This window comes from Heterodontus francisci, chromosome 9 (genome assembly GCF_036365525.1).
Source record: "Heterodontus francisci isolate sHetFra1 chromosome 9, sHetFra1.hap1, whole genome shotgun sequence".
Lineage (NCBI taxonomy): Eukaryota > Metazoa > Chordata > Chondrichthyes > Heterodontiformes > Heterodontidae > Heterodontus > Heterodontus francisci.
The window spans coordinates 102,195,103-102,308,930 of NC_090379.1; the positions used below are offsets into that span (position 1 = coordinate 102,195,103).

The window sequence follows — 113,828 nt, forward strand, 5'->3', positions numbered from 1 at the left end:
TAGATATTTGCTTAAGAGTACCTCATATATTTATCAGAGACTAAAAACCAATCCTGCTCACAATTGGTCATTATGTGCTGATTCTTAATTGTACATCACTCCAGCACTACTATACTCCACACTAAAGCATTTGGGCGGATATATAGCCCCTGTATGCAAAGAGATTTGAACATGAAGTAACTTTTTAAGCAGGAAACAAAACTAAGGAGGCGCTATATTGGCAAGTACTGATCAGCAATAATATTTACCTTCCCCTTTATTGCAATATTTTATGGGAGGATTAGTACCTTCACTTACCAAAGTCCGGATCTACCTTTGTACCAACCTGAGATATTAAACTGTCCAGAAGACATAATTAATATCCCAGTGGAGATCTTTTATGTTCCCTGCAGCCATTCTTGAAATAGGGTTAACAAATTTGTCAAATAATAAACAGTGAAATTTCATTGTGTTCTAAACAGTTCATTAAAAATATGAATAGGCTAGCAGAATTTGGACCCAGTTTCAAATTTGGTAGTTGCAAGTAGTGCCACAAGGGGGCTTAGTTGAACTAGTTTCAAGTCTTCTGTCACAATTCTGTAGCTAGAACAGATACTTAAGATCAGAATTTTTGTTAAATTTTGGTCTTATTTTGGTAAACAATGTTGATGTTAGGAAATGGAACACTTTCCCATTTCTGGCACATTATTCAACATAGCCTACAGTTTCCAGGCTGAAATCAGTATAGGGCGATTCACAGAGTTAAGTTATACTGCTGGCTGCAAATCATTGGTTTCAGAACACTCAGGAGTTAGATCATTTCCTGCATGCTCGAATTGATGTGCACCAGAAACTGCTTTTTATTAAGGCAATAGGAGTAGCATGATGGCCGCACAAGAGTCAACATCAGTACTCTCAGGTTGCATTAGATGGTTCAATATATAATAAAACTACCTCTACATTGTCCATTCTTGTGGGCTTCCTAAGTGAGATCATCAGTTTCTTACCATTTACTGCTTCAGTGGGGCCATGATAGGCCATTCAAGCTTATATCATGAAACCCATTACCTGTTTCTTTTACGATATAGTAACCAGCAGATGAAAGTTTTTCCAAGGAATACAAGGATTTTCTTTTGAAGCAGAGAAGTAAGTGGGAGTTGAGAGGAAGCTTATCAGTATTGTCAAGCAAAATTCAAATACATGAACTTGCTTTGTAATGGCACATAATAGTAGGAAGGTCCCAAATTCAATTCATAGACCTAAGTTTGTGCTGAGTTAGCTAGTCACAGCTGAGGTGGCAGATGTGAAGTTATGATTGGCCTTCATGCCTTAGGTTAGAAAGGATGAAAATTGACCAGATTCCCACTGCACGTTGCTATACAATGGTGCCTGCTGGAAAATGTATCTGTGCAGAAGTTGGGTGAAGACAGGCTTGGTAGTGATATACACATAGTCATGTAACTGGCCAATCCTCACTGTCTAGGCACACATAGGAGGAAGGACAACCTCAATAGAATTTCAGAGCCTCCAAGAATCAGTGACTCAGGAAAGGTGGGGGTGGGGGGGGGGGGGGGGGGTAGAAAAGAAAATTGACCAACAAATTCCAGATACAGAGCATATCTTAAATGGCAACAGCAATAATTGTTGAGATGAAGCCAATGCTTCTGTCTCTGCAGTTTGCATCATCAGATAAATCCCACAAAAATGATTAAGTACATTGTTCTAAATTGTTTAAGTGACAAAGTATAAGGCCCAGTTCTAAACATACCAAGCACAGTTGTCATCTAAATGCCACAATTTACTATATTAGGAGGTGCCACAGCCTGGGAAAATAATCATTTTACATATATTCTAACAAGTAAGTAACAACAGCCATCTACTAAAGTCCTATTTTGCTTTTACTAATATTTTCTCATTATGATCATAATTAACTTATGTAAGTTAGGAATTGGAAAATTACATCGGTAAATATTATTGAGGAACTAAAGTACCAAAATTGGAATAAAAAGCATAGAAAGGAGTAATTCTGTCAGTCTTTAATGGCTGTAATGGCGGTGAGCTTTGATTTGAACCAGTTAGTTCTATATCCTGAAATTGGGGTATTAACTTTGTTCGGTTGATAGCACTGTTCCCTCTGTGTCAAAAGGCTGTATGTTGAAGTCTCACTCATAACCTGAGTATCTAATCTAAGCTGATACCTCAGTGCAGAACTGAGGAAATTCTTTAGGAGTTGCAGTCCTTTGGATGAGGGCTTGTCCTGATTTGAAGAACACTACTTGAAGGTGAGCATGAGTTTGCCAAGTGTCCTGGTCAATATCCACCCCCAACACTGCCCTCTCAACTAAGTCAACATCACTAAACAGATTAAGTGGCCTTCTTCTCAGTGCTTTCTTGTTGCTTTCTTGTTTATCTCTATAACAGTCATGCATTAATTGTATGCAAAGTACTTTCAGATACTATTAAATCTCATCTTCCTTTATGGCATATTCGGACAATAATTCTGTCAGTGGTAATAGATTTTGAGTTTTTTTAACAAATGTGGGGTAGGTCTTTGCGCTATAATGTAAAACAGGTGATAGCAAGTCGACAGTCTGTTTTATATCACCCCACAATCCAAATAAAAACCTGGAAAGATGTAAAATGAACTGCTGATATACTGTCACCCGTTTAATACTATTGTGCAGTCAGGATCTACCCTTAGTCTGTATAGATGTGGTCATTCACACAAAGGTTCTAGAAGATACAGGTTTCCCTGAAGACTATCACCAATAGTTCCAAAAACTAATGGTATTAAAATTGGATTCAGAAGCTAAACATCTCGTTTTCTAAATGAAATGAGGCTGAAGGTACTTGAGAGCAGAACACAACAAGCATACCAAATATAATCAGTTAGCTTTGCCCATCCAGTACTTGGAAAGGATGAAATGGACACTGCTAAACATACACAATATTGTATTTTCCTTCAGTTAGGAGCAAATATACATTGGATCTGATCATATGTAAAGATTCACTGTGAAGATACCATGTTAGGTGCTGGATGTTACGGCTAAGTGGTGTATAGCTAGTTACCTTAAGCCACCTACACAAAATATGAACTTTTCTTCTCTGTTTTAAAACTAAGATAAATAAGTACAAATGCATAAGAGATTAGTTCACAGGTCACCATTATTGCAATGTTATTTTTATGGGCACTTTATTGGAATTATTGAAGCTGGAATGGATGTATCTGCATGTAATGCATTAAATATATTTTTCCACAAAATGCAGCCAAACTACCTTGTGCCAAAGAAGTTGTGTAGAGCGATCTGAGCAATGATGTTCTTGCAAGGACAAAACATCTGTTTACACAACCATACCAGATTGGTTAACAAGACAGAGGCAGTAAGATATACTCTGCTATGAGCCAGGTGTACTGAGGTGTTTGTAGAGCTGAATCACCTCCTTATCCTTGACTTTTAATAAACTGACTTCTTCATATCACAACTGTTTAAAGACTCCTCTGAACTTGATATTGAAGGGGATAAGTGTTATAATTTGTATTAAGTTAGGCTGGGCTGATTAGAGAAACTGTGGAGGCAGCAGTCATTTTCTGTCACACAGCTAGTTTCACTTATTATTAAGAGACAGGATGGAAATGACACCTTATCCACAACTTCTTTTTGTGTTAATCTATACAAGAATAATTCAGACTATTATGATAAAGGGAGCATGAAAGGCAAATGTAACACAAATCAAACGTCCAGATCCTGTGTCAAATTCTCACCTGGTCTGAAGCTGAAGAAGCCTAAAGAAAGAATCTTGGGCCTGAATCGCTACATATGCCTGGTGCCCTCCTGGGGGTTGGCACTACACCACCAGCTGCTTCCAGTGTAGCCAATGTGGCCCGTTTTCTTGAGAAGGGCACCCACACGGGGCTCCTCTGCGTATGCCAGAAGCAACTGAATCAGCGCTACCCTGACATTGCACAGCCCTATTGGCTGATGTGATATCGGACTTCCTAATGCTGACCACGCAGGTCCATTGAATGAATTTGCACAACATATTGCAAAGAACAAAAGTTGAGCTGCAAGATGGGCCCTGCACCAGTGTTATTTAAATGGCCAGGCCCACATCGTGATGGTAAAGTAATTTTGAAGAACTTCTGCAATTGCAGAGTGTCTGGAAATACTGTGGAATATTTCTGAAGGTCTTCTGTTTTGAGCTCCTGGATTTGCTGCAGATGTTGCTGCATCCTCACAGGGATGACAGAGCAGTAGGTGATCTGTCCACCCAAAGGCTACAACAGGTATCAGGGCTGCAGCTGCAGTGCCTCTGGGTCTGCAACCTGACAGGGAGCTGGAGCAGACGTAGCTGAGAAGGTGAGCTCTGCTTGATGTCCCCTGCCAAGTTGGAGTCCGGCTCCTTCATGCTGCTTGATGGCGAAAGGAGGCTGTCTGGCAGGGCAGCCAATGCACCCAGCATCTTGCTTTGCATCCCAATGGCATTGTCCTGCATGCTACACCATTAAGTTTTTAGCTGGGTCCCCTGAAGCAGGACTGGTTGGCGGTCTTGCCCTCCAGTGATCTGGCAAAGGAACTATCCTTTACCCCTGGTTTGGCTGCAGCCCACTCATGCCTGCACGCTCGGAAGGAGCCATAATGAAATAAACAATAAACTGGAGAAATTATGAAATGAAAAAAGGTAAAAAAAAATGTTGGCACTTGACTATCCAAATGGAAAAAGAAATCAGGTGATACAGCCCCCAGAAGATGAAACTCATTAACCTCGCCTGAATTAGCCCTGGGGAAAACCCATTGAAATTGAAAGGAGCCCATTGCATATTGACGATTCTTATCTACAGGAATGAACTAACAAAGACTTTTTGAAGACAGTCTGTCTCCGTGGCCAAGGTCACCATAATGGGTGTGAAGAACACCACTTCATTGAAAATGGACTACAGTCAGAGCCCATCATGCAACAATGGCTCCCATATCCTGGAGCACTGAATGGTCACCACAGGGGAATGAAACCTCAGTCATAACTGAGACTCAAACTTGAAGGTTTTTAGCTTAAAAGGTAGCCTTCAGGAGCGAGAGGGAAATCAGCCAAAGAAGATACCGAAAGCCACTTTCCACCAAAAGGCTGTGAGATCGGTCCAGTTAAGCAAGAAGCCCTGCTGCTGATACTATCTTTCAAAATGCTGCAGCAGAGAAATTAAAAGGTGATTTTTTTCTTTAAAAATACTCCACCTGTGGAAGTAAGCCAGGAATTTCCATCACCGACTCCAGAGTGAAGTTTTAACCAGTGGAAATCTACATCTCAGCAAGTTCAAGACTGCAAACACCTAGGCCTGTACCTTTGAAACAACCTTCCTCTTGGGAAGATTCAACAGGTTTCTGTAAACCACAAACTCTTACACCACTTGGGACTTTAATTACGTCTTACCCTTATCCTTCTATCTATCCTTATGCATGCATGTGTGTGTGAATGCGTGAGTGGGTGAAGTTTGCGAACAATTCGAGTTTTGCTGTTTAAAGAAAAATTTAACCTTCCCTTTTTAAACCCACGAGAAAACCTGTCGCTGTCTGTTTATTTGGCAAACAAAACACTCAGGAGCTAAACACCATTTAAAAAAAATACTGTCTATGGTCAATTGGGAGATGAAAAATGGAAGTCTCCCACACCACTTCCCCATCTGTCCATAACTGACAGCGACCTCTGAACTGGGATTTGAAAAATTAAGATTAAACAAGTGTCATGCAGACCCCCACCCACCTGCCAAGAATGCAGCTTATTAATTTTGTCATAAGAACATTGATTTTAAACTGGTGCTGGAGTGAAGAAAGGACTTAAAAAAAAAAAATCACCAGATACTTGGCTGGAAAAACATTTGCATACTAACTGACGATGCTTGGAAAGACATAGGACTATTCCTTGGTCCACTTAACCCAAAATGGGCTGTGATCACCAGACGTTCCAGGATGACTGCTAAGATGGCAAAATCCTCAAACAGAAGTGGTCAACCCAGCTAGTCACATGACTAACCTGCTGGGCAACCTGTTTTTTTTTTAAGTTGTGCCACAGGAAAAGACAGAAGGCTTATTGGAACTGGAACCTGGAGCAAGGAAGCCTCTCTTTCTTCCAAGCCACCGGACCCATGGAAGACACGTAAACCTGAAGAGAGAATAGACTCCGACCTCGAAATAAGTTGAAGTGTGCACTGGGCCCCAATGAGTTGCAAGTCTGACTGGCAACCAAAGACTTCACAACAAACTCAAAGGACAGTAAAATAGAAACCTATCTATTGCCTCATACTTTTCCCCTTTATTCTTTTCTACTTTTCTGTCTCTATCTGCATGTGTGTTTATCAGGTATACATGCTAGCGTGGTTGCGTTGCACATTCGTAGTCGGTAACTGGATTAGAGTTTAAGATTAATAAACTTCTACCTTTCTTGTTTAAAATCTAAGAAAACCTGTCTGAGTTGATTCCTTTGCCTTACCCTTGGAAAACGGTGAACAAGGATTCACTGAGGGGAAGCTCAAAACACGGTGCTTTTAAAATTAAAGCCTGTTACAGTTAAATCAGGCAAAGGCTGAGAGGGAACCCCCAGACCTTCTCACCTGGTCGTAACACAAGAGATTTGGAAACAAGGGAGAATTGACCTCTAAAACTGGAAAATTGAAAAAGTAGGAATTGTTTTCTTCTCTACAGTGCTAGAACCAAAAGAAATGGCCACATTTGATGCTGAAGTGTTTGTCGAGCAGGGAAAAAATATCCTATGATACATTAAATCAATTAAGTATTTAAGATTTAAAAGCCATAGCTATCCAGGTGGGAGTCGCTTTCGAGCAAAAAAGAAACCTGAAATACTTAACAATCTAGTTAGCCATTTTTGACAAAATTTATGACAAAATTACCCCAGAGTCAGAGGAAACAGGCACGGAACCCCAGTCTGAAAAAATAGATCTAGCTAAAATCCAAGTGGACAAGGAACTTGCTCTGTGAAGATTGGAATTGCAAAAGGAAATAGAGGAAAGAGAGATGCAATTGAGAAGAGAGGAGAGCAATTGCAGAAGGAAAGAGGCAGCAACGAGAAAGTTTGGGTTTGATAGGCTGCAAGCACAGGGAGAATGCCACCAGCAATTCAATTATTAACCTCAATTTGGAACAGAACTTTGACGTTATGAAACACGACTAGTACCAAAATTTAATGAGGAGGAGGTTGAGTCTTATTTTATCTCCTTTGACAAAATAGCTACTCGGCTAAAATGGTCAAAAGAATATTGAACTCTCCTCTTACAAGGCAAGTTAATGAGTAGAGCTTGTCAGAAGAGAGCTCTTTCGACGACAACCAGACTAAAACTGCAGTATTAAATGCATATGGTCTCTGAGGACTATCGGCAAAAATTTTGAAATGCCAGGAAAAGACCTGCCCAAACCTTTATGAAATTTGAAAGAAATAAACACATGGCTTTCAATCGCTGGATATGATCTCTAAAATTAGAACTCTCCTATGAAAATGTGAGAGAGATAATTCTGTTAGAAGAATTCAAAAATAGCATTCCCATTAATATAAGAACCCATATTGAGGAGCAAAGAATTACAAGGGTGAGAGAAGCTGCTGTGATGGCAGACGATTGTGAGCTTACTTATAAACCTTTTACTTAGGGAAAACCCTTCCACAATAATTCCCAGAGGTTCGGGAAGGACAGAAAGTGGGATAATGACAAAAGATGGGGTTCTAGTGAAAGGGAAACCAAAAGTGAGAATGCAAGAAGCCCGCCACCAGTAAGGAAAGAAAGTGCAGTGGGCAGAAATGTCTTCCACAGACCTGTGTATTCCCATTGCTGTGAAGCAGGGCATGTGAAAGCTAACTGCTGGAAGTCAAAGGGGAAGCCAATAAATGTAGGAGTTCACAAGGCTAGCCTAGAAAAGGCTGCCCAAGCAGGCAGCAAGGCAGACAAGCCTGTGGCCCTAACCACAGTGATGGATCCTTCAAAGAATACTGCCATAGATGTGACAGAAACAGGAAAATTCTTGAGGGTTACCAGGATTTTCTTTTAAATGGAAAGCTGTCCCCAAATTCTTCTGATGAGACAGGCAAGTCTATTTATCCTGCTCAGAGATACAGGGGCCACTCAATCTTTAATGCTTGTTAAAGGCATCACTATCTACCATAGAGCTTGTTAAAGGCGAAGGTTCTGGTAAAAGGCTTTGAAGGTGGGCAGATATCCGTGCCCCTATATTGGGTCCACCTGTAGTGTGACTGAGTCTCTGGACCAGTTACAGTAGGGATTGTTCCAAGTCTACCTGTGGCGGGAATAGATTTGCTGCTAGGCAATGATTTGGCTGGAGGTAGGGTGGTAGCAGCCCCAGTAGTTTTAGACCAGCCAAATGAGGCCAAGGAGACAGAACAAATACAGGAGGAAATCCCTGGAATATTCCCTGACTGAGTGGTAACCAGGTCTATGGCTAAGCAAGCTCCGCCAGAGCGAGCTGAGCCAGTAATTCAACCAGATGGCCCCAAGGTCTGGCTGGCTGAAACATTTTTTGGAGATTTAGGGGAAGAAAAGGAGGTATATAGTAGGTCCTCTTTAATTGAAGCCCAGCAGGCAGACCCTGATTCAAAAAGAATAGTGCAGACCACCTGTTCTGAGGCAGAGGCAGAACAAATACCTGAGTGTTAATACTTTAAAATGGAGTAATAGTGAGGAAATGGAAACCTTCGCAGAGACCTGCAGAGGAGGAGTGGGCGGTGGTCAACCAAATTGTAGTCCCCCCTAAATATCGTAGGGAGATCCTGCGGATTGTCCATGAAATCCCTATGGCTGGACATGTGGGTATCAGAAATACCCAGTCCAGATAAGCTGACATTTTTATTGGCTGCAAATCCACAAGGATGTGGTTAAATTTTGTAGGACCTGCCATACCAGTCAGGTTGTTGGGAAACCACAACCAAAATCAAATTTGCCCCACTAATCCCCATCCTTGAATTTGAGGAACCCTTCAACAGAGCTCTGGTCGATTACGTAGGATCCCTACCTAAAACAAGGACAGGTTATCAATACCTTTTAACCATCAGGGATTCCTAGAGGCCATACCCTTGAGGAAAATTACAGCTAAAACTGTAGTTGAGGGACTTTACCCGTTTTTCACCCGATACGACCTGCCCAAAGAAATTCAGTCTGATCAAGGAACTAATTTCATGTCCTGAATGTTCCAAGAAGTCTTACACAGCCTTGGCATTGACCAGCCTAAATCTTGAGCACATCACCCACAGTCCCAAGGAGCTCTTCCAGAATGATACCATCAAACCCTGAAAACCATGATTAGGGCACATTGTAGTGATTACTCCCCATAATTAGGATAAAGGAGTAGCTTTTTTTTGCTGTTCGCTACCAGAGATTCACCAAATGAATCCACAGGTTTCAGCCCATTTGATTTGTTTTTTGGATATGAGGTGAGAAGCCCCCCCCGCTGAAATTGATCAATGAAAAATTCTTGGATCAAAGGGAGGAAACCTCATTGCAAAATTGAGAGAAACAGAGCAGCAGGAGCGGAGCAAGGGAAAAATTGAAAAGTGACGTCACAGTGATGTCACAGTCAACAGGGAGTGCAGGGAAACAGAAAGCCATCTGGGGTGAGTAAACAGGTAAGTTTTTAATTTAATTTGATTTAAAGCAATCAAATATAAAATAAGACTTGATCAATTCATTTGTAAATAAACGAGAAACTAAGGCGGATTTTATAATTTATAATACAGAGTGAGAGAGAGACCAGCAGGGAGTATATTAGTTCAAATTAGGACAACTTAATACATAAATTGTATTAAGTATTATGAGTGTTTTTCAGTATTTGTAAGGTTTACTAATAGTAAGGTTTATTAGAATTGGAAAAGCTTTATTAGCATTGGTAAGGTCTATTACCAGTAGAAAGGTCTACATATCTGTACAATTAAGAAAAGTATAACTTTAGTTGTAGGTCATACTAGCATTTAATAAGCACAATAAATTCTACTACATGTAAGAATTATTCGAAGTTAATTAATAAAGTAATTAAAGTAAATTGACTAATAGCATAAGTAACAATGGCAGGACAGTGTTATGTCGCAGCTGTGTAATGTGGGAGCTCCTGGATCCCAAGGCGATCCGGGACAAACAGGTCTGCAGAAGGTGTAAGCAGCTGGAGGAATTCCAGATCAGGATTATTGATCTGAAAGCTGAACTGCAAACACTGCGCAACATAAGGGAGGGGGAGAAATACCTGGACACTTTGTTCCAGAAAACAGTCACACCTCTTAGAACAGGGTCATCTGTTTTGGTCCTCAGTGAGGGACAGGAGGATGTGACCATGAGTGAGGCAGGTAAAGGGACTGAGCAGACAGTAGTGGAGGAGTCTCAGACTTTTCAAGTGTCAAACAGGTTTGAGGTGCTCTCAACCTGTGCGGACGAAAGCGAGGTCTGGAAGGTGGATGAGCAGACTGGCCATGGCACTGTGGTACGGGAAGCCATTCAAGTGGGGGGAGCAAAAAGAAATGTAGTGGTACTAGGGGATAGTATAGTGAAGCAGATTGACACTGTTCTGTGCAGCTGAGAGCGTGAGTCCAGAAGGCTGTGTTGCCTCCCCAGTGCCAGGGTTCGGGACATCTGCTCAGAGTTGGACAAGAACTTGGAGTGGAAGGGGGAGGATCCAGTTGTCATGGTCCATGTAGGTATCAACGACATAGGTAGGACTAGAAAAGAGGTTCTGCTTAGACAGTCTGAGGGGCTGGGCACCAAATTGAAGAGCAGAACCTCAAAGGTAATGATCTCTGGATTATTACCTCAGCCACGTGCCAATTGGCAGAGGGCACATAAGATTAGTGAAATGAATACGTGGCTCAAAGACTGGTGTGGAAGAAGTGGGTTTCGGTTTGTTGGGCACTAGCACCAGTACTGGGGAAAGTGGGGGCTGTACTGTTGGGACGGTCTGCACCTGAACCATGCTGGGACCAGTGTTCTAGCAAACCGTATAACTAGGGAAGTAGAGAGGGCTTTAAACTAAACAAGAGGGGAGAGGGATCAAGCCTGGGTAGATGTAGCAAATCAAGGGGTAGAGTCAAGGCAGGAGAGCAGAATAGTAATATGGGAAATGAAGGTTAGAGAATGGCAGGAAGGGACAGAGAGAAAAAACCTAAGACCACGCCAACAGTCAAGATTAGATGTTACAAAGATAACGAAAAGACAAAACTAAAGGCACTAAATGCATGTAGCATTCATAACAAAGTAGACAAACTGATGGCGCACATTGAAGTAAATAAATATGATCTGATAGCCATTATGGAGTCGTGGCTGCAGAATAACAAGGATTGGGTCCTGAATATTGATGGGTATATGACATTCAAGAAGAATAGGAAGCTAGGTAAAGGTGGAGAGGTAGCACTGTTAATCAAGGATGGCATTGGTACAATAGTTAGAGATGACCTTGAACAAAGAACAGTACAGCACAGGAACAAGCCATTCAGCCCTCCAAGCCTGCGCCGATCTTGATGCCTGTCTAAACTAAAACCTTCTGCACTTCCGGGGACCGTATCCCTCTTCCCATCCTATTCATGTATTTATCAAGATGCCTCTGAAAGTTCCAAGCACTCATCACCCTCTGTGTAAAGAACTTGCCTCGCACATCCCCTCTAAACTTTGCCCCTCGCACCTTAAACCTATGTCCCCTACTAACTGACTCTTCCACCCTGGGAAAAAGCTTCTGACTATCCACTCTGTCCATGCCACTCATAACTTTGTAAACCTCTATCATGTCGCCCCTCCACCTCCGTCGTTCCAGTGAAAACAATCCAAGTTTATCCAACCTCTCCTCATAGCTAATGCCCTCCAGACCAGGCAACACCCTGGTAAACCTCTTCTGTACCCTCTCCAAAGCCTTCACGTCCTTCTGGCAGTGTGGCGACCAGAATTGCACGCAATATTCTAAGTGTGGCCTAACTAAGGTTCTGTACAGCTGCAGCATGACTTGCCAATTTCTATACTCTGTGCCCCGACCGATGAAGGCAAGCATGCCGTATGCCTTCTTGACTACCTTATCCACCTGCATTGCCACTTTCAGTGACCTGTGGACCTGTACGCCCAGATCTCTCTGCCTGTCAATACTCCTAAGGGTTCTGCCATTTACTGTATACTTCCCACCTGTATTAGATCTTCCAAAATGCATTACCTCACATTTGTCCGGATTAAACTCCATCTGCCATTTCTCCGCCCAAGTCTCCAACCGATTTATATCCTGCTGTATCCTCTGACAATCTTCATCACTATCCACAGCTCCACCAACGTTTGTGTCGTCCGCAAACTTACGAATCAGACCAGCTACATTTTCCTCCAAATCATTTATATATACTACAAACAGCAAAGGTCCCAGCACTGATCCCTGCGGAACACCACTAGTCACAGCCCTCCATTCAGAAAAGCACCCTTCCACTGCTATCCGCTGTCTCTATGACCAAGCCAGTTCTGTATCTATCTTGCCAGCCACCTCTGATCCCGTGTGACTTCACCTTTTGCACCAGTCTGCCATGAGGGACCTTGTCAAAGGCTTTACTGAAGTCCATTTGGACAACATCCACTGCCCTTCCTTCATCAATCATCTTCGTCACATCCTCAAAAAACTCAATCAAGTTAGTGAGACACGACCTCCCCGTCACAAAACCATGCTGTCTCTCGCTAATAAGTTCATTTGTTTCCAAATGGGAGTAAATCCTGTCCCGAAGAATCCTCTCCAATAATTTCCCTACCACTGACATAAGGCTCAGCGGCCTATAATTTCCTGGATTATCCTTACCACCCTTCTTAAACAAAGGAACAACCGTGGCTATCCTCCAGTCTTCTGGGACCTCATGTATAGCCAATGAGGATACAAAGATTTCTGTCAAGGCACCAGCAATTTCTTCCCTTGCCTCCCTCAGTATTCTGGGGTAGATCCCATCAGACCCTGGGGACTTATCTACCTTAATGCTTTGCAAGACGCCCAACATCACCTCCTTTTTGATAACATGACCCAGACTATCTACACTCCCTTCCCTAGGCTCATCATCCACCAAGTCCTTCTCTTTGGTGAATACTGATGCAAAGTACTCATTTAGTACTTCGCCCATTTCCTCTGGCTCCACGCATAGATTCCCTCCTCTGTCCTTGAGTGGGCTAACCCTTTTCCTGGTTACCCTCTTGCTCTTTATATATGTATAAAAAGCCTTGGGATTCTCCTTAATCCTGTTTGCCAATGTCTTTTCATGACCCATTTTAGCCCTCCTGACTCTTTGCTTAAGTTCCTTCCTACTGTCTTTATATTCCTCAAGGGCTTTGTCTGTTCCCAGCCTTCTAGCCCTTACGAATGCTTCCTTTTTCTTTGTGACAAGGAGTCTAGCGCATAGGTTGGAGTTTTGGACAACTGTCCTGGGGTTAGAGAAGAATAGGAGTTCAAATTGGGTTGCTAACTGCAGTATTCCATTAGAGGAGCTCAACAGGAGTCGTTAATGTTAAAAATAACGTTGCTGAATGGTCTGAATCAAGACACTGTCTGTTAAAGCTATCCACATAACCACACAGGTATCTGTTCCTTACTTGACTGGACACTCTGTGACAATAATCTGTTTTTAATCTTGCTGCAGTGTTACATACCTGAAGCCTGTCTCCAGTTAAAAGATCAGTTCCATGTTCAAGTCAAATATGCCTGCCAAGAACGGCAAACCAGAAATGTTGAACTCAAAATGTCAAAGGTAGTGGTGGTTGGAGACCTATATGTGGGGAAGACATGCCTTATTAACAGATTTTGTAAAAATGTATTTGTCCGAGACTACAAGGCTACAATTGGGATTGATTTTGAAATCGAGGGTTTGACCTTGGTTCAGGAGATCAGGATGTAGAATCGGTTTGTGTGAAGATCAGGAATAGTAAGGGAAAGAAGTCACTTGTGGGACTGGTCTACAGGTCTCCGAACAGCAATCACAATGTAGGACGAAGTATACAAGAAGAAATATCGGGTGCTTGGGATAAAGGGACGGCAATAATCTTGGGTGATTGTCATCTAGATATAAACTGGAAAAATCAGATTGGCAAAGTAGCCTGGATGAGGAGTTCATAGAATGCTTTCAAGATACTTTCTGAGAGCAGCAGGTTCTGGAACCAACCAGAGAGCAGGTTATATTAGACTTGGTATTGTGTAATGTGACAGGATTAATTAATGACCTCAGAGTAAAGCCACCTCTAGGTAGCAGCAACCACAATATGATTGAATTTTACATGCAGTTTGAAAGAGAGGAGTGGGTCTAAGACTAGTATTTTAAACTTGAATAAGGGCAACTATGTGGGCATGAAAGCTGAGCTAGCTGAAGTGAACTGGGTTACTAGGCTTTTTTTTATTCATTCATGGGATGTGGGCGTCACTGGAGGGCCAGCATTTATTGCCCATCCCTAATTGCCCTTGAGAAGGTGGTGGTGAGCTGCCTTCTTGAGCCGCTGCAATCCATGTGAGGTAGGTACACCCACAATGCTTTTATGAAGGGAGTTCCAGGATTTTGACCCAGCGAGAGTGAAGGAATGGCGATATAGTTCCAAGTCAGGATGGTGTGTAACTTGGACAGGAACTTGCAGGTGGTGATGTTCCCATGCATCTGCTGCTCTTGTCCTTCCAGGTGGTAGAGGTCGCGGGTTTGGAAGGTGCTGTCTAAGGAGCCTTGGTGAGTTGCTGCAGTGCATCTTGTAGATGGTACACACTGCTGCCACTGTGCGTCGGTGGTGAAGGGAGTGAATGTTTTTGCATGGGGTGCCAATCAAGCGGGCTGCTTTGTTCTGGATGGTGTCGAGCTTCTTGAGTGTTGTTGGAGTTGCACTCATCCAGGCAAGTGGAGAGTATTCCATCACACTCCTGACTTGTGCCTTGTAGATGCTGGACAGGCTTTGGGGAGTCAGGAGGTGAGTTACTCGCCGCAGGATTCCTAGCCTCTGACCTGCTCTTGTAGCCACGGTATTTATATGACTACTCCAGTTCAGTTTCTGGTCAATGGTAGTCCTTCGGATGTTGATAGTGGGGATTCAGCGATGGTAATGCCATTGAATATCAAGGGGAGATGGTTAGATTCTCTCTTGTTGGAGATGGTCATTGCCTGACACTTGTGTGGCGCATCTCCTGTGATAAATTGAGCAGTGACATCTTTAATCCTGGCAGCTGCATGAACGTGGTAGAAACTGATGTTCCAGTTGAAGAACCTGCATTTGGGTGGCACAGTGACGCAGTGGTTAGCACCGCAGCCTCACAGCTCCAGCGACCCGGGTTTGATTCTGGGTGTTGCCGGTGCGGAATTTGCAAGTTCTCCCTGTGACCGCGTGGGTTTTCGCTGGATGCTCCGGTTTCCTCCCACAGCCAAAGACTTGCAGGTTGATAGACAAATTGGCCATTGTAAATTGCCCCTAGTGTAGGTAGGTGGTAGGAAAATTGAGGGAAGGTGGGGATGTGGTAGGAATATGGGATTAATGTAGGATTAGTATAAATGGGTGGTTGATGGTCGGCACAGACTCGGTGGGCTGAAGGGCCTGTTTCGGTGCTGTATCTCTAAATAAAAAATAAATAAATGTTACTTGCCACTTATCAGCCCAAGCCTGGATATTCTCCAGGTCTTGCTGCATTTCTACACGTACTGCTTCAGTATTTGAGGAGTTGTGAATGGTGCTGAACATTGTGCAATCATCAGCGAACATCCCCACTTCTGACCTTATGATTGAAGGAGGGTCATTGATAAAGCAGCTGAAGATGGTTGGGCCTAGGACACTACCCTGAGGAACTCCTGCAGTGATGTCCTGGAGCTCAGATGATTGACCTCCAACAACCACAGCCATTTTCCTTTGCGCTAGGTATGACTCCAACCAGCAGAGAGTTTTCTCCCTGATTCCCATTGACTCCAGTTTTGCTAGGGCTCCTTGATGCCATACTCGGTCAAATGCTGCCTTGATGTCAAGGGCAGTCACTCTCACCTCACCTCACCTCTTGAGTTCAGCTCTTTTGTCCATGTTTGAACCAAGGCTGTAATGAGGTCAGGAGCTGAGTGGCCCTGGCAGAACCCAAACTGAGCATCAGTGAGCAGGTTGTTGCTGATCAAGTGCTGCTTGATGGCACTGTTGATGACACCTTCCATCACTTTACTGATGATTGAGAGTAGACTGTTGGGGCGGTAATTGGCCGGGTTGGACTTGTCCTGCTTTTTGTGTACAGGACATACCTGGGCAATTTTCCACATTGCTGGGTAGATGCCAGTGTTGTAGCTATACTGGAACAGCTTGGCTAGGGGTGCGGCAAGTTCTGGAGCACAGGTCTTCAGTAAAATTGCCGGAATATTGTCAGGACCCATAGCCTTTGCAGTATCCAGTGCCTTCAATCGTTTCTTGATATCACTTGGAGTGAATCGAATTGGCTGAAGTCTGGCATCTGTGATGCTGGGGACTTCAGGAGGCGGCCGAGATGGATCATCAACTCGGCATTCTGGCTGAAGAATGTTGCAAATGACTGCTTATCTTTCGCACTGATGTGCTGGGCTCCCCCATCATTGAGGATGGGGATATTTGTGGAGCCACCTCCTCCAGTTAGTTGTTTAATTGTCCACCACCATTCACGACGGGATGTGGCAGGACTGCAGAGCTTAGATCTGATCTGTTGGTTATGGGATCGCTTAGTTCTGTCTATTGCATGCTGCTTATGCAGTTTGGCATGCAAATAGTCCTGGGCTGTAGCTTCTGGTGCTGCTCGTGGCATGCCCTCCTGCACTCTTCATTGAACCAGGGTTGGTCTCCTAGCTTGATGGTAATGATAGAGTGGCGGATATGCCGGGTCATGAGGTTACAGATTGTGGTTGAGTACAATTCTGCTGCTGCTGATGGCCCACAACGCCTCATGGATGCCCAGTTTTGCATTGCTCAATCTGTTTGAAATCTATCCCATTTAGCACGGTGATAGTGCCACACAACACGATGGAGGGTTTCCTCAATGTGAAGGTGGAACTTCGTCTCCACGAGGACTGTGCGGTGGTCACTGCTACCAATACAGTCATGGACAGAAGCATCTGCGGCAGGCAGATTGGTGAAGACAATGTCAACTATGTTTTTCCCTCGTGTTGGTTCACCCACCACCTGCTGCAGACCCAGCCTAGCAGCTATGTCCTTTAGTCCTCAGCCAGCTCGGTCAGTAGTGGTGCCACCGAGCCACTCTTGGTGATGGACATTGAAGTGCCTCACCCAGAGTACATTTTGTGCCCTTGCCACCCTCAGTGCTTCCTCCAAATGGTGTTCAACATGGAGGAGTACTGAGTCATCAGCTGAGGGTGGGCGGTAGGTGGTAATCAGTAGGAGGTTACCTTGCCCATGTTTGACCTGATGCCATGAGACTTCATGGGGTCCAGAGTCGATGTTGAGGACTCCCAGGGCAACTCCCTCCCTACCGTAGACCACTGTCCCGCCACCTCTGCTGGGTCTGTCCTGCCAGTGGGACAGGACATATCCAGGGATAGTGATTGCAGTGTCTGGGACATTGTCTGTAAGGTATGATTCCGTGAGTACGACTATGTTAGGCTGTTGCTTGACTAGATGTGGGACAGCTCTCCCAACTTTGGCACAAGCCCCCAGATGTTAGTAAGGAGGACATTGCAGGGTCGACAGGGCTGGGTTTGCCGTTGTTGTTTCGGTGCCTAGGTCGATGCCAGGTGGTCCGTCCGGTTTCATTCCTTTTTATTGACCGTAGCGGTTAGGTACAACTGAGTGGCTTGCTAGGCCATTTTAGAGGGCACGTAAGAGTTAACCACATCACATGTAGGCCAGACCAGGTAAGAACAGCAGATTTCCTTCCCTAAAGGACATTAGTGAACCAGATGGGTTTTTACAACAATGGACAATGGTTTCCTGGCCATCATTAGACTAGCTTTTAATTCCAGATTTATTAATTAAATTCAAATTCCACCTTCTTCTGTGGCGGGATTCGAACCCATGTCTCCAAATAAATACCCTGGGTCTCTGGGTTATTAGTCCAGTGATAATAGCACTACGCCACCACCTCCCCTTGGAGACAGATCAGTAGAGAAGCAATGGCAGACATTCAAGGGGATATTCAGAATACTCAGAATAAGTATATTCCTGCTCTGAAGAAAAATTCTAAGGGGCGGTCCCACCATCTATGGTTAACTAAACAAGTTAAGGAAAGCATCAAACTTAAGGAAAAGGCATATGATTGCTTAAAGATGAGTGGCAGTTCAGAATATAAAGAATGGCAGAGAATGACTGAAAGGTTAATCAGCAGAAAGAAATTAGAGTAGGAGAGGAAGCTCGCTAGAAATGTAAAAGCGATAGCAAGAGTTTCTACAGGTATTTAAAAAGGAACAGAGTAAGTAAAGTGAGTTAAAAACAAGAAATGCTGGAACCACTCAGCAGGTCTGGCAGCATCACAGATGCTGTGGTTCCAGCATTTCTTGTTTTTATTTCAGATTTCCAGCATCCGCAGTATTTTGCTTTTATTTAAGCAAAGTGAGTGTTGGTCCTCTGAGAGTGAGAATGGGAGGTAATAGTAGATAATAAGGAAATGCCAGATGCAATGAACAAATATTTTGCTTCTGTCTTCACTATAGAGGATACAGAAAACATTCCAGCAATAGCTGTAAATCTGGAGGTGGAAGAAGAGAGGAACCTGGTGAAATTACAATCACCAGGGAAGCGGTACTGACCAAACTGATGGAGCTGCGGGCTGACAAGTCCCTGGGTCCTGAAGGACTTAATCCTAAGGTCTTAAAAGAAGTGGCTAATGAGGTAGTAGGTGTTAATTTTTCAAAATTCACTAGATTCTGGAAAGGTTCCATCAGACTGGAAAGTTGCAAATATAGCCCGTCTATTGAAGAAGTGGGGGAGGCAGAAAACAGGTAACTATAGGCCAGTTAGGTTGACGGCTGTTGTGGGGAAAGTGTTAGAGTTGATCATTAAGGAGGTTGTAGCTGGACACTTAGAAAAACTCAAGGTAATCGGGAATAGTCAGCATGGTTTTGTGAAAGGGAAATCATGTTCAACGAATTTGTTGGAGTTCTTTGAAGGAGTGTCATGTGCTGTGGATAAAGGGAAGCCCATTGACGTACTGTATTTGAATTTCCAGAAGGCATTTGACAAGGTGCCATATAAAAGGTTATTGTGAAAAGCAGGAGCTCATGGTGTTGGCAGTAACATATTAGCATGGATAGAAGATTGGCTGGCTAGCAGAAAACAGAGAGTATACATAAATGGGTCCTTTTTTGATTGGCAGGATGTGACGAGTGGAGTCCTGCAGTGTTCTGTGCTGGGGCCTCAACTTTTTACAATTTATATTAATGACTTAGATGAGGGGAGCGATGGCTTGGTAGCTAACTTTGCAGATGACACAAAGATAGGTAGGAAAGTATATTGTGAAGAGGACATAAAGAGGTTGCAGACCGATATAGATAGTTGAGTGAGTGGGCAAAAATCTGGCAGATGGAGTATAATGTGGGCAAATGTGAAGTTTTTCACTTTGGCAGGAAGAATAAAAAAAGCACAATATTACTTAAACGGAGAACGACTGCAGAATTCCAAGGTGCAGAGGGATCTAGATGCTCTAGTGCAGGAGTCACAAAAGGTTAGTGTGCAGGTACAGCAGGTCATAAAGAAGCCGAATGGAATGCTATCCTTTATTACGAGTGAAATTGAAAATAAAAGTAATGCTTCAATATACAGGGCATTGGTGAGACCACATCTCGAATACTGTGTGCAGTTTTGGTCTCCTTATTTAAGGAAGGATGTAAATGTGTTGGAGATGGTTCAGAGGAGGTTTACTAGATTGGTACCTGGAATGAGCGGGTTGTCTTATGAGGAAAGGTTGGACAGACTGGGCTTATTTTCACTGGAGTTTAGAAGAGTGAGGGGAGTCTTGTTTGAAGTTTATAAGATCCTGAACGGTCTTGACGAGATGGATGTGGAAAGGATATTTCCTCTTAGTTTTAGTTTAGAGATACAGCACTGAAACAGGCCCTTCGGCCCACCGAGTCTGTGCCGACCATCAACCACCTATTTAGACTAATCCTACACTAATTCCATATTCCTACCATATCCCCACCTATCCCTATATTTCCCTACCACCTACCTACACTAGGGGCAATTGCTAATGGCCAATTTACCTACCAACCTGCAAGTCTTTTGGCTGTGGGAGGAAACCAGAGCACCCGGAGGAAACCCACGCAAACACAGGGAGAACTTGCAAACTCCACACAGGCAGTACCCAGAATTGAACCCGGGTCACTGGAGCTGTGAGGCTGCGGTGCTAACCACTGCGCCACTGTGCCGCCCTGTGGGTGAGTCTAGAACTAGGGGGCACTGTTTTAAAATTAGGGACGCCCTTTTAGGACAGAGATGAGGAGAAATTTTTTCTCTCAGAGGGTTGTGCGAATTTAGAATTCTCTGCCTTAGAAGGTGGTGGATGCGGGGTCATTGAATATTTTTAAGGCGGAGGTAGATAGATTCTTGTTTAGCAAGGGAATCAAGGGTTATTGAGTGTAGATGGGAGTGTGGAATTCGAAACACAAACAGATCAGCCATGATCTTATTGAATGGTGGAGCAGGCTCGAGGGGCCGAATGGCCTACTCTGCTCCTAATTCGTATGTTCGTATCCACTTTTCGGGAGAGACTTTTTAAAGCCTGTGCTATAGCGAAAGAACACCTGAAAGCAGCTCAGCAAAACATTGAAAGGCCAATAGAAAGGCTACAGCCCAAGAATTTAAACCAGGGGGCCAGGTTCTGGTACTGCTACCATTACAGGGTGAACTCCTAAAAGCCAGATTCAGTGGCCCCTACAGTGTAGGGAAAAAGGTCTAATTAATATACCTGTCTGAAGGAAAAAGATTGTGCCACATAAATATGCTGAAAAAATACCACAGTCAGGAACCAGATATACCAGTAAGTGTACGTGTGGTGGTGAGAACAGTGGAGACAAACTTGGGAAGAGAACCCAGAAAATTCTCATAATAAAAGCAAAATATTGCGGATGCTGGAGATCTGAAGTAAAAACAGGAAGTGCTGGAAATACTCAGCAGGTCTGGCAGCATCTGTGGAGAAAGAAGCAGAGTTAACGTTTGAGATAAGTAATGCCAGTCAGGGCTGAATTGTTAACTCTGCTTCTCTCTCCACAGATGCTGCCAGACCTGTAGAAAATTCTCAAATTGAAGCCCCTGCTGTAAAATTGGAAAACACTGAAATTTTAAGGAAACAAGATACCATATTTGACTATCTTACCAGCAGAGAAAGGACCTAGTAACACTGCCAAGGAAATTTGAGGATGTTTGCATGGACAAACCCAGACGTATCTCTAACTAAATACAATGTGGATATAGTAGAAACCCCATCCATAAAATAAAGCCCTTATAGGCTGAACCCCAATAAATTGGCTCAAGTCCAAAGGTTTTGTGCTGGAGGCAGGATTCCAGGCGCCCGGCTGAAAAGGTGGGGGGAGACCCCACCTCTGCTTTTTCGTGCCGCTCTGGAGCGATCCTCTGGTCTTTTCGAATCAAAGTTTCAGGGGCAGGATCCCTGTCCCTTTAAAGGTTATAAAGGGAGAGGGATCCCACCTCCAAGAGCTGGCCAATCACAGGGCCGGCAGCTCAGCAGTATCAGCAGCACCACTGGAAGCGGTGGCCACTGCTGGTACTACAGAGACATTGGACCCAGGCCAAGTGGTGGAACCCCGGGACAGAGGTAGCGGAGGTGGGAGGTGGGTTTGCCAGAGCCAGTTCGGAAGCCATGTTGAGTAGGGAGGGGGTTTGAGGGAAGGTTGGTTGTGCAGTCCAGGGAGAGGGGATCACAGGGGTAACGTTTCCGGTGGGAGTCCTCCATGGGCCACAAAGAAGGGACCCCCCAAGCCCACAGAGAGGGCGCCTCGTTTTACAAGACGTCCTCCTCGCGTGATGAAGGCCACCCCTCCAACCCCCCCCACCTCCCTTACCACTGGTAAGATCCCAACGACAGCAGGAAGAGGTCCTTAATTGGCCATTAATAGGACACTTAAGGGTCTCAATTGGCCTCGGGGAGGGAGGGCTGTCATCGGCCTATCCTGCCCCCGGGAAGATCACTGGGCGAAAGGCTCTCCACCCTGCCGTCACCCCCACCACCCATCGCGATGCTCCGTGCCCCCCAACCTCGGATATCGCCTCAGGGGGCGTCACAAATCCCGGCCAATATATGCTGGACATAGATTTAATTGAACCCACCCACAGCAACTGGGGCTTCCCTATTGTACTAATACCCAAACCCAACAGATCAACCAGACTTTGCATTGACTACTGCAAAGTCAATGCAGTAACAAGAACAGATTCCTATCCACTCCCTGCTATTGATGTAGGAAACTCCACCTACATTAGTAAAATCTGAGAGGATACTGGCATGTCCCCATGACCACCCAAGCAAAAGCAATTTCAGGATTTGTGACTCTCGATGGCTTATTTCAATGCAAAGTAATGCCATTCAGTCTGAAAAACGCCCCAGCCACATTCCAGAAATTAATGAACCAGATGGTAGCTGGTTTAAACAACTGCGTCATCTACCTGGATGACCCGTTAGTTTACAGTGACACCTGGAAAGACCACTTGAACCATTTAATGGAACTCTTTAAAGGTCAACAGAAAGCTCACCTATTGGCCAAAATTAGCAAACAGCAAATTTGCTAAGGCTAAAGTAACCTGTTTAGGCCACATTGTAGGCCAAGGTTGGGTGTTGCCAAGGGTAGTTAGCAAAAGTGCAAGCCCTGGTAGATTTCCCCATTCCCAAAACAAAGAAGGAAGTAATGTGTTTCCTGGGAATATGTGGTTTCTACTGAAAATTTGTGCCAAATTACAGCCCCTTAGCTGCACCTTTAACTGACTTGTTGAAGAAAACTGGCATTCTTCCCTCTCTCTTGCTGGACAAGGTAGCACACAGTAGAAAGGAACAGAGAAGAACCTGAGGGAGACAAGGACGCCTCCACCTCCTCAGCGTTACAGAGTAGATGGCTCTCAGCTTCATGGGACTGGCTGCAACAGAGCCTGTACCATCTGACATCATTGAGAGCATTGAGGATGATGACATCATCCTGCCTTATGCTACTTCTCAACTCTCAGCACCCCTAATCCTGCTGTCTGGCATGATGAACAAGCTGCTGATGGTGTGACCATGGAGCTCTTGAAGGTTTTGGGCAAGAGATGCAGGGGGAATGTTAGGAAGAACATTTTTTTTACACTGGGTGGTCATGACTTGGAACTCGCTGCCCACAGGAGTGGTGGATATGGAGACAATCCATGATTTCAAAAGGAAATTGGATGGCAACTTGAAGGAAATAGACTTGCAGGGCCAGGGGAATCGAGTGGTGGAGTGGGACTGACTGGATTACTCTGTGGCGAACTGGCATGGTTGCGATGGGCTGAATGGCCTCCTTTTATGCCGTAAATGACTTTGAGATCCAGATACCCCACCTCACCCTCACACACTTAAAAATTCTGCCAGCCTCACACACATTTCTCACTATCTCCACATATTTCAGCTATTCAACTATGGCAGGCACAGCACCCAAACACAGTGCAACACAGTGTCCCCTAGTCCTTGTACCATTAGTTAATGGGAACAGTTTTTCCTTGTCTAACTTATCTAAGCCTGTCATAATCTTGTACACCTCTTTTAAGTCTCCCCACAATCTCCTTTGCTCTAGGAGAACAACCCTCGCTTATCCAACATAACCTTGAAACTAAAATCCCCCATCCCTGGAACCATTCTGGTAAATCTCTTCTGCACCACCCTCTCAAGGATCCTCACATCCTTCCTAAAGTGTCATGACCAGAACTGGATGTAATACTCTAGTTGGGGACTAACCAGAGCCTTATAAAGGTGCAGCATAACTTGCCAGCTTTTGTACGCAATGCCTCTATTTATGAAGCCGACGAGAAACCACTCTCTCAATATGTCCTGCCACCTTCAAAGATCGATGCACATGCAGCCCCAAGATCCCTTTGTTTCTGCACACTCTTTAGAACTGTGCCATTAAAATATATTGCCTCCCCCTATTCCTTCTTCCGAAATGCATCACCTCACATTTGTCTGTATTAAATTCCATCTGCCTATTCTGCTGGCCTATCTATGTCCTTTTGCAGGCGGTTCATATCATCCTCACTGTTTGCCACACCTCCAAGTTTGGTGTCATCAGCAAATTTTGAGATTATACCCTGTATTCCAAGATCCAAGTCATTTATATATAGCAAAAAAAGCAGTGGTCCCAACACTGACCCTTGGGGAATACCACTGTTTACCATCTTCCAGTCTGAAAAACAATAATTTACTACGACTTGCTGTTTTCTGTCCTTAAACCAATTTTTTATCCAATTGGATATTGACCCTCCTATTCCATGTGCCTCAGTTTTGTTAACTAGCCTTTTATGTGATACCTTATCAAATGCTTTCTTAAAGTCCATATTTAACAACATCCACCTTATTCCCTTCATCAACCTTCTCTGTTACTTCATCAAAAAATTCATTTCGATTAGTCTAGCATGATCTTTTTACAAATCCATGCTGGCTCTCCTTACCTAACTCAAATATGTCCAAGTGTCTGTTGATTTTTTCCCCTGACTATTGCATCTGAAACCTTGCCCACCACGGATGTTAAACTAACTGGCCTGTAGTTGCTCGGAATTTCCTTACACCCTTTCTTGATTAAGGGTGTCACATTTGCCACTCCCCAATCCTCTGGCATCTCCCCCATTTCCAAGAACGATCAGAAGATTATGGAAAGCCCTTTCATGATCTCCATCCCCACTTCCTTTAGCAACCTGGGATGCAAGTCATCTCGACCAGCCTTTTTAATACCTTTCCCCCCTCAATTTTTACCCGATCCATTGCCTCTATTCTCTCCACTTTTACCGATATTTTGTCAGATTTCACTTCCTTAGTGAAAACTGATACAAAGTGCTCATTAAGTATGTTAGCCTTGCCCTATGCCTCTTAGCATATATTACCCTCTTTGTCCTTAATAGGCCCCACTCCACCTCTTACTACCCGCTTACTATTTACATGCTGGTAGAAGATTTTTGAGTTCCCTTCTGTGTTGACTGTTCTCATGTTCTCTCTTTGCAGGTTTATTTTCCTCTTCACCTCCCCTCTTCAACTTAATAATTGTATATGTTAGGTATGAGACCTGAGTTCTGGGGAGTACTAATGAGTGAGTGATGGAGGTGTGGTGCATTGGGCACCGTGAGAGCTGGTGGTGTGATGGGTAGGAGATGTCATGTGAGGATTTATTCACTCACCTTGACCACCTGCTTAAGGTCATTCAACTTCTGGCACTGCTGCCAGATACTTGGGTCCATTGACTTCTTTGGCCAAATGCTCCTACTTCCTTCTGAGGTGGTCATGGAGGGCTTCCTGGCCCCCCCCCGGGGAACCATTGCATCTCTCCTCCTGCCCAACTCCACCACTGAGGCCTCCAGCGATGCAACTGTCAATCTGGAGCCCTCTTTCCGTCTGATGTTCCATTATCCACATTTTAAATTGCAGCAATATTATTCAATGCAACTTCCCTGTAAGAGGGACAGAGTGTCTTTAAGAGCAGAAGCCTGGCTGCTATTAGCCCAATACTATTTGGCCCTCTGCAAAGTGCAGAGGAAGCCAGCAACACAGCAGACACTCAGCCCCATGCTACAATCACAATCATGAGGTGGCAGCACCAAATTTACGTGTTGCTTACTTCCAGTGGAACCAGTGCAAGCAGGTCATGAATTGTGACCCCCCCCCCCCCCCCCCACCCACTGCCCGAAAGTGACATTCCCATTACATTGGCCCCCATAAGAATGAAAAAGTAGGCAACTGCTGTCACCAGCATTGTGGTGGAATAAGTTAACAGAATTCTAAGGCAAACTTAGAAACACGAGTTGGTCATTCAGCCTCTCAGGCCTGTTCTGTCATTCAATTAGATTATGGCTGATCTCTATCTATATCCCTTAATAACCTTACTGAACAAAAATCTATTGGTTTTCCACAACCGAGGATGACCCACCACCACCCCCTCCCCATCCCAGCTTGGTTGACAGGACCCTCAGCCATGTACATTCACACCCTTTCCCCTCTCTCAGAAGCACGATAGGTTTCACCATGTCCTCACCTTATACCCCACTCGCCTTCACATTCAACGGATTTTCTTTTGCCATTTTCAACACCTCCAGAATGATACCACCACCAAACTTATCTTCCCCTCCCCCTTCAGCATTCCAAAGGTACAATTGTTATATTCTAGAAACCCAGGTGGTAAAAGATAGAGCTGGAAACAATCTTTACACAATTTTATAAGCATTTATTTACAGAGATGAATTACAAACATGCGTTTCCTAAGGAAACAACTGCAGTTTCAGTCTGTTCTTATTTATAGGAGCGCAAGTAAATCCCAGTTATTGCCCACCAGCTGCATGCAATTAATATAGAATCAACACCATTCTCTGTGTGACACCCTGGTCCACTCCTCAATAATCCTGAACACCCCCTCCCCTACCCACAACACCTTCCCATACAAGTGCAGAAGAAGATGTACCTTTCACCTCCTCCCTTCGGACTGACCCCAAACACTCCTTCTGGGTTTACTTGCAATTCTTTGAATTTAGTATACCGTATTCACTTCTCAAGATGCGGTCTCCTTTACATTGGGAAAACTAAATGCAGATTGGGCAACTGCTTTAAGGAGTACTTCCATTCAGTCCAGTAGTGTGACCTCAAGCTAGTTCATTTTAATTCTCCATCCCACTGATATCCTAATCTCTCTCTTCTCGGCCTCGAGGAACAGCACATTATCTTTCAATTACGCACTTAACCTCCAGACTCAACATTGAATTCAACAATTTCAGATTGTAACTTCTGCCCCCATTACTTTTTGCTTCTTTTTTTAGAAGGCAGCTGTTGGTGATGATTCTGCTTATCCCAGTTACACCTAGACCCAACTTTTGTTTCTTTACTTGTCCAATTACCATCTCCTTTTTTGCCTTGCACCATCATTTTATTTCGCCCGCCTTCCACCCTGTCACAGACCTTCCCTTTTGTTCTTTCCTCCCCTCCCCCCTTTCTCTGCCTTTGTACATGCTTAAAATTGTTACATCTCTAACTTTTTCCAGTTCTGATGAAAGGTCAGCGACCTGAAATGTTAACTGTTTCTTTCTCCACAGATGCTGCCAAACCTGTTGAGTATTTCCAGAATTTTCTATTTTTATTTCAGATTTCCAGCATCTGCAGTATTTTGCTTTTGGAAAAATTAATTGACTTCAGTTTTAAAATTTTCGATTGCTTCCTAACATTATCCCTGAATGGCCAGCTCTAATTTTGAGGTTATGCCCCCTTGTTCTGGACTCCCAGACAAGAGGAAATAGTTTCTCTCTATCTACCCTATTAATTTTTTAATTCAACTTAAACACCTCAATTAGATCACCCCTTAATCTTTTATACTCAAGGGAATACAAGCCTTTGCAACCTGCTTTCATAATTTAACCCCTTTAACCCCAGTATCAATCTGGTGAACCTGCACTGCACCCCCTCCAATATAACCTTTCTGAGGTGTGGTGCCCAGAACTGAATGCAGCACTCCAGATGGGGTCTAACTATATAACTCTAAGTTAACTTACACCCCTTTGTATTCCAGCCCTCTTGAGATAAAGACCTTTTAAATAGGTTTTTGTACCTAACCACTAACTTTTAGTGATTTCTGTGCACAGATTCCTAAATGTTTCTACTCCTCCACAGTTCTTAGCTCCTTACCATTTAGCAAATAATCTGATCTACTTTTCTTAGGTCCAAAGTAGATAACTTCACACTTCCCCACACTGAAATCCTGCTACGGTTTTGCCCACTGACATGATCTATCAATGTCCCTTTGCAATTTTCTGTTCCCAACTTGCTGTGTCTCCTAACTTAGTGTCATCAGCAAACTTGGATAGACTGCTGTCTATTCCCTGCATTTTAAGAGTCCACCGCCGAAGTCGGTGGCGGACGTAAAAAAATGCGGTCTGCCCACACGGGCACTGCGTCACGGAGCTGCCGCGATTTCAAACGCAGCGGCTCACTTGCATGGCTGCGGCGCCTGCTCCCCGTGATGACATGGTGATGGTGGGCGAGCCGTCATCAGCAACGGCGTCCGGCGTCAAAACACAGGCGCCGGCGCCATTTTTAAAGGGCTTACAGCCCTCAATGCAGATTTAAAAATTAAAAGGTCAGGTCATGTCATTTACCAAAAAACAGAATAAAATTACCTTTTAATTCATTTTCCTAGCCCCCGCCCCCCCCCCCCCCCCCACCCCGTGGCATTTGCAGACATTCATGCCCTTCTCCCCCCTGGAATTCAAATAATGAGAATTTGACCTTACCCCTCCCAAAGTTCAGCAACTTTGCCTTTTTCCCCCTCTCCCCCCTCCCACACAGAGAAAAAATCCCCCTCCCTACAGGTGTTGTGCCACGTTTCCTCGAACGGGGATTCGAAGGTGCGACATTGTCGGCCGCCCGAAGGAAGATCAGTGCGGCGGATAAGGAGGCGACGGGACCCTCATTAAATCAGGTATGTAAATTAGTATTGAAATGGGGGTCCCGTCGCCGAGTGGCGGGGCAGCCATCACGAGGCCTTGCACAGGGCCTGCCACCGTCGGGGTCAGAGGCGGGCCTCTGCTGCACCTATCTTCATTGCCCTCCCACCACCGTTCCCGATGGTGGTGGGGGGGGGGGGGCTTTAAAATCCAGCCCTACAAGTGGCGATCAGAGGCTGGGTATTCTGCAGTGAGTGACTCACCAGCGATGCCCACATCCCATGAATGAATAAATATATTATTTTTAAATGCTGCCAATCGTAGTGCATTTAATATATATATTACAGATATTTAAATAGTTTTAGATTGGTAACTCTGAGTTTGAGATAAAAATCTAAAATTCTTTGTGGCAGTCAAATTTTGAAAAGCATTTCTCAGTCTGTTGTTCAAATTATTGGAGTCTGTCTAAAGCCATCAAAAAGAGATGGGCAATTCATTGAGACATTCTGTGGACAGTCAGCAGCAAACCACCTTGTAATAGGACCTTGTATCCAGTCCAGTTTACTTTGCAATCTAGCGTAATTGTTATTACCTATCTTCCGAGGAGAGATAGATAAGTTGGTAACTACTCTAAATCTGTAATATTTCATTGTTCAATTCACTTTACTGTTTAATAAATCTCTTTGGAAGTTTACAGCTTACAGTTGAGTAGAGTGTTTATTCTGCTACCTTCCGAAGGTCTCAGCTTTGGGCTTCACACATGGGCAGTCGTGACATGGCTGATTTGACATAACTGCCAAAGATGGAAAAGGGATCCTTCCTCCTTCACAAAAGGCAAATGCAGCACATACCCAATCGGATTCCTGGTGTAAGTAGAAAACTAAGCAAAACTGGCATTTCAATTGCACCTTTCATGACTTCAGGATGCCTCCAACCACATTACAACTAATTAAGTACTTTTGAAGTGTAGTGTAATGCAGAAAACATGGCAGCATATTTGCACATAGCAAGGTCCCACAAACAGCAATGAGATAATGACCAGAATATGTTAAGGTGATGTCAGTTGAGGGATAAATATTGGCCAGGACACCAGGGACAACTCCTCAACTCTTCTTTGCAATAGTACCATGGGGATCTTTTATGTCCACCTGAGACAGTAGACAGGGCCTCAGTTTAATGTCTCGTCCAAAAGGCAGCATCTCCAACTGTGCAGCACTCCCTCAGCATGGCATTGACATATCAGATAGAATGCACAGTCAAGTCTCTCGAGTGGGTCGTGAACCCATAAGCTTCATGATTTAGAGACAATAGTACTACCCACTGTGTCAGGGCCAACACAGCAGCTTAGCCTATGGATTCTCAGTACTGGGCTGATGACATCCAGCAGGATGTTCACATCCGAATGTAGTGGTAGTATTCCCACCTGAATCAGAAAGGTTGAGTTCGGGCTCAGCTCCAGACAGCTCCAGCCAGCAGAGTTTTGAATATTGGGTCGATATCCAGCGTCCAATGGTGTGGTTGTCTTAAAGATATGTGGGCCTCCTTAGCCTTGGTGGTAGCCCACCTGAGAGAAGTTATTCTGGAGATTAAAACCATGAGAAAGGCATTGGGAAATCAGTACTCCTTCCCTAGTGAGTGATTCAACTATCTCATGAGTGAGACTTGAGTTAGGCCCTGCCCTCGGGCATAATAAAACAGACAGATGGGCAGACCCAATAAGATACCTGGGGCGGAATTGGGGTAGTGTCAACTTAAACTGCAGATGACAACTGTCCTTCTTGGCAGGTAAAATCCCACACCCAGATAGCAAAAAGAAAAAAAAGTAACAGATACTAAAAAAGGCAAATATAAACAATGATACAATCAGAGGGCACATGCACTCTGTAGCAATGGCTCAGTTGGTAGCATTCCCACTCTAGAGACTTAAGCACATAATCTAGCCTGACTCTCCAGTGCAGTACTGAGAAGGTGCTGTCTTGGATATGATGTTAAACCAAGGCCCTGTCTACCCTTTTAGGTGGATGCAAACGATCCCAGAGCACTACTCTGGCCAATATCTGTCCCTCAGCCAACACCACTAAACAGATTATCTGGCCATTACCTCATTGCTCCCAAAGCCACAACCTCCACTCCCTCGAAGAACAAGAACATCAGATGCACGGGGACACCATCCTACTTATTTTTATTTAGAGATACAGCACTGAAACAGGCCCTTCAGCCCACCAAGTCTGTGCTGACCAACAACCACCCATTTATAGAAATCCTACATTAATCCCATATTCCCTACCACATCCCCACCATTCTCCTACCACCTACCTACACTAGGGGTAATTTACAATGGCCAATTTACCTATCAACCTGCAAGTCTTTGGCTGTAGGAGGAAACCGGAGCACCCGGCAGAAACCCACACAGTCACAAGGAGAACTTGCAAACTCAGTACCCAGAACTGAACCTGGGTCACTGGAGCTGTGAGGATACAGTGCTAACTGCTGCACCACTGTGCCGCCCCAATTTCCATCCTGATGGAAATATATCCCTGTTCCTTCAGTGAGGCCAGGGCAAAATCTTGGAACCCCCCACCTAACAGCACACTTGGAGCATCTTCACCACACGGACTGCAGTGGTTCAAGAAGGTGGATCATTGCCATCTTCTCAAGGGTAACAAGAGATGGGCAATAAATGCTGGCCTTGCCAGTGATGCCCACATCCCAAAAAATGTTTTTTTAAAAGACCTATGACAATAAACTAACTTATTGAACTTCTTTTGGCCTGGATGTAAACAAGTATCTAGATATCTATGTAAGTAAATATTCCACTAAATAGATCTTTCACAAAATTGGCACGTATGTACTTTAAAGGGTAATACAGAAAATCATGCGGAATGAGGCTTCCAAACATCTATTCCAGTTAGGTGACAAAGCTGACGTTTTCTTCCGAAATGAAGGCATTTAAGATCGTCAGAGGCTGTGAGTGAGTGAGTGACTGAGTCAGCTTGTTAGCTGCCCAATTTTCAGTGCGAATTGCGAGGTGTTTGCTGACATACGAACTTCCGCATCTGACAGCAGTTGCAGCTCTGGGATCTTGCGGCAGAGAGAAAGAGAGCAAGGAAGGTTGCAGAGCAGGAGCTCCATGCAGAGTTGTCTGGGTGTTCTAAGTTCGCAGCTCACCCATGAGAAGCATCGCATGATGCTTCACCGCAAGTCCTACACAGTCACTGAAACCTCCAGGACGAAGAAGAACTGCAGCCCTCAGGCACAGCAAGACAGGTTTAGCATGGTGGAGCTGAGCTCCGCTGCTAATACTTCCGCCAACCCCTCAAGCAAGCAGGGTGAGAATTCCGTCTGCAGACTGAGAGCGTCCCGAGGAGAGCTGGACAGGGTTGAGTTGGAGCCTAGGCTGCACCTTCTCCCTAATGTCCCTCAGCTCACCGTCACCTCGGATGAAGGGACAACCCAGGACAGTCTGGAGATGGACCTGGACCCCAACTCCAACATCAAAGTGTGCCGCAAGCTCTCCAGCTCGTCTCTCTCTTCCACCGGATCCTCACTCTTCGAAGAGTCTGAGGATGACCTGCTCGCCGACAGTGACAATCACATCAAAGGCCACGGCGATATGGAGCAAGAGGACATGAATCTGGTGAGTAAAAGTGTCCAACTTTCACTTTTGCATCAGGGAGAATGGCAAGAGGCTTCTAAACTTAAAGCAGAAGGACTCCGAAAAAATCAAACAAGGTCTTGGAGATGGTGTAGAGGAGATCTGCCAGAGATTTATGTGGAGAGACTGGAGAAGCTGGGATTGTTCCCCTGGAGAAAAGAACTGTCTAATTAGTCTCACTGGGCTAGAGGGGAGATTTAATAGAGGTACTCAAAATCATGAAGGGCTTTGAAGAGTAGATAGGCAGAAACTGTTTCCATTGGCAGGAGGGTTGGTAACCAGAAGACACAGATTTGATATAATTGGCCAAAAAAAAAATGCAGTGAGTTTTTATGATCAGGAATGCACTAGGTGAAAGGGTGGTGGAAGTTGATTCAATAGTAACTTTCAAAAGTGAATTGGATAAAAAAATTGTAAAGGACAAATTTGCAGGGCTGTGGGGCAACAGTAGGGGGAAGGGATTAACTGGCACAGCTCGCACTGGCACCAAAGGCCAAATGGGCTTTTTCTGTGTTGTATGATTCGATATTGGAAATCTGAAAACAAAATCAAACCTCTGGAAACACTCAGCAGGTCTGGAAGCCTCTGTGGTCAGTCAATGCTTCAGGTCTTAGGAACTCAAAGTTTGGCAAACTCATGTTTCTCCACAGATGCTGTTTGACCTGCTGAGTATTTCCAGACATTTCTGTTTTTGTTTAGTTAACAGAACAGAAAACTGTGACCTTGTGTTTATTATCCACACAAATACTGTGAGAAGCACTTATGCCTTGTCAGGTGCAGTGTGAACTAAATGAAGGAAATTTGTTCCCAACGCCTGGAGGAGTAGGTGTGAGTAACTATTCTGTAATGTGGTTTCACAGACAAATCTGATCTGTTTTGTTTACTGGAGGAGGCAGAACAACAACTGCTTTAATACAACACACACAGACAAACATAGACAGACACTGACACACAAACAAACACAGGCAGACAGACACATACAGACCTGCACACATACAAACACATATACAGACAAACAACACACACACTCACAAACAGACACTCACATAAACACACTTGCATACACATAAAGACACACAAATATAAACACACGTACAGACACACACACATACACACATAAACACACACCCACACACACACACACACACACACACACACACACACACTCATACACACACACAAATACAGACACATACACATCACACTCACACACACAAACACATGCACGTTCAAAAGCAGACATGCACACACGGACATACAAGGATAGACAGTAGGAAGATGTACAAATATACTTTAAAATGAGACACAGTGAGCTGGCATCACACTGTTTTATTTTCTTCCATTCCTCACTGAAGGCAGTGACTGATGCTGCAGTACAGTTCCACAGGCAGCAGTCCTTCATCAGCTTGTTTAAATGACTGCTCTTCATGTCCAACACAACTTGCATTTATATAGCGCCTTTAAAGTAGTAAAACCTCCCAAGGCACTTCACAGGAGAGCCCCCAAACACAAATAGATATCGAGCCACATGAGATATTAGCAGAAAATGCTAGAAATATTCAGCAAGCGTATTAGGACAGGCAACCAAAAACGTGGTCAAAGAGGTAGGTTTTAAGGAGTGTCTTAAAGGAGGGACGAGAGGTGGGGAGGCTCAGGGAAGGAATTCAAGAGCTAAAGGCCTAGGCACCTGAAGGCATAGCTACCAATGGTGGGATGAAGGGAGTCAGGAATGCACAAGAGGCCAGAGTTGGAGGAGCACAGAGATCTCAGAGGATTGTAGGGCTGGAGGAGATTACAGAGGTAGGGAGGAGTGAGGCCATGAAGGGATTTGAAAACAAGGATGAGAATTTTAAAATCAAGACATTGCCGAACCTAGAGCCAGTGTAGGTCAGTGAACACAGGGGTGATGCGTGAATGGGACTTGGTATAATTTAGTGTATGGGTATCAGTATTTCAGGTGAAGAAAGGATTGAAGTGCTTAAGAAAACATTGAAATACTTAATAAAGCATTGGTGAAGCAGGTTATAATTGTGGATGCTGGTAGAAATTTCTTCATAGCAAGCTGGTCAAATTAGTGTAATTATTTTTTGATTTTTAACGTTTTTAGTCTAATTCTAGCAAAATATATCTCAAAAGTTCTGAGCTTGATACAAAATGCTTAGAAAAAAATGTATTACACTGTTAGCCTATTTCTTAAGGAGCTATATTTGCTGTTTACTTTGCCTCAAATGCATTCAAATATTCATTTTATGTGATTAATCCCATAAGGTGTAGATGACATTTCAAAGGCTTTAGCATCCTCAAACTTTGTGAAAGAGTACTTGGAAAGAAGTTTACAATCATATAAGCAACACTTTTAAGAGAACGTTATTGCATTTATACAAAGCAAGACTTTCATTTATATAGCACCTTTCACAATCACATGCCAAAGTGCTTTACAGCCAATGAAGTACCGTTGAAATGTAGTTGCAATTGTGACAGAGACTTGAGCCCTTATTCCAGGCTGATGGTCCTGTGCAGTACTGAGGGAGTACTGCACTGTCAGAGATGCTGTCCATTGGATAAGATGTTAAAATGAGGCCCTGTCTGCTCTTTCAGGTGGACATAAAAGAAGCCATGGCACTACTTTGAAGGAGAGCAGGGGAATTCTCCCTGCTGTCCTGATTAAAAGAAATCCCTTGACCACGATCACTGCAAACAGATATCTGGTCATTATCTCATTGATGCTTATAGAAACTTGATGTGCAAATTGGCTGCCGCATTTCCTACTTTAAAGTTACTTCATTGACTGGAAAGTGCTTTGGGACATCCTGAGGTCATGAAACCGTAGAAATGCAAGTTTTCTTTATTTCAGGAAAGGCTATTGCTTTGTGGTCCATTTAACTTCCGATTACCCTTAAATTACTGTATGGCCGAGGCTTTAAATCCAGAATTCTAGAACCCAGAATTGACTATGCCTCTGTTAGTTTCTTTTTTCTATTCTTGTACGTGAATAAATCATACATAGAAACAGACCATGCAGCCTAACAGGTCTATGCTGGTGTTTATGCTCCACATGAACCTCGTCCCAGCCTACTTCATCTCACCCAGTCATCATATCTTTCTATTCCTTTCTCCCATATAGAAACATAGAAAATAGGAGCAGGAGTAGGCCATTCGGCCCTTCGAGCCTGCTCCGCCATTCATTATGATCATGGCTGATCATCAAACTCAGTAACCCATTCCCACTTACGCCCCATATCCTTTGATCCCTTTAAACCCAACAGCTATATCTAACTCCTTCTTGAAAACATACAATGTTTTGGCCTCAACTGCTTTCTGTGGTAGCGAATTCCACAGGTTCGCCACTCTCTGGGTGAAGAAATTTCTCCTCATCTCAGTCCTGAATGGTTTACCCCATATCCTTAGACTATGACCCCTGGTTCTGGACTCCCCCACCATTGGGAACATCCTTCCTGCATCTACCCTGTCAAATCCTGTTAGAATTTTATAGGTTTCTATGAGATCCCCCCTCACTCTTCTGAACTCCAGCAAATATAATCCTAACCGACTCAATGTCTCCTCATGCATCAGTCCCGCCATCCCAGGAATCAGTCTGGTCAACCTTCGCTGCACTCCCTCTATCGCAAGAACATCCTTCCTCAGATAAGGAGACCAAAACTGCACACAATGTTCCAGGTGTGGCCTCACCAAGGCCCTGTATAATTGCAGCAAGACATCCCTACTCCTGTACTCGAATCCTCTCGCTATGAAGGCCAACATACCATTTACCTTTTTTACCACCTGTTGCACCTGCATGCTTACCTTCAGCGAGTGGTGTACGAGAACACCCAGGTCTCGTTGTATTTTCCCCTATCTCAGTTTATAGCTGTTCAGATAATAATCTGCCTTCCTGTTTTTGCTACCAAAGTGGATAACCTCACATTTATCCACATTATACTGCATCTGCCATGCATTAGCCCACTCACTCAACTTGTCCAAATCACCCTGAAGTCTCTCTGCATCCTCCTCACAACTCACCCTCCCACCCAGTTTTGTGTCACCTGCAAATTTGGAGATATTACATTTAGTTCCCTCATCTAAATCATTAATATATATTGTGAATAGCTGGGGTCCTAGCACCAATCCCTGCGGTACCCCACTAGTCACTGCCTGCCATTCAGAAAAAGACCCATTTATCCCTACTCTTTGTTTCCTGTCTGCCAACCAATTTTCTATCCATCGCAATACACTACCCCCAATCCCATGCGCTTTAATTTTTACACGCTAATCTCTTAAGTGGGACTTTATCGAAAGCCTACTGAAAGTCCAAATAAACCACATCCACTGGCTCCCCCTCATCAACTCTACTAGTTACATCCTCGAAGAATTGCAGTAGATTTGTCAAGCATGATTTCCTCTTTGTAAATCCATGCTGACTCTGTCTGATTCTACCACTTCTCCAAGTGCTCTGCTATAAAATCTTTGATAATGGATTCTAGAATTTTCCCCACTACCGACGTCAGGCTGACTGGTCTATAGTTCCCTGATTTCTCTCTCCCTCCCTTTTTAAATAGTGGGGTTACATTAGCTACCCTCCAATCTGTAGGAACTGTTCCAGAGTCTATAGAATCTTGGAAGATGACCACCAATGCATCCACTATTTCTAGGGCCATCTCCTTAAGTACTCTGGGATGCATATCATCAAGCCCTGGGGATTTATCGGCCTTCAATCCCATCAATTTCCCCAACACCATTTCTCTACTAATACTGAATTCCTTCAGTTCTTCTCTCTCACGAAACCCTGTGTTCCCCAACATTTCTGGTATGATATTTGTGTCCTCCTTTGTGAAGACAGAACCAAAGTATGCATTTAGTTGGTCAGCCATATCTTTATTTCCCCATAATAAATTCCCCTGTTCCTGACTGTAAGGGACCTACATTTGTCTCCACTAATCTTTTTCTCTTCACATACCTATAGAAACTTTTACAGTCAGTTTTTATGTTCCCCGTAAGCTTGCTCTCATACTCTATTGTTCCCTTCTTAATCAATCCCTTGGTCCTCCTTTGCTGAATTCTAAACTGCTCCCAATCCTCAGGTCTGTTGTTTTTTCTTGCGAATTTATATGCCTCTTCCTTGGATCTAATACTATCTCTAATTTCCCTTGTAAGCCATGGTTTGGCAACCTTTCCCGTTTTACTTTTGCGCCACATACTTATCTAGTTTCCCCTTAACTTTATCTATGCTATTTGCTTCAAATACTTCATGTGGTAACAAGTTCCACATTCTAATCACTTTGTGGGTAAAGAGAGTACTGTACTGTTTTATCTTTGGGCAGCTGACAGTATCTGTGACAAGTTGGGAAAGGGGGTGCCCGGGAGTGTAACAGTATTTGTAAGAGGTTTACCTGATGTATAACACGGAAAGTTCATGTTTCAAAGTGTCAGACTGAAATCTGTCCACAGAGAACAGTTCCTGCAGATTTCACTGTTGGCTGACCTCATGGAAACACAGTCTGGAGTCTTTGGACTATTGCAGATGTGGGAAAGGCGAGGAGCATGGTTTTGGCAACAACTTGCATTTACATAGCACCTTGAATGTACTAAAACATCCCAAGATGTTTAGGACCTCCTGATGTGATAAAAGGCACTATATAAGTGCAAGTTCTTTCTTTCTGTCTATTCCATCTGGTTCTATTCCATTCAAGAAACAACCTCACCCAAGTGTTGTTGAATCTTACTCCATCTCACCTTTATACTAGGGCAGAATTTCCACCACAGCAGCCTTGGCAGCAAAAATGTTAACACAGTCAACAGTTAAGACTATTATTAATTTCTTGTGTTTGCAGACTTTCTTCTGCAGTGCCTAAAAAGGCAATGGGAACACCCAGTTCAAAAATTTACTTTTGTACTGTCTACAAAAGGCTCAGTATCCTTTATCAGAGTGTCTACCTTAGTTCCTCACAGTTAACGCTGTTACCATAGTCATCACACCCAAGGGAAATAATGCTAATTAAAATGCATTGCTCAACAGCCACAGACTGTGATATATCCAGCTGGGCCACATGTCATCATACCACAGCTAAACTTGAAATGCTTTGAAACTAATATTCATTTGGAAGTGTTTTAAATGGTTGCTAGATCGCTCTCAGTAAAAGAAGGTTATTTCAGTGTGTTTCTGTTTTGCTTCTCTGCCATCTGTCATCTTTTTATGGGATTAATTTAAACTACCTTGGAGAGGCAGGGATTGATCAGGGATAGTCAGCATGGCTTTGTCAAGGGGAGATCATGTCTAACAAATTTGATAAAATTTTTCGAGGAGGTGACTAGATGTGTAGATGAGGGTAAAGCAGTTGATGTAGTCTACATGGACTTCAGTAAGGCTTTGATAAGGTCCCGAATGGGAGATTGGTTAAGAAGGTAACAGCCCATGGGATCCAGGGCAATTTGGCAAATAGGATCCAAAATTGACTTAGTGGAAGGAGGCAGAGGGTGATGGTCAAGGGCTGTTTTTGTTAATGGAGGCCTGTGTACTGCAGGGATTGGTGCTGGGACCCTTACTGTTTGTAGTGTACATTAATGATTTAGACATGAATATAGGAGGTATGATCAATAAGTTTGCAGATGACACGAAAATTGGTGGTGTTGTAAATAGTGAGGAGGAAAGCCTTAGATTACAGGACAATATAGATGGGCTGGTAAGAAGGGCGGAGCTGTGGCAAATGGAGTTTAAACCTGAGAAGTGTGAGGTGATGCACTTTGGGATGTCTAACAAGGCAATGGAATATACGATGGATGGAGGGACCCTAGGAAGTATTAAGGGTCAGAGGGACCTTGGGGTTCTTGTCCACAGATCATTGAAGGCAGCAGCACAGGTAGATAAGGTGGTTAGGAAGGCATACGGAATACTTACCTTTATTAGCTGAGGCATAGAATATAAGAACAGGGAGGTTATGATGGAGGTGTATAAAACGCTGGTCAGGCCACAGCTGGAGTACTGTGTACAGTTCTGGTCACCACACTGTAGAAAGGATGTGATCGCAATGGAAAGGGTGCAGAGAAGATTCACCAGGATGTCGCCTGGGCTGGAGCATTTCAGCTATGAAGATAGACTGGATAGGCTAGGGTTGTTTTCCTTGGAGCGGAGAAGGCTAAGTGGGGACCTGATTGAGGTTAACAAAATTATGAGGGGCATTGATAGGATAGATTGGAAGAAACTTTTTCCCTTAGCGGAGAGGTCAATAACGAGGGGCCATAGATTTAAGGTAAGGGACAGGAGGTTTAGAGGGGAGTTGAGGAAAGGATTTTTCACCCAGAGGGTGGTTGGCATCTGGAACACACTGCCTGAAGGGGTGGTAGAGGCAGGAACACTCAGGATATTTAAGAAGTATTTAGATGAGCACTTGAAACACCATAGCGTACAAGGCTACGGGCCAAGTGCGGGGAAATGGGATTAGTTTGGACGGGTGCTTGATGGTCGGCACAGGCGCGTTGGGTCAAAGGGCCTGTTTCTGTGCTGTAAAACTCTATGACTCTACCCCAGGCTGTCTCTACAGCCTAAGAATCCGGAGGAGAGAACATCTCCTTAAACTGTCCTAGGCTGTTCCCTTGATGCACAAACTTAAAAACTACCAGAAACTTAGATGGATTTGCTTCACCTCATTTCAAGACCATCCCCTCCCCCACCCCCAACCCCATTGCAGGCCAGTTCTTAGCTATCTATCTAGTGCCGCCCTTGCTTCAACCCAATATTTACCTTTCCCCTCCCATCCTTTCTTTCCCTTCCCATCCTGGCACTATTGCCAAGTTTTTCTTCTGCTTGGCAAGAATAGACTCATGTGTCGGAGGGAGGAAGCCTTCTCTCCGTTGCCCCTGCTATTCTCATGTCAATTTAAGAATGATGAATGCTATTTCTTTCACTCTGACTGGGCGTGTTGTTGTTTACCATGTCATACACACTTCTTGTAATATTAACCACTGCTTACAGATGATTCCTGTTCATTCACCACTCCCAGAAATGCATTCTTCATGAGTGAACTAATGTGCTGGTTGGATTAAAGTGTGGTTTGACTCACACTTACTCATCCCTCAAATCAACAGTTCAGGGTTTTGCAGATATGTGTTTGCCTTTCACCTCCTAAATTCTTCCAGTAGCACCTTTTGGTTTTTTACCCCCCTCAGCTATCTGACTCCCTTCTCCTGTAGTACAGTTCCATGAGCACTGCTAGTTTTCTGGTATCTATTAAACTTCCAGAAGTATTCAATAAGGTTCCACATAAGAGACTGTTAGCCCAAATGAAAGCTCATGGAATTGAAGACAAATTATTGACCTGGTTAGCAGAGTGGTTAGATGCTAGAAGATAGAGTGGGGATAATGGGTATGTATTTAAATTGGAAGAAAGTGACACAAGGATCTGTGCTAGGGCCTGAACTATTCACTATATTAATGATGTAAGTAAAGCAGTGGAGAGCCATATATCCAAGTGTGCTGATGACACAAGGATTGGTGGTACAGTAAGTTGTGTAAACAGGAGCATGAAATTACAAAGAGACATAGATAAAGTGATTGGGTAAAACTGTGGCAGATGGATTTCAACAGAGGTAAGTGTGAAATCATCCATTTTGGACCAACAAAGGATATATCTGAGTATTAGTTAAATGATAAGCTAGGCAGAGTGGAGGTCCAACAAGATTTGTGGGTTTTTGTACACCGATCACTAAAATGTAGTAGTTAGGTACAAAAAAAAATCAAAAAAGACTAATGACATGTTAGCCTTTATAACTAGGGGTCTAGAATATTAAGGGGAGGAGGTTTAACTACAGCTATACAAAGCCATGATTAGACCACATCTGGAGTACCGGGTACCGTTCTGGGCACCACATCTTAGATGGATATATTGTTCTTGGAGGGAGTGTAGTGTAGGTTTGCCAGAATGTTATCAGGGCTCCAGGGATTATTTTATGAGGAGAGATTACATCAATTGCCTGTAATATAGAAGGTTAAGGGCTGATTCGATTGATATTTTTGTATGATTTTGAAAAGAATTGATATGGTAAATAGAGAGCAACATTGTCCATTGGTGAGGAAGTCTACGAAAAGCAGACATAACCTTAAAATCAGAGCCAGGCCATTCACACTTCTTCATTTAAAGGGTGGAAGAAGTGTGAAACTCTCTCTTACAAAATGCAGTATATGCTAATAATTTTAAATCTGAGATTGATAGATTTTTGCAAGCCAAGGGTTTCAAAGGATATGGAGCTACGGTAGGTGGATGGAGTTAAGATACAGATCAGCCATAACCTCATTGGGTGGCTGCAGAACAGGCTTGAGAGGCAGAATGGCCTACTCCTGTTCCTATGTTTCTGTCTTGCCCCGGGTTCCAATCTGGTCTTCACTCGATATCTCTTTAGGCACAACTTTCAACAAGGATGGGATTGGCAGGGGCATGGGGTGGGGGGTGGGGGGGGGGGGGTGGCGTCACCCAACCACAATCAGCAGAGGGAGCCCTGCTGGGTGTTTTTCCTGTTCCTATTTTAGGACTGCTGAGGCCAACTATTGTACCTCCTCCTGGCAGTGATCGGAATGGACCAGGAATCAAACATGGAGCATTTATGCACCTATCCAATGAGGCAGTGTGATCCCAGCACTTTGAAATGTGAAGTTGCCACAAACATGAGCTAAGCTGATAAACATCACAATGGTAACCGAACGAGATCCATTCAATTTAGATTTGTGTAATGTGTCTGTAATTCAAGAAGCCTAGTACTATAGGACCAGCTGGGTTGTTCCTTAAGTACTGGAATATGGCTATAAATCCAGTCCAGGTTGAAAGTCTTATCTCCTGCTGTTGGACACAATGGTCCTCTGTGAAATGACTGGGTGAATCTTAACTCAATTCTTAGTAGATGTGGGGTTAGGCTGGAACACACAGCAATAACTATTTAACAATCTTAATCTGATGTGATCACTCAAAATGCACTCATTGAATCTGTTTAGAAGAGGCTCAATTAGTTTGAAGTAACTTATAAAAGGTTAAAATGTCTGTATCATTTCCACTTATGGGGTAAGTTCACCCAGTCCCAGTTGGGAGCCAGGTTCAGAGGGAGTAGTGGATGAAGAGTGGTCACTACAGCCCTATATCCAAGCACACTCTCCATTTGAGTGTGGTTGCTCACTGGGAGTGTGGGATTGGTGAATATATTTCTTATATACGATTATGTTCCTATGCGGCGCAGTGGTTAGCATCACAGCTCCAGCGACCCGGGTTCGATTCTGGGTACTGCCAGTGCGGAGTTTGCAAGTTCTCCCTGTGACCGCGTGGATTTTCGCCAGGTGCTCCTGTTTCCTCCCACAGCCAAAGACTTGCAGGTTGATAGGTAAATTGGCCATTGTAAATTGCCCCAGTATAGGTAGGTGGTAGGGGAATTGTGGGGATGTGGTAGGAACATGGGATTAATGTAGGATTAGTATAAATGGGTGGTTGATGGTCGGCACAGACTTGGTGGGCTGAAGGGCCTGTTTCAGTGCTGTATCTCTAAAATTAAAAAAAACACCCAGTCAGGCCTGGCAGCCAAGTACAAATGGAGAACCCTGGTACTCCTTGAGGATTCATCAGTAATACTATTAGGCTCTTGTTGCGGGCCTTGCTCTCATTCAGTCAGTTAGGAGATAGTATGATGTGTCTTGATTTTATCACAATGACGATGTAAGAAAGAGAAATAACATTTAAGAGCTTAGAAGGAATGAGTGGAAAGTTTAGTGCAGGGTGGTTAGCAGCAGCTGAAAGATCAGTGATTAGAGACCTCCTTCGTGTGGTATCCAGCCCAGCGGTGAGAGAGTGGCATTGGGACAGCACCCCCAGATGTTGCCACTTTGTGATCTATCTCCATACTCTATTACTGCATGAAACAATGTAGATGCTATTGTTGCATGTATAACCCAACCCTCATCACACTGAAGAAACTCTTTCCATGTTTTATGCTGTGGGTATTACCTGTTCACAGACCCTCATGGAGGCAGAGGCCTGAGATCACTACACACTCCACTTATGCTTACCTGCATCTCCCTGTTGAATTATATTCTGACTTGTTACTGAATAACCAGTGATAATGAATTTGGCATTTCATGTCAACAGTTAATTAGTAACTTTGCATATGGGCATTCCATCTGCAATCAGCCAAAGACGTCCTCAGCAGAATGTCAGTGGAGGCTTTGTGAATCAGATAATGAGCAATGGCAGTCCTTGCGATATGATTAAGTTAACCACAAATACCAGAGATTCTATCTGTTACTGCCATCTTAGATCAACATTGCACTGATTAGAGTCATTCAGCCTCATTACCATTATCGTTCCTCTCCAGGCTTTTCAATGTAGGAACATTCTGGAATAAGGCCCAGGATTTCCCAGTTCCGGCAATGCCTCCATATGTCCTTATAGATTACTTTACTTAACAGCTGGTATGAGACGGATTTAAATGATATGCAATTTTCTTTCAATGATGGAGTGACTGTGTGTAACATCCTATCCATGCCAACTACTGCCTTCTCAATGCAGATTCTCTTGGTTGCAAGCGAATTTTGAAAGCTGTTTCTTCATAATTGCATGGAATTACATACAGTATACAGCTCAAAAACAGGCCATTCAGCCCAACTCATCTATGCCAGTGTTTATGATCCACAGGAGCCTCCTCCCACCTATTTCATCTAACCCTATCAACATATTCCTTTCTCTTTCATATACTTATCTAGCTTCTCCTAAATGTATCCATGCTATTCATCTCAACTGCTTCAGGTTTATTTTTATTCTTTCATCGCAGGCAAGGCCAGCATTTATTGCCCATCCCTAATTGCCCTTGAAAAAGTGGTGGTGAACTGCCTTCTTGAACTGCTGCAGTCCATGCACCCACAGTGCTGTTGGGGAGGGAGTCCAAGGATTTTGACCCAGTGACAGTGAAGGAATGGTGACATATTTCCAAGTCAGGATGGAGTGAGATTTGGAGCGGAACTTGCTGCCCTTGTTCATCTAGGTGATAGAGGTGGCGGAAGGTATTGTTGAAGGAGCCTTGGTGAGTTGCTGCTGTGCATCTTGTAGATGGTACGCACTGCTGCCACTGTGCGCTAGTGGTGCTGGGAGTGAATGTTGAAGGATGGACTGCCAATCAAGTAGGCTGTTTTTTCCTGGATTTTGTCGAGCTTCTTGAATGTTATTGAGCTGCAATTATCTAGGCAAGTGGAGAGTATTCTATCACACTCCTGACTTGTGCCTTGTAGATGGAGGAGAAGCTCTGAGGAGTCAGGTGGTGAATTACTTGTTGCAGAATCCCAGATTCTGACCTGCTCTTGTAGCCAGAATATTTATGTGGCTGCTCCAGTTAAGTTTCTGGTCAACAGTAACCCCCCAGAATATTGATGGTGAGGGATTCAGCAATGATAATGATGTTGAATATCAAGGGGAGATGGTTGTTTATCTCTTGTTGGAGATAGTTATTGCCTGGCATTTGTGTGGCGCAAATGTTACTTGTCACTTATCAACCCATGCCTGAATGTAGTCAGGTTCTTGCTGCATGCGGGCACAACTACTTTATTATCTGAGGAGTTGTGAATGGTACTGAACACTGCAATTGTCAGTGAACATCCCTACCCCTGACCTTATGATGGCGGGAAGGTCATTGCTGAAGCAGCTGAAGATGTTTGGGCCGAGGACACTTCCGTGAGGAACTCCTGCAGTGATGTCCTGGGGCTGAGATGATTGGCCTCCAACAACCACAACCACCTTCCTTTGTTAGGTATGACTCCAACCAGTGGAGAATTTTCCCCCGATTCCCATTGACCTCAATTTTGCTAGGGCTCCTTGATACCATATTTGGTGTAATTCTGCCTTAATGTCAAGAGCAGTCATTCACACCTCATCTCTGGAATTCAGCTCTTTTGTCCATGTTTGGACCAAGGCTGTAATGAGGTCTGGAGCCGACTGGTCCTGGCGGAACCCAAACTGAGCGTCAGTGAGCAGGTTATTGCTGAGTAAGTGCCACTTGTTTTCACTGCTAACGACAACTTCTATCACTTTGCTAATGATTGAGAGTAGACTGATGGAGTGGTAATTGGCTGGATTGAATTTGGCCTGCCTTTTGTGGACAGGCCATACCTGGGCAATTTTCCACATTTTCAGGTAGATGCCAGTGTTGTGGCTGTACTGGAACAGCTTGGCCAGAGGCGTTGCTATTCCTGAAGCACATATCTTCAGCACTACAGCTGGGATATTATTGGGGCCCATAGCCTTTGTTGTGTGCACTGTGCTGAGCCATTTCTTGATATCATGTGGAGTGAATCGAATTGGCTGAAGACTGGTATCAGTGATGCTGGGTACCTCAGGAGCAGGCCATGATGGATCATCAACTTGGCACTTCTGGCTAAAGTTGGTTGCCAACATTTCAGCTTTGACTTTTGCACTGACGAGCTGGGCTCTGCCATCATTCAGGATGGGAATGCTCATGGAGCCTCCTCCCCCTGTTAGTTGTTTAATTGTCCACCACCATTCACAACTGGATGTGGTAGGAGTACAGAACTTTGATCTGATCAGTTGGCTGTGGGATTGCTTAGCTCTGTCTAAAGCATGCTGCTTCCGCTCTTTAGCATGCATGTTGCCTTATGTTGAAGCTTCACCAGATTGATACCTCATTTTTGCTATGCCTGGTGCTGCTCCTGACATGCTTTCCTAGACTTCTAATTGAAGCAGGGTTGGTCCATTGATTTGGATGGTAATGGTAGAGTGAGGGATATGCCAGGTCATGAGTTTACAGATTGTTTTTGAGTACAGTTTTGCTGCTGCCAATGGCCCACAGCACCTAATGGAATGCATCCCATTTTGCACGGTGGCAGTGCCTCATAATGTGCTGGAAAGTGTCCTCAGTGTGAAGACGGGACTTTGTCTCCACAAGGGCTGTGCAGTGGTCTTTCCTACTAATATCATCATAGACAGATGCACCGGTGACTGGTAGATTAATGAAGATGAGATTAAGTAGGTTGGTTCTCTCACCACCCTGCCGCAAGCCTAGTCTGGCAGATATGCGCTTCAGGACTGGGTAGCTCGGTCAATCGTGGTAGCGAGCTCCACGTTCTAACCATTCTCTGGGTAAAGAGGTTAATTCAATTAGTCATATTCCTTTGTGAGGGAGGGGAAGAGTAAACAAAGGATCTCACTCCTGATGATAATCCAGGGACACCTGCTGGCATTGAGTGAGGATCATGATCAGGCTCAGGCTGTGATGCTCTCATGGTTGAACAGCCTCCTGCCACTTGCTGCCTGGCGTGACATGTGAGAAATGGTTACTTCAGTTCAGCGAGAGTGGCCAAAGCTCATGGAATAGTGCCTCAGCGTGAATCTGCACCTTCAGGAAAGAAAAGGACTTGCATTTATATTGCGCCTTTCGTGACCTAAGGATGCCCCAAGCACTTCAAAGCTAATAAATTACTTTTGGAGTGTAGACGATGTGAAAAATGAAGGAAACAGAGAAGTAAACATTAATTAAGAAAACAAGATGCAATTGACAACCTCCTCTGTGTCTATATCATCCTATTTATCCTCAGGTGCCGCTGCTTTTTGATGTATATATTGAATATAGAGGGCATAATTTCAAAGATTTCAGATGATATGAAACTCAGACATGTAGTAAACAGAAAGGAGGAGAGTAACAGACCTCAAGAGGACCTAGACAAATTGGTGCAATAGACAGATAGCAGATTAAATTTAACGCCAAGAAGTGTGAAGTTATTCACTTTGGTAGGAAGAATGAGATGAAGCAATATAAACTAAATGGTACAATTTTAAAGCGGATGCAAGAATGGAGATATGGGTGTGTATGTACACACATCTATAAAAGTAGCAGGGCACGTTGAGAAGGCTATTGAAAAAACACATGGAATCCTTGACTTTACAAATAGACGTAGAAAATAAAAGCAAGCAAGTTATGCTAATCCTCTATAAAACACTGGTTGGGCCCCAGCTGAAGTATCCAATTCGGGGCACAACTCTTTCAGAAGGATGTCAAGACCTTGGAAATGATACAGAACAGATTTGCTAGAATTGTACCAGGGATGAGGGATGAGGGATTTCAGTTATATGAAGAGACTAGCAAATTTAGATTGTTCTCCTTAGAGCAGAGAAGGTTAAGGGGAGATTTAATGGCGGCGTACAAAATTGTGAATGGTTTTGGTAGAGTAAATAAGGAGAAACTGTTTCCAGTGGAAGAAGGATTGGTAACCAGAGGACACAGCTTTAAGGTAACTGGCAAAAGAAACAGAGGAAAAGAAAATTTTCACTGCGAGTTTCAATGATCTGCAATCCACAGGACACTGGAAGCAAATTTAATTGTAACTTCCAAATGGAATTGGATAAATACTTAAGTGGAAAAATTTTCAGGGCTATTGGGAAAGAGCAGGGGAGTGGTTGGTTAGCTCTTTCAAAGAGTCAGCACGGATATAGTAGTCAACAGCTTCATTATCATTGTATCAGGTGACTACCAGGATAGTAAAAGGTGAACTGGGTGAACTATGGTCATTTTTAATCTACCAATTCCTATGTTCCTATGGGCTACCTCAAGTTCTGTAAAATACAGATTCATGCCTGTAACTCTTGTAACATGCCTATTAAAAAAAAACAGTGGCACTGCTGGGACTGCTGAGCTGCTAGCCCTCCGATTGACCAGCAGCTCTTCGAGGTGAGATCCCATAAAGGGACGGGGACCCCAGCGCCAGGCAGTTTACTGCCTGTGAACTGTAAAATGAAGCCAAGGTTCCCCTCTCCTTTCTGGCTCGGCATCGGGGCCCCCGCCGGCTGCATAAAATCCAGCCCTCCCGGTGCAGTACAGGTGTCAACCTTCGGATGTTAAACTGAGGCCCCCGTCTGCCACCTCAGATGGATATAATCAATCCCGTGGCACCATTTTCAATAAGGGTAGGGGAGTTCTCCCCTGCTGGGAAGTTCCTGTCCAATCTTTATCTTTCAATCAGCATCGCTGCAACAGTTTATCTGGCCATTTATCACATTGTTGTTTATGGGACCTTGCTGTGCACAAATTGGCTGTCGTGTCTCCCACATTACGGCAGGGACACCCTGAGGTCATGAAAGGCCCTGTATAAATGCAATTCTTTCTTTGAAACAGCCTACCTTAAAAAGAGTAGTGACTCCCTCCTGCAATGTGAGCTGCTTAAGGAAGGTGCAGTAGTTTATTTTGAGAAAATAAGAGCATAAGAAATAGGAGCAGGAGTAGGCCAATCAGCTCCTCCCTGCGTCGCCATTCAATAAGATCATGGTTGATCTTCTACCTCAATTCCACTTTCCCACACTATCCTCATAATCTTTAATTCCCTTATTACCCAACAATTTATCGATTTCTGACTTGAATATACTGCTCTCTGGAGTAGAGAATTCTAAAGGTTCACAACCATTTGAGTGCAGAAATTTCTCTTCATCCCTGTCCTAAATGGCCAATCCCTTATTCTGAGACTGTGACCCCTAGTTCTGGACTCACCAGCAAAGGAACACATACTCCCAGGATCAACCCTGTCAAGCTCCTTAAGAATTTTGTATGTTTCAATTAGTTCAGCTCTCATTCTTCTAAACTCTGAGGACTATAGGCTCAGAATGCGCAATCTGTTCTCGTAAGACAATTCCCTCATCCCAGGAATCAGTCTAGTGAACCTTAGCTGCACTCCCTCTAAGACAAGTATATCCTTTCTTCCCTTTGTAATAAAGGTGAACATACCATTTGCTTTCCTAATTGCTTAATGTACCTGCATGATAACTTTCTGCGATTTATGTACAAGGACACACAAGTCCTCTGAGTACCAACACTTCCCAGTATCTCACCATTTTAAAAATATTCTGCAATTCTATTTTTTCGACCAAAGTGGATAATTTTATCTGCCACATGCTTGCCCATTCACTTAACCTGTCTAAATCCTTATACAGACTCTTTGCGTCCTCCTCACAACTTACTTTCCCACCTAGGGCGGCACAGTGGCGCAGTGGGTAGCACCGCAGCCTCACAGCTCCAGTGACCCGGGTTCAATTCTGGGTACTGCCTGTGTGGAGTTTGCAAGTTCTCCCTGTGTCTGCGTGGGTTTCCTCCGGGTGCTCTGGTTTCCTCCCACATGCCAAAGACTTGCAGGTTGCTAGGTTAATTGGCCATTATAAATTGCCCCTAGTATAGGTAGGGAAATATAGGGACAGGTGGGGATGTGGTAGGAATATGGGATTAGTGTAGGATTAGTATAGATGGGTGGTTGATGGTCGGCACAGACTCGGTGGGCCGAAGGGCCTGTTTCAGTGCTGTATCTCTAAACTATACTAAACTAAACTATACTAACTATGTTTCATCAGCAAACATTGCACTCGGCCCCTTCATCCAAGTCATTGATATAGATGGTAAATTTCTGAGGCCCAAGCACTGATTCTTGTGGTACCCCACCAGTTATGGTCTGCCAACCCAAAAATGACCTGTTTATTCATATGCCCTGTTTTCTGTCCATTAACCAATGCTCAATTCATGCTAATATATTACTTCCAATTCCATGAGTCCTAGTTTTGTGTAATAACTTCTTGTTCGGCACCTTATCGAATGCTTTTTGAAAATCCAAATGCACCACATCTACTAGTTTCCCCTTATCCACCCTACTAGTTACATCCTCAAAGAACACTAGCAGATTTGACAAACATGATTTCCCTTTCATAAATCCATGTTAATGGATTTTCCAAGTGCCCTGTTATCACAGCCCTAATAATAGATTCTAACATTTCCCCTACTACTGATGTCAGGCCATCTGGCCTATAGTTCCCTGTTTTCTCTCTCCTTTCTTGAATAGCGGGGTTATGTTTGCTTACCTTATCTAGAATCGAGGCAATTCTGGAAGATTAAAACCAATGCATCCACTATCTCTGTAACCTCTTTTAACACCCTTCGGTGTAGTCTGTCCTCAGGTCCAAGGGTTTTGTCGGCTTTTAGTTACATTAGTTTTTATAGCACTATTTCTTTACTGATACTAATATCCTCAAGTTCCTCATTTTCACTAAATCCTTGGCATCCCAGTACTTTCAGAATGTTTTTGTGTCTTCTTCTGAAAACAGTTACATGTCTCCTGTCGCTGCCTCTAAGTGACGCACATTTACTCTCGCTAATCTCCTCCTTTTCACAGACTATCGAAGCTTTTACAACCTTTTTATATCTCTACCAAGCATACACTCATATTCTATTTTATCTTTCTTTATTGATTTCTTATCATCCTTTGTTAAGTTTAAAATCCTCTGAAGCCTCAGGCTTACTACTGTATTTGGCAAAATTATAAGCCTCTTCCTTTAATCTAATACTATCTTTAACTTCTCTTGCTAGCCACGGTTGGACCACTTTTCCCCTGGGGTTTTTATTCCTTAAGGGAATGCATAATCCCTGCAAGTTATGAATTAATGCTTTAAATGTTTGTTATTGCCTACCTACCACCTTTTAATATGGTTTCCCAATCTATCTGAACCAACTCGCTACGCTTCCCTATGTAGTTTGCTTTGTTCAAATTTAAGATCCTAGTTTCTTACTTAACTAAATCACTCACAAACTTATTATAAAATTCTATCATACTATTGTTACGACTGAGCTGGGAGGAGTGCAACTGTCTTTTCTAGTCCCACTTCTCCGCAGGTCACAATATATATTCTTCAAATGTTTACCCAGTTACTGATTCAGTAAATCATATACTCTACTCTTTATCCTAGAATAAAATACACCAACCAAGTTTCTTTAATGAACAACAAAATTACCAGTTTATTATAAAACAAGATTCATCCAGTAATAAAGCAAAGCGTTAACACACAGATTGAAATATGAAAGTTCACTTTTTAAATTCCCCACACACACACACAAACACACACTGAAAAAGTGCAGGAATTCTCTCTGCAGAGGTCTGTTACAAAAAAAAAGACATAAAAGAAATACTTTGGCCAAATACTTGCTAAGTCTTGAAGAAAAAGAGAAGATATGGAAGGAAGTCAGTTGTCCCTTTAGGTCTGGCATCTGGGTATACGGTGATGGGTCACTGGGATCTTTTCTAAAGCAGTTCTTTTCAGGCATTGAGAATTAATCTATCATGTTTTTCCAGTTTCTCAGGAGAGATGAATTTTAGCTGTCCCACATTGGATCTTTGCAGGGTTTCTTCAAAGAGGTAAAGAAAGAGGTGAGCTGGATGTTTTTCCTTGGCAAGTTGATTTCCAACTGCCTTCAAAATAGTTCACACCTTCAACTGAACTGAAAAACAATATCCATACCCAAACAGCAGTTCAGAACCTCCTGACCACTCGTAAATCTTGACATTTTACTTCTCCGTAAATATCTTCCCCAGGTCACTAAGGTTTCTGTTGTTTATTGAGCTGAAAGCACATGATTTCCCGCAAAGGTTGTTTTCAAACAACATCTCAAGTATCCTTTCAGTGAACTTGGTAAAAAGAAACACATCCATGGAATCTTTTCAGTTTTAAAACACAAGTCCTCAAAAAAATAAAATATTAAAAAATGGAAGCACATTCATAACTGTATGACCACTCTTCCCTAGATGCTCCTTTGCTACAAGATTATTAATTAACCCTGGGTCATTGTACAATACTAGATCTAAAATAGTTTATTCCCTAGTTGATTCCTTGACATACCAATCTAGTAAACTATCTTGAATGCATTCCCTGAACTCGATCTTCACACTATTACTGCAAATTTGATTTGACCAACTATGATCGTATATGAAGACTAAAGTTCCACATGATCACTGTATTTCTTGTTATATTCTAATTTCTCTGATTTCCTGATTTATACTCTGTCCAACACTACAATTACAGTCAGGGGGCCTAATAACTACTCCTACCAGTTCTTTCTGCCCCTTGTTGTTTCTTAGCTCTACTCAAACTGATTCAACATCTTGATTTTATGAGCTAAGATCCTTTCTCTCAACTGGCTTTACCCATCCTTTATTATCAGGGCTACCCCACTCCTTTCCTATTTTTCCCATCGCTTCTAAAAGTCAAGTATCCAGCAACATTTAAGTCTCAACCATGCACCATATCTGCATAATGTCTATTACATCAAACCCATTAATTTCTATCTGTGCTATTAATTCATATATTTTGTTGCAAATGCTTTGTGCATTCAAATGTAGTGCCCTTAGCTCTTTCCCCCCCACCCCCCCCTCCCCGATGTCAACCTAGTCAATAATGCCCCAGTACCTTTGTTAAGCTCTCTCTCCCTTCCTGACTCATGCTGCTTATTTTTACCCATTGTTATTTTGCTCTACAGCCTTGACATTTTTCTTATTGCTTTTGAATTTACCCTTTCCTGAATCCTCCCACCCACCCACTCCCTTCATTACTTTAAAGTCCAATTTACCACCCTAGTTATTCCATTTTCCAGGATACTGGTCCCAGCCCAGTTTAAATGGAGCTGTTTCCAATGGAATAGCTCCCTTTTTCCCAGTACTGGTGCTCGTGCCCCATGAACCTTTATAAAGCTCTGGTTAGGCCACAATTAGAGTATCGCATGCTGTTCTGGTCACCACAATTTAGGAAGGATGTAAGGGTCCTTGAGAGGGTGCAGAGGAGATTTACCAGAATGGTTCCAGGGATTTTAATTACAAGGTTAGTTTGGAGAAGCTAATGTTGTTCTCCTTGGAGCAAAGGAGATTGAGAGGAGATTTAATAGAGGTGTACAAGATTATGACAGGTTTATGTAGGGTAGACAAAGAAAAGCTGCTCCTATTAGCTCTTGGTACAAGGACTAGGGGACACAGATTGATGGTTTTGGGCAAGAGATGCAGGGGCTGTGAGGAAGAACTTTTTTACACAGCGAAAGGTAATGATCTGGAACTCTGTCTATGAGGGTGGTGGAAGCGGAGACAATCAATTATTTCAAAAGGAAATTGGATAGGCAGTTGAAGGAAATAAACTTGCAGGGCTACGGGGATCGAGTGGGTGTATGGTACTGACTGGATTGCTGTACAGAGAGCCAGCGTGGACTTGATGGGCTGAATGGCCTCCTTCTGTCATGACTCTATGAGCCTTGACATTTTTCTTATTACAGGCTCAAGGGGCCAAGTATCCTACTCCTGCTCCTAATTTGTATACTCATATGACTCTATGAATCGAAACCTCTGCCTCCCACACCTCTCTTTCAGGCTTGAAAGAGACTTTCTAATCTCTTTGTCTCAATGCAAGTTTGCATGTGGCTCAAGTAACAATCCAGAGATTATTACCCATGAGGTTTTGCATTTGAATTTCACCCCTAGCTCCTCATGTTCTCGCAGCAGAACCTCATTGCTAGTTCTTTCTATGTCTTTGGTTCCTACGTGGACCACAACAACTGGATCCTCCCCCTCTCACTGCAAGTTCTTCTCCCGCTACGAAGAGATATCCGTAAACCTGGCACTAAGCAGGAAACGCAACCTTCAGAACTGCCGGTCGCGGCCGCAGAGAACAGCGTCTATTCCACTGACTGTACTGTCCGCTATCACTAACACATTCCTTTTCACTTCCCCCTCTTGAATGGCCTTCTGTACCATGGTGCCATGGACAGTTCACTTACCTGCCCTGCAGACTTTATCCTTGTCCACACAGGAAGCTAGAACCTTGTACCTGTTGGATAAAGATAAAGGCTGAGGCTCTTCCTGCACTGCACCTGGGGCACCCTTACTTGCCTGACTCACAGTCACAACCTCCTGTCCCTGGCCATTAACCAGACCTGTGCCACTAACTAACTTAAGGGGTGTGACTGCTTCATGGATCAAAGTGTCCAGATAACTCACCCTCTTACTGATGCCCCACAATGTCTGCATCTCTGACTCCAGCTTAATAGCTCGGAGCCGAAGTTCCTTGAGATGCAGACATTTACTGTCGATGTAGTTGTCCGGGATTGCGATGTTGTCCACAAATTTCCACATGCTGCAGTTGTAGCACATCATCTGCACTGCCATCTCTATATAAATGAATTAAATAAATGAAACAAGGTTAATCAACTTAGCTTATTTTTTTAGTTTTAAAACTAATTACTTGAACGGGTTTAAGTTATAGGTCGGTTAACTTAAATATTTACCCGTAAACTTACCCCCACTGCTCCTCCTTCTGCTGGGGCGTCACCTTGCGATTTTATTTTTCATCCATGCCATTCAGCTCTTTCTGTTGCACTTTGGTTTAAATGCTTGGGGCTGTTCCAGTGGTGCTCTGCACTCTCCTGACCCTCTCGGCGATTTTGGCGTGGTTGCTTATCCTCCATTTCACACCAAATTTCAACTCCTGATTGCTGAGTCTGCTTTTATTTTTCCAGTGTTATCACCGTTCTGTGGCTCTCAGGTTGCAGTACATTGCTTTCTAAATGTCTCTGCCCAGTTCTCAAATAATTTCCTTATCCAAATCAAACAGACGCCCTATCATTCATGCTGAAAAATTCCAGTGCGTGGAAAATAAATATGGGCTGGCACTGAGCTGAAGTGTGATGCAACACACCTACTCAAAGGACTGCTGTTGAGATAGTAATTTGACTTGTTTCTGTTCTGCATTAAAAAAGGAAACATTTATGTAGCTCCTTTCATGATCGCAGGAGGTCCCAAAGGACTTTGCAGCCAATGAAGTACTTTTGAATTATAGTCACTGTTGCAATGTAGGGAAGTGGGGTGGCAGCCAATTTGTGCCCAACAAGCACCCACAAACAGCAAAGTGATAATGACTAGAAAGTGGAGAGGTCGAAGATCAGCCATGATCTTATTGAATGGTGAAACAGGCCTGAGGGACTATTTGACTTACTCATAATTCTATTTCTTACGTTCTTATGTTCAAACCATCTATTTTGTTTAGTGGTGTTGGTTGAGGGATAAATATTTGCCAGCACACCAAGGAGAACTCTTTTCTTCAAAATAGCACTGTGGGATCTTGCAAGTCCATCTGAGAGGGCAGACTGGGCCTCAGTTTAATCACACATCTGTAAGGTGGCACCTCTGACAGTGCAGCATTTCCTCAGTACTGCACTGAGAGTTTCAGCCTGGATTATGTGCTCAAGTCCCTAGAGTGGAACATGAACCCAGAATGCTCTGACTCAGAGGCAAAAGTGAAACCCACTGGGCCACGGATAACACCTGCAAATTAAATGTGTGGAGGAGCAATGAAAATGCTGCATTGTTTTGATTTTGCAATCTCTCTTTTTGTCTGATGTGTGGAGGAGCAGAGATGTTGGTCAGTACAGAGCTGATATTGAGTGAAGCAGTTCTAACACGCACAATGCTCACGTTGACCCTGACTTTACTTTCATGTTTTCTTTATTCATTCTTGGGATGTGAGCATTGCTGGCAAGGCCAGCATTTATTGGTGAACCACCTTCTTGAACCGCTGCAGTCCATGTGGTATAGGTACACCCACAGTGCTATTCCGTCGTGGTTTGATACATCTGGCTGGCTTGCTATGCCACTTCAGAGGGCAGTTAAGAGTCAACCACATTGTTTTTTCCCCTCTCTTTCTTGTGAGCACTGTACTCATCAAAATGAGGGATATTAGTACTGGGGAATAGAGCACTTTCTTCTACAGGCATCTCCAGTGTCAGCGACTAACTGTCCAAGGTCAGTTATTGGGCAGGTTACAGAGTAAAGCTCCCTTTACACTGTCCCTCAGCAAACACACCAGGGCAGATACAGCACATATTACATACAACAACAACAACATTTGCATTTATATAGCCCCCTGAAATGTAGTAAAACATGCCAAGGTGTTTCACAGGGGCGTAATCAGACAAAATAATTGACACTGAGCCAAAGCAGTTGATATTATGACAGGTGACCAAAAGCTTGGTCATAGAGGCTTTAAGGAGCTGGGGAGAGATCTGGAGAGGTTTGCAGAGGGAACTCTAGAGCTTGTTAGGCTGCAACATCTTTAGGCAGTGCCCCATCAAACACTCCCAGTGCAGCTATAGAATCCAACCTTCAGTTTATTAACTAACTATTGTTGTCAGCCTGTCAATGCTTCAAAAGAAACATAAACCTATTTCACTGGGATTGGATGATGTCAACTGTGATATTAGTTGGTCATTTTAAATGCGTTAATGCTCCCTGTTAAACCAGCAGATGGCAATAGCCTATCAATGAGGTAAATGGCAGCATGGATATGAAGTTGTCCGAGTGACAGGAAACAGAGAGTAGTGGTGAGTGGCTGTTTTTGTACTGGAGGAAGGTATATAGTGGGGTGCCCCAGGGTTCAATGTTGGGACCACTGCTTTTCTTGATCTATATTAATGACCTAGACTTGGGTTTACAGGACACAAATTCAAAATTTGCAGATGAGACAAAACTTGGAAGTATTGTGAACTGTGGGGAGGATAGTGATAGACTTCAAAAGGGTATAGACAGGCTGTGGCAAGAGCGGACATGTGGCAGATGACGTTTAATGCAGAGAAGTATGAAGTGATACATTTTGGTAGGAAGAAGGAGGAGAGACAATATGAAACAAAGGGTACAATTCTAAAGTGGGCACAGGAGCAGAAGAACCTGGGGGTATATGTGCACAAATCCATGAAAGTGGCAGGGAAGGTTGAGAAAGCGTTTAATAAGGCATAATCGATCCTGGGCTTTATAAATAGAGGCATAGAGTACAAAAGCAGAGATGTTTATGGTGAACATATATAAAACACTGGTTCGGCCTCAACTGGAATATTGTGTCCAATTCAGGGCAGCACCCTTTAGGAAGGATGTGAAGTCATTGGAGAGGGTACAGAAAAGATTTTTGAGAATGGTTCCAGGGATGAGAGACTTCAGTTACATGGATAGATTGGAGAAGCTGGGGCTGTTCTCCCTAGAGAAGAAAAAGTTGAGAGAAGATTTGATAGAGGTGTTCAGAATCACAAAGGGTCTCAACAGAGTAGATATTGAGAAACTGTTCTTGTTGTGTGATTGCCTTTAAGAGTGATATCCCTTTGAGACCTTGGTATGCTAATGAGTTAAGTTTCAGGACACAGTCATATGACTTAGAGCCAGAGTCACTCTGTAACTGTAATAAGAAATTTCAAAGGTCAGAGAGGATGCAATCCTGTCAGTTGACCCTCCCAGAAAGTGCTGTGTGCACATACAAGAAAAGCTTAAGCACGAATTAGCTGACATGGAACACAACGGCATCATCCGTCATGTGCATCATCACACAGACTGGTGCAGCTCAATCACATGTGTACTAAAGAAGGATGGCGCAATCAGGGTATGTCTAGATCTGAGGCATCTAAACCTCTCCCTAAAGAGATGCCCCCACAAGATTCTGACATTAGAGGAATTGAATCCCAAGTTCACAGGAACCCAATTCTTCTCCAAGTTGGATGCTAAACATGGACATTGGTCGGTACACCTAGCTAGGGAATCTCAGGAAGTCACCACCTTTAGAACACCATTTGGAAGATATTGCTTCCAGAGACTGCCCTGCGGCTTATCTGTCAGTCAAGATCTGTTTCAGCAACATATGGACAGAACGATAGTAAACATGCCTGGATGTATTTGCATTGCTGATGATATTGCGGTAATTGGCAAAACCAAAGAAGAACATGACCAAAATCTTCATTCACTGATGGCAGTAGCTCATCGTGAAGGGCTGGTTTTTAACAGCAAGAATATAAGTCAGACCAATTTCTTTGGCTTCATTTATTCAGGTTGCAGAATCCATCCCAACCCAGGCAAAATTGAGGATGTAAGGTATATGCCTACTCCACAAGATAAGGAAGACCTCCAGAGATATCTTGGATTTTTCAACTTCTTGACAACATACATTCCAAAGTTTTCTGACAAAGTATCAATGCAGAGAAATCTCATAAAAAGACATACCATTTTATGGCAGGAAGACCATAACCATATGTTTAAGTCTTTCAGACAAGCATTGTCAGCAGAAACCTGGACCCTGCAGTACTACAATCTGAGAAAGAAGACAACCCTGGAAGTTGACGCCTCACAGAAAGGTCTAGGAGTGTGCATCCTACAGGATGGCTAACCAATTGCATTTGGGTCCAAATGTTTATCCACAGCGAAATCCAATTACTCAAGCATAGAGCGTGAAACACATCCTCTGGTGTTTGGGATCCACACCTACCTGTTTGGTACAGTTCACTATGGAATCTGACCACAAATCACTGGAGATGATCTGGTGCAAACCATTGACAAGCGCACCACCTTAACTACAGCGACTCTTAATGAAAGTACAGGGGTACAACTTTGACGTCTGCTACAAACTAGGTACCAAAATAGTCATCTTGGATACGCTGAGCAGATTGCCAAACACGAGCAAGAATGAAGATGTTCCACTGGATCTACAAGTAGACAGCATGGACATTGAGGTGGAAGATATACTGAAAATCGATTTATTGCATTTTGGTCAGCACAAATGTGACCAACTACAATCAGAAATAGCCAATGACCCACAACTGAAGGTCCTGTGGAGAGTCATCAAAGAAGGTTGGCCTGACACAGTGAAAGAGGTGCCAGAAACCCTCAGATGCTTTTAGCCTTATAGAGATGAACTCAGTATCTAGAGAGGCGTCACCTTCAAAGGAAAACAAGTGATTGTGCCCAAAGCTCTCTGACAGGACATCTTGTCACAACTTCACCAAGGCCATATGGGCATAGAGTGAACAAGACGACTGGCACAAGACACTGTTCATTGGCCAGGGATCAGTAATAACACTGAAAGGCTAGTGAGGATGTGTGAGGCATTCCAGAGCCACCTGCCACAACAACGCAAAGAACTTCTACATCCTCACGAGATTCCGTCAGTCCCTTGGTCCAAAATCACCACTGATCTAATTTCAGTCAATGGAGAGGATTCTATCTTAGTCACTATTTCTCCAAATTTTCAATTGTCAGGCAGGTAAAAGACACTTCAAGCACGGCCGTCACAGACAAACTATTTTCAGTCTATTCGGTGCAGCTGAAGAAATCATTTCTGATAACGGGCCACAGTATACGGGCAGACCTTTCAGGGATATTTGTGTCAAATGGGGTGTAAACCACATGACGTCCTCACCACATTACCCCAGGTCTAATGGTTTTGCCAAGCGAGTGGTCCGCACTGTCAAAGAACTTATCCTAAAGTGTAGGACAACAAATCAAGATTTTCATGTTGCCATGCTCCACCTCAGAGCTACACCTATGGATATGGTCTTACCATCACCAGCAGAGATCATGTTTGGCAGACAAGTTGTAACCTAAAATGGCTGGTCAGGGAAGTTCCTGAAGCATGCTGGGAAGGAGAATGGACAAGCAAAGCGAACCCAACAGTCTGAAACAAGTTTGAACTTGTTATCTGTAGGAGACAGAGAGTGATGACAGACCACTGTTTTAGTGACTGGGAGCCAGTGTCCAGTGGCGTACCACAGGGATCTGTGCTGGGTCCCCTATTGTTTGTCATTTATATAAACGACATAGATGACGATGTGGGGGGTAGGATCAGTAAGTTCGCGGATGACGCAAATATTGGCTGAGTGGTTAACAGTGACGTGGAGTGTCTTAGGTTACAGGAAGATATAGACGGGATGGTCAAATGGGCAGAAAAGTGGCAGATGGAATTTAACGCTGAAAAGTGTGAGGTGATACACTTTGGAAGGAGTAATGTGAGATGGAAGTATTCAATGAATGGCCTGACACTGGGAAGTTCCGAGGAACAAAGGGACCTTGGCGTGTTTGTCCATAGATCTCTGAAGGCAGAAGGGCAGATTAATAGGGTGGTGAAAAAGGCATATGGGACACTTGTCTTTATCAATCGAGGCATAGATTACTAAAGCAGGGAGGTCGTGTTGGAGTTGTACCGAACTTTGGTAAGGCCACAGCTGGAGTACTGTGTGCAATTCTGGTCGCCACATTATAGGAAGGATGTGATTGCATTGGAGAGGGTGCAGAGACGATTCACCAGGATGTTGTCTGGGATGGAACATTTAAGCTATGAAGAGAGGTTGGATAGGCTTGGGTTGTTTTCGCTGGAGCAGAGAAGACTGAGGGGTGACCTGATCGAGGTGTACAAGATTATGAGGGGCATGGACAGGGTGGATAGGGAGCAGCTGTTCCCCTTAGTTGATGGGTCAGTTATGAGGGGTCACAAGTTTAAGGTGAGGGGCGGGAGGTTTAAGGGGGATTTGAGGAAGAACTTTTTTTACCCAGAGGGTGGTGACGGTCCTGCTTGGGAGGGTGGTAGAGGCAGGTTGCCTCACATCCTTTAAAAAGTACCTGGGTGAGCACTTGGCACGTCATAACATTCAAGGCTATGGGCCAAGTGCTGGCAAATGGGGTTAGGTCGACAGGTCAGGTGTCTTTAATGCATCGGTGCAGACTCGATTGGCCAAAGGGCCTCTTCTGCACTGTATTATTCTGTGATTCTGTGATTCAGTGTAAATCAATCAGTGGATAACTGCAGATGCCTGATATGGGCGATTTACATCATGTCTGTAACCAAAGGATAACGAACTCAGCCGTTCAGGGACAGACGAGAGGTACTAAAACAATGGAGGTGGTAAACAGTTTATCCTGTTTTGCACAGAACTTATATCTTCTGAAAACACAGCATTAAATTGTTTAAAGAAAGACAGATAAGTGACAAAGAACAGTTAATGAGCCCATGGATGACCTCATAACTAGAGCGGGCACATTTGAACATTTTGGATACTGAAGGAAACCATATAGAAGTGGAGGTTCGGAGCCTCTCTTCAGTGACAACTGTACAGACCAACCATCGTACAAGAACTATGGACTTCAAGCCAAGGGATCGAAGGAGGATCGCCTGTCGGATATCGTGCCTGGCCAGCCATTCAGGTTACGGGTAATATTTGAGCTTTTAATTAGAATTGCTTAAGTGACAAATCAGGGACTTGCATCAGCTACGCCAAGAGGCTAGCATTTAGAGTACTCAAGTGAAGTGTGTTTAATGTGGATTGAAAGTGAAGTTTCGTACATGTACAAAATCGATTTAACAGTCTCACGAGAGCATCCAAATTGAATAAAAATAGAATTGCGCTAAACTCCGGTGTGGTCATTGTGTGAAACCAAGTCAACAAAATGCGGACAACTCTGCCAAGTCATCTTCTGTCCAAATTCTCCGAGATGCAGGAGACACTGCTCGAAAAACAGGGGAGAATGAAGCTGGTGCATGACCGACATGCAGGGGCGGAACTACCTCAACTACATGTAGGACAAAAGGCCGGGGTCAGACACCCAACAATGAGAACATGGTTGGCTGCAGATGTGTCCGGAGTGTGCGATTACAACATCTAGCGGAGTGGTGTTGAGAAGGAATCGAAGCCAACAGAGAGAGATGTGCAGTACTCCAATTGACGAACTCGAGGGAGCATGCTCCAATGGTGGGGGTGTGACAGATCAACAGGACGGCAGCCAATGCATTGACAACATACCTGCAAACCCAGCACAGCCAAGCATGAAATCCACATCCCCAGAAGGCTAGACCATGACCAGTTCTAGAAGAGTTGTCAAACCACCGAAACAATATATGGACTTTTGAGCCTTTATATTTGTAAATTTCACAATCTCTATCCATGTATAAATAATTTTAATGTTATATAATTTTATGTATTTTTACTTTTAGCATACAAGACATCTTTGGAAAGAAAGGGGATGTTGTGTGATTGCCTTTAAGAGTGATATCCTGTTAAGATGTTAGTATGCTAATGAGCTAAGTGTCAGGATGCAGTTATGTGACTCGGATCCAGAGTCACTCTGTAACTGTAACACCTGGAGGCAGTTTCTGTAAATAGTTAGCTCTGTACTGTATATAACAGTTAGCTGTCAATAAACCTGTTTGAGATCTTCAACCAACCAAACTCCATGCATCTCATTTATGTTGCATCAGACAACATAAAAAGAACTTCATTACAGTTCCCATTAGCAGAAGGATCAAGAATCAGAGGACACCGACTTAACGTGATTGGCAGAAGAACCAGAGGTGACCAGAGGAAAAACATTTTTACACAGCGAGTAGTTGGGATCTGGAAGGCACTACATCAGGGTGTGGTGGAGGCAGATTCAGACATGGCTTTCAAAAGGGAATTGAATAATTATCTGGAGAAAGGATTTGCAGGGCTACGGGAAAAGGTGCGGGAGTGGGACAAGCTGAGTTGCTCTCGCAGAGTGTCGGCATGCACACGATGGGCTGACTGGCCTCATTCTGTGCTGTAACCATTCTATAATTCTATGATTCTATTCTCTGTTCACTATTACCACCAACAGTGTTTTCCAGCTTTGAGTGTATTAGAAGCAGAAAATGCTTGAAGTGCACAGAAGGGTAATTAGCATCAAAGGGAAGAAACAACAGGTTAATGTTTGTGTGTGACACTCATTAGAATGCACGTCTGAGGTTTTGTTTTGTATGTTGACTCATTTTTGTTACTCCTAAATGGTTTTAGATAGTTAAACAATGCGCCCTGAAGCCTGGTAATCCCATGCCTGCCCTCGGCTGCCATTGGGTTCAGGACTGGGCCAGGTGGAGTAATGAGCCAGGTCTTTCCTGTGAATGTAATCTGCATGGCCAGGTGAGATTCCTGTAGGTGAGAATTCTGTAAAATTTAATTTCACAACTAGAGGGATAAAGGTTACGGTAAACTTGTACAGAACCTTGGTTAGGCCAAATTTGGAGTACTGGGCACAGTTCTGGTCTCTATTATAAAAAGGATATAGAGCCATTGGAGAAAGTGCAGAACAGATTTACAGGGATGATACCAGAACTGAGAGGGTACAACCATCAGGAAAGATTGAACAGACTGGATCTCTTCTCTAGAAAAAAAAGGATGAGGGGTGACCCCTAATAGAGGTCTTCATAAGTATGAAGGGTTTAATAGGATAGAGGTAGAGAAAATGTTTCCACTTGTATGAGAGACCAAAACTAGGTGTCATAAATATGAGATAGTGGAGGGGGCAGTGGCAAAGGCAGGGGGATGTCTCTCAGCGGGCACCCTTCTTCCCAATTCGGGTCCATCGATCAGACCTTTTAATGAGGGACCCCAGCCCCCTCCCCATCCCCGGAGCCAGCAAGCAACCTGTACGGGTCCGCTTGGCACCCTCCCTGTGCAGTGACAGGCCCGCCCGCCGCTGGGCTAATACTGGCAGTGGCAGGATCAGCCCCTTAATTGGGCATTAATTGCCCACTTAAGGGCTTCAATTGGCAGCGAGACAGGAAGGTCGTCCAAAGGCCTTCCTGCCCCGGACTTAATATGGGTGGAGGCAGGAAGGTGGCGGGGATCCCCACTGGCCACCATCCTGCCTGATAATATGCTCTTCCTGCCTCCAAAGTCACTGCAGGGGAGAGCATAAACTTCCCCCATGGTGTGGCTGAGGCGAATAAAAGCTAGATGAGTACATGAGGGAGAAATGAATAGCAGGATATGTTGATGGAGTTAGATGAAATAGAGTGGAAGGAGGTTCATATGGAGCATAAACACTAGCGTATACCAGTTGGGACAAAGAGGAGAAGGTCAATCCAGGTGGGTCTCCGATGAAATGTGTACATTGGGTTGTCACCATTGGTCAGGTTTAGGAGTGGGGCAGATGGTAGGATGATGGCTTGAGTTGCATAATTTCCTTAGTTGAAAAGTTATTAAAAACTTTGATAACTAGTCATACTTCCCATTGAGATACACAGAAATAAATGGAACAATGAAGTTCTGTTTAAAGGTCAGACCAACTCACATTTGAGAAAGTTCCAGGCAACACCAAAGCCGATCAAACCGATTTGGAGCAATTTGCATGCTAACCGCGGCGCAGTGGTTAGCACCGCAGCCTCACAGCTCCAGCGACCCAGGTTCAAGTCTAGGTACTGCCTATGTGGAGTTTGCAAGTTCTCCCTGTGTCTGCGTGGGTTTCCTCCGGGTGCTCCGGTTTCCTCCCACAGCCAAAAGACTTTCAGGTTGATAGGTTAATTGGCCATTATATAAATTGCTGCTAGTATAGGTAGGTGGTAGGGGAATATAGGGACAGGTGAGGATGTGGTAGGAATATGGGATTAGTATAAATGGGTGGTTAATGGTCAGCACAGACTCGGTGGGCTGAAGGGCCTGTTTCAGTGCTGTATCTCTAAATCAAAAATCTAAATCAAAGATCGCATTTTGGATTACAAATACTGGGATGTTGTGAAAGGAACAACATATAATGTACAGTGATGTATAGTGCATGTGCAGCTAGCATCTGCCCAGGAATACCCACCCCAGAAGTGTCAGAGGACGGAGCTCCAGGTGAAGCACCTAACACAATAAGAAGAACCAAGGGTAAGCTGCAGTGGAGAAACAGTAAGGAACTGGCTGTAGGATCAGCTTGAGGACACCTTCAGCTGCCAGGATTGGTGCTATATAGGGCTCGTGTACAAAAGAATGCTGCTTTCAGAGCACTGCCAATTCACCGCATCTCTTAAGACCAGATATGGTCACCGAGATATAGCAAGACATTCAAGCATTGGAGACAGTAAAGAGTGATCTCTAGTGTGTACCATCTACAAGATGCACTGCAGCAACACACCAAGACCTTCTTCAAAAGCACCTCCAAACCCACGACCTCTACCACCTGCAAGGACAAGGGCAGCAGATGCATCGGAACACCAGCACCTGCAAGTTCCCCTCCAAACTACGCACCATCCTGACTTAGAAATATATCGCCGTGCCTTTACTGTCGCTGGGTCAAAATCCTGGTAGTTCTCCTAACAGCACTGTGGGTGCACCTACACCCCAAAGACTGCAACGGTTCAAGAAGGCAGTTCACCACCACCTTCTCAAGGGCAATTTGGGATGGGCAATAAATGCTGGGCTAGCCAGCGATGCCCACATTCCATGAACGAATGAGAAAGGAAAGGAAAATTTGGAAAATTACTTTAAAATTGAACTGCAAGAGTAAGATAAACATGCACACATAAAGGCAACAAATCCTTCACACTGAGTAATCATTACCTAGAATGGACTTACAGATAGAGCAGTGGAGGTGAAAACCTTGAAATCATTTAAGAAATGTTTGAGTGCTGCATTAAAAGAGATTTTAGGGTCTTTCTCAATGGATGAACTGATGGGGTGAATAGCATTCCTCAACCACAAGTATATTGTGACCTCCGAACTGGGAACTTGATGTAAAATGATAGCTCTCCCACAGTACTGTATGGTAGCAGCCGCAACACCAAGAGTGTCCATCTTATGAAGGAGGTACAGAGCCACCCTTTGGTGCATCTAGCAGCCATTAAAAGGGAAGGTGCTGGGCTCAGAGACATCAACGGCACACAAAAAAAAATCATCATGGCACTAATAAAGGTTGGGATTTGGGTTTGGTCTTTTGGGAGTTGATTTGTGCAGGGCCACATTCCTTCTGCAGGAGATGAAGGGATGATGGTGAGGTGCCTCTAACTCTTTTAAGATGCTCCTTATAACCTACCTCTTTGATCAAGCTTTAGGTCACCTGGCCCACTATCTCCTTATGTGGCATGGTCCTGTGAAGCGCCTTGGGCAGTTTTATTACGTTAAAGGTGCTCCAGAAATATAAGTTGCTGTTGCAATGCATGAGGGGTTGGTGCATTTATTTCGTGGGAAACTAGTACAGGGAGCTCTTGTGCTGCAGAGACCCCAAAGTTCATTTGAGATGGTTCTCCAGCAAAAGTTGTCAGATATCTCTGCTTCAGGTGTATCTCAGCTCCTGAGCCTTGGGTCCTATTCTCACTGTCTTCTTTGAGCATTTCTGATCCTCTACTTGTACTTACTGCATGTTGACTCCACTCCTGATGAGAGAATAGTGCATGTTGCTATCAGAAACTGTGGAGGAGCAATGGGGTTGAGTGTCCAGGTACACAAATCACTAAAAGCTAGTGCACAGGTTAAAAAAAAGTAATTAAAGAGGCTAATATAATGTTGGCCTTTATTGCAATGGGCCTGGAATACAAAAGGGAGGAAGCAATGCCTCAGTTGTAGTGAGCCCTGGGCAGACTCCATCTGGAGTATTGCATTCAGTTAAAGGCACCGCACCTCCAGAAAGATATATTGGCCTTGAAGGGGGTATGACATAAAGTGATACATAGGAACAGGAGTAGGCCATTCATCCCCTCGAGCCTGTCCCACCAGCCAGTGAGATCATAGCTGATCGGTATCTTAACTCCAACCACCCGCCTTGTTCCACATTCATTAATACAATTGTCTAACAAAAATCCGTCAATCTCAGATTTAAAATTATTAATTGAGAGAGCATGTACTGCTTTTTGTGGGAGTGAGTTCCGCACTTCTATCACCCTTTGCATGAAGAAGTGTTTCCTAACTTCGCTCCTGAATGGCCTGGCTCTGATTTTAAGATTATGTACCACCCCTAGCAGTGGAAAAACTTTCTCTATGTACTCGATCAATTTCCTTCAAAATCTTAAAAAACAAAATCAAATACCAGGGATTAAAGAGTTAATTTGTGATGGCAGCCTGCATGAACTTTTGCTGTATTCCTGTAAGTATAGTAGATCGAAAAAACAATCTCTTGTGCGTAACTTTATCAAATGCCTTCCGGAAATCCATATAGACAACATTTGTAGACACTCCCCCTGCCCACCCTGTTAATGACAGCCTCTAATGATTCCACTAGATTAGTTAGACATGACCTACGCTTCTCAAATCCACGCTGGCTCTTTTTGATCAGTTCATACTTGCTCAAACGCTCAGTCATGGTGATAGATTCCAGTAACTTCTCCACAACTGACGTTAAAATATACCAGTAACATTCCTATAACTGACATTAAACTGCATTGTGCAGACAAACCTATAGGAGCATAGCCACTTGTCTATGATGGTGCAAGAACCCATCTCAACTTCCAGTTACCATCTGGTATCTCCAGGATCTGATAGAATGAATCATTGACTGACTGGACTTTGACTTTAGAACAAATTACGTTTTAGGAACAGGATTTGACCATTAGCAATCAACAAACTCTTGGCTTTTCACATATCAACCATACCTATCTGACATCCCCCTACTTTTCTTTATCATTCCTCTGATCAGAATTCGATCTCTGCCTGCAACCCCATTTAAGCAGTCTGCTTCACTGATCTTCTTGCTTGTTCCATAAGTCCTTTACCCTGCATTCAAAAAATGTTCTTCTCAATATCCTTCCTAATTCTTGATATTGAAGTAATTAAAATATCAGAGACAAAAAGAGAAACTGACTGATGGGTCTGAGATAGAGACTTATTGAGCAATCAGAGATAGAGAGAAAGATTTACGAATCAGAGACAGAGAGAGAGGCCAGAATTTTAATGGCATGCCATGGGTCCTGATGTAGGGTCTGAAAGCGGCTCCCGAGCCCATTGCAGGCTGTCAGCAGGACTACAGGGACTATTTCACTGGTGGAGGCCAAATAAGAGGCTGATGATAGGACCGCTGTCCAATTAAGGATAGCGGTCTGCCTCTCCGAGCTGCCTGCTCAGAGGACCGGCAGCTCTGCAGCCTCGCCAGCGCCATTGATAGAAGTGGTCACTAGTGAGACTGCAAGGGGAAGGTGAGGGCACCTCCAAGATGAAGCGCCCTTGAAGGGTAGGTAAGAAATGTCTACCTACCTGGCTCTGTGGCCAGACAGGCCACTAACCCTAACCCTCCAGCAGTGGCGTCAGAGCTGCAGGGGCAGCCATTGCTGCCAAGGCGGCCCTCCTTGGGCATGGAGCCTTCGGAAAGGAAGGCCCCCCACCTCAGGAAGCTGCTTAGAGGCTGCCTCGATGCAGCTGGCAGTCTCCCCATGCAGCAGGGAGCTGTTCAAAATCTCATAAAATCCTGTCAGCCTGGTAAAATGGCCATCAATAGGCTAGTTAATTGGATTAATTGGCGGCCCGCCTCCGTTCAGTGGGCGGCCAAGCTGCTACCTTTCCCGCCTTTTGTAATATCCCATAGTGGCAGGAACACGTTGGGATCTTACCACTGTCCCCGCCTCCCATCTCCAAAGGGCTAGTAAAATTCAGTCCAGTGACTCACTGAAGAATCAGACACAGAGAGAGAGATTGAAGGGTAAAGAAATAATAACTGATTGTACTTTGAATTATAAGTTTTAATTCTTTTCCATTTAGTGTTTATAATTGAGGGGTTCAGTTAGTGTTTTAGTTGGTTTTATTTAAACTTTGAAGAGTAAATAGCTTAGTTAAGTATAGAATGGGAAGGCAAGGCGAAAGCCGATAATGTAAAGCAGGAGACACTGGATGCTTCCTGAATTTGGAACAGACACATATGGGAAAAAGTCTTGCATTGTTCCAGGTTTCTGAGTTTCAAGAAGAACTGGGGAACACTCAGTCACATGAGCGAGGCTGAATGGCATCTTGGAAATTGGGGCTGGAATTTTATTCTGGCAGTGGGGATCCCAGCAGCAGGCTGGAAGGCTGGCGGCGGGGAGGTGGGGGCTGACCTGGTCTCAGCCTTCTGTCAGACCTCCGGTGGAATTCCACAGTGAGAAGCCAATTAACTGCCTGCCGTTGGCGATGCTGTCCCTTTAAGGGACAAGCGGATGCCTCCAGAGCTGCCAGCCACTCGGAGGGCTGGCAGTTCTGCAGTACCTGTAGCGCCACTGTGAGCGTCGGCCTCTGCCCGTATTGCAGGAGGCCTGCAGTGGTGAAGCTGGAGGAGACCCAAGGACGCAGGTAAGTAGGGTTGGGGTCACTGGGGCCAGTCAGGCAGGCTCCGGCAAGAACAAAGAACAGTACAGCACAGGAACAGGCCATTCGGCCCTCCAAGCCTGCGCCGATCTTGATGCCTGCTGAAACTAAAACCTTCTGCACTTCCGGGGCCCATATCCCTCTATTGCCTTCCTATTCATATATTTGTCAAGATGTCTCTTAAACGTCGCTATCGTATCTGCTTCCACCACCTCCCCAGGCAGCAAGTTCCAGGCACTCACCACCCTCTGTGTAAAAACCTTGCCTCGCGCATCCCCTCTAAACTTTGCCCCTCACACCTTAAACCTATGTCCCCTAGTAACTGACTCTTCCACCCTGGGAAAAAGCTTCTGACTGTCCACTCTGTCCATGCCGCTCATAACTTTGTAAACCTCTATCATGTCGCCACTCCACCTCCGTCGTTCCAGTGAAAACAATCCGAGTTTTTCCAACCTCTCTTCATAGCTAATGCCCTCCAGACCAGGCAACATCCTGGTAAACCTCTTCTGTACCCTCTCCAAAGCCTCCACGTCCTTCTGGTAGTGTGGTGACCAGAATTGCACGCAATATTCCAAGTGTGGCCTAACTAAGGTTCTGTACAGCTGCAACATGACTTGCCAATTTTTATACTCTATGCCCCGACCGATGAAGGCAAGCATACTGTATGCCTTCTTGACTACCTTATCCACCTGCGTTGCCACTTTCAGTGACCTGTGGACCTGTACGCCCAGATCTCTCTGCCTGTCAATACTCCTAAGGGTTCTGCCATTTACTGTATACCTCCCACCTGCATTAGACCTTCCAAAATGCATTACCTCACATTTGTCCGGATTAAACTCCATCTGCCATTTCTCCGCCCAAGTCTCCAACCGATCTATATCCTGCTGTATCCTCTGACAATCCTCATCACTATCTGCAACCAGATAAACAGCCATCCACTGTTACCCTCTGTCTTCTGTGACTGAGCCAGTTCTGTATCCATCTTGCCAGCTCACCTCTGATCCCGTGTGACTTCACCTTTTGTACCAGTCTGCCATGCGGGACCTTGTCAAAGGCTTTACTAAAGTCCATATAGACAACATCCACCACCCTTCCCTCATCAATCATCTTCATCACTTCCTCAAAAAACTCAATCAAATTAGTAAGACACGACCTCCCTTTCACAAAGCCATGCTGTCTCTCGCTAATAAGTTTGTTTGTTTCCAAATGGGAGTAAATCCTGTCCCGAAGAATCCTCTCTAATAGTTTCCCTACCACTGAAGTAAGGCTCACTGGCCTATAATTTCCTGGATTATCCTTACCACCCTTCTTAAACAAAGGAACAGCATTGGCTATTCTCCAGTCCTCTGGGACCTCACCTGTGGCCAATGAGGATGCAAAGATTTCTGTCAAGGCCCCAGCAATTTCTTCCCTTGCCTCCCTCAGTATTCTGAGGTAGATCCCATCAAGCCCTGGGGACTTATCTACTTTAATGCTTTGCAAGACACCCAACACCTCCTCCTGAGGGGTGGCATTGGTGAGGGCGTGGCAGGTGCTGCCACAGGGTGGCCATCGCCACCCGGGAGGGCCCTCCATTGGCCATGGATTGCCCCCAAAGGAGGGACACCCCCGAGCCCGCTAGGAGGCCGCCACGTCTAATTTGGCAGTGTTTCCATGCAGCAGGCCCCTCTGATGCTAGTGAAATGGCAGTGGAAGTGGGAAGCTACCCTTAAGTAACCATTTATTCACCACTTAAGGGCCTCAATTGGCCTCTGGACAGGAAGGCTGTTCTTGGCCTTCCCCACCCCAGACTAAATTCAGTGGTGTTGGGCATGCCACCTGATGCCATTTTGTGTGCGGCCCCCGTGCCCGTGTTCCCATCTCCAGGCAGGATAAAATCCAGGCCCACATATCAGGAAATGGTCACCTTGCAGGTGGAGAAAGTTTGGCAAGAAGGGACAGGAAATGAGATCGTGGATCCATGGAGAGTGTTGAACTGACAAATAGGTATTCAGCACTTGTGGCAATAGCAGTAACTCAGAGGAGAGCATCTACAAGTGACGCCAAGGCCGGAAATTTCCTCAGTGCTACTCCCTCTCTTGTCTCTCAACTTCCACCCTCCTTAAACTAGAGCTCATCTTAAGCTCAGCTGCCCATACCATTACTCGCACCAGGTTCTGTTCACCCATCACCCTGCGCTTGCTGACCTACACAGGTTCCTGGTCCAGCAAAGCCTCAATTTTAAAATTCCAGTCTTTGTGTTCAAATTCCTCCATGGCCTTGCTCCTCCCTATCTCTGCACCCCTTCCAGCCCTACAGCCCACCAATATATCTACATTTCTCCATTCTGCCCTCTTCTGAACCTCGATTTTAATCACTCCACCAGCGGCGGCCCTTCAACTGCTGAGGCCCGAAGCTCTGTAATTCCCTCCCTAAACCCCTCTGTCTCTCTAGCTTGCTCTTCTCCTTTGAGATGCACCTTATAACCTAGCTCTTTGACCTTGCTTATGGCCTCCTATCCTGATACTTTTATGTGGCTCGGTGTCAAATTTTGTCTGAGTATGCTCCTGTGAAGTGCCTTGTGAAATTTTACTATGTTAAAGGTGCTATATAAATGCAAGCTATTGTTGTAATACTGGAGTTTGTTGTGAAAATGAAATATAGTGTTTTTTGGACAAACAGATTTTGAAAACATGTTTGACCATCACATGAAGACCACATTGAAGAAAGCTTGTGAGGTTAGCAGTCTTCGTGATAACACTTTGGCAGAATCCTACAGTACCTACCATGAAGGGGGTTCTGCTCTCCCTCATTTTGCCATGGACTTTGACTGGAGGATTTTCTGGGGTCAATCTTACGTAAAATACTTTGACAGGATTCACCAGAGGACCGGTCTCCGTGGGAGGGCTGGGAGCATGAATTATCTTCTGCAGTCAGAAGAGGAAACCAACCCATTATGCTCCCTTGTGGGGATGTAATATTTAAAGCCCCTTCTTCCCACCACAGTAAGATGCAATGCTGCCAGCATACTGGCATCCTTGCCCTATTATTTTTCTCCCTGGGTTACTTCAGGAGATTAATCTTTAATTCCTGAGCATTGGCAACCCTCGGGACTATGCAGTGTAGCATTTTTCTAATGGAAATATTCAGCACAGTCTTTGCAGTGAGACTGTCAGCTCATCCTTCACAATGCACAACATTCAAAAAACACTCATTTGCTGGTTTCCAACTGATGCAGTGTCTGTCGTCTGCACTTTCACTGTGGTATTGGGGTTTTCAGATAGAGTGGTGCAGTAACTGTGCAAATCACAGTACAGTGCAGAAGCAGTTCAGTCCTAGTGCAGCCACACAGAGCAAAGGGAGGGCCTTTCACACATGCTTACGAGCTGCTTGGGGCATCGGAGTGCCTCTGCTACCTTGTATTCTTGATATCGCTTCACAAGATTTGCAATATGGGTTTAGTAAGGACATGAGAAACCAATGATGAGAAATTTCCTGCCTTATTTCTTGCACTGATTTTTAAAAATTTGTAAACTGAGCATTACAACTCTTTTTGTAATGTTGACAATGCTTTCACTTTAAGACAGGGCTTTAACTGAGTCCGTCAAAGTCGACGCAAAGCTGGAAGTAGAAACATTATCGACAAAATGTAAAATACTCTAAGTGTTGGAAATCTAAATCAAAGACAGAGAATGCCGGAATCGTTCAGTAGGTCAGGCAGCCTCCCTGAGAGAATAGGCCAGTTGACGCTTTGGGTTTGGACAGCATTTAAAGGGACAGTACAAAGGAGAGAGGGGATAAAAACAAATGTATACACGTGCTCACACACACACACACACACACATACTAACACACACAAGTGCTCATACACGCACATGCTCACACAAAAACATGTTCACACAAACATACACTCACACACACAAACCCACTCACAATCTCACAAACTCACTCACACAAACTTGCTCACATGTGCACACCCACACAAACACTCAATTACTTTTGCATCATTCAGTGGGGCCTGAATAGTAATGTATATAGCACTGTATACATCTTTCAGAGGGATCTGGATACATTGGAACATAGGACTTAAGAGCAGGAATAGGCCATTCGGCCCTTCGAGCCTGCTTTGCCATTCGATAAGATCGTGGCTGATCTGGTTTTAGTCTCAACTCCACTTTCCTGTCTGCCCCCCATAATCATTGACTCCCTTGTCTATCAAAAATTCAATGACCCAACCTGCCCTGCTTTCTGGGGAGGAGAATTCCACAGAGAAACAATGATTTGAGAGAAAGAAAAAATTCTCCTCATCTCCATCTTAAAATGGAGACCTCTTATTCTTAAACTGTATCCCCTAGTTCTAGTCTTCCCCATAAGAGGAAACATCCTCCCGGCATCCACTCTATCAAGTCCCCTCAGGATCTTATATGTTTCAATAAGATCACCTCTCACTCTTCTAAACTCCAATGGATAAAGGCCAAACCTGTTTAACCTTTCTTCATAAGACAAGCCCTTCATCCCCAGAATTAGTCGAGTGAAGCTTCTCTGAACTGCTTCTAATGCAATTATATCCTTTTCAAATAAGGAGACCAAAACTGTACACAGTACTCTAGATGTGGTCTCACCAAGGTCCTACATAGCTGCAGTAAAGCGTCCCTACTTTTATACTCGATTCCCCTTGCAATAAACACCAACATTCCATTTGCCTTCCTAATCACTTGCTGTACCTGCTTACTAAGCTTTTGTGATTCATGTACCAGACACCCAGATCCCTCTGTGCCACTGAGTTCTGCAATCTCTCTCCATTTAAATAGTATACTGCTTTTCTATTCTTCCTGCCAAAGTGGACAAGTTCACATTTTCCCACATTATACTCCATATGCCATATTTTTGCCCACTCGCTTAACCTATCTATATCTTTTTGTAGACTCTTTACCTCCTCTTGACAAATTACTTTCCTTTCTATCTTGGTGTCATTGGCAAATTTAGCTACCAAACATTCGGTCCTTTCATTGAAGTCACTGATATAAATTGTAAATAGTTGAGGTCCCAGCACTGATCCCTGTGGCACTCCACTAGTTACAGCTTGCCAACCCGAAAAAGATCCAATTATCCCTACTGTCTGCTTCCTATTAGCTAATCAGTCCTTTATCCATGCTAATATGTTAGCCCCTACAGCATGTGCTCTTATCTTGTGTAGTAACCTTTGATGTGGCACCTTATCAAATGTATTTTGGAAATCCAAGTACACAACATCTACATGTTCCCCTTTATCCACCTTGCTTGTTACTCCCTCGAAGAACTCTATTAAATTACCTAAACACGATTTCGCTTTGACAAAACCATGTTGACTCTGTCTGATCCCATTATGATTTTCTAAGTATCCTGCTATAACCTCCTTAATAATGGATTCTGGTAATTTCCCCATGACAGATATAAGGCTAACTGACCTATAGTTTCCTGCTTTCTGTCTCCCTCCTTTCTTGAATAAAGGTGTTACATTTGCTAATTTCCAATCCGCTGGGACCCTTCCAGAATCTAGGGAATTTTGGAAGATTATAACCAAAGCCTGTACTGTTTCTGCAGCCACTTCTTTTAAGACTCTAGGATGCAGGCCATCTGAGCCTGGGGACTTGTCAGCCTTTAGGTCTAATAGCTTTCCCAGCACCTTTTCCCTTGTGATCGTGATTGCATTAAGTTCTTCCCTGCCTTTCACCTCTTGATTTTCAAGTATCTTTGGGAGGTTTTCTAAGTCTTCTACAGTGAAAACAGACACAAAATACCTGTTCAATGCCTCAGTTGTTTCCTTGTTTTCCATTTTCAATTCCCCGGACTCACTGTCTGGAGGAGCAACACTAGCTTTAGTTACTCTTTTCCTATTTAAATACTTGTAGAAACTCTTACTGTCTGTTTTTATATTACTAGCTAGTTTTCCCTCATACACTATTTTCTCCCTGTTAATTATTTTTTCATCATTCTTTGCTGGTTCTTAAAATCTGTCCAATCTTCTGACCTACCACTAATCTTTGCAGATTTGTACAGTGTTTCTTTTAATTTGATACTATCCTTAACTTCCTTATTTAGCCACGGATGGTGTGTCCTTCTCAAAGAATCTTTCTTTTTCACTGGGATAAATCTTTGCTGAGAGTTTTTAAATATCTCCTTAGAAGTCTGCCACTGCATCTCTACTGTCCTATCTTTTAACCTAGTTTCCCAGTTCACTTTAACTAGCTCTGCCTTCATACCCTTGTAATTATCTTTATTTAGGTTTAAAACACTAGTCCTAGACCTGCACTTCTCCCTTTCAAACCGAACGTGAAATTCTATCTTGTTATGATCGCTGTCACCTAGAGTCTCCTTTACCATGAGGTTATTGATTAATCCTGTCAAGGTCTAGAATAGCCTCCTCCCTAGTTGGCTCTAGAACGTACTGTTCTGAGAAATTGTCCTGAATACACTCTATGAATTCATTTGCCAGGCCACCTTTGCCAATCTGATCCGCCCAATCTAAATGTAGATTAAAGTCACCCATGACCCATGATAGTGATATATATATCATTCAGAGGGGCATGATAGTAATCTATATAACACTGTATATATAATTCAGAGGAGTCTTGATGGTAATGTATATAACACTGTATAAATCATTCAGACAAGTCTGGATGGTAATATATATAAAACGCTGTATGTATCATTCAGAGGGGTCTTTATGGCAATATATATAACACTGTGTATAGCATTCAGAGGGGTCTGCATAGTAATATATATATAAAACATCTTGTATATATCATTCAGAGGGGTCTGGACAGTAATGTACATAATACTGTATATATCATTCAGAGGGAACTGGATTGTATAGAACATTGTATATATCTCTCAGAGGGGTCTGGATCGCAATGTATATAACACTGTATATATAATTTAGAGGAGCCTGGACAGTAATATATATAACACTGTGTATATCATTCAGAGGGGCCTGGGCAGCAATGTATATAACATTGTATATATAATTCTGAGGGGCCTGGATCATAATGTATATAACAGAGTATAGAGTTTTGGTCTCCTTATTTAAGGAAGGATGTAAATGCTTTGGAGGTGGTTCAGAGGAGGTTTATTAGATTGATACCTGGAATAAGTGGGTTGTTTTATGAGGAAAAGTTGGACAGACTGAGCTTGTTTTCACCGGAGTTCAGAAGAGTGAGGGGAGACTTGATTGAAGTATATAAGATCCTGAACAGTCTTGAAAAAGTGGATGTGGAAAGGATGTTTCCTCTTGTGCGTGAGTCCAGAACTAGGGGGCACTGTTTTAAAATTAAGGCTCACCCTTTTAGGACAGAGATGAGGAGAATTTTTTTTCTCTCAGAGGGTTGTGCGACTTTGGAACTCTCTGCCTCAGAAGGTGGTGGAGGCGGGGTCATTGAATATTTTTAAGGTGGAGGTAGATAGATTCTTGTTAGGCAAGAGAATCAAATGTGATCGGCGGTAGATGGGAGTGTGGAATTCGAGACACAAACAGATCAGCCATGATCTTATTGAATGGCAGAGCAGACTGGAAGGTCTGACTGGCCTACTCTGCTCCTAATTCATACGTTCGCATTCAATGGAGTCTGGATAGTAATATATATAACACTACATGTATCATTCAGAGGGGTCTTTATGGTAATGTATATAACACTGTATATCATTCAGAGGGGCCTGGATAGTAATAGGTATAAAATATTGTATATGTCATTCAGAGGACCTGGCGAGTAATATATATAATACTATATATATAATTCAGAGGGGCCTGAATTGTAAAGTATATAACCCAGTGCATATTATTCAGAGGTGCCCAGACAGTAATGTATATAACATTGTGTATATCATTCAGCAGTGTGGCCATTATAGTGTGAAAGTGGGAATTCTCCTTTACTTATATATTTTGGAGTGTGAACCACTCATCAAATCCAATTCCCTTTCCCCAACCATAAAACAAGAGCTTGGTGTGCCACACTCCATCATTTGGCCAGAGGCTCGGTGATCTGCCTCCACTGGTTCTGGGCTTCCCAGGCATTTTTGTTACCCAAACATATTGCAATACTGGGTTGACATACAGCATGGTCCCCATGTCTGACCGAGGCGGTGTGACGACTCCCCCATCGCATCCAGCTGCTTCTTCTGGTAAGGAGTTGTGCATCAGGTCAATGACCTGGCCACAGAATAAGGGTCTTTGTTCGGGAAAGAACCCACAGCACACAAAAGCAGTGCAAGAATTAAGGTAGGAAGGAAAGAAAGGAAAAGACTTGCATTTATATAGCACCCTTCATGATCTCAGGACATCCAAAGCACTTCACAGCAAAACAAGTACTTTTGGAAGTGTAGCCACGGTTGTAATGTAGGAAATGTGGCAGACAATTTGCACACAGCAAGCTCCCACAAACAGCAACAAGTGATAATGAACAGATAACCTGGTTTTAGTGATGTAGTTTGAGGGAGAATTATTGGCCAGGGCTCCCCTGCTCGTCTTCGAATAGTGCCATGGGATCTTTTGCACTTACTTGGGAGGGAAAACGGGCCTTCTTGTTCTGGTGACTGCCTGGATCTGCATGGGTATTTTAAAATCGAGGCACGGCCAAACTAGGAGCCGATGTAGTGGAGACGGTTGATAGTTCAGAGATGGAAATAGGCAGCCTCGGTGCTGGAGAGGATATGGGGTCAGAGGCTCAGCTCAGGGTCATATGATCATCGGCTCAGCTTGCATGTGTTATTTTTAGATCTGTACTAAACTATTTGTTTTAAGTGAGTTTGTGTGTGCTACGGTGCTACGGACCAAAAGCTGGAAAGTTGGATTAGGCTGGATGGCTGGTTTTTGTCTGGCACAGACTTGATGGGCCAAATAGCCTCCTTTTGTGTGTAACTTCCTATGATTCTATGGCTGGAATTTTTTGTTGGGCAGGAGGCTCCATCCACCGGCCGAAAATTCATGGTGAATCCACCTCTGCCGGGCATGGGGAGCAAGGCTGGGAATTTTTGCTCCCCAGGCCTTTAATTGGCCTTGGGCAGGACCTCCACCTCCTTGAGGCAGGAAGTCCCCCATAATGGAACTGCCAGCCAATCTGCAGGCCGGCAGCTCTTAAGCAGTGTCACTGGCAGCGGTGTCCACTGCTGGGACTACACCCAGCCATTGGAGGCAAGAGGAAGAATGGCCCCGGAACTAAGGTTTTTAGGGCTTTGCCGGCGACAATCAGCTGGGCCCTGGGGAGGCAAAGGGGCGGTCGGTTAAGGGGGCGGGGGAGTGTTGTGTGTTGGGGGCGGTTGGGGCTTTGAGGGCGGCCCTCCACGGCGCATAGGGTGCCTTATCAGGAGGGTCCCCCACCAGCTCGCAAGAAGGCCACCTGGTTTCACCAGGCAGGGATTTTGAGGCCTCAGACGTCCGCCGGCTAAGGATAAAATACCAGCGGCAGTGGGAGGAGGCCTGTAAGTGCCAGTTAATTGGCCACTTAAGGGCCTTGATTGGCCTGGGGTGAGCGTGCTGTTTCTCGCCACTGCCGCCCCCCATAAAATTGAAGCGGGGGCAGGAAGGGGTCAAGAATGGCCCCCACCCTGCCTCCCACTCAATTCTAGCCCCCCCCCCACCGCCACCAGCCCACTCGTTTGGGGGGGACGTAAAATTCCAGCCTATGATTCTCTATGAAGAGCCAGGAGGTTCTCCCTGATGTCCTGATGAATATTTATCCTTCAACTACTATGAGTAAAACAGATTAGCTGGTCATTATCACATTACTGTTTATTGGAGTTTCCTGTGTGCAAATTGACTGCCATGTTTCCCACATTACAACAGTGACCACTGCTGGTTAGCTCAGCTGGCGAGATGGTAATACAGAAAAACACCAACAACATGGGTTTAATCCCTGTACCAGCTGTGGTAGTTCATGGAGGCCTGCCTCCTTGTCTTGCCCTATGATTGAGGAGTGGTGCCCCTCAAGCTATATGTTACCAACTATCTCTCTCTAATGGAGAGAGATTCCTTTGGGACTATGGCTGCAACAATAGTTCAAAAATATTTAATTAGCTGTAAAGCATTTTGAGATAGTGTAAATACAAGTTTTACCTTTTTTGGTCCTCTTGCTGCATTGGAAGACTCACCTCCCTTTTTTGCTGAACCAAACAAGCAATGAGAACCTGCAATAATGTGTTTGGACACACCCTACTTCCCTTGGCCCTTGCTTGTTCTGATTGCTAACTGAATCAGTCCTACACCATAGGTGTTAATGGAAAGAAAGGCATATTTCAAGTCATGTTGCAACATGAGATTTGATAAGAATAGTGTTGTAATGTAGGGCAAGATCTATCCTGATCAGAATCTGTGGAATAGCATTGTGGTGAGTTAACGAATAAGTTCAGTATCTGAATACAATAACGTCTGGAATTTGGATCTTGGTCCAGTGGGATGAATACACTGGAGATTTAGTTACTTGTACAGTCTCACGTCAATTTTAGGCAGTTGATTCCCAGTTGATCTGCATGTTTGGGTGTTCACAATCTAGCTATACAGTTGAGTGCAGAATTAATTACAGGAATGCTGTTGAGTAGTAGATCATCAGATCATATACACTGTAGAGTTTTAGGGCAGGATTTTGTGGCTTCATGAGGCAGGATCAGAGGCAGAGGGGCACGGAGTATTGCGACAGGTTGCAGGGGGTCGGCTGGGTGGAGGGCTTGCTGCCTTCCCGTTGCCAAGCAATCTTCCTGGGGCGGGATAGGCTGACAACAGCCTTCCTGCTCGGAGGGCAGTTGAGGCCCATAAGTGGCCTATTAACAGCTGATTAAGGGACTTTACCCACCACCACTTGGATCTTACCTTGCAGCACGAGGTGCCCTCCCTGGCTTTCCCTCATCTGTGGGCAATTTGTGGCCCAAGGAAGACCCCTACTGGGAACCAAATCACCCTCTCGGACCCTCCTCCTCCTGGACTGCAAGACCGCCCCCGAGCCTGGGCCTTCTGGACTGGTCCTGGTGACCCCGACTCACCTACCTCTTGTCCGGGGTTCCAACGCTGGGCCTGGGTCTGAGGCCCACGCAGCACCAACAGTGCCCACCGCTTTTGGTGGCGCTGCCAATACTGCTGAGCTGCCGGTCCTCTGATTGGCAGGCAGCTCATGGAAGCGGGATCCCTGTTTTTAAAGGGACGGAGATCCCGCCTCCTGAAACTTTGATTTAAAAAGACTGGAGGATTGCTTCAGCAGTGTGGGGGGAACCATGAAAAGGCAGTGGCGGGATTCCCCCCCCCTCCCCCTTTTTGACCCAGTGCTGGGAACCCCGCCTCCAGCACAAAATCCAGCTCTTAATATCTCACTTCATAAGATTACATAGAATTTACAGCACGGTAACAGGCCATTTGGCCCAACTGGTCTATGTCGGTGTTTATGTTGCACTCGAGCCTCCTCCCGTCCTATTTCATTTCACCCCATCAGCATATCCTTCTATTCCTTTCTCCATCATGCACTTATCTATACTGCCCTTAACTGCATCATTGTTATTTGCTTCAACCACTGATGTACTATATCAAGCTATGGACTTTCAATCTATGTATGGTGGTGAGCATCAATCCTTCAATTGACATACTCAGTTGGGTGTAAGACTCTGAGTTGATGTTTGTTGTTGAGTTCTAGGCAATATATTGGCCTTGAGTTTCCACGAGCACAATTGGCTCAATATCGGCCAAACCCGTGCAAAAGATCGAGGAATTTCAAGCGCAAATTACATCCAGCATAAATCGAATTCCCATGATCTTATCTGCTGGTTTAAAAAACATTCTTATATATACAAAAGCCTATTTTTTAATTTAAATTTTTAAAAATACTATGTTCTAAAACACTGCCCAGTGGCACTGCTAGACTTTACTTTTGGTGATAAGCAAATAAATTTGAGTGGAAACATGAGCAATATTAGATTAGATTAGATTAGAGATACAGCACTGAAACAGGCCCTTCGGCCCACCGAGTCTGTGCCGAACATCAACCACCCATTTATACTAATCTGACACTAATCCCATATTCCTACCAAACATCCCCACCTGTCCCTATATTTCCCTACCACCTACCTATACTAGTGACAATTTAGAATGGCCAATTTACCTATCAACCTGCAAGTCTTTTGGCTTGTGGGAGGAAACCGGAGCACCCAGAGAAAACCCACGCAGAGAGAACTTGCAAACTCCACACAGGCAGTACCCGGAATCGAACCCGGGTCCCTGGAGCTGTGAGGCTGCGGTGCTAACCGCAGGCACTAACTATTCACCTTGCAAACCAATACCAATTTTGAGCACAATGTATGCCTGGATCGGTGATTGTGCCCAAAGCGGAAACTCTTGGCCATCATTTTGTATAACAGGTTGGTGATCAATGTGTTTTGTTTAGTATTAAGTCTTCAACACATGTACCGTGTTGAGTGCCAGACTCTTGATTCCTATACTGTGCTCAGAACTTAAGTTCTCATCCATTCACACAAATGAGTACTAAGCTGTCAGTTAGTACTCTGTTAAATACTAGGCACTGGCCTCTCAGTCTGAGAAGAGGGAATTCTCTGATTAAGCCATTCCACCTCCCTACATCTGTCTCCTTCTTTAAGATGCTCCTTAAATCCCATGGACTGCAGCGGTTCAAGAAGGCAGCTCGCCATCCCCTTCTTAAGGCCAATTAGGGATGGGCAATAAATGCTGTCCTAGCCAACGATACCCACATCCCAGCAATGAATTAAAAAAAAGCACAATGGCAGGTGCGTGTGTTTGCTTACAAACCTATTGAGTGAAATATGCACTTGTGCGTTGCTGCACCTGTTTTGTGCTTGAAGCTGCGCAGGGCAGGTTGGCTCACAGATAATGAAAAGAAAGGGAGGAGCTGCTGTACGTGGAACTTTAAAAAAAGTTCCCACAAGAATCACAGCAATGTCATGCTGGAAACTGTGACCTCACGCTGGGTCCAGCGGCTGCGCACAGGCAGGGAGCGAGGTGAGTGGTAAATATATATGAGAGGGGAAAGGGATCTGCCACTTTACAAGTAAAGTAACTTTTCTGTTGTTTTCTCTCTTTCTTTTCCGACTCATGCTGGGGTGGAATGTTCGAGGTGAAGTCAATAGCTTCAGGTACCTTGTCCAAATGATGTGAGGCTAGATGGTGAGCATTGGCCAGCTGTTCAACTGTAGAGGGCATCATGGTTGATGTCAACTCTGTCTAACCATTCCACACAGCTGCTCTTTTCAATCAGTGGTCACTGAATAGAGATCAGGAGCAAGAGCTCTGACTAATTTTCTCTTGCTCTGACTAATTTTCTCTTGCCCTGACTCAGTAAGGCAAATTGCAGCACCTCCAATTCTGCCCCACCTGGCACAGAATGTACCAGAGTTCGAGCCTGGTTTCTTCTTGGTCTGTATTCAATTCTACACAGGGCACTGCCTGCACTAATATTCCAGAGAACATGAGCCCAGATTCCACCATGGCGCTTTGAGACATAACTCTATAGTGGGCGGCACCGCAGCCTCACAGCTCCAGCGACCCGGGTTCAATTCTGGGTACTGCCTGTGTGGAGTTTGCAAGTTCTCCCTGTGTCTGCATGGGTTTTCTCCGGGTGCTCCGGTTTCCTCCCACAAGCCAAATGACTTGCAGGTTGGTTGGTAAATTGGCCATTATAAATTGCCCCTAGTATAGGTAGGTGGTAGGGAAATATAGGGACAGGTGGGAATGTGGTAGGAATATGGGATTAGTGTAGGATTAGTATAAATGGGTGGTTGATGGTCGGCACAGACTCGGTGGGCCGAAGGGCCTGTTTCAGTGCTGTATCTCTAAACAAAAATCTATAGATTGCTTATTCAGCATGGTAAGGATTATTTGTTGTGTAACCGTATGGAGGAGTTCCTTCCTGTAGATTCAGATGGACATGGATTGTTCATTTTGCAACTGATTGCATGCCACCATTATCATTATGTACTGCTAGGCTGCAAATAGCTTCTTCAGTATAATGTGACAAAAATGCCTCTATTGTTGTTTCCTCTACAATTCCCCATTAAATTAGAGGCCAGTCAAACAGAGGCCTACACGTGCTGTTGGAGGCACATGCATAGCAAATCAGGCAGCTATCATACAACGAAAGCACACATGACCTTTTCTGTTTAGTTCTGAAACAATCGTACAGCGAGTTCCTGTTTTGAATGGAGTGACATTTGTGGAGCTCAGCAACTGAGCTACCACAGCATTTGCATTTAAAATGTCTGGAGGAAGTTGTAGCAGAAAAACAAACTGACAGCTCGAGCCTCAGGTGGCATCGGAGGTCCAGGCACAAAATGAGCATGTATTGTACCTACCACCTGAACGTCTTGCTAACTTTGCTAAACCACTAATGCAGCTGTATTTAAATGTGCTATGTTCTGTTTTAATTTGGGAATCACTATGAATTTCTAGACTAAAGGCTAGACTGCAGTGGTGTTAACCCTTAAAGGCCCAACTGTTCAGTAATTTTATAAATTGTAGCCCCTAAAAGTTACAGCTAGGGACACTTGCACACAAAGACGAAAGGTATTAATTTTGAACTACCTGTCTGGGATTTTTACAGGTTGATTTTAAAATAGTGGGGAGTGGAATTTCAGACTAAAGCATGAAGTAATTTTCCCCTAATATCCCACAGCAATATTTCAGGAACCTATCCTTTGTAGAAACTACTATAACCAGTTGATGAAAATTATTTTTTATATATATCAAGGATGGCCTTAATGTTGGGACAGAGACTACAGAAGCTTTCTCAACAGAGGATGAGGAGAGATCGGATCGAGGTGTTTAAAATGCTGAAGGGATTCAGTAGGATAGATATGGAAAAACAATTTTTTCCAGATGTGTGGTACCCAGAACTGGACAGTGCTCTAACTGGAGTCTAACCATAGCTTTATATTGCTGTAACATAACTTCCACCCATTTTGTATTCTATTTAGCAATCCATTCTAAAACTTTCTACTCATTGACAGTAAAAAACAGACTTGAAACCCGTTATAACTATAGGACTTCTGGTGTTTAAATCCTGCCCAAGCTAATGGGATGAAAATCTCCCCCTTCCTCAATGTAAGGGAAGCGAGTTTGTGCAATCTCAATCTAAAACTGCAAACTAAATGGCACTATACCGTCTCATTAAAAAAAATGCTAAAATATCTCTGGTGAAATACAATATGCTGAGATTGGAGTTCTGATACGTTGTTGGAAACAATGGAAAGGAGATTTTATCCATCATCCTTCCTGTACTTGACCTCATAATTGAAATCTGATGGGCAGATATTGACCATGAGTTAATGATTACTGTCTCAAACAATCAGATTGCTTACTACATCTACATCTTGTCTGAAGAGAAAGGTGAAAGAGCTATTTTTGCACGTTAGCAGCATAAAAGCATTAGAAATAGGATTAGGCCATAAGGCCCCTCGAGCCTGCTCTGCCATTCAGTAAGATGATGGCTAATCTGGTCTTGGCCTCAACTCCACTTTCCTGCCTGTTCCCCATAACCCTTGACTCCCCTATAGTTCAAGAATCCACCTAGCTCAGTCTTAAATATATTCAATGACCCAGCCTCCACTGCTTTCTGGGGTAGAGCATTCCAAAGATTCACGACCCTCTGAAAGAAGAAATTCCTCTTCATATCCGTCTTAAATGGGAGACCCCTTATTCTGAAACTGTGCTCCCTAGTTCTAGATTCCCCGTGAGGAGAAGCATCCTCTCAGCATCTACCTTGTCAAGCCCCCTCAGTATCTTATATGTTTCAACTAAATCAGCTCTCATTCTTCTAAACTCCAATGAGTATAGGCCCGATATGCTCAACCTTACCTCATGAGGAAAATCCTTCCTCTCTGGAATCAACCTAGTGAACCTTCTGTTTACATTTAAATTTTCTATTGTGATGAATGGAAGAGCATTGAGAGTTGGAGACTGAATGTCATCTGTTGTCTGTCTGTCACATCCCACTGTTTCTGCTCCTTTATCTCGTTCCACTCTTTCACATATCCTGCATACAATCCAACATGGATGCTCTTGCTACGTGAATGAGGCTTTAGTCTAGAGATGCCAAGAACTCCGACAGAGGAGAGGCCTTAATTTCTCTCATCCTGTTTTGACAGAATAAACCCTGGAGAAAGGCTAAAACGATGGTGCACTGCTCACCTTTCATGGTCTCCTTCAAGAAGCGATATTCATGGATTCAACTGGCTGGACATCCAGGTAACTGACTTCTGACCCACTTTAATCCAGAAGTAGAATTCATTTGAGAATGACATTTTTCTTGTTGCTTTCTTCTAACTTGCTATTGTAATTAAAGAAAGAACTTTTTTATTGTAAGCAAAGAATGAACTTGCATTTATAAAGTTCCTTTCACCACCTCAGGAAGTCCCAAGGTGCTTCATAGCCAATGAAATACCTTTGAAGTGTTGTAATGGAGGAAAACGCAGCAGCCAATTTGCACACAGCAAGGTCCCACATTTAGCAACGTGATAATAATCATATGATCTGTTTTAATGAACTTGGTTGAAGGATAAGCATTGGCCAGGATACTGGGGAGAATTCCCCTGCTCTTCTGCAGAATAGTGACATGGCATCTTTTACATCCACTGGCAGACGAGGCCTCAGTTTAACACCTCACACGAAAGACAGCACCTCTGACAGTGCCACACTCCCTCAGCATTGCACAGAAATGTCAGCCTGGATAATGTGCTCAAGTCTCTGGAGTGGGACTTGAATCCACAACCTTCTGACTTAGAGGCAAGAGTGCAACTGGCTGAGCCCCAGTAATTGGCTTATTTCTGTGGCAAGTCTTGCAAAGATAAATTGGATTGGTGTTAACAGCCAGAGCAAAGAGATTTCAAAAATAATATACTGCGCCCAGAAACATTCCTGAAATTGTATTGGTGAGTAAAAATATTCACACTAAATTTTCAGTTTGTCTTGGTGTGAATTAATGGTTGTGTGGATGTCAGTTTCCCATCTCATGGTACTATGGGCAGCTGTGGTAGTGGATCCCAGTATGAGTCTCGGATACTCTGGTCAGGGTTCTCACTTCCTGTTTACAGTGTTCTCCGGTGTCTGTGGGCGGTTATCTTGATCAATGTGAAGGACAAACTGTCCCCACAATCAACATCATCAACTGAGGTCAGTCTCTTAAAATAAAGCTCAACTCAACCCCCCACCACCCACACATCCCCCCCCTCACTTTAGCTTGCAGTCAATGTAGCAAGACAGTGGCCCTGAATTTATTAGCCTTGCACCAGGTTATTAAAATAAGGCCAGCACTTACTCCCACTGATCACATTGGGCTGGAATGCTTACTGGGCTTTAATAGAGCTACACATTCCTCCTGATCCTGCCCAGAGATCTCCACCCCCATCTCCCGATCCTGTCCAGAGCTTCCCCCCTGCCTCCCAATCCTGTATAGTTCTTCCTCCCTGTCTCCCAATCCTTCCAAAGCTTCCCCTCCCACTCCCGATCCTGTCCAGAGCTTTCCCACCCTTCCAATTCTGCCCTCCCTCTCAATCATGCCCAGAACCCTTCCCCCTCCACTGATGGCAGGGGACAGTCCTCATGGGTTCTGGCTGTGGCCTTCTGCCAACAGATGCCCACTCATGTCCACTGGGCAGTCAAAATGGCCAGGTGTCAGGCAAGACTCAGAAAATATTTATTTTAGTGAGGCCCTGCCGTTAACATCAGCAGGGCCTCCAGGTTGACAACCTCACTGAGTGTGTCACCTGCTATTGGGGCTTCCCCGCATCCTCCCTCCCCCCGGCAGTGTGGGCACAGCACTGCCAATGTCCACGTTCACCAATGGAGCCACAAAGCAGCACCCAAGCTGGAATGTCAAGGCAAAGACACAATGAGGGGCCCAGGGAGGTTCTTCACTTACCTGCTGCTAGTGGTTTAAGGAATCACCAGGACTATAAAACCCACATTGTTGACTCTGTAAATAAGGTTGGCAACCCTTCAGGATTGTCCTGGAGTCTCCAGGAATTGAAGGTTAATCTCCAGGACACTGCTGGGAACAACTGGGAAGAAAAATCACAGGGGCATTAAAAAAAGTAATTTTCTCTCAACACTTTTGTTTTTAAAATAGTTTCTCTCCACTTACCCTTTCAAATCCTTTAATCATTGTAAACACCTCAATTAGATCACCCTTTAATGTTCTGTATTCAAGGGAATCTGCGCAATCTGTCCTCAGAATTTAACCCTTTCTGCCCTGGTATCATTCTGGTGAATTACAGAGCAAACTGCTCCAATGTGGATGAATTGTGATGAATGAAAGCAGAGGTAAGGTCAATGATCAATTTGGACGAACATCAGCTTTAGACAATCAAGAAGGTTCTGATATTGATCTTTGAGAGGATCACAAGTAAGCATGGAGAGTTCTTGCACACTTGACGAATCCTCGTTGACACCAGAGCATGTTACAGGACATTGCCACTAATGCACACGCACACTCAAAAGGTGTCTCGTTCTGTTTGTCACTTAGGTAGTTTCAAGGCAGGGGATGGTGGGAGGATCCTGAAGAAGTACTGTGAGAATGAGAAGCTGTGCTTTGAGCAACTAAAAATGGATTTGCTAGCTCCCTTCGTACCCCATTACCATGGCATTACTGATATAGAAGGAGAGCAGTACGTGCAGCTGGATGACTTGTTGGCCGAGTTTGACAGCCCGTGTGTCATGGACTGCAAGATGGGAATAAGGTAGGTGACAATTTTTGTGTACTCAGCATAGGCATTTCTGATGAACTCGGATTGACCATCCTCCCATGAAGGAAAATAAAGACTTGCATTTATATAACATCTTTCATAGCTCTTTACAGCCAGAGAGGTGCTTTAGAAGTGTAGTCACTGTTGTAAAGTAGGAAATGTGTCAGCCAATTTGCTGATTTAGATATAGGACTACACCTGACTTCTTTATTAAACCAAGCACCAGGGTTTTTATTTACCAACAAACTTAGGTGAAAGGCCAAGGTTCATAGTGCAGGATGCTCTCTGTTTCCTCACAAGGGCAACAGTGAACGTGTATGCATGTTCCCCTTTTATTCTTGACACACATCATGATGATCCATTGTGCTGGGAGTTGAGACCATCTGAACTGGCTATTGAAAATTAACTATTCCATGCTTTCCTGGCTGGCCTCCCACCTTGCACCCTTGAGCTTGTCCAAAACTCTGCTGCCCATATTCTAACACGTACCAAGTCAGGTTCCCTGTTCACCCCATGCTCGCTGACCTACATTGTTTTCAAGTCCCTCCATGGCTTTGTACCTCCCAATCTTTGTATCCTCCTCCAACTCCACAAGATAGTTGCAGTCCTCCAAGTTTGGCCTCTTGAACATCCCTGATTTTAATTGCTGCACCATTGGCAGCCTTGACTTCAGCTGCCAAGGCCCTAAGCTCTGGAATTCCCTCCCTAAAGCACCCCAACTCTACCTCTCTTTCCGCCATTAGGACGTTCCATCGAACCTTTCACTCTTTTACCAAGTTTTTGGTCACATGTCCTAACAATCTCCTTACGTGGCCTGGTGTCAATTTTTGTTTGATTGGCACTCCTGTCAAGTGTCTTGCGATATTCTACTACATTAAGGGCCAAATTTTTTGTGCCCCCTGCTAATTTGACGCCATTTTTAAAGGGCTGTCAGCCCTACCGGGAAATTTAAATATTTAGAGGTGAAGTGAATAAAAATAAATACATTTTTTGCCCCTCTCCCACCCCCTATAACAATTAAATTAATTATTTTCCCTTTTCCCCCACAAAACACTTCCCTTTACAATCTGACTTCTTCCCCCTCCACCGCCCCAAATTTTCATCTTCAAACCTTCCCACCATCCCCTATACCGATGATGTTAATTTGACCCCCCCCCCCCTCCACACTGATAAACTTACCTAATCCCCCCTCCCCACCAGTGTGGTGCTTCCTTTACCCAGATGGGGATCCAAAGGCGCAGGAGTGCCGGCCACTGGGCTGAAGATTGCAGCAGGACATCAGGCAGCGATGTGAGTTTCAGTAATTCATTCTTTTTATTTATTTAGATATTCAAATTGAGGTTCCGTCGCCAAGCGGTGGTGGGGGGGAGCCGCCATGAAGCCTCACCGACGCCGGCACTATCGGGCTGGCCCTCCTGGCATCGGGGTGCGTGGCGGTCCTCTCCTGGAGACACTTTCAGGCTCCCCTGCCACAGAACCTGACTCCTGGGGGAGAACGAAATCCAGCCCTAAAATTGCTATTGAAATGCAAGTTGTTGTTGTTGAACAGGGCCCAGCCCAGTGAGGCACTGAACTAGGGTAGACCAGTGACCAACTGGACTGGGACCAGTATTGTGGCTAACTGGACTGGGATTCGTATAGTGACCAGCTGGGCTGGAAATGGTACATGGGCAAAGTGGAATATGATTTGTCAAAGTGACCTGCTGCTGTGCAAATGATACAAAACACTCAATTCAATCCAACTCAGTGAGCTTTCCATTTACTGAGAGTCCCCAAGCCACTTGAGTTTGCAATGTTTAGAAGCTGATTGGAGTATTTACAAGTCATCGCACTTCACTCTAACAAGCCTGAAGCAGCAGTCGTACTGGTTTAGTTTCTTGAAGCTATGACAACTCCCAACATAGAACCACAGACAACCAGCACTTCTGTTTTTTTACTGCAGCTTCCAGGTTGTTTCTCTGATTGGTTGGTTTGTAGAATGCTAGCTCACAAGTAGAGATAAGAAGAGTATAGCTGACAGCTCTGTAGATCTTTATCGGCACCGGATCTGTGTTTCCCCTCTAGGTCTCCACTGCTTGAAAACCACAAAAATCTTATCAAGCTTGTTTGCTTCTAGCGATCCCATCGACCTCCCTGTTATGTCTGAGTTAATTTTGAGTTTTCACATTTTATGCTGTAACTACTGTACAACAAGGCACAGTACTAGAACATATCTTCGTGGCCAGTATCTGGAGCACCTCCATAAACATGGTGATCCGTGTGGAACATACAAGAACACAAGAAATAGGAGCAGAAGTAGACCACATGGCCCATCGAGACTGCTCCACCATTCAATACGATCATGGCTGATCTTGGGCTTCAATTCCACTTTACTGCCCGCTCCCCATATCCCTTGATTCCCTGTGAAACCAAAATTCTGTCTATCCCAGCCTTAAATGCATTCAATGATGGAGCATCCACAACCCTCTGGGGTAGAGAATTCCAAAGATTCACAACCCTTTGAGTGAAGTAATTTCTCCTCATCTCAGTCCTGAATGATTGACCCCTATTCCTGAGACAGTCCCCATGTTCTAGATTCCCTGACCAGTGGTAACAATCTCTCAGCTTCTACCCTATCAAGCCCTTTCAGATTCTTGTATGTCTCAATTAGATCGCCTCTCATTCTTCTAAACTCCGGAGAATATAGGCCCAATTTACTCAGCCTCTCATCATAGGACAACCCCCTCATCCCAGGGACCAATTTACTAAATCTTCACTGCACTGCCTCCAGTGCAAACATATCCTTTCTTAAATTTGGAGACCTAAACTGCACACAGTATTCCAGGTGTGATCTCACCAAAGCCCTGTACAATTTTGGTAAGACTTCTTTATTCCTGTACTCCAATCCCCTTGCAATAAAGGCCAACATGCCATTAACCTTCCTAATAGCCTGCTGTACCTCGCATGTTAACTTTGTGCGTTCCTTGTACGAGTACCCCCAAGTCTCTCTGAACATCAACACTCACAAGTTGCATACCTTTTAAAAAATATTCTGCTTGTCTATTTTTACGACCAAAGTGAACATCTTCACACTTCCCTACATTATACTCCATTTGCCATCTTGTTGCCCACTCACTTAACCTGTCTATATCTCTTTGCAGCCTCTCTACATCCTCCCCGCAACTTACCTTTACACCGAGCTTTGTATCATCAGCAAACTTATATTACTTACAAGATACATTACTCTCTGTCTCTTTATCCAAGTCATTAATATAGAGTGTAAATAGCTGAGGCCCCAGCACTGATTCTTGCGGCACTCCACTAGTCACCGCCTGCCAACTTGAAAATGTCCCATTTTTGCTCTCTCTCTGCTTCCTGTCTGTTAACCAATCCTCTATCCATGCTAATATATTATCCCCAACACCATGAGCCCTTATCTTGCCTGTTAATCTTTTATGTGGCACCTTGTTGAATGCCTTTTGAAAATCCAGGTATACTACATCTACTGGTTCCCCTTTATCTACCCTACTAGTTACATCCTCAAAAAGCACTAATAAATTTGTCAACAGGATCCCCCTTTAGTAAAACCATGCTGATTTGTTCTAATCATACTATGCTTTTCCAAGTGCAATGTTAAGACTTCTTTAATAATAGTTTCCAGCGTCTTCCCAACGGCAGATGTTAGGCTAACTGGCCCTATAGTTCCCTGTTTGCTCTCTACCTCCTTTCATGGAACATGTGGAAACAGAAGTGTCCACAGTCCATTCATCGTGTCAGATTCAGCAAAGCCTAATCAGCACTGCGCCTTCAGCAGGAGAATGCATGAAAACCAGTTCGCCTGGACCTCTGCCTCACCTTTCGGCCCTTATGTTGTATGATTGCCTTTAAGAGGGATGTCGCTTTAAGATCTTAGTATGCTAATGAGCGAAGTGCCAGGATGTAGTCCTATGACTCAAAGCTGGAGTCACTCTGCAACTGTAACACCCAGAGCAAGGTTCTGTAGTTAGCTCTGTACTATACATAATAGTTTAGCTGTAATAAACCTATTTGAGATCTTCAGCTAACTGGACTCCATGCATCTCATTTATGTTGCATCAGACAACATAAAAAACTCATTACACCTTACAGAGTGGCTCAGTGGCTCTTGCCTCTGAATCAGTGCTTGTGGATTCATACACCCAGTCCAGAGACATGAGCCCATAATCCAGGCTAACACTCCAGAGCAGTGCTGAGAGAGTGATGCACTGTTGGAGATGCTATCTTTCGTCTGAGGCGTTAAACCCAGGCCCCATCAGCCATCTCAGGTGGACATAAAAGATTCTCTGGCCACTATTTCAAACAAAAGCAGTGATTTCTCTTCAGTGTCCTCACCATCTGAATTGTTGTAATGTAAGATTCATAGCAGTCAATTTGGGCATAACAACAGCAATTAAACAAATAACTAGACTAGTGATTTTAGTCAAGAGATAAATATTGACCAGGGCACTGGGACAACCCCCCTTCAACTCCACCCGCCACCAACCCCCACCCCACCCCCCCCCCCATGATTTTTTTCAAATAGTGCCATGGGATTGTTTACATATTTAAAATTTACATTTTTGCAAGGGCAGACAGGGCCTCAATTTAATATCTCGCCTGAAAGACAGTATCTCTGACAGTGCAACACTCCTTCAGTACTGCACTGAAGTGTCAGTCTGGATTATGCACTCAAGTCCTTGGGGGAGAATGTTATGCTTTCCCCTGTGGCGGGTTTGGAGGTGGGGAGAGCATAAAATCAGGTGGGATAGTGACGGGAGTTGCGGGAGGGGGTTCCTGCCACTATCCCACCTCTGCCAAAATTTAGGCTGGGGCAGGAAGGCCTGTGAATGGCATTGCCTCTCCGCCACCAATTGAGGCCCTCAACTGAGCAATTAACCTCAATTAAGGGCCTCGTCCCACTGCAGTCGCAATTAGGCTGGTGGCCCTGTCACCGCACAGGAAGCACGGTATGGAAAACCTTGCGGGCTGCTTCCCAGCTTCGGTGGGGCCCTCGTTAAAAGGCGCAGTGTGAGAGAGGGACCCTGCATCGTGAATGGGGGTGGGGGGGCGGGGGCAGTGCTGCCACTCAGTGGAGGAGCTGCCGGCCTCTGAAGGGCGCGACTTCTGGCGACGGGGTCCTTGATTCTGTGGAAGGCACACTGCTGTCCACTTAAGTGCCTGATTGGCACTAGATTCAGCGGGCCTTCCAGAGAAGAGGCAATGCGGGATTCTCAGCGTCGCATTTTCCGAAAGTCGAGACCCTCGTTGCCAGCATAAAATCCTGGCTTTGGGTCTTCAACCTGTGACTTGGCTGTAACTGAGACAAGGTTGATTCCTAAGCCTGCCACGCTGTCAAAACATCAGCAGTGAAACTGGGACTGAGGCCTGCATCTAACGTGGACAGACCTACAATGACTTCACGGGTGGAATCTTACCATCTTAGATTTTAACAGAGGGTTATATCAGTGATACAGTGAGGGGTGTGGGTTATATCAGTGTTACTGTGAGGGGTCTGGGGTATAGAAGTGTTACAGTTAAGGGTGTGGGGTATATCAGTGTTACTGTGAGGGATCTGGGGTATAGAAGTGTTACAGTGAGGAGTGTGGGGTATATTAGTGTTACAGTGAGGGGTGTAGGGTATATCAGTGTTAAAGTGAGGAGTGTGGGGTGTATCAGTGTTACAGTGAGGGGTGTGGGATATATCAGTGTTACAGTGAGGGGTGTGGGGTATATCAGTGTTAAAGTGAGGAGTGTGGGATGTATCAGTGTTACAGTGAGGGGTGTGGGATATATCAGTGTTAAAGTGAGGAGTGTTGGGTATATCAGTGATACAGTGAGGGGTGTGGGGTACATCAGTGTCACAGTGATGGGTTTGGGGTAGATCAGTGTTACTGTGAGGAGTGTGGGATATATCAGTGTTACAGTGAGGGGTGTGGGGTATATCAGTGTTACAGTGAGGGGTGTGCAGTATATCAGTGTTACAGTGAGGGGTGTGGGGTATATCAGTGTTACAGTGAGGTGTGTGGGATATATCAGTGTTACAGTGAGGGGTGTGCAGTATATCAGTGTTACAGTGAGGGGTGTGGGGTATATCAGTGTTACAGTGAGGTGTGTGGGATATATCAGTGTTACAGTGAGGGGTGTGGGATATATCAGTGTTACAGTGAGGGGTTTGGGGTATATCAGTGTTACAGTGAGGGGTGTGGGGTATATTAGTGTTACAGTGAGGGGTGTGGGATATATCAGTGTTGCAGTGAGGGGTGTGGGGTATATCAGTGTTACAGTGACAGGTCTGGGGAAAATGCTACAGTTCATTATAAAAGATGTAATAGCAGAGCACTTGGAAAGCAATGACAGGATTGGACAAAGTCAACATTGATTTACGAAAGGGAAATCATGCTTGACAAATCTACTGGAATTTTTTGAGGATGTAACTAGTAGAATAGATAAGGGAGAACCAGTGGATGTGGTGTATTTGGACTTTCAGAAGGCTTTCGATAAGGTCCCACATAAGAGATTAGTGAGCAAAATTAAAGCACATGGAATTGGGGGTAAGGTACTGACATGGATAGAGAACTGGTTGGCAGACAGGAAACAAAGAGTAGGGATAAATGGGTCTTTTTCCGAGTGGCAGGCAGTGACTAGTGGGGTACTGCAGGGATCAGTGCTAGGACCCCAGCTATTCACAATATATATTGATATAGATGAGGGAATTAAATGTAATATATCCAAGTTTGCAGATGACTGAAAGCTGGGTGGGAGTGGGAGCTGTGAGGAGGATGCAGAGAAGCTCAAATGTGATTTGGACAGGTTGAGTGAGTGGGCAAATACATGGCAGATGCAGTATAATGTGGATAAATGTGAGGTTATCCATTTTGGTGGCAAAAACAGAAAGGCAGATTATTATCTGAACAGCGATAGATTGGGAAAGGGGGAGGTGCAGCGAGACCTGGGTGTCCTTGTGCACCAGTCGCTGAAAGTAAGCATGCAGGTGCAGCAGGCAGTTAAGAAGGCAAATGGTATGTTGGCCTTCATAGCGAGAGGATTCAAGTACAGGAGCAGGGATGTCGCTGCAATTATACAGGGCCTTGGTGAGACCACATCTGGAATATTGTGTGCAGTTTTGGTCTCCTTGTCTGAGGAAGGATGTTCTTGTTGTGGAGGGAGTGCAGCGACAGTTCACCAGACTGATTCCTGGGATGGCAGGACTGACGTATGAAGAGAGATTGGGTCAATTAGTCTTGTATTCGCTAGAGTTTAGAAGAATGAGAGGGGATCTCATAGAAACCTACAAAATTCTAACAGGACTGGACAGACTAGATGCAGGAAGGATGTTCCCGATGGAGGGGGGAGTCCAGGGCCAGGGGTCATAGTCTAAGGATAAGGGGTAAGCCATTTAGGACTGAGATGAGGAGGGATTTCTTGACTCAGAGAGTGGTGAACCTGTGGAATTCTCTACCACAGAAAGCAGTTGAGGCCAAATTATTAAATATATTCAAGAAAGAGTTAGATATAGTTCTTAGGACTGAAGGGATCAAGGGATACGGGGAGTAAGCGGGAACAGGGTACTGAGCTTGGATGTTCAGCTATGATCGTATTGAATGGCAGAGCAGGCTCAAAAGGCCGAATGGCCTACTCCTTCTCCTATTTTTCTATGTTTCTATATCAGTGTTACATTGAAGGGTGTGGGGTTACCGAAAGCCAGTCTCACTCTTCAGCCTCTCCATCTTTTCCCCTCCACAGGACGTATCTGGAAGAAGAGCTGATGAAAGCCCGAGAGAACCCAAAATTACGGAAGGACATGTACAAGAAAATGGTGGAAATTGACCCTCTGGCCCCCACCCCACAGGAGCACACTCTCCAAGCTGTTATCAAGCCACGCTACATGCAGTGGAGGGAAACCCTGAGCTCTACAGCTACACTAGGGTTTCGCATTGAAGGGGTTAAGGTATGATAGCTTGATCTAGTCCTCCTGGAAGAGCTTCTGATGGGCAGTGCCCCATGATTCTGTCTGTGGAAAAATAGAAGGACATCTTTCTCTAGTTTCTCTCCTATCACCTCTCATTCCCGCTACAAGCCCATCTTGTCCATGAGACTCAACCCCTGCTCCATCAACCATATTCCCACCAAATTATTTCCCACTGAGCTTTCCTTTCTGGCCCCCATATACAGTCCTTAGGTACTGTACTTCCTTTCAAATCTGTCACCATTCTCCCTTCTTAAAAAGAACCACTGAGTGGATCTGCCTTCGCCTGGTACAGTACCTATCTGTCCAGTCATAGCCAGAGAATCTCCTGCAATGGCTTCTCTTCCCGCTCCTGCACTGTTACCTCTGGTGTCCCCCAAGGATCAGTCCTTGGCCCCTTGCTATATTTCTCATCTACATGCTGCCCCTTGGCAACATCATGCCATGATACAGCATCAGATTCCACATGTACGCCGACAACACCCAGCACTCATTCACCTCCACCTCTCTTGACTCACCCACTATCTCTGAGTTGTCAGATTGTTGTCCAACCTCCAGTACTGGATGAGCCACAATCTCCCCAAGTTAAATCTTGGGAAGATTGGAGCCATTGTCGTCAGCCTTCACTGCAAACTCCATTCGCTTGCCAATTGGTCCAATCAGATGCAAACAAAAGTTTAAAAAAAAATAAGAATGTATGACAAACAGTAAAATGAGTAATGCAATTAATAATCCTACAACCCTCTAATATCTCTGTACTCCTCCAGTTCTGACCTCATTCTCTTCGATCCACTATTGGTAGCTGTGGCTTCGGCTGCTAAGTCCCTAAGCTCTGGAATTCCCTCCCTGAAACACTCCACCTCTCCGCTTCTCCACCTCTCTCTCCTTTAAGATGCTTCTTAAAACGTACCTCTTTGACCAAGTGTTTGGGTCGCCTGTCCTAATATCTCCTTAAATGGCTCGCTGTCAAATTTTGTTTGATAATCGCACCTGTGAAGTGCCGTGGGATGTTTCATTACGTTAAAGATGCTATATGAATGCAAGTTGTTATTATTGTGTGGTCTGCTCTCAGTAAGGAGCCTTGCCCAGTTGAGTTAAAGTTAGAAAACTGGCCAGAGAGGTCATTGCGCCCGATTCTAGATGCTTCCATTATTCACTTTAATCAGAAGGAACGCTTGAAATTGGGCACACTGACCTCGACACTGACCTCTGCACCCGAATCGTGCTCCCATTGAGTGAGGCTCCATGTCCTGAACCTTGTCTCATGGAAGATAATCCTATCATTACCGCAACGGGCATGGAAAATAAAATGGTCACTTGAGGCAGAATGTTCACCCTTATATGGAAGGGTTTTCAGGGGTGGGCGGGTGTGAAAATTCACGTCATTGGATGGCGTGCCAGTCTGCCAACACCATCCCAACTCTGGCTCAGTTTCCCGGAGGTGGGATTGGCAACGGAAGAGCAGCTAAATAAGGTAGGTAAATGACCGATGGTGGGGTTGGGGGGCGGGTGGGGGCAGGTGGAGTGGCTGAACTCCAGGCAGGCTTTGAAGCCCTCCCTGCCTGCCAGGCCACAGCTGCTATGGCCATTTTTAAAATTTAAAACAGTAATTTAAGAAGTTGCAGAGAGGGCGCCTTAAGATGGAGGCACCCACCACCTCCCCCCACCCCCCACCAACTCCCCCCTCCCCCCACCACCACTGCCCCCCCTCTCAACACCCCCCCCTCCCTTGTGTGAAAATGCAGGCTGCAGCTCCTTCCGAGCCGGAGGTTCTCCTATTGGCCCTCCACCTACGAGAGCCCGTCGGCTGCTCTTATTTGGACAGAGAGCCCACCCTCTGGCCACTAATTGGACAATTCAGAGAAAATCACTGTCAGCTGACTGTTTCCCACACAGTGCGGGGTCATAGCCCTCAATTTGACCCTGACGTCAGAATTCCAAAACCCAAAATTCTGCCCCTGGAGTGGGATTTGGAAAACAGAAAACATCCACCTGTCTTCCGATACCAAAATAAAACCATTGCAAATGTTGCATGTGACACACTGTCTAAGGCTATCAGCAGCTACTTACTGTTAACTTGTGGCTCAGCGAGTTAGGAATGTGGCTAGCAATATATGGCCTCCCTGAGTTCAGTGCCTATCCTACAGCCACTAGTGAGGGTTGGCAAGGTCGAAAATGCCATCATGCTGCAGCTATCAGTTCAATACTGGTACTGACTTTAGAGCACTCGATAGTGCCAGTATTGAGTTATACTGTTGGCTGCCCTCTGCCCTCGAAGAGCCGCTGCCTCATCGAATTTTACAATCACCAGCAAGTGCCAACATATCCGGTGAAGCTTTCTCGGCATCAATAGTTTATTTGAATTAGGGGACAGGAAACTGGTCTGGAGAGTTTGTTGTGACATTCCCTGGGGGCAGCTGCCACAGATGGGGCTACCATCATGATGCATAGCAGAGCATTTGGTAATCCTTTGAAAAATGGTGGAGCGTTCTGCCACCTGGTGGTTAGAGGATAACTGGCAGCACATCAAGGAATTTTGGAAAACAGCATAATTTCATGAGTGCAATAATTTTACATAATGTATGTGTGTATATACATATTTTATATTCACACACATATAAACAGACATATAGATACATACACTTATCCCTGAAAGTTGCTACCCAGGTTAATAGGGCTGTTAAGAAGGCATATGGTGTGTTAGCTTTTATTAGTAGGGGGATCGAGTTTCGGAGCCACGAGGTCATGCTGCAGCTGTACAAAACTCTGGTGAGGCCGCACCTGGAGTATTGCGTGCAGTTCTGGTCACCGCATTATAGGAAGGATGTGGAAGCTTTGGAAAGGGTGCAGAGGAGATTTACTAGGATGTTGCCTGGTATGGAGGGAAGGTCTTATGAGGAAAGGCTGAGGGACTTGAGGTTGTTTTTGTTGGAGAGAAGGAGGAGGAGAGGTGACTTAACAGAGACATATAAGATAATCAGAGGGTTAGATAGGGTGGATAGTGAGAGTCTTTTTCCTCGGATGGTGATGGCAAACACGAGGGGACATAGCTTTAAGTTGAGGGGTGATAGATATAGGACAGATGTTAGAGGTAGTTTCTTTACTCAGAGAGTAGTAGGGGCGTGGAACACCCTGCCTGCAACAGTAGTAGACCCGCCAACTTTAAGGGCATTTAAGTGGTCATTGGATAGACATATGGATGAAAATGGAATAGTGTAGGTCAGATGGTTTCACAGGTCGGCACAACATCGAGGGCCGAAGGGCCTGTACTGCGCTGTAATGTTCTAAAAAAAAAATGTTCTAATATGCACACACATTACAAACACACAGATACATATATGCATACACAAACATACATATGCACATATACACACATATATCTATAGTGTGTATGTATGGAAAACATGGACACATGCACACACACTGAGCTTTACTGCTTACAGCTTAGTTCAGGAATGTTATTGTTCAAGAATGAAAGACTTTGCACGTTCCAGGGACAGCTCCCGGAACTCCCACAACAGGTATAGTATATATTGGATTCAGAGTAATACCATCACTTCTCTGTGCCAGTGTGGCTTAATGCCCACTAAGAGCGCCACACAGTCTGCATCAGCCATTGAGTGACATTGCGTAATGCCAGTTCAGGACAGTTTTGTGCTGTCAGCCTTCACCCACTAGGAAATGGGTTCAAACTGTCCCAGATACATTTTACACAGGATTTGTACAGTGAGGATAGAGCCAGGTCTATTTACTGTATGAAAACATGCACAGTTATACCCTCTGAGGTGCAGTCTCCGGGGTCAATGGCTGATTTGTTACTACCAGGGAACTAGCTGGGAATGTTATCGCTGCACTTAACCTGTTGCTCTTCTTACTGTTGGTTCTCTGCCCCAGCTCTCAATGTGATGATGCTGCTTGACTCCATGTTGCACTGAGTGCTGCAGTTAGGAATTCCTAGTCTCATGATAGATAAGAAACAACTTGCATTTATGAAACGCATTTAATTTTGGAAAATGTCCCAAGGGGTTTCACAGAAGGCAAATGGACGACGAGCCAAAGAAGGAGAGATTAGGACTCAAGAGACTAAGCTTGGTCAGAGAGGTGGGTTTTAAAGAGGAGTGGAATGTGGAGAAGTGGAGGGAAGGGATTCCAGAGCTTGGGGTCAAACAGCTGAAGGCACAGATGCCAATGGTGGAGCAAAGGGAAGGGGTTTCCCAGAAGCCAGAAGTGGTGGAACATAGAGCTCTGGAAGGGGTTACAGAGTAGGAAGAGATAGTGAGGGGAGAATCCATGAAGATCTTTGGATGAGTTGAAGTTCATGAAGAGTGGAAGATCGGCCTGGAAAGAATAATCAAGTCTGGAGGTGACAGTGGCATGAATGAGGGTTTCAGTAATGGAGGGAGATTGAAAGGGTGGAGGGGAGGGAACCCCACATTGTGAATTGGGGAGAGTTAGAGAGAAGCGACTGTCACTCTGACCTGTGGTGAGGAGCTGAAGTAGCTTTTGGAGAAGTGATGGTCAAGTTGATCTGTTGAATAATGTATAAACACAATGATCCCTTGTTAATTCCATCCTTTTCTTCAGGATTAAAAATGTATGAACTATAAAGCAAAAAGAAGTGTTTAGGAGTGACCAGAACGCAGCATTCTTTTTAATTTAATTTGTCCAGGGTGACACAGCACCTGAACTTCCTTCGAAGAACCCATATTAATGTGTGCTGGAGGTGAGGGCAGAATTTGGGAAGAGTGTCTACAATTCTAAATGTGTGACTTATAGACCAAGGCTCACTGTTAGCAGAGAGAGGCCACCTTCAAGAGGCATAGAATGTTGCAAGAGAATGAAAGAGATGGTGCTACAAGGCAGAAGGAGTGGGAAAGGCACAGATTTTGAGAGGCAAGGAGCAGTAGAAGAGGGAATGTTTCAAGGCAGAGTGAGAGGTGTCCAACAGGCAAAGGATGTTATAAAGGGACATTTAACAGGAAGATTACAGGACAGGGGAGACTGCTAACACGTAAGAACATAAGAACTAGGAAGAGGAGTAGGCAATTCAGCCCCTCGAGCCTGCTCTGCCATTCAATACTGGCTGATCTCATCTCGGCCTCAACTCCACTTTCCTACCCGTTTTCCATAACCCTTCAACCTTTACTAATTAAAAATCTGTCTATCTCCTCCTTAAATTTACTCAATGTCCCGGCATCCACTGCACTCTGAGGTAGTGAATTTCACAGACTCGCGACCCTTTGAGAGAAGTAATTTCTCCTCATCTCTGTTTTAAATCTGCTACCCTTTATCCTAAAACTATGACCTCTCGTTCTAGATTGCCCCACCAGAGGAAACATCCTCTCTACGTCTACTTTGTTAATCCCCTAATCATCTTATATACCTCAATTAGATCTCCTCTCATTCTTCTAAACTCCAGAGAGTAAAGGCCTAAACTGCTCAATCTCTCTTCATAAGACAAACCCCTCATCTCTGGACTCAATCTAGTGAAACTCCTCTGAACTGCCTACAATACAACTACATCCCTTCTCAAGTAAGGGGACTAAAACTGTACGCAATACTCCAGGTGCAGTCTCACTAATGCCTTGTACAGTTGTCGCAACACTTCCCCACTTTTATACTCTGTTCCTTTAGCAATAAATGCCAAAATTCCATTTGCCTTCCTTATTACCGGCTGTACCTGCATGCTAGTTTTCTACGATTCATGCACGAAGACACCCAGATCCCTCTGCACCGAAGCGCTCTGAAGTTTCTCTCCATTTAGATAATAATGAGGGGCATTACAAGGAGTAATTACACAGCAGGACAGCAGGAGTTATTACAATACATGATATTATTGGAGGGAGAATGTTACAGGGTGTGAGGTGTTACAAGGGAGAAGATGCCTGGTACGTCTGCAGTCACTAAATAAAGTATGGCCTTCAATATCTTATCGTCTATTTTTTAATTGAGGCCTTGGGTTTCGTTGAGTTGCTGTGCTCCTTTCAGGGTGTAATGGTCTTCATGTTCTCTCTCTCTATTACAGAAAGCTGATGGGACAGGCAGTACTAACTTCAAAAGGACCAAAACGAAGGAACAGATTCTCCAGGTCTTTGTTGACTTTGTCAATGGAAACAAGAATATCATGGTAATGTATGAATAAAAGGACTAGAACACCAATATAAGGGCTAAAGCAACAGTATAGAGATGAAAGTAGCGATATATGGACTCAAGTAGCAAGTTAAGGACTAAAGCACCACTACACATACACACACACACACCCAGACCCCTCCCTATACACTCACACCCACACAGCCACACCCACACACCCACACACACAGGCACCACACACAGCCACACACACAGGCACCACACACAGCCACACACACAGGCACCACACACAGCCACACCCACCCTGAAATAAGTTGACCAGCACATCCTTCCATGCCTGTAGAGAGAAATGGCATCAGCTGCTCTTTTGCTGCCCATCATTTTTCATATGTTCCTATGTTTGCAGATAGCCACTCTTTATATATGAGCACTGCCAAGCTTTTTGACTGTTGGAAGCATAACAACAGACTCTCATCCCTAGGTCCCAGATAAAGGCGGTGGTGGCAGGGGAGAGGGAGGGCAGATGTTGTGGATGTCTAGTGGATCAGGAGCAGGAACTCCGGCTGATTCCCACTCTGTTGTCCAGGGGCCACAAGCAGCACCCCATCCGCCTCTAGCTGAGAGTAGCTCCTGCCCGCACTGACCAGGGATTGTGTCTGTTTGATCTCAATCCATGTTGGCATACTGACTACTTAAACTTGTGGTTTGTTTGAATCTGAAGAAAGCCTACCTGACGAGACTGATCAAGATCAGGAAAGCCCTGGAATCATCGGATTTCTTCAAAAAACACGAGGTAAGTAGTTGGCAACTGATGTTGCTGATATCCGTCATGAGAGCGGTTATGGGGATGATTCCCTGAGCTGGTGCTGCTGGCTCTCAGGAAGCGCCAGTTGGCAATTCATGGGCCTGTAATTCCCTTGGACTTTTTGTTCACTTAACTAAACCAGATGCTGTGGGCCTGTGATTTTCCCAGCTCATACTTCCTACTCTGTAGGAGGGCCTGATCAATGTAAGGGTACCAGCCTTTATAACCTACCTTTGTAGTGTTGTGCCAGTACCCCAAGCAATAGGTAACTAACCTAGGTGTCAGCCATGGCTCAAGGGCAACACCCTTGCCTCTGAGTCAATAGGTTGTAGATTCAAGCCACACTCTAGAAACTTGAGCGTATAATCCAGGCTGACACTCCTGCCCAGCACTGAGGGAGTGCTGCACCGCCGGAGGTGCTGTCTGTCAGATGAGATGTTAAATCGAGGCCCCATCTGTCCTGGATGTAAAATATTCCATGGCTCTATTTTGAGGAAGAATAAGGGAGTTCTCCCCGATGCCCTGGACAATATTTATCTCTTAACCGATATTACAAGAACAGATTATCTGGACATTATCTTATTGCTGTTTGTGGGAGCTTGCTGTGCACAAATTGGCTGCCGCATTTCCTAAATTACAACAGTTCAAAAGTACTTCATTGGTTGCAAAGCACTTTGGGACATTCTGAGGTCGTGACTAGTGCTATATAAATGCAAGTCTTTCCCTTTTTAACCTGTCACTCCTGATTGGTCAGGATATAAGGATCCCTTGAGTATGGGGTGAAAAGCCCAGAGCATCTCCGAGATCGGCAGAGGCAAAGCAAGAGAGAGAAAGAGGAGAAATGGCTCCCTGCTGTCAAGTAAAGGAACGATTATTGGGAGGGGGTTACTTTAGAGGAGAACTCCGCTTGACATGATGAGAGTGAATATTGGGTAACTGCCTGCCCCCATCATGTGATTTTAGCATTCCATTGAGTATATTGGACGCAAACTCTTGGAATGTGAATATCCTGAAATGACCTCATGGCAAGTGAGAGCTGTGTCCAAAGTTTCTCCCCTGTTTATCTGGAAGTTCGCAGTCTCACCATAAAGTGCTTTAACTTTGTTTTAAAAAAGAAGGCCCATTTTACAGGTACCACTCAGCTCCTAACACAGGAGGAGATGGGAACAGGAAAATCCATCTTGCCAGACTCACCGTGGCTTGGTTGCCAGCCTTCTTGAGTGTGTGAAGGGGTGTGTGGCGGTGCTGCGGGATGCCAAAGCTCCCTGCGGTGGGAGTCAGAAGCCCTATGATGGCACTGAACCACTGTTAATGGAGGCTCAATGTGGATGCCTTCCCCATCCCCACCCCCTAAACAGAGTCACGACCTTAGATTGGATTGAATCCCACTCCACATGGGGCAATCCTCCTTACAGGACGGGGAAATTCATATTGATGATTTTCTTGGATTCCTAGAATTTAGAGTACACCTTGAGGCCATTCTGCCCCTTTGTGCTACTGGCCAGCTTTTCAGTTGGTCCGCCATACTCCCATTTCACTTTTCATATTCTTCCTTTCCGAATGCTTTTCTAATTCCTTTTTGAATGATGTAAAGGTAACAGGGTTGTAGTCGTGGGTGATTTTAACTTCCCCTATATTGACTGGGACTCACTTAGTGCTAGGGGCTTGGATGGGGCAGAATTTGTAAGGAGCATCCAGGAGGGCTTCTTGAAACAATATGTAGATAGTCCAACTAGGGAAGGGGCCATACTGGACCTGGTATTGGGGAATGAGCCCGGCCAGGTGGTCGCAGTTTCAGTAGGGGAGCATTTCGGGAACAGTGACCATAATTCCACAAGTTTTAAGGTACTTGTGGATAAGGATAAGAGTAGTCCTCAGGTGAAGGTGCTAAATTGGGGGAAGGCTAATTATAACAATATTAGGCAGGAACTGAAGAATTTAGATTGGGGGCGGCTGTTTGAGGGTAAATCAACATCTGACATGTGGGAGTCTTTCAAACGTCAGTTGATTAGAATCCAGGACCAGGATGTTCCTGTGAGGAAGAAGGATAAGTTTGGCAAGTTTTGGGAACCTTGGATAACGAGGGATATTGTGAGCCTAGTCAAAAAGAAAAAGGAAGCATTCATAAGGGCCGGAAGGCTAGGAACAGACGAATCCTTGAGGAATATAAAGACAGCAGGAAGGAACTTAAGCAAGGAGTCAGGAAGGCTAAAAGGGGTCATGAAAAGTCATTGGCAAACAGGATTAAAGAAAATCCCAAGGCTTTTTATACGTATATAAAGTGCAAGAGAGTAACTAGGGAAAGGATTGGCCCGCTCAAGGACAGAGAAGAGAATCTATGTGTAGAGCCAGAGGAAATGGGCGAGGTACTAAATGAGTACTTTGCATCAGTATTCACCAAAGAGAAGGACTTGGTGGATGATGAGCCTAGGGAAGGGAGCATAGATAGTCTCAGTCATCTCATTATCAAAAAGGAGGAGGTGTTGGGTGTCTTGCAAAGCATTAAGGTAGATAAGACCCCAGGGCCTGATGGGATCTACCCTAGAATACTGAGGGAGGCAAGGGAAGAAATTGCTGGGGCCTTGACAGAAATCTTTGCATCCTCATTGGTTACAGGTGAGGTCCCAGAGGACTGGTGAATAGCTAATGTTGTTCCTTTGTTTAAGAAGGGTAGCAAGGAAAATCCAGGAAATTATAGGCTGGTGAGCCTTACGTTAGTGGTCGGGAAATTATTAGAGAGCATTCTTCGGGACAGGATTTACTCCCATTTGGAAACAAACGAACTTATTAGCGAGAGGCAGCATGGTTTTGTGAAGGGGAGGTCGTGTCTCACTAATTTGATTGAGTTTTTTGAGGAAGTGACAAAGATGATTGATGAAGGAAGGGCAGTGGATGTTATCTATATGGACTTCAGTAAAGCCTTTGACAAGGTCCCTCATGGCAGACTGGTACAAAAGGTGAAGTCACATGGGATCAGAGCTGAGCTGGCAAGATGGATACAGAACTGGCTCAGTCATAGAAGACAGAGGGTAGCAGTGTAAGGTGCTTTACTGAATGGAGGGATGTGACTAGTGGTGTTCCGCAGGGATCTGTGCTGGGACCTTTGCTCTTTGTAGTATATATAAATGATTTGGAGGAAAATGTAGCTGGTCTGATTAGTAAGTTTGCGGATGACACAAAGGTTGGTGGAGTTGCAGATAGTGATGAGGATTGTCAGAGGATACAACAGGATATAGATCGGTTGGAGACTTGGGCGGAGAAATGGCAGATGGAGTTTAATCCGGACAAATGTGAGGTAATGCATTTTGGAAGGTCTAATGCAGGTGGGAAGTATACAGTAAATGGCAGAGCCCTTAGGAGTATTGACAGGCAGAAAGATCTGGGCGTACAGGTCCACAGGTCACTGAAAGTGGCAACGCAGGTGGATAAGGTAGTCAAGAAGGCATACGGCATGCTTGCCTTCATTGGTTGGGACATAGAATATAAAAATTGGCAAGTCATGCTGCAGCTGTACAGAACTTTATTTAGGCCACACTTAGAATATTGTGTGCAATTCTGGTCGCCACACTATCAGAAGGACATGGAGGCTTTGGAGAGGGTACAGAAGAGGTTTACCAGGATGTTGCCTGGTCTGGAGGGCATTAGCTATGAGGAGAGGTTGGATAAACTCGGATTGTTTTCACTGGAACGACGGAGGTGGAGGGGCGACATGATAGAGGTTTACAAAGTTATGAGTGGCATGGACAGAGTGGATAGTCAGAAGCTTTTTCCCAGGGTGGAAGAGTCAGTTACTAGGGGACATAGGTTTAAGGTGAGAGGGGCAAAAATTAGAGGGGATGTGCGAGGCAAGTCCTTTACACAGAGGGTGGTGAGTGCCTGGAACTTGCTGCCGGGGGAGGTGGTGGAAGCAGGTACGATAGCGACGTTTAAGAGGCATCTTGACAAATACATGAATAGGATGGGAATAGAGGGATACAGTCCCCGGAAGTGCAGAAGATTTAGTTTAGGCGGGTATCAAGATCGGTGCAGGCTTGGAGGGCCGAATGGCCTGTTCCTGTGCTGTACTGTTCTTTGTTCTTTGAATGACATTGCAGTCTGTGCCTCAATGTCGCTTGTGATCATTCCCTGTGTTGGGAAGGTTCTTCCAACTGCTCCCTTTATTCCTAGTAACAGGAGGAGGCCATTCAGCCCCTCAAGCCTGTTCTGTTATTCAATTATATCATGGCTGATTTGAACCTCAATTCCATTTTGCCGCTTTTACTCTATGTCCCTAAACAAATCTATGGATCTCAGTCTTGAAAGCTCCAGTAGACTCCCAACATCCACAGCTTTTTGGAGGAGTGAGTTCCAAATTTCCACTACTCTTTGTGTCACAAAACACTTCCTGATTTCCTTCCTGGACAAACTGGCTCTAATTTTAAAATTATGTCCCCCATATTCTTGGTTCCCCCACCAGAGGAATTGGTTTCTCCGTATCTACCTAGTGTCTCCTGCTAACGTTTTAACCACTTTGATCAGATCACCCTCAATCCTATAAACTCAAGGGAATACAAGCAATGTTCATGAACACTTTCCTCATAATTTAAGCCTGTAAACCCCGGTATCATTCTGGTGAAAATGAATTTTATCTCGATACGGAAATACCGCGGTTGTTTTCTCAATCTCGCAAGCGTGTCTTTGACTTCCATCTTTCCCCTACTTGATGCAGGTTATCGGGAGCTCCTTGCTCTTCATTCATGACAAGGACGAGATGGCAAAGGTGTGGCTGATCGACTTTGGCAAAACCACAAAGCTACCCAGTGGGCAGACTGTTAACCACCGGCTACCGTGGCAGGAAGGCAACAGGGAAGACGGCTACCTCTGGGGGCTTGATAACATGATTGACATTACAGCCGAAATCTTGGAAGAGCGGCTATGATCCTGGGGCAAGCTTCTTCTTTGCCGTGGGTTTTCCGTTGGGCAACAGGAAGATTATCTGGCCCTTTGTTTTTCAACCTGGATGCAGCACCGCTGTTCAAACTAGTGAGAAAATAGACAAAGAAAGAGGGAAAACAAAATGGCGAGACAAAATGAGGGTTTCTCCATTGACAATAGGCTCTTTCTTGGGTGACCCTGTTTTTTAATTGGACCCACACAGTGAATGGGACACACAAAGGAACATGAATGGTGGAGGTGACACTGTTATCAAATGGGAAATATGGTTGCTATCACTGCGGAGCAGTTTCGAATGATTATTCCAGGATAAATTCTGAAATATATTTTTTAAACAATTACAATTAGATTTTACCAATGGATGATATTAATGTAAAACAAGAACATTTATGGTGCTATCCTAACAGATAAGATGCTTCCCTCCCTGGGCTGGTCTCTTACAATTCACGGTGGCCAGTTTAAAAAAAAACAGAAGTAGCCAAAGCCTTGCAGTACGTTCCCAGCCTTCCTCCCACCCTCTACCCCCCAGTCCAACCCTGCATCTCCCCTCATTCCCCTGCCTCAGGCTATGAATGGTGTTTGCTGCAGGACAAAGTAAGAAACTGAGTTAATTTTAGTTAAAGCATCTTGGGTCCCTTCTAAAGAAAGAATTTGGACTTATACAGTGCTTTACACAACTTCAGGGTGTCTCAAAGTGCTTTCCAGCTATTTAACTACTTTTGGAGTGTCGGCACTGCTGTAATATAGGAAAACATGTGTGCACAGCAAGATCTCACAAACAGTGCAGAGATAATGACCTGATTATCTGTTTTACTGATGTTGGTTGAGGGAATAATATTGGCCAGGACACCGGGGAGAACTCCCCTGCAGTAGTTCAAAATAGTGCCAAGAGCTCTTTTATGTTCACCTGAGAGGGCAGGCAGGGCTTCGGTTTAATGTCTCATCCAAAAGTCGGCACCTGCGACAGTGCAGCAGTCTCTCAGTACTGCACTGGAGCATCAGCCTAGATTTCATGCTCAAGTCTTTAGAGTGGGACTTAAGCCCATGCTTTTTGACTCAAAGGTATGAGTGCCATACAAGATAAGGTGCCATACAAGAGGTTATTGTACAAAATTAGAGGTAATAGATCATGGATTGAGGATTGCTTAATGGACAGAAAACAGAATAGAAATAAACAGACATTTTCAGGTTGGCAGACTGTAACTAGCAAGGTACCACAAGGATCGGATCTTGGGCCTCAGCTATTTACAATCTATATTAATAATTCAGACGAAGGGACTGAGTGGAATGTATCCAAGTTTGCTGATGATGCAAAGTTTAGTGGGAATGTAAGCTGTGAGGAAGACGTAAAGAGGCTGCAGAGGGATATAGACAGGCTGGGTGAGTGGACAAGAACACAGCAGATGGAATATAATGTGGCAAAGTGTGAAGTCATCCACTTTGATAGGAGAAATAAAAAAGCAGAGTAGTTTTTGAATGGTAGGAGAATGGGAATGTTTTGTTCTTCTTCATCTTTCTCTCTTTAATTTGCAATTGTTACAGTGAACATAATTTAGAACTTTTTTTTTGCTTCATAATTTCACAGAAATTTGCATTTCTCTGCACCAGTCTCCACACCAGGTCTACTTAATCATTGGATTACTGTCTGTAGGTCAAAGAAACAAGTAGCGCCTCATTTATGCTAAGCTTAGGTTGTAAGGTTTCAGCATGAAGAATGCAGAGGGAGCCTGCATGCAGTGTTAGCCATGGATAAGAACATAAGAAATAAAAAGCTGGAGTTGGCCATTTGGCCCTTCGAGCCTGCTCCACTGTTCAACAACATCATGGCTGAAGTTCTATCTCAACTCCAGCTTCCCGCACCATCCCCATATTCTTTAGTATCCAAAAATTTATCAACCTCTGGCTTGAACCTGGGGATCCTTGTATATGAATCACAAAGTTACTATGAGGTACAGCAAGCAATTAGGAAGGCAAATTGCATGCTAGCTTTTGTTACAGAGGGATTACAGTATAAGAGTTAAGAGGTCTTACTGCAATTATACAGAGCATTATTGAGGCCACAACAGAAGTAGTGTGTGCAGTTTGGACTCCTTACTAACAAAGAACATACTTGCCCGGAGTGGTGCAATGAAGGTTCACTTGACTGCTTCCTGGGATGAAGAGAGATTATCCTTTGGTGCGAGATTGAGTATGCCAGGCCTATATTCCACGGAATTTAGAAGAATGAGATGTGAGCTCGTTGAAACATAAAATTCTCAAGGAGTTGACAAGGGTAGATGCTGAAAAAATGTTTCCCCTTGTGGAATCTAGAATATGGAGTCACAGTCTCAGATTAATGTGTCGGCCATTTAGGACTGAGATGAGGAGAAATTTCTTCACTCAAAGGGTTGTGAATCTGTTAATCTTTTAAATCTTTTTTTAAAAAAAAGTCGGAAAAGCCCAAAATCTGTCCGAAGTTGGAAAAGCGTTGTTACTGCTCTCACACACCACCTGTCAGCTGTGAAACTCAGCGTGGATGTTTTAAAAAGCCGGTCTGGAAGAGGAAACCAATGGGAAGTTTTTCATCTCTGAAATACATTCGTAAGCTGGATGGAAACCTTTGGCAGCCGGATCCTGGCCCGCGGGCCGTATGTTGGACAACCCTGAGTTAAAACATCAGCCATGATGTTGTTGAACAGTGGGGCAGGCTCGAAGGGCCAAATGGACTACTCCAGCTTTTATTTCTTATGATCCATGGCTAACACTGCATGCAGGCTCCCTCTGCATTCTTCATGCTGAAACCTTACAACTAAGCTTAGTATAAACGAGGCCCTACATGTTTCTTTGACGTATAGACAGAAATCCAATGATTAAGTAGATCTGTCTTGTGGTGTGGAGACTAGTGCAGAGAAATGCAAATTTCTTTGAAATTATGAAGTTAAAAAAACATAAGTTACATTCACTGCAACATATGCAAATTAAAGAGAGAGACAGAACAAAAATGAAGATGAACAACACATATTCTGTCGCTAAATCATTAAGGGTGCGTTTTGTAATAGACAGACAATGCTGACACTTTCAACTATTAACCCTTAAGTAAGATATCTGAATACAATAAATTCTTACAAAACAGATTATAAGCCACACATCTCACCATAACACTTATGTACCCCACATCCATCACTGTAACACTGATATATCCCACACCCTTCACTGTGAACACACTGATATATCCACACCCTTCACCGTAACACTGTTATACCCTACACCCCTCACTGTAACACTCTCTGATATGCCCCACACTCCTCACTGTAACACTCTCTGATATGCCTCACAGCCCTCTCCGTAGCATTGATATAACCCACATCCCTCACTGTATCATTGATATAACCCACACCCCTCACTCTAACACTGCTATGACCCACACTCCTCACTGTAACCCTGATGTACCCCACACCCCTCATTTTAATACTCTCTTATATAACCCACACCCCTCACTATAACACTCTTTGATTTACCTAACACCCCTCACTGTATCACTCTCTGCTATGCCCCACACCTCTCACTGTAACACTCTCTGATATACCCCAAACCTCCTCTGGAACATTGATATAACCCACACTGCTCACTGTAACCCTGATGTACCCCACACCCCTCACTCTAACACTCTCTGATATACCCCACACCCCCCACTGTACACTGTCATTCCCTCCCATCCCTCACTGTAACACGTTCTGACAAACCTGATGCCCCTCACTGTAACATTCATGGTAACATCTGCCAACCCTTGTATAGCATACATATCTTGTCATTGAATACTCTTTCCTACGTAACAACAGTGACCGTACTTCAATAAGTAATTCATTGGCTGTGATGTGTTTTGGGATGCCTTTAGGATTTGAAAGGCACGATATGAGCTCTTTCTTAAAGGGCTTTTCACAGCTGAGTGGTTCTAAAGAATGTGTCTGTTCTGAATTCCCTGTCGTTTTGAATAGTTTACTACCTGGACAGGGCATTATATTTGAGTCGGGCTGTGTGCGTAGCTAATGGCTGCTAGTTTATATCCTATGCACCGTGTCTAGAACACAACAACTTTTACTTCATGTGGCTTGAGTGGAAGGGAGTCATTTGGTGCCACGTAAGATTCATGTTCTCCATTGCTCTTTCTCTCACTTTCTGTTCCTTTGCTATCACATTTAGTCCAGCGGCCAGGAGACGTGGGCCTCTGTAGCAGTTATTGATGTCACTGATTGAAGTTTCCTTTCAGCTCATTTGGACGTCCTTCAATATGTCACATCTCTAGTATGAAGCACTATGGAGAGTTGAGACATAGGAACAGGGGTAGATCATTCAGCCCCTCGAGCTGAAATTGCCATTCAATTAGATTATGGGTGATCTGTACCACAGTTATATCTACCCACCTTTTTTCCATATCCATTGTTATCTTTACCGAACGAAAATCTGTCGATTTCAGTCTTGGACACTTCAGTTGATTCTTGACATCCACAGACTTTTGAGGGAGAGAATTCCACATCCCCACTACCCTTTTTGTGCAAAATTGCTTCCTAATTTCATTCCTAAATGGCCTTGCTCGAATTTTAGGATTGTGGCCCCTTGTTCTGGATTCCCCCACCAGAGGAAATATTTTTTTCTGTATGTACCTAATTGAATCCCTTTATCATTTTAACTACCTTGAGCAGATTACCCCTAAGTTGTCTAAATCAAAGGAAATAGAAGCCAAGTCTGTGCAAACTCTCCTGTTAATTTAACCCTTTAAACCAGGTATCATTCTGATGAATCTGTGAAGTAACTCTTCCAAGGCCAGTATATTCTTCCTGAGGTTTGGTGTCCAAAAGTGAATGTAGTAGGACTCCCTCTTTTGGCTTATCCCTGAAATGGAGCTATCTTTGTAGCTTGGGATTACCCTTCTTCACACCACAATAGCTGGAGGGTTAGCCAGTGCTCTTGACAAATACTGTTTTTTTTTTAATATCGACTCTTCAGATGTGAGTGTCGCTGGCATTTATTGCCCATCCCTACTTGACCCATGTAATGGAATAGCTTCTTTGAGCTAGAAGACAATTATACACATTGGTGTGAAAGAACTCGTATTTATACAGCACTTTTCATAACCTCAGGACATCCCAAAGTGCTTTACAGCCAATGAAGTACTTTTGAAGTGTAATGTCAAAGGTCATGATGTAGGAAACTGTCGTGTTCTTCTTATTAGTGAACCATCTGGGTTTTTACAACAATCCAACAACTTCGTGGTCACTTTTACTGATTGCAGCTTTAAAAAAAACTGAATTCAATTGCTGAAACTGCCATGGTGGGATTTGTTTGGATTATTAGTCCAGGGAATCATCTCAACACTACCACAGCTGACATGCAGTAAGTGAGAGATTCGTAGATAATGAGGGATCAGTGAGCCACTCCAAGGAGAAAGCAACAAAGAGATGAGAGAGGCATAGAGAGACTTTAAAAAGGAGAAAAGCGGAAGAGAGACAGAGCAAAGCAACAGGAAAGAGAATCAAAAGAACTGAGAATGGGGGAAAAAAAAAAGAGGAAGGAAAAATTGAAAGCCAAAAGGCAAAGTAAGTTAACTGTATAACTCGTGTACACTGCCAGGATTTCGTTGCTTTTTCTTTTTCTTTTACGCACAGTTTTAGACCAAATACTTCTTGAGGTACATTTTCACTTCCATTGTGTGGGGAAAATTGTGTGGGAAAGTTGTCAAGAAATTCAATGAATTTAAACAAATTAGAGAAAAATTGTGACTTTGGTCACTGGTGGATTCAAAGGTGTTAATCAGGAATCCTCAGTCCTAGCTTCTTTGTGGAGTGATGTTAAGATGTCTCTCAATCCAAGTCACAACTTTAATAAGAAATGAGTCTGAAAACCTCCCGATCCAGTTTCCAGTCCTGGATGGAATGGAACTGTCCAAAATTCATTTGGGACACCGATAGCAAAATTATTGTCCTATGGGCAATAGTGAAGTAGAACCTTCATCTCCAAGGGAGGGAATCGTAACTATTCTAACCATTCAAACCCTGTATGCTGTATCAATTCTATCTGCTGTAAGGTGATATGGGATTGAAAGTCAATGCAATTTACACAGTGATTTGCTGGAAACTGAAGATTGTCCCGGAATCCTGCAGTATAGAAACATAATCATTTGTGTATTTTGGAGTGAATATTCCAACAAGTGGGAATGTAAAGTATCCTAAGGGATCTCTACTGTACGTTACTGAACACTACTGATAATTATTAGTGTGATTTTGTATGACTGAGTTTGAGATACGCTGTAAAATAAATCTTTCATATACTTACTATGCTTTGGAATATATCTGTTGCTATCTCCGTAAGCTCCTCCAGCCTTACAAGATCTCCACACTTCTCCAATTCTGGTCTCTAGTGCATCCCTAATTTCCCCTCTCAGCCATTGGAGGCTGTGCCCGCAGCTGCCTGGGCTAGAATCTCTGGAATTCCCTCACTAAACCTCTCAGCCTCCTTACCTCACTTT

The 113,828-nt window shown here is 44.3% G+C and overlaps 1 protein-coding gene across 1 annotated transcript; it reads left to right on the top strand.

The window, feature by feature from the left end:
• The first annotated feature begins 31,552 nt into the window (after positions 1-31,552).
• On the top strand, positions 31,553-108,971 carry itpka (inositol-trisphosphate 3-kinase A). Its single transcript, XM_068039610.1, has 7 exons — positions 31,553-32,174; positions 84,942-85,041; positions 87,317-87,530; positions 95,277-95,481; positions 101,525-101,626; positions 102,311-102,382; positions 107,103-108,971. Exons 1-7 carry the CDS (start codon positions 31,668-31,670, stop codon positions 107,310-107,312), a joined length of 1,410 nt encoding a protein of 469 aa, XP_067895711.1. The 5' UTR covers positions 31,553-31,667; the 3' UTR covers positions 107,313-108,971.
• The last annotated feature ends 4,857 nt before the right edge of the window (positions 108,972-113,828 follow it).

Coding starts and splice junctions, on each gene's coding strand:
- itpka (XM_068039610.1), top strand. CDS start 31,668: ATGCAGAGTTGTCTGGGTGTTCTAAGTTCGCAGCTCACCCATGAGAAG. Junction 87,531..95,276: donor GACTGCAAGATGGGAATAAG/GTAGGTGACAAT, acceptor TCCCCTCCACAG/GACGTATCTGGAAGAAGAGC. Junction 95,482..101,524: donor TTCGCATTGAAGGGGTTAAG/GTATGATAGCTT, acceptor TCTCTATTACAG/AAAGCTGATGGGACAGGCAG.